This window comes from Salmo trutta, chromosome 20 (genome assembly GCF_901001165.1).
Source record: "Salmo trutta chromosome 20, fSalTru1.1, whole genome shotgun sequence".
Taxonomy (NCBI): Eukaryota; Metazoa; Chordata; class Actinopteri; order Salmoniformes; family Salmonidae; genus Salmo; species Salmo trutta.
In genome coordinates, this window is record NC_042976.1 from 55,048,532 (window position 1) to 55,161,844 (window position 113,313).

The window sequence follows — 113,313 nt, forward strand, 5'->3', positions numbered from 1 at the left end:
GGACGTCGGGCCCTCATGAAGTCTGTTTCTGACCGTTTGAGCAGACACATGCACATTTGTGGCCTGCTGGAGGTCATTTTGCAGGGCTCTGGCAGTGCTCCTCCTTGCACAAAGGCGGAGGTAGCGGTCCTGCTGCTGGGTTGTTGCCCTCCTACGGCCTACTCCACGTAGCGCCTTCTCTCTCTCTCTCTCTCTCAAAAGTTTGGACACACCTACTTATTCAAGGATTTTCTTTATTTTTAGTACTTTCTACATTGTAGAATAATAGTGAACACATCAAAACGATGAAATAACATATACGGAATCATGTAGTACCTAAATGACTACCGCCCTGTATGTGTATATATACACACACACATAAAGTTGAAGTCTGAAGTTTACATACACCTTAGCCAAATACAATTAAACTCAGTTTCACAATCCCTGACATTTAATCCAAGTACAAATTCCCTGTTTTAGGTAAGTCAGGATCACCACATTACTTTAAGAATCTGAAATGTTAGAATAATTGTAGAGATTTATTTCAACTTTGATTTCTTTCATCACATTCCCAGTAGGTCAGAAGTTTACATAAACCCTACTGAGCCTCATTTTGACTTGTTTTAAGGACATTACATCAAAGTTGGATCAGCCTGTAGTGTGGTTTTCCACTTTAATTTTGAGTGCGACTCCAAATCCAGACCTCCATGGGTTGATAAATTGGATTTCCATTGATTATTTGTGTGATTTTGTTGTCAGCACATTCAACTATGTAAAGAAAAAGTATTTAATTAATTCAGATCTAGGGTGTTATTTTAGTGTTCCCTTTATTTTTTTGAGCAGTATATATATATATATATATATATATATATATATATACAGTTCGATCCATATAAACATATCTAGCTAAACTGGCTAGTCAAAAATTAAGCAGCTACTGACGTCTTATTTGTTTATATCTTTCCGAATTTACAGACTAGCTACCTACATATATACATACACACATACACACATATATATACACATATACATCTACATAGACATATACATAGACATACATACATGCCCAAAAGCAACCCCATACGAAGAGTAACTCTGACCTTAGTTACCAACCTTGTAACGTTACAACGCGTAAAAAAAATTATAGAAAATAACAACCAACACAACGAAGCTAGGGAGGAAATGTAGCTAACTATGCTAACAAACGCACTAGCTAGAGGTTAGCTAGCGACTCATTAGCTGACGTTATCTAGCCAAGTTACCGATATAACTAGGTAGCACGGTAGCACGGTTATTGACGGTTTCTGCTAACTAACCTACCCATAACGTTACCCCACAGTAAAGGTATTATCACGACTGGACACTCACAGCGATCATGTGGCCAACTAGTTGCTGAACCGCTAAGCATCTTACTAGAAAACTAGCTAGGCAAGTTAGCTTGGCTAACTAGCTGTGTGAGCATGCAATCAAACAAACATTGGTGATGTGAAAACCATGCAGGTAGTTTGGCTAATTAACGTAGCAAGTTAGCTACGAAGGCTGCAAACTAGTTCAGACAAGCCTGCAATTTAGAATTTTCACAATTTCAACCTACCTTCCTTGGTTTATCCCTTGCTCCTTGTCATTGATAACTGTGGAATAAATCATCCTGTATCTTTCCGCTAAAGCTCGCCCAGAGAGTAGAAGATGGTATCGACTTTGGCAATCCGACTGTGTTCCCGGTGTTTGACACGAACCCATTACCGACCCAAAAGAGGAGAAATCGTCCCCAACTCCAGAAATGACGCTGATGCCTAGCCGCATCGAAGGTAATGGGGATGGCACAATCCCTCCACCACCGACTGCCGCAGCAGCACACGTAATCGTTTTGGAGAACAATGCATATATTGCATCAAAAAATATAACAGCTACCTAAATAGCTTGCCGTTATATCACAACTGTCATAAGAAAATCCTACACCTCGTCATTTGTCCATCCTGAAATGCAGCTACATCCAGTGCATCTCCTAAAACGGCACAAACGGAGTCAACGCGGTGCAACTGCCAAATAGGCTTCCAATTCCAGACCGTGGAATCGGCACTTGTTTCCCTGAAATCCGAATCTCAAGCAATTTTGTCTTTGGAATTAAAGCAATAATCTTTTTTAAAAGTGTGTCTTCATTGTGTAGTATTTCTTTACTCCGAATAGGCAGCACTTTCAAATGTGCTGCCATATTAGCTTCTTCTTCATCATCATCATCATCCTTCTTCTTCTGTAGGTTTTTATGGTGGACTAGACACAAAAAGGTGTATTGTCGCCACCAACTGGACGATTTGAAACCAAAATAAACAAATTCATACATAGTGAAACTAACTTAATCTACCCTAATAAAAATAGTACATTCTTTTAGTTCTCCATATCTCCCTTCTCAGGCTCTAGGACCTGAGAGGGTGGTACGGCTTGTGCCAATATTGCATGTAACACCTTTGCTGAGAAATCTTTCAGCCCCAGGAACCACTCCGCCGCAATTACTATAATTTATATCTTCCTGGACCTTCTCTCCACCTTGGCAGTGCCATTAATTACCATAGCTATAAATTCCACAAAGTCCACCTTCCTAATCTTTAAAATGTCAGGATCCTGCTGGTGAAAGGCAACCCCTGCAGTGTAGACCTATCCACTACCATGGACTCTTCTTGTGCACCATTCAAACCCTCAACCCATTTCACAGCTGCTGGATATGAAATGCTCTGTACAACCCTGGCTTTGGCCACCTCATTCTCTTTCACCCTTGTGGGGCATTCGGAAGACGCGGCTTCATGGTTCGCAACATGTCACATATTCATCACTTTTATAACACATAATATGATGCTTCATCATTACATTTACATTTAAGTCATTTAGCAGACGCTCTTATCCAGAGCGACTTACAAATTGGTGCATTCACCTTATGATATCCAGTGGAACAACCACTTTACAATAGTGCATCTAAATCTTTTAAGGGTGGGGGGGTTAGAAGGATTACTTTATCCTATCCCAGGTATTCCTTAAAGAGGTGGGGTTTCAGGTGTCTCCGGAAGGTGGTGATTGACTCCGCTGTCCTGGCGTCGTGAGGGAGCTTGTTCCACCATTGGGGTGCCAGAGCAGCGAACAGTTTGGACTGGGCTGAGCGGGAACCGTGCTTCCTCAGAGGTAGGGGGGCCAGCAGGCCAGAGGTGGATGAACGCAGTGCCCTTGTTTGGGTGTAGGGCCTGATCAGAGCCTGAAGGTATGGAGGTGCCGTTCCCCTCACAGCTCCGTAGCTCCTTCCCTGCTGCTCGTTACTAGTTTATTTATTTATTTATTTGAAAATGTCTGGGATCTTTTATTACAGCTCATGAAACACTTTACATGTTGCTTTTACTTTTTTTGTTCAGTATATCTCAATCTCAAAAATAATTCAATATATGGAAAATTGTAGGTACAAAATCAAGACTTCTCTCAAACCTGTATGGCAGATTGAGGGCAAGAGGATGGTCAGTTTGCTAAGGCCGATAATAAACTTAATTTTTTTAATTTTTTAATTATTATTCATAATACAAAAATCAACTTCCATTGCTACATCAAACACAAAACACAGGTATTAACAAGAAAATACTCAAACATACAAAAAAGATCAATAAAATACAAAAAAATAAACAATTTTAGTGCAATTGTATTCACTCTGAAAAAATCTTATTATAATGATTCAGGAAGATGTTATTCTTGTTGTTATTCACTAGGGTTAATGTTTTAATAAGATAGTTGAATTCAATCAGAAAAATGTGTAATTTTGGTATAGAATATTGGAAAAATGTTTGTGTTTGAAGTATTTGACAACAAGAATAAAAAAATGTACAATCGTTTCAGTGGTCTTGTTATCATTGCAATAGTAACATACTATATCTTTTATGTCAAAAACATAGGCAGTGTTCATAATGGTAAATAAGTATTTTGCAAGGTTTTCCCAAAATTCTGACACAAATTTACATCATTTATGCAGCAGCATACAATACATTTTTGGACTCACTTTGTTGTGCTGTGCTCACTTGAACAGGAAGGTGGCGCGGTGGTCCTTCGTGGGCAAATTTTGTCATCAAACTTTGTCATCAAAGTCTGGCATTCTCTGGATTTATGGTGCTTTCAAGACAACTGGAAACTCTGAAAAAAACTGGTAGAATCATGATGATGTCAGGGATCTTCAGGTCATAACTCTAGAAAGAGGCCCGAGGTCCCGACTTACAATTCAGAGTTGGATGACCGTTCAAAACATATTTTTATTCTGAGTTCCCAGTTGCCTTGAACTCAAGGAAGTCAGATTTCCCAGTTCTGAGTTAACAGTTGTTTTGAGCGCGGCAGAAATCATGCTGGATTGACAGCATGGCCAATGTTAAATGTTTATCATTTCAAACTTGGAAAGAGAACCTTAAACTGATAATTGGGACCACACACACTCCACTGAATAGCAGGCTAGTGATTGCTTCGCTATGCTTGCAGTTAGACACTGATTCCTTCCAATTCACTCATTGTTGAATTTGCGATTTCCAACTTGTGTAATGTTTATGTCCAATGGCCGATGACCACCGATACGTTTAATCTATTATTTCTTTTCATTTTTTCTCTTTATATGACAAGGATTAAAAAGGATTTGCCAGTAGATTGTCAACTTGATTCATGATGATGACTGCTAGCTAAGATTTTGTAAATATGATGTTGACATGATCAGTCCAATTAAAGCTACTGTATATATATAACATGATTTGATTTCATTTTATCTGTGGCCAATGACCTTGATCCTTCTTGGATGGGCACTTCTAATGTAACTCTATGACAGCACACAAGGGGCTTGAATTTTCGAGCTCTACCCTTAGAATTGGCAGTAACGTAGTGTCCCCATGAGTGACAGAACACTGAACCAATCACGGCGCAACTAGAGAACATTACCAACCCCTACGTGCTATATTTTCTGCTGGCTGCCCCACCACCACAGAAAGTGGAGCTGCCTTACTTATTTTAGAACGCAAAAAAAGAGACCATGTTTGTATGGAGGCTTTATTAACTCAATTATTATTATGTTTTAATTATATTGTTTGCAAACTGATATGTGACACGTATTTTGTTGCTAAAAATGTTGGGCTCAAAACAGAACACTGAGCCAATCATGGCACAACTAGAGAACATTACCAAGCCCTACGCTCTGTATTTTCCGCTGGCTGCCCCACAACCAGAAAAAGCACTGAGCTAGGCTGAAACACCTACAGAAAGCCCTGATTGACGGGTCGCCACTAGACACAGCCCTCCAAAATTAACCTTATTTGGTTTGTAGCGACCCAACTGAATATTTTCCACCTCACTTTAGCTGAGACAGGTAAAAAGGGTTTTTCTCTACAACCCAAAAAGTATCCTACATCTGTCTTCGGCTTCCATGGCTCATGACATGCGACCATCGTTGATTGCCATGCTCTTGCTGTGCTCTTTTGACTCCACTATCAAAAGGGGGAGGAGAGGCAGGAGATGGCTCCTCTGGCGAACGAACTCTGGGCAACACTGGCCAGTCTGATAACGACAAATGACAAGACGGCGTTGCATCCAACATGCGCGAACGAAGTCCAGCCACCGGCGTAGAAAAGGTAAACATTCCACTCTGCGTTTTCCCCGTTTCTTATATAGGCTGGCGACCTGCGTGACCAAGGAAGCCGCCTCAAGCCTATAATCCTCGGCAAGCAAACAATTGCCGCATTGGAACTCTGAGTGATCCAGTTTTCCCGAAACAAAGCATAGTAGATACAGCTCCTACAGCGCTGGAACCGTTAATTTACTTCTCCAGACAAAGAGGGAGGGCTCCATTGGAAAACTCATCTGGGACTAACTTCGTTAGCTTGATGACTAACGTTAGCAGCTTAGCTTGCACCATAGTGGGCCAGTCCATAGAGAGCAAGTCACAGCTCTCCACAATAAAATCCAAAACAAGTGTCCCGTGACCTCAGAACTTTAAGTTACGTGCTGGATCCTCAAAACACACCCAATTCCTCTGAAACCTGTGAGGCTGCCACACCACAGCTGAATGCAATTGTATAATTTTGGGTGACAGAGAATGTCACATCCTGACCAGCAGAGGGAGGTATGGTATCAGTTTTGGGTCAGGATGTGGCAGGTTTTTTGTATGTTAAGGGGTTTGTGTTGGTGATTAGACTCCCAATTGAAGGCAGGTGTGTTGAGTTGCCTTTGATTGGGAGTTCTATATAGTGGTGTGTGTTTTTCTTTGGGGTTGTGGGTAGTTGTTTTTGCACTGCGTTTTTGTAGCCTGTAAAACTGTTGCTGTTGTCATCTTTATTGTTTTGTGAGTGGATGCTTTACTCCTTTTTTGAATTAAAACATGAGCATCCATATTCCCTCTGCGCCTTGGTCTTCTCTCCATGACAACATCTGTGACAGAACTACCCACCACCAAAGGACCAAGCAGCGGAGAAGAGGACAGAGGCAAGTGAAGGAGGAAAGTTGGAAGCAGCGCGCTCGGGAGGTGATGGATTCCTGGTCGCTGGAAATACTGGAGGAGAGGATTGACTGGACATGGGAGCAATTGCGGGTGCACTGCGACAACCTGCCTGGGAGGCAGGTAGAGCCCGAGAGGCAGCCCCAATAATTTTTTTGGGGGGGGCACAAGGGCTGTTTGGCGGGGCGAGATGGGAGACCCAGGTCAGCTCCCCGTACCCTTTTTGGAAGAAAACACACTGGACAGGTCCCGTGCTTTGGGGTAGGTGCTGTGGTGAGGCCTGGCATTTTCAGGCCGGTAAGCGCAGTACCAGAGCCCCGCATGTGCCAGGGGAGTGTGAGCATCGAGCCTGAAGGGGTGATGCCAACCCTGCGCTCAAGACCGCCAGTGCGCCTCTACGGTCCGGTGTTTCCCGCTAAACGCACTAGCATTGAGGTGCGTGTCTCCAGGCTGGCACGTCCAGTACCAGCCCCACGCATCAGGAGTCTAGTGCATCAGCCCAGCCTCGCCAGTCAACAGTCACCAGAGCTGCCCGCCAGTCAAGAGTCGCCAGAGCTGCCCGCCAGTCAAGAGTCGCCAGAGCTGCCCGCCAGTCAAGAGTCGCCAGAGCTGCCCGCCAGTCGGGAGCCGCCAGAGCGGCCCGTCTGCCCGGAGATGCCAGAGTGGCCCGACTGCCCGGAACTGCCAGAGTGGCCCGACTGCCCGGAACTGCCAGAGTGGCCCGACTGCCCGGAACTGCCAGAGTGGCCTGACTGCCCGGAACTGCCAGAGTGGCCCGACTGCCCGGAACTGCCAGAGTGGCCCGACTGCCCGGAACTGCCAGAGTGTCCTGCCTGTTCAGGGCTGCCAGAGTGCCCTGCCTGTCTGGATCTGCCAGAGTGGCCCGACAGTTCAGATTTGCCAGAGTGGCCCGCCTGTTCGGGGCTGCCAGAGTGCCTTGCCTGTTCGGAGCTGCCAGAGTGGCCCGTCAGTCAGGATCAGCCCGAGTGGCCCTCCTGTCCTCCGGCCCAGCCCGAGTGGCCCTCCTGTCCTCCGGCCCAGCCCGAGTGGCCCTCCTGTCCTCCGGCCCAGCCCGAGTGGCCCTCCTGTCCTCCGGCCCAGCCCGAGTGGCCCTCCTGTCCTCCGGCCCAGCCCGAGTGGCCCTCCTGTCCTCCGGCCCAGCCCGAGTGGCCCGCCTGTCCTCCGGCCCAGCCCGAGTGGCCCGCCTGTCCTCCGGCCCAGCCCGAGTGGCCCGCCTGTCCTCCGGCTCAGCCCGAGTGGCCCGCCTGTCCTCCGGCCCAGCCCGAGTGGCCCGCCTGTCCTCCGGCCCAGCCCGAGTGGCCCGCCTGTCCTCCGGCCCAGCCCGAGTGGCCCGCCTGTCCTTCGGCACAGCCCGAGTGGCCCGCCTGTCCTCCGGCCCAGCCCGAGTGGCCCGCCTGTCCTCCGGCCCAGCCCGAGTGGCCCGCCTGTCCTCCGGCCCAACCCGAGTGGCCCGCCGGTCCTCCGGCCAACCTCGAGTGGTCCTTCTGCCAGGGTCAGCCCTGGTGGCCCGTCTGCCTGGCGCAGCTATCGGCGCCACCGAAGTGGGCTACGCCGAAGGTGGAGCGAGGTCCACGTCCTGCACCTGAGCCACCTCCAGGATGGGTGGGTTGGGGAGGGAGGGTGTAGCACAGCCACCCTCCCTTCCCTCCCTTATTGTTTAGGGGTTATTGTTTATTGGTTTTGTTGGGGTTACATTTTTTGTGTGTTTTCTGTTGTTAGGTGCATTCCGGGGTCTGCACCTTGAGGGGGGGGGTACTGTCACATCCTGACCAGCAGAGGGAGGTATGGTATCAGTTTTGGGTCAGGATGTGGCAGGTTTTTTGTATGTTAAGGGGTTTGTGTTGGTGATTAGACTCCCAATTGAAGGCAGGTGTGTTGAGTTGCCTTTGATTGGGAGTTCTATATAGTGGTGTGTGTTTTTCTTTGGGGTTGTGGGTAGTTGTTGTTGCACTGCGTTTTTGTAGCCTGTAAAACTGTTGCTGTTGTCATCTTTATTGTTTTGTGAGTGGATGCTTTACTCCTTTTTTTAATTAAAACATGAGCATCCATATTCCCGCTGCGCCGTGGTCTTCTCTCCATGACAACATCTGTGACAGAGAAATGGTTTGTTTGAAAATCAGCATAACCTACCATTGGTAATCAACCACTGATTATGTCACACCCTGATCTGTTTCACCTGTCTTTGTGATTGTCTCCACCCCCCTCCAGGTGTTGCCAATCTTCCCCGTTATCCCTTGTGTATTTATACCTGTGTTCTCTGTTTGTCTGTTGCCAGTTCGTTTTGTTTTGTCAAGCCTACCAGCGGGTTCCCCTCTGTTCCTGTCTCATGTGTGTTCCTGTTGTCTAGTTTTTCTGTTGTTGACCATTTTTTGCCTGCCCTGAGCCTGCCTGCCGTCCTGTACCTTTGCCCCACCTATCTGGATTACTGACCCGTGCCAGCCCTTGACCAGTCTTTTGTCGGCCCCTGTTGGATTATTAAACTGTTGTTACTTCGATGTTGTCTGCATCTGGGTCTTACCTTGAAACGTGATAGCACGAACTGGCCATGACTGACCCAGCAGACCCAGGCCAGCTGCGTTTCCGCCGCACCGACCCTATGACTGCGGGATTGACCTTCTCCCTAGCACCACGCCGCCCCAGGGATGCCTGTACTCTGTCGGGACCGGAGACCAAGGCTATGGAGACCTACAGTGGAGACTCCCTAGCTGCAGGATTTATCCGTCCCTCTTCCTCTCCCGCTGGCGCAGTGTTATCCTTCGTGGAGAAAAAGGACAAGAACCTGCGCCCGTGCATTGACTACCAGTGACTCAATGACATTACTGTTAAGAACTGTTACCCGCTACCACTCATTTCCTCGGTTTTCGAGCAGCTCCAGGGGTCACTGTTTTCCAAGCTGGATCTACAGAATGCCTACCTCCTGGTGCGGATACGAGAGAGGGACGAGTGGAAGACCGCCTTCCACTCGAGAGGGGGCTGTCCTGTCCCAACGTTCTAACCTGGACCTTAAGCTGCATCCCTGCACCTTCTTTTCCAACCGCCTCAATGCCACAGAGAATAACTACAATGTGGGGAATCCTGAGCTTCTTGCAGTGAAGATGATGTTGGAGGAATGGAGGCACTGGCTGGAAGGGGCGGATCATCCGTTCATTGTCTGGACCGACCACAAAAACCTGGAGTATCTCTGCACCGCCAAGCGCCTCAACTCCAGGCAAGCGAGATGGGCCCTGCTGTTTACCCGGTTCAACTTTTCCCTCTCTTACCGGCCGGGGTCCAAGAACATCAAGCCGGATGCCCTGTCTCAGTGCTATAGCCCCACGGTTACCACACCAGTGCCCGAGACCATCCTTCCCACCTCGTGCCTGGTGACTGCACTCAGCTGGGGTATAGGGAAACAGCTCCGGTAGGCGTAGCGGTCCCAGCCAAACCCTGGGGGGTGCCCAGATAACTGGATGTTTGTGCCTGACGCTGTCCACTCTGCGGTCCTGGAGTGGGCCCATTTCTCCAGGCTTGCCAGCCACCCAGACTCCCATCGGACCCTGGCCTTCGTGCGACAACGCTTTTGGTGGCCTGCTATGGTTCCGGATGTTGCCACATTTGTCGCCGAATGCAAGATCTGTGCTCAGAACAATACTCCTCTGCAAGCTCTGGCTGGTCTTCTTCAACCACTGCCTGTCCTTCACCGTCCCTGGTCCCACATATCACTGGATTTTGTCACGGGTCTCCCCCCGTCTGAGGGCAACACTGCCATCCTGACTGTGGTCGACCGGTTTTCCAAAGCCGCCCACTTCATTCTTCTCCTCAAACTACCCTCGGCCAAGGAGACGACCCAGCTCAAGGTGCAGCACGTCTTCCGGATCCATGGACTGCCTGCGGACATGGGACAGGGACAGGGTCCTCAGTTCTCATCCCGGTTCTGGAAGGCATTCTGCACCCTCATTGGGTCATCAGCCAGCCTGTCCTCTGGGTTCCACCCCGAGCAACGTCCAGTCAGAGCGAGCCAAACATAAACTCGAAACTACTCTGCGCTGCCTGGTCTCCGTCAACCCCACCACCTGGAGCCAGCATCTTGTGTGGGTGGAATATGCCCGCAAAACCCTTCCCTGCTCTGCCACGGGCCTATCGCCATTTGAGTGTTCCCTGGGGTATCAGCCCCCGCTCTTCCCCGAGCAGGAAGAAGAGGTCGGCATACCTTCTGCCCAGATGTTTTTCCGCCGCTGTTGTCATACCTGGAGGAGAGCCCGGTCGGGCTGTTTGCCTGTTTGTGGCTAGCCTGTTGGCTTGCATGATTCTTGCCATTCTCCTTCAACCTCTCATGTATGAGCTATTTTCGCCCACAGGACTGGATGTTTTTTGTTTGTCGCACAATTCTCTGTAAACCCTAGACACTGTCGTGTGAGAAAGCCCAGGATGCCGGCTGTTTCTGAGATATTGGAACCGGCACGCCTGGCATTGACGAGCATACCACACTCACTGGTGTACCGGACACCCCCGCAAGGCGTGGGGGCCCATGAGTTCTGGGGGCCCGTGCGCCTGTCACCGATTAATGCGCATGGACAGTCAGATGGCAGATGCAAACAGATTATCATCTTCAGCAAAAACGTTTCTTGTGAGCTTGAACAAAAAAATCTGTTTGCGATTGTGTTTGTGCTGGTGAACAGGCGTTTACATTCCCTTATCTCTGGTGTATCACGGCATACATCATTCAAGACTAAGTTTAAATTGTGTGCAGCGCAATGGACATATTATGCACAATGTCTCAGGAAAGACTGTTTGGGTTGGCAATACTCAGTATAGAAAACAGTTGGGCCCGCAACCTGGATGTACAGACAGTGGTGAAAACATTTGCACACAAAAAAGGACTTCAGGACACCAGGGGAGTCTCTTAAGTTGGATTTAATAAAACGTTTATATATAGCAGATAAATATGGTATATAGTTATATATAGTCCACTGCATAATGAAACAATCTTTTACAAGCTAGTTTTTTGAGGGTGGGCTGACAGTATTATTTGGTATTAAATCTAACTGCACTGTCCGATTTACAGTAGCTAATACAGTGAAAACATGCCATGCGATTGTTTGAGGACGGCGCCCACATCAAAATATTTTTCCACCGGCACAGGTTTTAATATTCACTTACTTTTTGAATATCTTCCTCTAATTTGTCATCCAAATGGTCCCACCTGTAACACGTAGTGTCGTTTTGTTAGATAAAATCCTTCTTTATATCCCAAAAAGTCTACATGAACATAGACCGCTGACACCCTGTGGAAGCCATAGGAATTGCATCCAGGGAGCTAATTTTCACGTATGACCTTATGCTTGCCATTCTAAGAGGATGGTCTCTCAACCCAAAAAATATTCTGGTTGGTTTTTCTCCTACATTATTTTAACATTTCTACAAACTTCAAAGTGCTTCTTTCCAATGGTACCAATTATATGCATATCCTGGCTTCAGGGTCTGAGCAACAGGCAGTTTACTTTGGGCACATCATTCAGGCGGAAATTGAGAAAAAAGGGGCCTAGTCCTAAATTCTTCGGCGTACACATCAAACTGACAAACTGAAATAATCCACCCACACAGACAGTGTGGTGAAGAAGGTGCAACAGTTTCTCTTCAACCTCAGCAGGCTGAAGAAATTTGGCTTGTCATCCAAAACCCTGACAAACTTTTAAAGATGCACAGAGGGTGGTGCGGTCTGTACAACGCATCACCGGGGTAAAACTACCTGCCCTCCATGACACCTACAGGAATGTCACAGGAAGCCCAAAAAGATCATCAAGGACAACTGTCACGGCCGTCGTAGTGATTGGACCAAAATGCAGCGGGTATGTGAATGCTCATCTTAACTTTATTTGAACACTACACAAAACAAGAAAAAAACAAACGACAGCTAGACAGTTTGCAGGCAAACCACAGCAGTGCAAAAACAACTTCCCACAAAAGACAGGTGGAAAAAGGGCTACCTAAGTATGGCTCCCAATCAGCAACAACGATGTACAGCTGTCCCTGATTGAGAGCCATACCAGGCCAACACAAAGAAATACACAACATAGAAAGAACATAGAAATACAAAACATAGAACAATACCCCAAAACCCGGACAACACAAAACAAACACACCCCTGCCACGCCCTGACCAAACTACAATAACAAATAACCCCTTATACTGGTCAGGACGTGACAACAACAATCACCCGAGCCACTGCCTGTTCACCCTGCTATCATCCAGAAGGCGAGGTCAGTACAGGTGCATCAAAACTTGGACCGAGAGACTGAAACACAGCATCTATCTCAAGGCCATCAGACTGCTAAACAGCAATCACTAACTCAGAGAGGCTGCTGCCTACATTGAGACCCAGTCTCTGACCACTTTAATAAATGGATCACTAGTCACTTTATACAATGACACTCTAAATAATGGCACTTTAATAATGTTTACATATCTTATATTACTCATATCACATGTATGTATATACTACATTTTATACCATCTATTGCACCTTGCCTATGCCGCTCGTCCATCGCTCATCCATATACTTACATGTACATATTCTCATTCACCCCTTTAGATTTGTGTGTATTAGGTAGTTGTTGGGGAATTGTTAGATTACTTGTTAGATATTACTGCACTGTTGGAACTAGAAGCACAAGCATTTTGTTACACTCGCATTAACATCTGCTAACCATGTCTATGTGACAAATAACGATTTGATTTGATAACTGAATGCCTCGATGCCTGTCTGTCTGATTTACAGTGCATTCGGAAAGTATTCAGACCCCTTGACTTTTTCCACATTTGGTTGCATTACAGCCTTAGTCTAAAATGTATTAAATCGTTTTTTCCCCTCATATCTACACACAATATCCCATAATGACAAAGCAAAAACAGGTTTTTAGAAATTTTTGCTAAATATATTAAAATAAAAAATATCACATTTACATAAGTATTCAGACCCTTTACTCAGTACATTGTTGAAGCACCTTTGACAGCGATTACAGCCTCGAGTCTTCTTGGGTATGACGCTACAAGCTTGGAACACCTGTAATTGGGGAGTTTCTCCCATTCCTCTCTGCAGATCCTCTCAAGCTCTGTCAGGTTGGATGGGGAGCGTCGCTGCACAGCAATTTTCAGGTCTCTCCAGAAATGTTCGACCAGGTTCTGGTTCTGGCTGGGCCACTCAAGGACATTCAGAGACTTGTCCCGAAGCCACTCCTGTGTTGTCTTGGCTGTGTGCTTGGGTCGTTGTCCTGTTTGAAGGTAAACCTTCGCCCAAGTCTGAGGTCCTGAGAGCTGTGGAGAAGGTTTTTCATCAAGGATCTCTCTACTTTTATCCGTTCATCCTTCCCTCGATCCTGACTAGTCTCCCAGTCCCTGCCGCTGAAAAACATCCCCACAGCATGATGCTGCCACCAATATGCTTCACCGTAGGGATGGTGCCAGGTTTCCTCCAGACGTGACGCTTGGCATTCAGGCCAAAGAGTTCAATCTTGGTTTCATCAGACCAGAGAATCTTGTTTCTCATGGTTTGAGTCCTTTAGATGCCTTTTGGAAAACTCTAAGCGGGCTGTCATGTGCCTTGTACTGAGGAGTGGCTTCCATCTGGCCACTCCTGATTGGTGGAGTGCTGCAGAGATGGTTGTCCTGGAAGGTTCTCCCATCTCCCTAGAGGAACTCTAGAGCTCTGTCAGAGGGACCATCGGGTTCTTGGTCACCTCCCTGACCATGGCCCTTCTCCCCTGATTGCTCAGTTTAGCCAGGCGGCCAGCTCTAGGAAGAGTCTTGGTGGTTCCAAACTTCTACCATTTAAGAATGATGTAGGCCACTGTGTTCTTGTGTTCCTTCAATGCTGCAGAAATGTTTTAGTGCCCTTCCCCAGATCTGTGCCTCGACACAATCCTGTCTCTGAGCTCTACGGACAATTCCTTTGACCTCATGGCTTGGTTTTTGCTTTGATATGCACTGTCAACTGTGGGACCTTATATAGACAGTTGTGTGCCTTTCCAAATCATGTGAAATCAATTAAATTGACCACAGGTGGACTCCAATCAAGTTGTAGAAGCAACTCAAGGATGATCAATGGAAACAGGATGCACGTGAGCTCAATTTTGAGTCTCATAGCAAAGGGTCTGAATACTTATGTAAATAAGCTAGCCCTGTTCTCGCTTTGTCATTATGGGGTATTGTGTGTAGATTGATGAGTAAAACATGTATTTAATCCATTTTAGAGTAAGGCTGTAATGTAACAAAATGTCAAAAAAGTCAAGGGGTCTTAATACTTTCCGAATGCACTGTATATAGCAAGCCACCGCCACGTTATCCACGGTCAGTGGGAGCTAACCATTAATTAATTACCATTATTACCATTATTTCCATAGATTTCCCAAATGTCTGAAAATGTCTTTGATAACTTTGATAAATTACTTGGAGTTTTGCAACCCTAATCAAAGTGTTAGTAATGATAGACAATATTTCTATTCATAACATGGATGGATTCAACTCAAAGGGTTGTTTACACTTAGGTACTAATTCCAGTACTAATTCAGTACCATAATATCAAAGTGTTCATATTGATATCTACTATCTTTATTCATAACATGGATGCATTACACTCAAATGGTGGTGTGATATGGTATGGTGTATCGATGATGATGTTGGAAAAAAGGTGTGAAATGAACATGTCACACTGCATTAAGATGTGGTAATGGAATATACTGTCAAAGGTGTTTACACGTGTAGCTGTTAGCTGATACAAGGTGTGCTGTTTCCAAAGGAGATTTCACACTTCCCACTCTTTATTGTAAAAGAAGGCTTTGGACTATGTCAACTCCTCAACACACTGTTTTTATTGGTCAATAAACGAGATCACCTGAGATCATCTAGTGCTGAGGAATTATGTGATACGCTACCGTAAAATTCCCATGATTAATGTTTTCATTTTTATGATGGCACCATCTAGTGTCATTTATGCACTATTGTGAAACATATTCTGAGAAACCTTGAGAATTTTTCATAACTTTTTTTCATGACTTATCTTTCGTAGATTATCAATTGGGAGCGTTTGAAGTGAGAAAGCTCCCTGTCATAGTTACTTTGAGTTACTCTGAGTAGAAGTTGCATAAGGACAAAGATCTAACTTACCCTACACAAAATCCTGACCTCAAATTTAGGGAGGAGACAAACTGACCTTAGATCAGTGTCTAGGAGCAACTGCTTAATACTCAGTCAAAGTTCGCCCTGTGCCTCTACAATGACACAGTTAGTGCATTCCTCTGGCATCGTCCATGGTTACGCTATGGGAGGGTGCACTACAAATCACATCTCGTCCTCTGTCACACCCTCCCGTGCTATGCACTTTCTTCATACCTTCCGTCTGCTACAAAGGGCACTTGAGGCACTCCCAACAACCAAGCTAACATTCAGTTCAATGTTCAAGTCTGACTCTGCTTTTCACCTGTCTTTCCTATGAGTGTATACAAAACCACACCTAACCTAACTACCTTCATTCCTGTCTGATTGTATATCTTATATCTTGTATATCTACTGTCCTAACACATCTTATGTGTCGTGGAATTAATTTGATATGAGGCATTGGTATTTATGGTGTGACATGGGAGCAGTTTTTAAAAATGTATATCCAAATTATACAGCAGGAGTAAAATAAGTACCCAGCTTGCACTTTCGGATTCTTGGAAGTTGTGGGAACGTATCTTTTGGGAATTTTATATTTATATTTTTTTATATTATTTTTCCTTAAAAGTTTTCCTGGGAGGTTTTATTAAAGCTCTAAGAACAGAAAATATAGGTTATCTGTTTTGATAATGGCGCCGGAGGTGATGGCTGCCGTTTTACGGGCTCTTAACCAGCTGTGCTATTTTGTTCGTTTTTTCGCATTGTTTGTACATAAAGTTGCTGCTACCGTCTCTTATGACCGAAAATAACTCTGGACATCAGAACAGCAATGACCCACTTCGAACTGGACAAAGATTTTTTCTTTCATGAGTCCGACGTGAAATATATACTGCTCTCCGGAGACCAGGCCCAAATCCCAGTCATTTGAAGAAAAGGTCAGACATACAGAGCGAGAAGGTCAGGGTGCCTTGTTAGGATTCGTAGGCGAGTGAGTAAATCACTATTACCGTTGGTTCTAGTGACCAACGTGCAATCACTGGAAAACAAACTCGATGATCTACGGTCGAGACTATCCTACGAATGGGACATTAATAACTGTAATGTCTTATATTTCTCAGAGTCGTGGCTGAACAACGACATGGATAATATAGAGCTGGTTGGGTTTTCCATGCATCGGCAGGACAGAGCAGCTACATCTGGTAAGACAAGGGGCGGGGGTGTATGTCTATTTGTCAATAACAGCTGGTGCGCAATGTCTAATATTAAAGAAGACTCGAGGTATTGCTCGCCTGAGGTAGAGTACCTCATGATAAGCTGTAGACCACACTATCTGCCAAGAGAGTTCTCATCCATATTATTCGTAGCCGTCTATTTACGACCTCAAACCGATGCTGGCACTAGGACCGCGCTCAACCAGCTGTATAAGGCCATAAGCAAACAAGAAAATGCTCATCCAGAAGCGGCGCCCCTAGTGGCCGGGGATTTTAATGCAGGCAAAAAACATCTGTTTTACCTAATTTCTACCAGCATGTCACATTTGCAACCAGAGGAAAAAGAACTGTAGACCACCTTTACTCCACACACAGAGATGCATACAAAGCTCTCCCTCGGCCTCCAAATCTGACCATAATTCTATCCTCCCGATTCCTGCTTACAAGCAAAAACTAAAGCGGTGACCAGTACCAGTGATTTGCTCAATACGGAAGTGGTCAGATGATGTGGATGCTACGCTACAGGCCTGTTTTGCTAGCACAGACTGGAATACGTTCCATGATTCCACTAATGGCATTGAGGAGTAAACCACCTCAGGTACCGGCTTTAACCTTTTTTTAATTTAACCTTTATTTAACTAGGCAAGTCAGTTAAGAACAAATTCTTATTTACAATGATGGCCTACCCCGGCCAAACCTGGATGATACTGGGCCTTTTGTGCGCCGCAATATGGGACTCCCAATCACGGCCGGATATGACACAGCCTGGCTTCATCATTTAGTGCATAAATTACAGGCAACATCCGCACCGAGCTAAAGGCTAGAGCTGCTGCTTTCAAGGACCGGGACACTAATCCGGACACTTATAAGAAATCCCGCTATGCAATCAAACGAACCATCAAATAGGTAAAGCGTCAATACAGGACTAAGATTGAATCCTACTACGGCTCTGACGCTCCTTGGATGTGAAAGGGCTTGCAAACTATTACGGACTACAAAGGGAAACCCAGCCGCGAGCTGCCCAGTGACTCGAGCCTACTAGACTTGCTAAATGCCTTTCATGCTCGCTTTGTGGCAAGCAACACTGAAGCATGCATGAGAGCACCAGCTGTTCTGGACGACTGTGTGATCACGCTCTCCGTAGCCGATGTGAGCAAGACCTTTAAACAGGTCAACATTCACAAGGTCGTGAGGCCAGACGGATTAACAGGGTGTGTACTCAAAGCATGCACAGACCAATTGGCAAGTGTCTTCACTGACATGCTCAACCTCTCCCTGACCGAGTCTGTAATACCCACATGTTTCAAGCAGACCACCGTAGTCCCGTGCCCAAGAACACCAAGGTAATCTGCCTAAATGACTGCCGCCTGGTGGCACTCATGTCAGCAGCTATGAAGTGCTTTGAAAGGCTGGTCATGGCTCACATCAACATCTTTATCCCTGACACACAAGACCTACTCCAATTTGCCTACAGCCCCAACAGATCCACAGATTATGCAATCTCAATCGCACTCCACACTGCCCTTTCCCACCGGGACAAAAGGAACACCTATGTGAGAATGTTGTTCATTGACTACAGCTCCGTGTTCAACAGCATGGTGGCCACAAAGTTCATCACTAAGCTAAGGACCCTGGGACTAAACCTCTCCCTCTGCAATTGGATCCTGGACTTCCTGACGGGCCGCCCCCAGGTGGTAAGGGTAGGCAGCAACACATCTGCCACGCTGATCCTCAATACCGGGGCCCTCAGGGGTGCGTGCTTAATCCCCTCCTGTACTCTCTGTTCACCCATGACTGTGTGGCCAAGCACGACTCCAACACCATCATTAACTTTGCTGACGACAACAGTGGTAGGCCTGATAACCGACAACGATGAGACAGCCTATAGGGAGTAGGTCAGAGACCTGGTAGTGTGGTGCCAGGACAACAACCTCTCCCTCAATGTGAGCAAGACAAAGGAGATGATCGTGGACTACAGGAAAAGGAGGCCAGAACAGAGCGTTTCGAGAGTTTCAAGTTCCTTGGTGTCCACATCACCAACAAACTATCCAAACACAACAAGACAGTCGTGAAGAGGGCACGACAACACCTTTCCCCCTCTGGAGACTGAAAAGATTTGGCATGGGTCCCCAGATCTTCAAAAAGTTATACAGCTGCACCATCGAGAGCATCCTGACCGGTTGCATCACCGCCTGGTATGGCAACTGCTCTGCATCCGACTGTAAGGTGCTACAGAGGGTAGTGCGTACGACCCAATACTTCACTGGGCCCAAGCTTCCTGCCATCCAGGACCTATATATTAGTCAGTGTCAGAGGAAGGCCCAAAAAATTGTCTCCAGTCACCCAAGTCATAGACTGTTCTCTCTGCTGCCGCATGGCAAGCGGTACCGGAGTGCCAAGTCTAGGTCCAAAAGGCACCTTAACAGATTCTACCCCCCAAGCTATAAGACTGCTGAACAATTAGTCAAATGGCCACCTGGACTATTTACGTATATGCTCAGATGTATAGCTTTATGGGAGTTGAAGATGGCTGCCTGTTTCTGCAGGGGTTAGTTTGACTGATCTTCAGTCTTTATATTCATTTGACTAGTTTAAAAAAAAAATCTGTTTATTATTTACTTTGAGCCTGGTCCATCATCTTGTTGGATGATTTGTATATTTTGTAAATACCTGCACCTGCTCCAAGAGCCTTAAAATAAAAACCATGCACTGGATCTTCTGCTTCCTGCCTCTCCTTGGTGACCAACACCAGCCAGAGTGCTCCATTCTTCCAGGGCAAATAAGGGGCCTACCCTCCACCCTTACACATTAACTACACATTTATATACAAAATAAAATACACGTCCAGTATTACGGTGTACTGTAGCTCATTCCACATGTAAGGTGCAAGGAAGTCTGATTTACCAAAGGAGTCTCCAACATTGTGAATGGGTTTGATAACTTGTCGTTTTAAATCTTAACAGTGATGTTAGGTAGGTAGGATGTTTGTGGAGCAGGGCTTTGTAAACAAAAAGAGCATAATGATGTGATCTATGTGACTTCAAAGAGGTGCAGACAACCTTTGGGTAAAGACTGATGAGTAATAAAACTGTCTCCTGTGATAAAACAAAAGGCTAGTGGCTCAGTTGGTAGAGCATGGTGTTTGCAATGCCAGGGTTGTGGGTTCGATTCCCACAGGGGACCAGTACGGGAAAAAATAAAATAATGTATCAAATGTATGCATGCACTGGATAAGAGTGTCTGCTAAATGACTAAAATGTAATGACATACGGTATCCAAGGGTTTAAGAGTAGAGGCAGCTGCACTTTGATAAATAGTATCACTAGGCAGGTAGCCTAGTGGTTAGAGTGTTGGACTAGTAACCGAAAGGTTACAGAATCTGTCATTCTGTGCCTGAACAAGGCAGTTAACCCATTGTTCCTAAGCCGTCATTGAAAATAAGAATTTGTTCTTAACTGACTTGCCGAGTTAAAAAGAATAATAATCAAGAACAGGTATAAAGGTTGACTGCACAATCTGCTTCCTGCTGACTAGAGAGAGATAAGATCTGTTTCTGTAAAAAAAAGCCCACTTTAAATCTTATTTTTTAAACAATAAATCATTGTCAATCCAAATACCAAGATATTTGTATGTAGGGACTCGTTTGATTATAGAACCATCCGATGTATTCCATCTGAGACAATCTTAGGAGAACTTGAAAACAACATGTATTTAGTTTTCCCGTAATAAGCATGCTTGGGTTGGTTACTTTCTAAATGTAATCCGTTACAGTTACTCGTTACCTGTCCAAAATTATAATCAGTAACGTAACTTTTGGATAACCCAAAATCAGTAACATAATCTGATTACATTCAGTTACTTTTAGATTACTTTCCCCTTAAGAGGCATTAGAAGAAGACAAAAATGGATGTTACCAATTGAACAACATCTATTGCAGGATAAATCAATGTTAAAGTTTACATAGCTGGCCATATATGGATGTTAAATTTTACTTTATGGGTTGGTTATGTAGGCTTCTTCTAACCCATCGCTTTCTACTACATATAGTAATACGATTAAGTTATATCTTTAACTTAAAAACCAACGTCTATCAGAACTCCAGTCATTCCAATAAATGTTATACCCCTTGATCTTCAAGAGCATGACTTGGAAATACGGAAGTGTGAATTAGGCAAATTGTTTTACCTAAGCATTAACCCGGAACTCAGGACTTATTACCAAGTCGTGCTCTGTTGTTTATGATTGTGTTGTCATGGAGGACTGATTGGCTCATTGATTCGAGTTGAAAAACAAATGCTGCGCTCATGGAATGGCATGCTTTGAGCACTACTGAAAAGTGCTGATTACATGTGAAAAATTAATGCGCTGCATTTGCTATAGGCCTATTGTTTGCCTTTTTGTTGGTGACACATTGATATCTTGATAATGTACAGCTGTTTAAAGGCTAAATCCGCAGATGAAACAATAACAAAACGGTTACCCCGCCTCTATTTTGGTAAAAAGCAGAGGGATGGTCCTGGAGAAATGTAACCACTCTCAGATTAATAGACAGAGCTATGGATGCAAGGACTGACCATTCATGATATCAAAAATATTGTTTTAACCATGTTATGAGGGTATACAGCGTTTGTTTTCATTTACAATGTTTACAAACATTTGAGAAAAACAAGCTTATATTTTGGGTTCTCATGGAGTTTTTTTTATCAGCATGAATTAGAGTCCCACTTTTATTGCATAGGCTGGGATCCACACTATGCAGCTGTTGCAAGAGCGCATTTTTCACTGGCTGTCCACTGGTTTCAAAAACAATGATTGATAGGCAGCTTAAACTTCTTGAATTTAACCATTATTTGGTTCAAATACACATTTAGATTTGTGAACAGACATCAATCAATCAATCAAATCAAATCAATCAAATGTATTTATAAAGCCCTTTTTACATCAGCCGATGTCACAAAGTGCTATAGAGAAACCCAGCCTAAAACCCCAAACAGCAAGCAATGCAGGTGTAGAAGCGAGGTGGCTAGGAAAAACTCCCTAGAAAGGCCAGAACCTAGTAAGAAACCTAGAAAAGAACCAGGCTCTGAGCGGTGGCCAGTCCTCTTCTGGCTGTGCCGGGTGGAGATTATAACAGAACATGGCCAAGATGTTCAAACATTCATAGATGCCCAGCAGGGTCAAATAATAATAATCACAGTGGTTGTAGAGAGTGCAAAAGGTCAGCACCTCAGGACTAAATGTCAGTTGGCTTTTCATAGCTGAGCATTCAGAGTTAGAGACAGCAGGTGCGGTAGATAGAGAGTCGGGGTTCCATAGCCGCAGGCAGAACAGTTGAAACTGGAGCAGCAGCACGACCATGTGGACTGGGGACAGCAAGGAGTCATCAGGCCAGGTAGTCCTGAGGCATGGTCCCAGGGCTCAGGTCCTCCGGGAGGGGAGGGAGAGGGAGAGAATTAGAGGGAGCATACTTAAATTCACACAGGACACTGGATAAGACAGGAGAAATACTCCAGATATAACAGACTGACCCTAGCCCCCAGACACATAAACTATTGCAGCATAAATACTGGAGGCTGAGACAGGAGCGGTCGGGAGACACTGTGGCCCGTCCGACGATGCCCCCAGACAGGGCCAACCAAGCAGAATATAACCTCACCCACTTTGCCAAAGCACAGCCCCCACACCACTAGAGGGATATCTTCAAACCACCAACGTACTACCCTGAGACATGGCTGAGAATAGCCCACGAAGATCTCCCCCACAGCACAAACCCAAGGGGGGCGCCAACCCGGACAAGAAGACCATGTCAGTGATCCCACTCAAATGACGCACCCCTCCTAGGGATGGCATGGAAGGGCACCAGTACGCCAGTGACTCGGCCCGCCTAATAGGGTTAGAGGCAGAGAATCCCAGTGTAGAGAGGGGAACCGGCCAGGCAGAGACAGCAAGGGCAGTTCGCTGCTCCAGTGCCTTTTCGTTCACCTTCACACCCCTGGGCCAGACTACACTCAATCATAGGACCTACTGAAGAGATGAGTCTTCAATAAAGACTTAAAATTTCGAGACCGAGTCTGCATGTCTCACGGATAGGCAGAACATTCCATAACATAATTTCTGAATTTAAAAGTAACCATCTAGATTTTCAAAAGTATCTGTAATCTGACTACAATATTTTTGTGTTCCTTTACAATCATGTCCAATCAATTGAATTTACCACAGGTGGACTCCAATCAAGATGTAGAAACATCTAAAGGATAATCAATGGACACAGGATGCACCTGAGCTCAATTTCGAGTCTCATAGGAAAGGGTCTGAATATTTATGTTAATAAGGTATTTCTGTTTTTATTTTTAAGAAATTTGAGAAAATTCTAAAAATATGTTTTTGCTTTGTCATTGTTGTGTGTAGATTACTAAGGATTTTTTTATTTATTTAATCATTTTCGAATAAGGCTGTAATGTAACAAAATGTGGAAAACGTCAACTAGTCTGACTACTTTCCGAAGGCACTGTACTTCAAGAAATTCAGACTTAACCCCATCAGTCACCATGAACAGGGGTCAGAGCTCAGAGCTCAATATAGATTGTAAACAGTAGTGGGCTTGTATCGAACCTTGGGGCACCCATTTGTATTTTGTATTTTTTGTATTTATTATGGATCCTCATTAGCTGCTGCAAAGGCAGAAGCTACTCTTCCTGGGGTTCAGCAACATAAGACAGTTACATATAGTTTCAAATACTACATTACATTACATTTCATAAGACCTTACCCAATACATTCAGTGTGTTCCGTCAGGCCACCACTCCACCACCACATATTTACAACATCCATGTGCACTTGTGTGTAGAGTGGGTGTCTTATCATGTGTATATGTGTATATGTGTATATGTGTATATGTGACCAGATCTACCTTGATGGCCTAAGTTCTGTCATTGAGATAATTATGAAAACAATCTGCAAACATCAGTTCCCAGGACAGCTTATTCAATAGAATAACATGACCTACTGAAGTATTTGAGAAGTCTACAAACATGGCAGCACAATTCTTTCTATCATCTAAGGCAGTGGTTCCCAAACTTTTATAGTCCCGTACCCCTTCAAACATTCAACCTCCAGCTGCGTACCCCCTCTAGCACCAGGGTCAGCGTACTCTCAAATGTTGTTTTTGCCATCATTGTAAGCCTGCCACACACACTTACTAAACACAAGAATGAGTGTGAGTTTTTGTCACAACACGGCTCGTGGGAAGTGACAAAGAGCTCTTATAGGACCAGGGCACAAATAATAATATAATAATAATCAATATTTTGCTTTTTATTTAGCCATCTTACATATAAAACCTTATTTGTTCATTGAAAATTGTGAATAACTCACCACAGGTTAATGAGAAGGGTATGCTTGAAAGGATGCACATAACTCTGTAATGTTGGGTTGTATTGGAGAGTGTCACAGGGATGACGCTGGAGAGGCGAAGCAGGTACAGTGAGTCAAACATTTAATATGGAACGGACATAGAATGAGACAGGAACAGCGTCAGCACGCGGGTAGCACAGACACATAATTAATGCAGCAGCGGGAAACAGAGCTGGGGAACTGACAAATATAGGGGAGGTAATAAACAGGTGATTGAGGGAGTCCAGGTGAGTCCAATATCGCTGATGCGCATGACGAGGGAAGGCAGGTGTATGTAAATGATGGTGGCAGGAATATGTAATGCAGGGAAGTCTGGCGCCCTTGAGCACCAGGGGGTAAGAGCGGGAGCAGGCTTGACAGAGACAGACTCAGTCTTAAATCCTTTTCCACACACAGTCTGTGCCTGTATTTAGTTTTCATGCTAATGAGGGCGGATAATCCACTCTCACATAGGTACGTGGTGGCAAAGGGCATCAGTGTTTTAACAGCCCGTTTTGCCAAGGCAGGATATTCTGAGCGCAGCCCAATCCAGAGATCTGGCAGTGACTTCTGATTAACTTTTTAGTGACAGGGGCAGTATTTGGAAATTCGGATGAATGACGTGCCCAAAGTAAACTGCCTGTTACTCAGGCTCAGAAGCTAGGATATGCATAACCTTGGTAGCATTGGATAGAAAACGCTCTGAAGTTTCTAAAACTGTTAAAATAATGTCTGTGGGTATAACAGAACTGATTTGGCAGGAAAATCCATCCAGGAAGTGGGATTTTTTTTATGTGAGTTGTTTTCCATTGAATGCTTATTGACTATGTAATGGGTTAGGGCCCAGATTGCAGTTCCTATGGCTTCCACTAGATGTCAACAGTCTTTAGACATTGTTTCAGGCTTGTTTTCTGAAAAATGAAGAAGAATGAGACCTTTCTGTCAGTGGACTGAGGAAGCATGCAGTGCTGGTTTGCGTGCATGACCATGTGCGTGCCCTTTCTATTTAATACGCTATTGTCCGGTTTAAATATTATCGATTATTTAGACAATTGACAACCTGAGGATTAATTATAAACATTGTTTGACATGTTTCGACGAACTTTAATGGTACTATTAGGATGTATTCGTCTGCGTGTTTTGACTGCCTTTGAGCCAGTGGATTACTGAACAAAACGCGCCAACAAAACTGAGTTTTTGGGATATAAAGAGGGACTTTATCGAACAAAACAACCATTTATTATGTAACTGGGACCCTTCTGATTGCAACCACAGGAAGATCTTCAAAGGTAAGTGATTCATTTTATCGCTATTTCTGACTTTTGTTGGAAAATGTTTGTATGCTTTTGTAAGCGGGGCGCTGTCCTCAGATAATCGCATGGTATGCTTTTGCTGTAAAGCCTTTTTGAAATCTGACAAAGTGGCTGAATTAACAAGAAGTTTATCTTTTAACCAATGTATAACACTTGTATTTTCATGAATGCTTATTATTACTATTTCTGTAATTTGAATTTGGCGCTCTGCAATTTCACCGGATGTTGTCGAGGTGGGTCGCTAGCGGCACACCTGCGCCAGAGAGGCTAAATAAAATTTTCCCAGAACCGCTTATTGCAATTTCGATGAGGCTCTCTTGTTCAGATATCAGTAAGTGAACTGGAGGCAGGGCATGAAAGGGATAACGGATCCAGTTGTTTTTGTCATCCGTTTCAGGAAAGTACCTGCGTAATTGCGCACCCAACTCACTCAGGTGCTTTGCTATATCACATTTGACATTGTCCATAAACTTAAGTTCATGTGCACACAAAAAAAATCATACAATGATGGAAAGACCTGTGTGTTGTCCTTGTTAACCTGTTGGGGATAGGGGGCAGTATTTGCACGGCCGGATAAAAATGTACCCGATTTAATCTGGTTACTACTCCTGCCCAGTAACTAGAATATGCATATAATTATTGGCTTTGGATAGAAAACACCCTAAAATTTCTAAAACTGTTTGAATGGTGTCTGTGAGTATAACAGAACTGATATGGCAGGCAAAAACCTGAGAAGATTCCTTACAGGAAGTGGCCTGTCTGACCATTTCTTGCCCTCCTTGATCATCTCTATCCAAAACAGAGGATCTCTGCTGTTACGTGACACTTCCTACGGCTCCCATAGGCTCTCAGAAGGCGGGAAAAAGCTGAATGATGTAATTCCAGCCCCAGGCTGAAACACATTAGCGCTTTTGGCAAGTGCTCTATCAGAGGACAATGGGCTGAGGCGCGTGCACGAGTCGACCCCATGCTTTTATTTTCTTTCGTCTTTTATCCTAAACACAGATTCCCGGTCGGAATATTATCGCTTTTTCACGAGAAAAATTGCATAAAAATTCATTTTAAACAGCGGTTGACATGCTTCGAAGTACGGTAATGGAATATTTAGAATTTTTTTGTCACGAAATGCGTCGTGCTCGTGACCCTTCTTTACCATTCGGATAGTGTCTTGAACGCACAAACAAAACAGAGGATATTTGGATATAACTATGGATTATTTGGGACCAAACCAACATTTGTTATTGAAGTAGAAGTCCTGGGAGTGCATTCTGACGAAGAACACCAAAGGTAATAACATTTTTCTTATAGTAAATCTGACTTTGGTGAGTGCTAAACTTGCTGGGTGTCTAAATAGCTAGCCCTGTGATGGCCGGGCTATCTACTCAGAATATTGCAAAATGTGCTTTCACCGAAAAGCTATTTTAAAATCGGACATATCGACTGCATAGAGGAGTTCTGTATCTATAATTCTTAAAATAATTGTTATGCTTTTTGTGAACGTTTATCGTGAGTAATTTTGTAAATTCACCGGAAGTTTGCGGGGGTATGCTAGTTCTGAACGTCACATGCTAATGTAAAAAGCTGGTTATTGATATAAATATGAACTTGATTGAACAAAACATGCATGCATTGTATAACATAATGTCCTAGGTGTGTCATCTGATGAAGATCATCAAAGGTTAGTGCTGCATTTAGCTGTGGTTTGGGTTTTTGTGACATTATATGCCAACTTGAAAAATGGGTGTCTGATTATTTCTGGCTGGGTACTCTGCTGACATAATCTCATGTTTTGCTTTCGTTGTAAAGCCTTTTTGAAATCGGACAGTGTGGTTAGATTAACGAGAGTCTTGTCTTTATAATGGTGTAAAATAGTCATATGTTTGAGAAATTGAAGTAATAGCATTTCTAAGGTATTTGAAAATCGCCCCACAGGATTCCACTGGCTGTTACGTAGGTGGGACGATTTCGTCCCGCCGACCCTAGAGAGGTTAATGCAGACAGAGAAGAGCTCCAACTTCTTAATAATAGCCTCAATTTTGTCCCGGACATTGAATATAGTTGCGGAGAGTCCCTGTAATCCTAGATTCAGATCATTCAGGCGAGAAAAAATATCACCCAGATAGGCCAGTTGTGTGAGAAACTCGTCATCATGCAAGCGGTGAGACAAGTGAAAATTATGGTCAGTAAAGAAAACTTTAAGCTCGTCTCTCAATTTAAAAAAAACGTGTCAATACTTTGCCCCTTGATAACCAGCGCACTTCTGTATGTTGTAAAAACGTTACATTGCATAGTGCAGAAAATACACGAGAAATCAGGGGCCTTGTATAACAAAGTTAACCATTTTCACTGTAGTGTCCAAAACGTATTTCAAGCTGTCAGGCATTCCTTTGGCAGCAAGAGCCTCACGGTGGATGCTGCAGTGTACCCAAGTGGCGTCGGGAACAACTGCTTTCACGCACGTTACCACTCCACTATGTCTCCCTGTCATGGCTTTTGCGCCATCAGTACAGATACCAACATGAGCAGCAGCTACGTTTGGCTACATACGGACCATTAGTGGAATTCCTGTGAGAGAGTAACGGTTAATGTGTTTGGATGTTAATTATTTGACTAGGCTACCTGTATTTCACATTGTTTGTCATTTCGCTGCACACTAGATGGTTTAATTTTTATTTTTGGCGAGGTGCCAAGATGGCGGCTTGAACAGACACTTTTGTTTTACCAAGCTCCCCACCAAACTTCAGAAAGATTGTGAAAAAAACAAGTTTACTGTTTTTATTTGTTCAAGATATAAGAACTTTCCTGTGACTGGAATAAGAATTGGATCATTTATTTTTGGCATGTCCATCCGAAGTCATGACAAAAAAGAAAGGAAGAAGCTAGCCGTTCTATTGCTAATCAACAAGAGAGAAATAGACAACTGCCATAACTAGACAACCGCCAGAACTACGTGAATGCTGTTGAAGATGACGAGTTCCCCTCTTTACCAGTTACTCCGTGCAAACCTCCACCCTCCAAAAAAACCTAACATGAACTCTGACATCGTGGCTACCCTCTCCTTACTCATCAACTCCAGGTCTGACGCCATTGAGAAAATGGTAAGTGCGAACACCATGGTTATCGAAGGCTTGATAAAGACTGGAGTTTGCATGTGGTGAAATCAAGGATGTGAAAATGAGAGTGGCAAAAGTTGAAAAAAAGTGTGGAAAAGGTGGAAAAATAAGAATGTCTACCATAGACGTCTGGAACAATACACAAGAAGATGGAACCTGAGACTATACGGCGTGCCAAAGGTGGAGAATGAAGATATGCGAGGAGAGGCTATCCGCATCTGCCAAGAAGTTATGCCTGCAGAGAAGAACAAAGTTGGTGATATCATCGACGTTGTGCATCGCCTCGGCAAGAAGCAACAGCAAAACGATTCAAGACCAAGAGTTATCATCATCCTCTCCACTGCCAGATTCTACAGGGATGCTGTCTGGAAAGCTGCTAGGAAGAACGTCTTCCTTCAGAGCCATGGTCTGCGTTTCGCCGAGCAACTCAGCCCGGAGGACATAGAAAGAAGGAACAAGTTGTGGCCAATGATCAAGAAAGCCAGAAATGAGGGAAAGGCTGCTTATTTTGTCGGAGGACGAGGTTTCATCAACAGTTCAGAAATCCATATTCCTCCCTAAAATCTCACCAGAAGGAACAGATTGATGGTTTTGGCCATGGTATTCTCATTTTCCTTGTATTGTTTAACTTTACCAAACAAGCATCAGGTGACTATTTTTCGGAATACTCAGGTACTTCAATTTATTTGTTTGTTCTTGTATGACCAGAAGGCCTATTTTGTTTACAAACATACGAAAAAGACTGAAAGCTGTATTTATTTTTTATGTATACAGTAACTAAGATACTATTTTAAAGGGCATACAGGTCTGCTCTGACTTTACACGGTTATTGTTCTATTTAGTTATTAATACTTATTATGCCAACTTCTGGAGGTCACAGTGGGGCAACGATATTTGGCTTTCCCATGGATCTAAACACTCCGCTGGTGTCACTACAATGAAAAATACCTTTGGTGGTAATATTCTACACTCGGAATGTGATCCCTTTGGTCACTTTATTTGTCCTGTGATCAGTTACAATGACATTACGCTCATTACTATAAACTTCTGCGGGTACAAAACTCCAAACATGAGAATGATGAGTTGCTTGAATCTATAGAAAAACATATACTTCATTGGTTATCTAAATTTCCGAATTCGTTATTATTGATAGGAGGGGACTTTAACATTACTATAGATAATTCAACTGATAGATGGCCCCCAGGTAGGCCAACCAATCAGTATTTGGGTTTAATACTTTTTATGGAAAAGTTTGATCTTACTGATATATGGAGAGAGAGGTTTCCGGCCGACACATCATTCACTTGGAGTAACAAAACAGGTTCCAGACAATCCAGAATAGATTTTTGGCTTATATCCAAATGTATTGATAGTGAGTGTGTTACTACAAATATTTGTACTACTCCCCTCACAGACCATAGGGCCATTTACATTCATATCAAAATATTTACCCCTGATACTAACCTTGGTAGAGCATCCTACTGGAAGCTGAATAGCTCATTATTAAATAATGATATAGTTAAGTTTGAGGTTAAAGAGCTGCTTTCACACTTTTGGGAAAGGGCTTGTGAAGAAAAATCTCATTGCAAGAACTGGGAGCTCTTTAAATTTGAGGTGTCCAAATACCTTAGAAAATATGGTAGTAATCTTGCTAAACCAGAAGAGCTGAGGAGGAAAAGGTGATCATTAAGATAACTTCCCTTTCTCAGAGGTCCCCAGGCGGCCCATCGGGGGAGGAGAAGATGAAACTGATTGAGTTACAAAATAAACTGGATAATATATATAGATTAAAAGCAGAAGAGCCTTTATTAGATCTAGGAAAAAATTGATTGAGGAGGGAGAACAGAATTCATCTTATTTCTTTAGACTTGAGAAATTTCACTCTAAAAATAATTAAAGAAGTCCTGGATGCAATCATTGATGAAACATAGTCTGGCTTTATGAGGAACAGACATATTTCTAACAATGTCAGACTAGTATTAGACATACTTGACTATTCAGACCTAATAACCGAGGATAGCGTCATATTATTTTTAGATTTTTATAAAGCATTTGGCACAGTAGAGCATCAGTTCCTCTTCCACTCCTGTCACGTTCTGACCAGTAAAATAGGTTATTTGTTATTGTAGTTTGGTCAGGATGTGGCAGGGGTGTGTTTGTTTTGTGTTGTTGGGGTTTTTGGGTTGTGTTCTATGTTTCGTATTTCTATGTTCATTTTCTAGTTTTTCTATTTCTATGTCTAGTTTATCGTTTTGACCTTCAATTGGAGGCAGCTGTTCGTCGTTGCCTCTAATTGAAGGTCCTATTTAGTAAGGGTGTTTTTTCTATGGGATTTGTGGGTAGTTGTTTCCTGTTTTGTGTTCGTGCACCTGACGGGACTGTTTAGTGTCGTTTGTTGTTTTTTGTATACGTGTTTCTTTTGTTTTCCTTCTTGAATAAAATAAGAAGATGAGTTTACATGTTCCCGCTGCGTTTTGGTCTAATCCCTACGATACCCGTGACAACTCCATTGAGAGACTTGGCTTGGGGATTTTTTCTGTAAGGCTATTAAGACTCTCTATACAAATGGTAACAGCTCTATCAAATTAAAATATGGCACCTTACCTAGATTTGATTTAAAGAGAGGAATTAGGCAAGGTTGTCCTATCTCTCCGTACCTGTTTTTATTAATCACCCAACTTCTTACAAATTCTTTAAATAATAGTCCTGTACAAGGTATTTCCATAGCTGGTAAAGAAATTATTATAAGCCAGCTGGCTGACGATACAACACTTTATCTGAAAGATGCTAACCAAATTCCCATATCGATCAATGTGATACAATCCTTTTCCAAAGCGTCTGGTCTATATCTTAACATTAATAAATGTGAACTCATGGCTGTCAAAGATTGTGTGACACCTTCATATTATGGTATTCCAGTAAAAGAAGAACTTAAATATTTAGGCATAACCATTACAAAGCATCAGAAGTCTAGAGGCTTACTAAATTTTAACCCTCATTAAAAAAACAGAAGCAGCTAAATCAATGGCTACAGAGGGACTTATCTTTAAAAAGGAAGAGTCCTAATAACCAAGGCTGAAGGTATCTCTAGACTAACATATGGTGCTCTATCTTTATATTTTGACAGTAAAATAAGCAAGGAGATAAACCAGATGCTTTTCAACTTTCTGTGGAGAAACCGTACCCATTACATTAGAAAAACTGTTGTAATGTGGTCTGAATTTTCTGGACTTTACTACCTTAAATAATACTTTTAAGATCAATTGGATAAAGCAATTCCTAAGAAGACCCACTTCTATGTGGAATTTTATTCCTCATCATGTCTTCTCTACTTTTGGTGGCCTTAACTTCATGTTGGTTTGCAATTATAATATTGACAAACAGTCAACTGACTGACCAAGACAAGTATGACCACCATTTCTTTAAATTTGGGAACCAGCTGAGGAAAAAAATTAGAATTAAAATTAGCACAAATCTTAACTACAGCCCTATTCATTTGAGCCAGAATACACTGAAGAGGCTCAAATGAGGAGCTGTCGCCGCCGCTGATCTAGATCCTGGGGAGCCACGGTCAGACTCCGACTGGTGCTGCAAATGCGGGTGCTTTCTAGCCATGCTGACAGAAAGAAGAATGTCTGTGCTGCAATTAATTAGATCGTGGACAGTTGTTACTGGAGAGGGTCACTGCAGACCCCATGGATTGTGTGTGTGACAGACAATCAAAGTTTCAAAGCACATATGTATAGAGGGATGCTGTAGACGTTCTTCAGAACCTCCACGATCACCTGGCGGCGGCAGCTTAGACCCACTGGACCAAGAGGGCAAATGACATACAAGTAAGTGGTTTTGCTGTTGGTAGCTAGCTAGCAATATAAGCTGAATATCACAAAGAATCAAAATTAATTGATCCAGGAGTTGAAGTAAACATTTTATTGGTTTCTGATGCAGCTGGACTCATTTCATCACATGACTCATTTAGTCAGTACACTAAAAAATATTATATAAAACTCCATTATATACATATGTACAAGAGTTAGCAATAGCTATACCACAATGCAGTTGGAGTATTATTCTATATTATACTACAACATCAGTCTAACTGAATATGGATGTTGTGTTGGCTGAATGTTCCAGTCAGGGTCCTGAATGTTCTTCAGCCGGTGAACCTCATCTTGTGTTGGGTAATGGCAGCTGGTTTAGCAGTCTTTGGCGCTGTGGTGATGTTGGGTGCTAATAGACCACCATCTTGTCCTTTCTGCCTGAAGTGGTGGGTTTTGGGCTCGTACACTTTCTTCCCCACCCACTGCCTTGACCTCTTTTGGAAGATTTGTTTGTTACTGCAAGTCTCCTGGAAAGACATGAAGACAGACCATAAGGATGTGTAAACATACAAGAAGCCATGTTAATCTGTAAATCAAAAAGGGTAGCATAGACTGCTTTGTGTTTTGTTACACTCAAGTCAGTGATTGAGATGGGCTGTTAGCAAAGGTGTGAAAAGTTTGAGGTGGGCTTAACTTGTAGAGTGTTAGGGTTAACTTGTAGACCATCTAGTCACGTAGGGGTGGCAGGTAGCCTAGTGGTTAGAGCGCTGGACTAGTAATTGAAAGGTTGCAAGATCAAATCCCTGAGCTGACAAGGTAAAGATCTGTCGTTCTGCCCCTGAACAAGGCAGTTCACCCACTGTTCCTAGGCCGTCATTGAAAATAAGAATTTGTTCTTAACTGACTTGCCTAGTTAAATAAAGGAAAAATAAATGTATTGTTGTGTATGAGCACCTACAGTTGTGATGCTAAGTAGACAAGCACTGCCAACAATAGAAAGAATAGGCTAGAAGAGTACACTAACAGCCCCTCTCCCCTATGCCAAAAAATTGACTGCAAGGGTGTGAAATGTTTGAGGAGCACTTGGCTTGTGTATTGGTGATTTTGTTTTCTCAAGCGGGGATTGTACTTTCATAAATACCTTTGGCTGTCCTGGCTTGTTTGCATCACACATTCTCATTATGTCACGTTGGTACGAAGGGATCGGGAGACAGGCGCAGGAATGTGTAATATTAGTTGTTTTTTTTAGACAATTACAGCGTGCCATGTAAAGGCACGGGGACAAAAACCAAAGAGACATGTATACAAAACACAGGGTTGAGACCCAAACAAAAGAGCGAGGGTTACCTCTAATAAATACACCGGCTCCGAGGACGATCACAGGAACGCAGTGCGTGTTGATCAGGACCTGATGCAGCTGCCGAAGTTGCATCTTTGTCGGAAGGGCCAGTTGCTGCTGCCGAAGTTGCGTCGTTGTCGGAAGGGCCAGTTGCTGCTGCCGAAGTTGCGTCAGCGTCTGACGGACCAGTTGCAGTGCATCACTGCAGTCGCCAGAACAGTGTAATGAAAACCTGAAGCAAGGTACTAGCCCTATGTACTGTATTACATACAGTAGATATAAGTAGTAAGTAGCCTTGCACAAGCCTTGGCTACCTCCTTTTTCTGGTCCGTGAGGCAGCTTGATGTATAAATTCACCACCTGGACAGAACACTAGTCTATCGCAGGGTCTATTACATAGATATAGTAAGAAATTATTATCCTACAAAGAATTGATGCTAGTGCCACTACTACCGCAGAACATATCTGGTATCTGTATTTCTTGCCTCACAAGATAGTTAATTTAGTTGATGGCAGGTGTTCAAATATCTTGTATGATATAAAACATGAAAAATGGTCCACTGTAGGGCTATGCTTCTCATACATTCCTGTTGAAGCAAAAGCTGGTGACCTTAGAGGTGTCCCTCCTACTCTGTTCCACCTAGCTGATTCCATTCTCTGTGAAACCCCAAACAATACATACAGCAATCAGTGGAGTGCGATGATGATGAAAGAAAGAAAGAAAGAACGAAAGAGAGAGAGATGTCTCTGAGGCCACACCCTCGTGTGCCATTGGCCAGTTTGGTGTCCCCTCCCTGGAGGTCAAAAACAGGGATAGAGAATAAAGAAAGGTGTAATAACAAGTGACTAAACTAGTGACTGATAGACTTGTAAGAGTACCTAGGCGCTAGTCAAACTTTTGAATATCTGTCGCGTGAGCGGACCAGCTTTCAGCTTCCAGGGGTATGTAGCCTGTCTCTCTGCCAAATCATATACGCAAAGTCAGTGCTTTTGATTCAGTAACATAAGGCTGGAGGTATGTAAAGACAAATGTACGTTTAGTTATTCGTTTTTCGTATATCAGAGAGGATTTGAATGTATGTTGTTCGTTGTAACATAGGCTATTGTGTTGAGATAATGTGCTATGAGAAAGTATGTTGTATTGAAAGAGTAACAATTGAAAGTATTGAATGAATATGTTCACACAATGATCTGCATGTGTGAATGTATTTGTCAGAGCATTTAAATGGGTTATGAGAGTCTTATACACGGACTATAAATAATAATATGTACAAATTTTTATATTGACATGAAATTTGAAAATATAGTCTAATTTCTTAAAATGATCTATAGATAATGCCTATTGCAAAGCTTTTTTAAAATCTCTATATTCATAATGTGAGCTGTTAATCAATCTCAAATCGTAGCAGCAGTCTGTTCTTACCTCATGTGAAATGTAGAATTGGAGGCAACAGGGATATGACAGAGTTAGAGCATGCTTTGTTATTGACACTTGCCCATGTCAATAAGCCAGTAGAATGTTGGTGAACATGAAACACTACTGACCGGTCTGTGCCAATCTATGCCAATCCCAGTCATAATCACATCATCAGGGCATCCTTATGGTTATAATGTTTGTGTTTTCAGAAGCGTGAAAGCATTCTCACCCACCTGGAGATCTGATCTGAGTGTATTATCAGTCGTCAAGCTTAGATGCTGGTTTTCCTATCCTTGTTGTTTAAAACTGGGAATGCTAAATTTACAGACCTGGTCCCTGATCTGTCTGTGATGCTGTCTTGCCAGGCATGACAATGACCGTATGAGTTGGCAACACAGCACAGGCAGGATACTTTTTCTTTCTAAAGTTATGAAGCACAGCTGGAGTCCTTTGCTAGGAATCAAACTGGTTATGCATTAGAAATGAGTACCACAACATAATCTACTCTGGATCTCAGTGCCACCTCTAGATTGACATTAGCTGTATGAGATACAAAAGCCAATCACTATTCAATAATTACTGGATAAAAAAATTAACAGTAGTTTTTATTTATTTATATTCCTGCTCTATAGGCAGATACAGAGCTGTATATATAGAATTATATGGCTCTGGGCAGATACTGTACTTCCCAGCTCAGATACAGGCTTGCTAATGAAATGCTTGCTAATGTTTTGTCAAGGTTGTGCTCGCACCGAATAATGTGGGTGTTAGTGGGAGAGAGTATAATCCTAATCATGAACGGCCCGAGGAATGTTGCTTATGTGCAGCTCTGTGTTCTACTTTCAAAGGTGTGTATAGGAAAGGTGTGTCGTTCAGGGTGTGTCTGTGTCTCACTCTTTAGGGGCAGAGCAAGATGGACAGGTTTGCGGGTTTAACTGGTGAGTCAGGGATTAGAGAGCACTGGCAGTTGGCACTGTTGGTACAACAACATAGTGTGGACAAGGGTTGTTATCTGAAGAGCAAACTCTGCCTATGTTGACATACTACAGTACAGACAGACAGTTTGGCCTGTCGTGTGTGTGTTGTGTAGTTGGGCTACGTCATGTTACAGCAAAATAAAAAATGTCCATTGTCTCTGGGTCATTCTGGAATTGGTAGCATTTGCATCCATTTGCAACAGATTTATGAAACTCCTCAGTTAGCAAAAATGTGAAAAAATGACCCTGATCTTGGTTTCCGTTTCGGGTGGCATGCATTGGAACATGTGGCTTGCTCGTGGCTTTCTGTTGCAAAATAACTATGAATTAACAGACTTATTTTAAAATAGTTATCAACATATAACTCTATATTAAGTTATTACAAGGAACAACTAGCAGGCCTATTTCGCTCCAGCAGCTAGCATAATCTGTCCATTCACAATTCACCTGTGGGAACATGGCAGCTCTCAACACCCGACAACAGAAAGGGTTGGCTACTACTATTTGAAAGATTGCTATTTCTCTTTCCAAAGTCAAGACAGAACTTACTTTATTGATAAGACAGAGAGCACAATTTGCCATCCATCGAGTTAGACTCATCCGTTCATTTCATGAATATCGTCCTAGTCGTTTACTGGCCAACAAGCTACACAGTAATGCTCAATTAGTTGATAAAGCAACTATTGAATCTGAAACAGGAGAATTACTATCAGTTTTTTTATTCTCTGAACAGCATATTGTTAGAAATAAATGAATTCCATCTGGTTATTGGGACAGACATGAAGGCCATTTTGGCATTCAGTTATAATCACATCATCAGGGCATCGTTATGGTTAGAATGTTTGTGTTTTCAGAAGCGTGAAAGCATTCTCACCCACCTGGAGATCTGATCTGAGTGTATTATCAGTCGTCAAGCTTAGATGCTGGTTTTCCTATCCTTGTTGTTTAAAACTGGGAATGCTAAATTTACTGACCTGGTCCCTGATCTGTATGTGATGCTGTCTTGCCAGGCATGACAATGACCGTATGAGTTGGCAACACAGCACAGGCAGGATACTTTTTCTTTCTAAAGTTATGAAGCACAGCTGGAGTCCTTTGCTAGGAATCAAACTGGTTATGCATTAGAAATGAGTACCACAACATAATCTACTCTGGATCTCAGTGCCACCTCTAGATTGACATTAGCTGTATGAGATACAATAACCAATCACTATTCAATAATTAGTGGTTAACCTCTCTCGGGTATGTGGGACGATTTCGTCCCACCTACGTAACAGCTACTGAAATTCCAGTGGCGCGATTTTTGAATCGTTAGAAATACTATTACTTCAATTTCTCAAACATATGACTATTTTACAGCTATTTAAAGACAAGAATCTCGTTAATCTAACCCCACTGTCCGATTTCAAAAAGGCTTTACAACGAAAGCAAAACATTAGATTATGTCAGCAGAGTGCCCAGCCAGAAAAAATCAGACAGCCATTTTTCAAGCTAGCATATAATGTCACAAAAACCCAAACCACAGCTAAATGCAGCACTAACCTTTGATGATCTTCATCAGATGACACACCTAGGACATTGTGTTATACAATACATGCATGTCTGTTCAATCAAGTTCATATTTATATCAAAAAACAGCTTTTTGCATTAGCATGTGACGTTCAGAAAACGCATAACCCCCGGCAAACTTCCGTTGAATTTACTAACAGTTTGCTAAATTACTCACGATAAACGTTCACAAAAAGCATAACAATTATTTTAAGAATTATAGATACATTACTCCTCTATGCACTCGATATGTCCGATTTTAAAATAGCTTTTCGGATGAAGCACATTTTGCAATAATCTAAGTACATAGCCCGGCATTACAGGGCTAGCTATTTAGATACCCACCCAGGTCAGCATCCACCAAAATCACATTTCCTATAAGAAAAATGTTCTTACCTTGCTTGTTCTTCATCAGAATACACTGCCAGGACTTCTACTTCAATAACAAATGTTGGTTTGGTCCCAAATAATCCATCGTTATATCCAAACAGCGACGTTTTGTTCGTGAGTTCTAGAATGCTTCTTCCCGGTCTCGCGCATGGCGCATTGGCGTGTCAAAAATGTCTAACTATTCCATTACCGTACTTCGAAGCATGTCAACCGCTGTTTAAAACCAATTTTTATGCCATTCAACTCGTAGATTAGTGATAATATTCCGACCGGGAGTATGCATTGAGCCTAAACAGCCGAATAAAATTTCTCCTCAGAAGCGACTCATGCACGCGCATCATTCAAAGGTCCTCGGAGCATCCACTTACAAAAGGCGATAATCTGTTTCAACCTGAGGCTCCCTCGTAAACCTTCAGTTATTTCGCGGGCTCTGAGAGCCTATTGGAGCCCTGGGAATTGTCACGTTACAGCTAAGATCCTTACTTTTCAATAAAAAGATGCAAGACGCACGACTCCTTGTCAGACAGGGTACTTCCTGCTTGAAACCTTGTCAGGTTTTTGCCTGCCATAGGAGTTCTGTTATACTCACAGACACCATTCAAACAGTTTTAGAAAATTCAGAGTGTTTTCTATCCAAACCTGAACAATAATATGCATATTCTAGCTTCTGAGTTGGTGTAGGAGGCAGTTAAAAATGGGAACATATTTTTTCCAAAATTCTCAATACTGCCCCCTACCCCAAACAGGTTAAAAAAGATTAACAGTAGTTTTTATTTATTTATATTCCTGCTCTATAGGCAGATACAGAGCTGTATATATAGAATTATATGGCTCTGGGCAGATACTGTACTTCCCAGCTCTGATACAGGCTTGCTAATGAAATGCTTGCTAATGTTTTGTCAAGGTTGTGCTCGCACTGAATAATGTGGGTGTTAGTGGGAGAGAGTATAATCCTAATCATGAACGGCCCGAGGAATGTTGCTTATGTGTTCTACTTTCAAAGGTGTGTATAGGAAAGGTGTGTCGTTCAGGGTGTGTCTGTGTCTCACTCTTTAGGGGCAGAGCAAGACGGACAGGTTTGCGGGTTTAACTGGTGAGTCAGGGATTAGAGAGCACTGGCAGTTGGCACTGTTGGTACAACAACATAGTGTGGACAAGGGTTGCTATCTGAAGAGCAAATTCTGCCTATGTCGACATACTACAGTACAGACAGACAGTTTGGCCTGTCGTGTGTGTGTTGTGTAGTTGGGCTGCGTCATGATACAGCAAAATGAAAAATGTTCATTGTCTCTGGGTCATTCTTCAACTGGAGTGGCATTTGCATCCCATTTGCAACCCATTTATGAAAATCCTCAATGATCTGAAATGTGAAAAAATGACCCTGATCTTGGTAGCTGATTTGCTTGATCCCTTTCTACTGCAGCTTTCTTCCCCCCTCATTGGAGAACCTTGGACCCACATTTTTTATTTAAACATTGCTTCCAGGTCCCTAAGATCTGGAAGGTGGCGCATGTCCTCTCCCTTTACAAAGGTGGGGTTCCTTCTGACCTAGATAACTTCTGCCCAATTTCTAAACTATCTTGTCTTGCAAAAATATTAGAATCACTGGCAAACTTTTTAAACATCAAATGGTATTCTTAATGTGTACCAGTTTGGTTTTAGACCTGGACATAGAACCATTTCAGCAGCTATGCTTGTCTTAAATTTTATATAAAATTTCTTAGATCATAGGTATCACTGTGCTGCCATATTTATACACCTATCCAAGGCCTTTGATACTGTTGACCATCACCAAGTCATTCAAAGATTGTCTGAAATGGGCCTTGACCAGGTGTCTTGCAAGTGGTTTGGGAACTATTTGTCAGATAGGACACAGTGTGTGCTTTCTGATGGTGTCAAGTCAAATTACCTTGATATTACTAAAGGTGTCCCATGGGGGTCGATTTTGGGACCTGTCCTCTTTACTATTTATATAAATAATATTGGTCTATCTGTGTCACGGTAGTCGAAGGGATTAGACCAAGGCGCAGTGGGTTGCGTGCTCATCATTATTTTATTTATATGTGAACACGAAAAAAAACAAGAAACGACAGTACGACAGTTTCGCAGGCTATCCAAAACAGCAATGCAAAAAACAATCTTCCACAAAGGGACAGGTGGGAAAACAGGCTCCCTAAGTATGACTCTCAATCAGAAACAACGATGTACAGCTGTTCCTGATTGAAAGCCACACCAGGCCAACAAAGAAATACACAACATAGAAACCCTAGAATACAAAACAAGAACATAAACCAAAAACCCCGGAACACATAAATCCAACACCCCGCTACATACACACACACCCCGAACCATATAAAACAAATACCCCTCTACCTAAATACATAGCCCAATCCACATGAAACAAACACCCCCTGCCACGTCCTGACCAAACTATAATAACAAATAACCCCTATTACTGGTCAGGACGTGACAATCTGCAAAAATGTGTTACATTAATCTATATGCAGATGACGCTGTTTTGTACGCTATTGCCCCTAAGGCTGACCAGGCTATGTTGATTTAAAATGGGTACTTAATGCGAGAAAAACTAAATGTATGCTGTTTTTTAATTCTCGTAGAAATATTTCAGATGGCTAACACATTTATGCATTGGATGGCTCTTTCATCGAGCAGCTTCCCACCTATAAATATCTGGGATTTTGGATTTATAGTAATTTGACATTTATAAAACATACGGATGAGCTATTTAAGAAGCTGAGATTTAAAGTAGGCTTATTTTATAGAAATAGATAATGCCTCTCCCTGAACAGCAGGGGGCAGATTGTACAGGCAACTTTACTGCCAGTTCTTAACTACGGGGACACCATTTATTGGAATGAAACAGCCACTACTCTTAAACCTTTGGATGCCATGTACTATAACATCCTTGGCTTTATCACAGGTGATAGTTTTAATACGCATCACTGTATCCTGTATCCAAAGGTTGTCTGGTCCTCACATCTCCACCGCACTAGGTAAATCCGCTTTTAGTTTTAACATTCCACGTTTTTGGAATCACTTACAAAATGAATTACATTTGAATTCCCTGTTGCCATTAGGGCAGTTTTAAAACCCTGATGATAAATGAGTTCACCGAGGTGTGCAATTGTTTTGATTGATGACTTTAATAGTTTGTTTATGATGCCTGTGATGTTTGTGATGTTCTAATGTAATGTACTTGTTATTGTATCTTGTTATTGTATCTTGTATCTTGCAGTTTATTTTTCATTTTATGTCCTCAGGGCACCATTGAAAATGAGACCCTGGTCTCAATTGGTTTCCCCTGATTAAATAAAAGTTAATAAATAAATAAACTACTGAACCATCCAATGATGGCTCCTGAAAGAACGGATCTCTATAATATATAAAGAACTTTTGGAATGTTAGCCATTAAAAAAGTATGGTCCACAGATCTAATTTAATCTAAACAATCCTTTAACTGGAACAGAATATGGAAAAATATGACCTTGGCATCCCGTAATCCGAATCACCAATTTATATATTTTAAGTTTGTTCATAGACTATTTAACACCAAGGAAATGTTTTACAATGAAATTGGCCCCAACTCCCAACTGTTCAGTGTCCCCTCAATCAGGTAGGCACGTTCCGTCATATGATGTGGGAGTGCCCTGCAGTTGAATGCTTCTGGGGCATAGTTATAAAATTCATTTTGAAGTGCATGAATTTAAATATTAAATGCTTTGCATCTATTATGTTACTTAACGATGATAGCCCCTTGAATCTCTCAATCTATCAACATGGGAAACATGGTTTCCGGGTGGGAAGGGAGGATGCGGGCGGATGGATGGGGAATGAGGGCTGGGGGTTTTGGTTAATCTTTGATCGTTTCTGTATCTGTAACACCACACCCCCCCACAAAAAGAGACCAAAAAAAGTACATAATTGGTTACCAAAAAAAAGCTCAAATTTGTCATTGGTGTTACCGTCATTGGTGTTACTACTACTGCTTGTGGGACAATGTTATCAAGATGGTAAACATTATTTAAAGCAAGTCAGCTGTCATAATAGTTGATTTAGAATGGGAAATACATTTAAAAAATATAACCCTAAAGACTTGGTTGGTTTTGTGTAGGAGTTGGATATATTTCTCTATAACAACACATTTGTTACATAAGATGACAGGTGACAGTGACATGTCCTGGTCATCTCATTGTTATAGTTTCTCTGAATGTATATATTACCCCAGTACAGTGGCTTACCTTGTTCTTGAACACAGCTCCTTATTGCCATACAGTAACAATATTGTGACCAATAGCACCACACTGTGGATGAATAATGGTTACTGAATTTAGAATATTTCCCTTTTTTTCCAGATTCAACAAACGTGACAATATCAACATGTCTTATTCCTACTCTAAGAGGTCTTATTCTACCAGTGCCGGTAAGTAACTATGTAAAGTGCCTAGTGAAAGTCTACACACCCCTTGCACAGTTTTCACATTTTGCTGCCTTCAATTTTAATATGAAAAGGATTAAATAAATAAAAAATCCCACTGCTGATGTACACGACCAACTACAATTTTTTTTGTTTAAGTTAACGTTTTTTTTAATGTTCTAAATAAAAAAAATAAAAACAATGTATGTATTGATTATGTAGGTCTTCACATTTTCAGCAATGGAAAAAATCAAGAGACCACTGTAAAATGATCAGTTTCTCTGGTTTTACTATTTATAGGTATGTGTTTGGGTAAAATTAAAATGTTTGTTTTATTCTATAAACTACTGACAACATTTCTCCCAAATTCCAAATAAAAATATTGTCATTTAGAGCATTTATTAGCAGAAAATGACAACTGGTCAAAATAACAAAAAAGACGCAGTGTTGTCAGACCTCGAATAATGCAAAGAAAATAAGTTCATATTCATTTTTAAACAACACAATACTAATGTTTTAACTGAGGAAGAGTTCAGAAATAAATATTTGGTGGAATAACCCTGATTTTCAATCAAAGATTTCATGAGTCTTGGCATGCTCTCCACCAGTCTCTCACATTGATGTTGGGTGACTTTATGCCACTCCTGGCGCAGAAATTCAAGCAGCTCGGCTTTGATGGCTTGTGACCATCCATCTTCCTCTTGATCACATTCCAGAGGTTTTCAATGGGGTTCAGGTCTAGAGATTGGACTGGCCATGACAGGGTCTTGATGTGGTGGTCCTCCATCCACACCTTGATTGGCCTGGGTGTGTGGCAAGGACTATTGTCCTGCTGGAAAAACCAATCCGCAGAGTTGGGGAACATTGTCAGAGCAGAAGGAAGCGTTTTCTTCCAGGACAACCTTGTACGTGGCTTGATTCATGCCTCCTTCATAAAGACAAATCTGCCCGATTCCAGCCTTGCTGAAGCACCCCCAGATCATCACCGATCCTCCACCAAATTTCACAGTGGGTGTGAGACACTGTGGCTTGTAGGCCTCTCCAGGTCTCACACCCACTGCCTAATCTCCAGACCTGAACCCCATTGAAAACCTCTGGAATGTGATCAAGAGAAAGATGGATGGTCACAAGCCATAATTTTCTACAATGTAGAAAATAGTACAAATAAAGAAAAACCCTTGAATGAGTAGGTGTGTCCAAAGTTGACTAAAGCTAGTTTTCCGTTTTCCCCTACCCACTGTGAACATTCCCGAGACAGTCCTAGCAAAATTCTTGGTTGTGAAATTGCTTATTACTCATTGCTAAGAAGCAATTTTTTAAAACAATCACAATAAGGTACTTAATTGTTACCCAGAAATGATTTGAAATTGAGATAAAAACATCTGCATTGGACCTATAAGCATCATAGTGATATCCCTGAGCAGTTTCCATTCTCCCCACAGTTCAGTTAGGGAGGATGGCCAGATCTTTGCAGTGTCTGGGTATATGATACACCATCCACAGATGAATTACCATACTTGACAATCTCAAAGGGATATTCGGTGAATTGGAATTATTTCGTAACCTCCCCTGATCTATGCCTGTCTAAAAAATGCATCCCAGACATGCTTCTAAAGATCATTGGTGGCTCTGAGCTTAAATCATTGTTTAAAATTCACTATCCAACTGAGGGACTGAGACAGGGGAAGTTAGTCTTAAATAATGAGAACCATTTATTTTGCAAACGGATGGACCTCATTCAACAAATTGTGGGATTTTTCATGAACATATTTAGGTGTGCCACAAGGGGTTTGGAGACTTTTGCAATCAAGACTTGTTTTTATTTTTGTATTAACTGCAGAACATTTCTACAACTGTGGAGTAGGCTGTGGAAAAAAATCCCAAAGTAATAACTTTCTAGATTGAAATTTAAAGAAGCAAAATGTGAAAACTGTGCAAGGGGCTGTAGACTTTTGCTAGGCACTGTATACAGAATAACACAGCATATGAGCATTATCCGTGCCACACAGCTGGAATTTCACATTCCTAACACACATTCTTAGCAGCAATGAGGTAGACATATGATTTTTACTTATACACCCAGTGTTCACTCCTCCATTTGTCCATTCATTCAGCCTTGTTTTGTGTCCCAATCCACCCCTAAGCTTTGTTAATGGAGCTATAGCAGAAGGCCCGTTGTGTGAGGACTGAACAGCAGTGACACTAGTTAAATATTAGGGGCTGCTCAGGGTACCTAACTCCTCGGTGGATTTTGACAGTGGGTGCGGTTTCACAGTGTCATAACCTCACAAAGGGGTCAGCATTGTAACCGGTGTTGAGTAACCAGAATGACTTGATCAGGTGAAAGACAAAGACAGTCCCTGAGTTAGATGTATTAATAGGACAACAGTAATAGTTATGCACTTTCAATTGTGATAATTATGTCATTATTATGCAGTACTGCTTTTGTTCAGTCTATTGCAATATTTTCTATAAGATCAATGTATAGGTCAGTTTGTCAATGTTTTGTGTCTGGGTGTGGTGTTATGGTGGTTGTAGCTAAGGGCAGCAGTCCCAGCCAGGCGATTGAGGACCCCAAGAAGAAGACTTCTCTGCTAAAGGACAGAAGTTGGATCAGGAGCAACGCAGATCAGGACGAAGCAGTCGAGTGAGACACTGGCATCACACGAACAAACATACAAACCTCACACACACACCTCCACCCATCATCGGAATGGAACATTACTGTAGGGTGTGGTAGACGTTTAGGATGTGACTAAACATGGCTGCTGTGTCATTACTGTTCAATAAAAAAATATTAGTAGTGGTTGCTCAAATAACAAGAAACTGCCTCTCAACATGTCCTCTTCTTTTCTCTCATTTAGCCAGGATCCAAACTTTGGCAGAGTGGTTCTGAACAAATACCGGTCCAATGAGGCTCTTGACAGGTAAAGATTCTAATTTCCTGATACTGTATCTCCTGTAGTCCCTTCACTCATATATCACCCCATCTTGGCTTCAACTTGTATATAGATCCAAGAAAACCTGAAACACTCTAATAATACACATTTTCATGGATCTTTCATGAATACCTACTGAAAAAACAGCGGCCTCCTTGGAGATAATGAAATTAAAATATCTGATCATTACTAAAAGATTGTGGTCTACTTACTACATTATCAGTGTTATTATCCAAGGTTTAATATAATCATCTCTTAGACCTATGATTTTAACAAATGTATTCATCCACAGTGCTGAGACTGCAGACTTAAAATCCCCTCACACGACAACCTCCGTAGAGGCCCTAAAAAAGAGGTATCAATATCACCGTACAACACACACTGTCATCCTCCTCAGGAACCAATATGTGTCCTATACCTAGTGCATATCATAAATATTCACTCCCCTTGGATTTCTTCATATTTTATTTTGTTACAAGTGAGATTAAAATGGATTTAATTGTACGTTTTTGTCAACGATCTACACAAAATACTCTGTAATGTCAAAGTGGAACAAAATTGCTAAAAAAATGTATAAAGAAAAATAAAACACATATATATTGATTAGTAAGTATTCACCCCCGAAACAATACATGTTAGAAACCCCAGCAGCGATTACGGCTGTGAGTCTTTTTGGGTAAGCTTGCATTGTGCAATATTTGGCCATTATTCTTTTTAAACTTATTTATGCTCTGTCAAGTTGGTTGTTGATCATTGTTAAACAGACATTTTCAAGTCTTGCCATAGATTTTTACACAGATTTAAGTCAAATTCGTGAGGCCACTCTGGAACATTCACTGTCTTCTTGGTAAGGATCTGCAAAATAAACTCAGCAAAAAAAGAAACGTCCTCTCACTATCAACTACGTTTATTTTCAGCAAACTTAACATGTGTAAATATTTGTATGAACAAAACAAGATTCAACAACTGAGACATAAACTGAACAAGTTCCACAGACATGTGACTAACAGTAATGGAATAATGTGTCCCTGAACAAAGGGGGGGGGGGGGTCAAAATCAAAAGTAACAGTCAGTATCTGGTGTGGACACCAGCTGCATTAAGTCCTGCAGTGCGTCACCTCCTCACGGACTGCACCAAATTTGCCAGTTCTTGCTGTGAGATGTTACCCCACTCTTCCACCAAGGCCCCTGCAACTTCCCGGACATTTCTGGAGGGAATGGCTCTAGCCCTCACCCTCCGATCCAACAGGTCCCAGACGTGCTCAGGTGATTGAGATCCGGGCTCTTCGCTGGTCATGGCAAAACACTGACATTCCTGTCTTGCAGGAAATCACACACAGAAAGAGCAGTATGGCTGGTGGCATTGTCATGCTGGAGGGCCATGCCAGGATGAGCCTGCAGGAAGGGTACCACATGAGGGAGGAGGATGTCTTCCCTGTAACGCACAGCATTGAGATTGCCTGCAATGACAACAAGCTCAGTCCGATGATGCTGTGACACACCGCCCCAGACCATGACGGACCCTCCACCTCCAAATCGATCCCGCTCCAGAGTACAGGCCTAGGTGTAATGCTCATTCCTTCGACGATAAACGCGAATCCAACCATCACCCCTGGTGAGACAAAACCGCGACTCGTCAGTGAAGAGCACTTTTTGCCAGTCCTGTCTGGGTTTGTGCCCATAGGCGACGTTGTTGCCTGTGATGTCTGGTGAGGACCTGCCTTACAACAGGCCTACAAGCCCTCAGTCCAGACTCTCTCAGCCTATTGCGGACAGTCTGAGCACTGATGGAGGGATTGTGCTTTCCTGGTGTAACTCGGGCAGTTGTTTTTGCCATCCTGTACCTGTCCCACAGGTGTGATGTTTGGATGTACCGATCCTGTGCAGGTGTTGTTACATGTGGTCTGCCACTGCGAGGACCATCAGCTGTCTGTCCTGTCTCCCTGTAGCGCTGTCTTAAGCATCTCACACTACGGACATTGCAATTTATTGCCCTGGCCACATCTGCAGTCCTCATGCCTCCTTGCAGCATGCCTAAGGCACGTTCACACAGATGAGCAGGGACCCTGGGAATTTTTCAGAGTCAGTAGAAAGGCCTCTTTAGTGTCCTACATTTTCATAACTGTGACCTTAATTGCCTACCATCTGTATGCTGTTAGTGTCTTCACGACCGTTCCACAGGTGCATGTTCATTAATTGTTTATGGTTCATTGAACAAGCAAGGGAAACAGTGTTTAAACACTTTACAATGAAGATCTGTGAAGTTATTTGGATTTTTACAAATTATCTTTCAAAGACAGGGTCCTGAAAAAGGGATGTTTCTTTTTTTGCTGAGTTTAGATTTGGCCTTGTGTTTTAGATTATTGTCCTGCTAAAAGGTGAATTTGTCTCCCAGTGTGGAAAGCAGACTGAACTAGGTTTCCTCTAGGAGTTTGCCTGTATTTAGCTCCATTCTGTTTATGTTTTATCTTGGAAAAACTCCCCAGTTCTTGCCAAGAAAAGCATTCCCATAACATGGTCTTGTACATGCAGTTGAAGTCAGAAGTTTACATACACCTTAGATAAATACATTTAAACTCAGTTTTTCACAATTCCTAACATTTCGTTCTAGTAAAAGTTCCCTGTCTTAGGTCAGTTAGGATCACCATTTTATTTTAAGAATGTGAAATGTCAGAATAATAGTAGAGAGAATGATTTCATTCAGCTTTTATTTATTTCGTCACATTCCCAGTGGGTCAGAAGTTTACATACACTCAATTACTATTTGGTAGCATTGCCTTTAAATAGTTTAACTTGGGTCAAACACTTCAGGTTGCCTTCCACAAGCTTCCCACAAAAAGTTGGGTGAATTTTGGCCGATTCCTCCTAACAGAGCTGGTGTAACTGAGTCAGGTTTGTAGGCCTCCTTGCTCGCACACTCTTTTTCAGTTCTGCCCACACATTTTTTATTGGATTGAGGTCAGTGCTTTGTGATTGCAACTCCAATACCTTGACTTTGTTCTCCTTAAGCCATTTTGTCACAACTTTGGAAGTATGCTTGGAGTCATTGTCCATTTGGAAGACCCATTTGCAACCAATCTTTAAGTTCCTGACTGATGTCTAGAGATGTTGCTTCAATATATCACATAATTTTCCTACCTCATGATGCCATCTATTTTGTGAAGTGCACCAGTCCCTCCTGCAGCAAAGCACAACATGATACTGCCACCCCCGTGCTTCACGGTTGGGATGGTGTTCTTCGGCTTGCAAGCCTCCCCTTTTTTCCTCCAAACATAACAATGGTCATGATGGCCAAACAGTTCTATTTTTGTTTCATCAGACCAGAGGACATTTCTCCAAAAAGTACGATCTTTGTCCCCATGTGCAGTTGCAAACTGTAGTCTGGCTTTTTTATGGCGGTTTTGGAGCAGTGGCTTCTTCCTTGCTGAGTGGCCTTTCAGATTTTGTCGATATAGGACTTGTTTTACAGTGAATATAGATACTTTTGTACCCGTTTCCTCCAGCATCTTCACAAGGTCCTTTGCTGTTGTTCTGGGATTGATTTGCACTTTTTGCACCGAAGTACGTTAATCTCTAGGAGACAGAACGCGTCTCCTTCCTGAGCGGTTGTAGTGGTTGTCGTCGGATATAGACCAAAATGCAGCGGGGAAATGTGCACTCATCTTCTTTATTATAAACAGACAAGAAGGAGAACCAAAACAAACACATACACAAAGAAAACACAACGACTAATCACAGGCTGGTAAGGCACAAGGCTATACACAGAACAATCTCCCACAAAGTACTCAACAAACACATACCTATATATAGGACTTTCAATCAGAGGCAACTAGAAAACACCTGCCTCCAATTGAGAGTCCAACCCCAATTAACAAAACATAGAAATACAAAAGACTAGACAGAACATAGAAATACACTAACAAGGAACAGTGCCCAAAAAATCCCGGAATACATAAATCAAATACCCTACTAAACAAACTACCACCCCAAACCACATAAAACAAATACCCTCTGCCAAGTCCTGACCAAACTACAATAACAAACAACCCGTATTACTGGTCAGGACATGACAGCGGTATGACGGCTGCGTGGTCCCATGGTGTTTATACTTCCATACTATTGCTTGTACAGATGAACGTGGTACCTTCAGGCATTTGGAAATTGCTCCTAAGGATGAACCAGACTTGTGGAGGTCTACAATTGTTTTTGGCTGATTTCTTTTGATTTTCCCATGATGTCATGCAAAGAGGCACTGAGTTTGAAGGTAGGCCTTGAAATACATCCACAGGTACACCTCCAATTGACTCAAATTATGTAAATTAGCCTATCAGAAGCTTCTAAAGCCATGACATCATTTTCTGGAATTTTCCACACTGTTTAAAGGCACAGTCAACTTAGTGTATGTAAACTTCTGACCCACTGGAATTGTGATACAGTGAATTATAAGTGAAATAATCTGTCTGTAAACAATTGTTGGAACAATTGCTTGTGTCATGCACAAAGTAGATGTCCTAACCAACTTGCCAAAACTATAGTTTGTTAACAAGAAATTTTTGGAGTGGTTGAAAAACGAGTTTTAATGACATCAACATAAGTGAATGTAAACTTCCGACTTCAACTGTAGATTTGTAGATGCTATCACAGGGATAGCGAAATGGTTGTGTTTCTAGCTCTAACAGTGCAGTAATACCTAACAATACATACATAATCCAAAAAGTAAAAAAAAAGAAATTAAATGATGCAGCCATAACCATGCTTGAAATTATGGGGAGTGGTACTCAGTGATGTCTTGGAGTATTACTTTAGTGCGTTGTTGCAAACACGATGCATGTTTTGCAATATTTTTTATTCTATATTGGCTTCCTTCTATTCACTTAGTCCTTAGTTAGTATTGTGGAGTAACTACGATGTTGTTGATCCACACTCAGTTTTCTCCCATCACAGCCATTAAACTCTGAACCTGTTTTAAAATCACCATTGGCCTCATGGTGGAATTCCTGAGCGGTTTCCTTCCTCTGCGTCAACTCAGTTAGGAGGGACGCCTGTATCTCTGTATTGACTGACTGTATTGGTACACCATCTAAAGCCCAACTAATAACTTTACCATGCTCAAAGGGATATTAAGTCTCTGCTTTTTATTTTTATTTTTTTTATTTTTATCGATGCCCTTCTTTGTGAGGCATTGGAAAAGCTCCCTGGTCTTTGAGGTTGAATCTGTGCTTTAAATACACAGGTCGACCGAGGGACCTTACAGATAATTGTATGTGTGGGGTACAAAGATGGGGTAGTCATTCAAAAATCATGCTAAACACTATTATTGAACACAGAGTGAGTCCATGCAACTTATTATATGATTTGTTAAGCACATTTTGACTCCTGAACTTATTTAGGCTTGCCATAACAAAGGGGGTGAATACTTACAGACCCAAGACATTTTAGTTATACATTTTTTATTAATTTGTAAACATTTATATAATTATTTATAGAAATAAATCACAAATAAATCAATTTCAATCCCACTTTGTAATGTGGGGGGGGGGGGGGGGGGGGGGGGGGGGGTGAATACTTGCACTGACTGATGATATGCACTCTGAAACTCATCTGACTGGTTGCAGATTTGGTGGGAGTCAGGATGAATTGAGCAAGGGCAGGTCAGTAGTATTTTCTCCTCCTTTACAGAACTCACACCTTTACTTGTTGCAGTAATATGTTCCCAGTAGGCAAAATTGCTTGAAAAGACGCAATGGTCCGGTTGTAAACTTGAAAAATATGTCTTTACCTGGTTATAATCTGGTTAGCTGACATCACTTTAACCAGAAAAACTGATTCCAACCAGAAAATTACACAATTATGACACCCATGCCCAAATTTTGTCCACTCAGTTAGCAGTTATATTAGTGTTAATAAAATGGAATTTCCCCTTTTGATGTAGCACCCTGCCTTCAACTTATGGACGTTCTAGCACATCCTACACAAGAAGGTAATGTTTGAATATGAACAGAATTGTTCTGTAAGTGGATATTTAGCTGTTGTGAAAGAGATTCTCTAAATGCTGTCTTTTGTTTGTTACAGTACCTCACCACCGAAGTCAGATGGTCTCAAGACGTAGGTGACCCTATATGATAATGAATCCCAGTTGTGCTTGTGCAATACTGAATAGTTTGTGTAATAAAATGTATTATCCATGAAATGTCTCATTCAGCCTCTACTAATGTAATGTCATTACAGAACGACTGTCTCTAAAACAACAGTCACAGAGGAACCTAAGAAAACAAGGTAGATCAATAGTTTTACATTTAAAAAAATATGAGTGCTTTTATTCTGTTTCTATTATTCCTTTTTTTTGGAATGGGGGGGCAAGCTAGTCATATCTTATGCAAGGGAGCCTTGGCCAAGTTTATTCACCACCTTTATAAACGTATTGCAATCAAAGGTGACACAGTAACATTTTAATGTTTTGATATTCTGTTGAATTCATTCCTTCAGCACCACAACTACCACCACCAAAGGTGGAACAACTACTGAGACTACCATCTCCACAAGCCAGAGTGTGAGCAGGTATGACATTTACATACGCACACCTGGTTTATCTTTACTATTCCCCATCAAAGGATGTACATAAACATTCTTGGTTCTGTTTACAGATCCCCAGTTGTGAAATCGCCCACCACCAACACTGAGCGCTTCACCGATCGGGTCTTCAGCTCCAGAAAAGGGTAAAACCGCACCTTTGAAAATAGGGGTGGCAGATAGTCTAGTGGTTAGAGAGGTGAGCCAGGAACGGGAGGGTTGCCAGTTTGAATCCGGGTCGGAAAAATCTTTCGGGAAGTGCTGGCAAAGGCTTGCTGTATCAAAATCCTAAATGCTATTTTATGCCCTTGAGCAAGCTTAACCCCCCACAACTACTGCTCCACGGGTACCCAGTGTGGCAGCCCTCTGCTCCAACCTGTATATGTGTGGGTATCTTTCGGAGGGGTTGGGACAAGTCAAAATTCGGTTAGACCTTGTGCACAATTGACGAATTAAGTCATCTTAATACAACACAGTATTAAAACATCTATGGCCTGTACTATAAATAACCATTATGCTATATATGAGAAGCCTGTGATAGGTCTGTGAGGGATTGCAGTGAGAATATGTTTACCTGTGTTGGCAGAGGACCCAGACATGCCCATTGATCATGCTCCTGCTGCAGCTTCCCACACAGAGACAGATATACGAGCACACATACTTTTTCTTTTTACCCCCAGTGGTATTTTCTTTTCCCTGCTGCATCTAAGATGATGTCTTATCATGTCAGTGGTAGGCAGACTGGTGACAGAGCTGGCAGCAGGACTGTAGACAGACATGCAACATCTACTGTAGAGTGAAGCTTTGAAGTACCGTTCTGTAGTGTTTGCGTAATTGCGTTAGATGCAGGATTTAGTTCTGGGGGGAGACGTGTCAGACAAGCAAAGTAGTGTCCTCTCTAACGCTCTAAACAAAAACTCTCAGCCCGTTTTTGGTGAGTCTATGGGCCAAATGTCCCCTTCCGAAATTCAAAAGATGTGAGCACCTGTGAAATCATGATTTGTCCAAATGAATTACATAAGACACCCTACTCACCACCTTCAAGGCCATACTGAGAATGTTGTTGCTGTTAATTAAAATACACATATTTTTGAAATACAATATACTTTTATTTAATTAAATAAATATATTTTGTAGTTTATTTTGGTACACTTGATCTTTATATTATTTTGTAATTGTATTTAGTCAAAGTGACCACCCCCAAAGTGTAAGATCAGGCTTGACAAGGCTCATAATGACATAATAATTATCCCCCTTAGAGTCTTTTGACGCACCGGTGCGTCAATCTAAGTAACATAATAAGAAATTCCCCATCAAAATCCGTCAATTTAATCTAGAGATACTTTATCTGTTTTTTGCATGGACTGTGTCTCAATCTACCAAATCCATCTATGGTGGCCTTCCGCATGTGCGGTGGAAGGTGGCCAAGCTACAGCAGTGTTCGTTAGACCAGGAAAATTGGTCTTCTCATGAAACGTCTGTAGCGTCGATGTGCCAACTTCTGTTTGTAGCATCCGAACCGTTTGGGTTACAAACTACTGGGACCACACTGTGGAAAGGGGAGATTCTCACGAACACGATGTGTGATGGGAAACGTCTGAAGGTAATCAGTACCGGTATAAAAATGTAATGGAATTATGGAGGTAGTTTTATGCTTAACCCAAAAAATAAGTAAAATATGTGTGAAACAAAATCATATACACTACCGTTCAACAGTTTGGGGTCACTTAGAAATGTTCTTGTTTTTGAAAGAAAAACACATTTTTTTCACATCAAATTGATCAGAAATACAGTGTAGACATTGTTAATGTTGTAAATGACTATTGTAGCTGGAAATGGCAGATTTTTTATGGAATATCTACATAGGCGTACAGAGGCCCATTATCAGCAACCATCACTCCTGTGTTCCAATGGCATGTTGTGTTAGCTAATCCAAGTTTATCATTTTAAAAGGCTAATTGATCATTAGAAAACCCTTTTGCAATTATGTTAGCACAGCTGAAAAATATTGGTCTGATTAACAAAGCAATAAAACTGGCCTTCTTTAGACCAGTTGAGTGTGTGGAGCATCAGCATTTGTGGGTTCGATTACAGGCTCAAGATGGCCAGAAACAAAGACCTTTCTTCTGAAACTCGTTAGTCTATTAACCGTTATTTAACTAGGCAAGTCAGTTAAGAACAAATTCTTATTTACAATGACGGCCTACCCTGGCCAAACCCGGACGATGCTGGACCAATTGTACACCGCCTAATGGGACTCCCAATCACGGCCGGATAGATATATATATATATATATATACACACACACTGCTCAAAAAAATAAAGGGAACACTTAAACAACACATCCTAGATCTGAATGAAAGAAATAATCTTATTAAATACTTTTTTCTTTACATAGTTGAATGTGCTGACAACAAAATCACACAAAAATAATCAATGGAAATCCAATTTATCAACCCATGGAGGTCTGGATTTGGAGTCACACTCAAAATGAAAGTGGAAAACCACACTACAGGCTGATCCAACTTTGATGTAATGTCCTTAAAACAAGTCAAAATTAGGCTCAGTAGTGTGTGTGGCCTCCACGTGCCTGTATGACCTCCCTACAATGCCTGGGCATGCTCCTGATGAGGTGGCGGATGGTCTCCTGAGGGATCTCCTCCCAGACCTGGACTAAAGCATCCGCCAACTCCTGGACAGTCTGTGGTGCAACGTGGCGTTGGTGGATGGAGCGAGACATGATGTCCCAGATGTGCTCAATTGGATTCAGGTCTGGGGAACGGGCGGGCCAGTCTACAGCATCAATGCCTTCCTCTTGCAGGAACTGCTGACACACTCCAGCCACATGAGGTCTAGCATTGTCTTGCATTAGGAGGAACCCAGGGCCAACCGCACCAGCATATGGTCTCATAAGGGGTCTGAGGATCTCATCTCGGTACCTAATGGCAGTCAGGCTACCTCTGGCGAGCACATGGAGGGCTGTGCGGCCCCCCCAAAGAAATGCCACCCCACACCATGACTGACCCACCGCCAAACCAGTCATGCTGGAGGATGTTGCAGGCAGCAGAACGTTCTCCACGGCGTCTCCAGACTGTCACGTCTGTCACGTGCTCAGTGTGAACCTGCTTTCATCTGTGAAGAGCACAGGGCGCCAGTGGCGAATTTGCCAATCTTGGTGATCTCTGGCAAATGCCAAACGTCCTGCACGGTGTTGGGCTGTAAGCACAACCCCCACCTGTGGACGTCGGGCCCTCATACCACCCTCATGGAGTCTGTTTCTGACCGTTTGAGCAGACACATGCACATTTGTGGCCTGCTGGAGGTCATTTTGCAGGGCTGTGGCAGTGCTCCTCCTGCTCCTCCTTGCACAAAGGCGGAGGTAGCGGTCCTGCTGCTGGGTTGTTGCCCTCCTACGGCCTCCTCCACGTCTCCTGATGTACTGGCCTGTCTCCTGGTAGCGCCTCCATGCTCTGGATACTACACTGACAGACACAGCAAACCTTCTTGCCACAGCTCGCATTGATGTGCCATCCTGGATGAGCTGCACTACCTGAGCCACTTGTGTGGGTTGTAGACTCCGTCTCATGCTACCACTAGAGTGAAAGCCCTGCCAGCATTCAAAAGTGACCAAAACATCAGCCAGGAAGCATAGGAACTGAGAAGTGGTCTGTGGTCCCCGCCTGCAGAACCACTCCTTTATTGGGGGTGTCTTGCGAATTGCCTATCATTTCCACCTGTTGTCTATTCCATTTGCACAACAGCATGTGAAATTTATTGTCAATCAGTGTTGCTTCCTAAGTGGACAGTTTGATTTCACAAAAGTGTGATTGACTTGGAGTTACATTGTGTTGTTTAAGTGTTCCGTTTATTTTTTTCAGCTATATATATATATATATATATATATACACATATATACACACACACACAGTGGGGGAAAAAAGTATTTGATCCCCTGCTGATATATATATATCTCTATATCCGGCCGTGATTGGGAGTCCCATATATATATATATATATATATACACACAGTGGGGGGAAAAAGTATTTGATCCTCTGCTGATTTTGTACGTTTGCCCACTGACAAAGAAATGATCAGTCTATAATTGTAATGGTACGTTTATTTGAACAGTGAGAGACAGAATAACAACAAAAATATCCAGAAAAAACGCATGTAAGAAATGTTAGAAATTGATTTGCATTGTAATGAGGGAAATAAGTATTTGACCCCCTCTCAATCAGAAAGATTTCTGGCTCCCAGGTGTCTTTTATACAGGTAATGAGCTGAGATTAGGAGCACACTCTTAAAGGGAGTGCTCCTAACCACAGCTTGTTACCTGTAAAAAAGACACCTGTACACAGAAGCAATCAAATCACATTCCAAACTCTCCACCATGGCCAAGACCAAAGAGCTCTCCAAGGATGTCAGGGACAAGGCTGGAATGGGCTACAAGACCATCGCCAAGCAGCTTGGTGAGAAGGTGACAACATTTGGTGTGATTATTTGCAAATGGAAGAAACACAAAAGAACTGTCAATATCCCTCGGTCTGGGGCTCCATACAAGATCTCACCTCGTGGAGTTGCAATGATCATGAGAACGGTGAGGAATCAGCCCAGAACGACACGGGAGGATCTTGTCAATGATCTCAAGGCAGCTGGGACCATAGTCACCAAGAAAACAATTGGTAACACTATGCCATGAAGGACTGAAATCCTGCAGCGCCCACAAGGTTCCCCTGCTCAAGAATACATATACATGCCCATCTGAAGTTTGCCAATGAACATCTGAATGACTCAGAGGACAACTGGTGAAAGTGTTGTGGTCAGATGAGACCAAAATGGAGCTCTTTGACATCAACTCAACTCTCCGTGTTTGGAGGAGGAGGAATGCTGCCTATGACCCCAAGAACACCATCTCCATCGTCAAACATAGAGGTGGAAACATTATGGTTTGGACGGGGCCATGTACCGTCAAATCTTGGGTGAGAACCTCCTTCCCTCAGCCAGGGCATTGAAAATGGGTCGCGGATGGGTATTCCAGCATGACAATGACCCAAAACACACGGCCAAGGCAACAAAGGAGTGGCTCAAGAAGAAGCACATTAAGGTCCTGGAGTGGCCTAGCCAGTCTCCAGACCGTAATCCCATAGAAAATCTGTGGAGGGAGATGAAGGTTCAAGTTGCCAAACGTCAGCCTCGAAACCTTAATGACTTGGAGAAGATCTGCAAAGAGGAGTGGGACAAAATCCCTCCTGAGATGTGTGCAAACCTGGTGGCCAACTAGTCTTCCCTGTGACTCAGTTGGTAGAGCATGGTGTTTGCAAAGCCAGCATGGTGTGTGCAACTCCAGGATTGTGGGTTCGATTCCCATGGGGGGCCAGTACCAAAAAAATTCATGAAATGAAATGTATGCATTCACTACTGTAAGTCGCTCTGGATAAGAGCGTCTGCTAAATGACTAAATTGTAAACTACAAGAAACATCTGACCTCTGTGATTGCCAACAAGGGTTTTGCCACCAAGTACTAAGTCATGTTTTGCAGAGGGGTCAAATACTTATTTCCCTCATTAAAATGCAAATTATTTTATAACATTTTTGACATGAGTTTTTCTGGATTTTTTTGTTGTTATTCTGTCTCTCACTGTTCATATAAATCTACCATTAAAATTATAGACTGATCATTTCTTTGTAAGTGGGCAAACGTACAAAATCATCAGGGGATCAAATACTTCCCCCCCCCCCACTGTGTGTATGTGTGTATGTATGTGTGTGTATGTATGTGTGTATGTGTGTATGTGTGTATGTGTGTATGTGTGTATGTATGTATGTATGTATGTATGTATGTATGTATGTATGTATGTATGTATGTATATATATATATATATATATATATCTTGAGCTTTCTTATATCTCCTAGATATAGGACAGACACTCCAAAAACCGTAGCCCTTAAGATTTTTTTGCCATTTTTTTATTTGTTATTCAATGCATTTCTATGCGCTATGGTAGTGATGGCCAAATTCAATATTTTATGAAATAATTTGTTAACTTTTTTTATACCTAAAGGGGTCCTAGAATTCTAAATCAAATAGCTGAATGATCCATTGTATGACCATCTTAAAACTATTCCACATGTCAGCTTAGAACCCCCCCTCCCCAGCTGTAGTAAATCTTGCAGAGATTTAACAGTAACAGAAAGAACTCAACAGTAACAGTAACAATGCAACAGTAACAGTAATGTAACTGCAATGGTAACGGGTAATGGTAGCCGTAACAGTAACATATTCTTTACATAGAACACCACCTTCAAAGCCATAAGTGAGTGAGAAGTCAATGTGACCACCCCCAAAGTGTAAAATCAGGCTTGACAAGGCTCATAGTGACACAATAACATAGGATGTGTAACATGTGTAATAAATTCAATCCATGCAGTATCTGGTTAATAATAAATTAGTTACTGTTATCTTGGCAGGACTGAGGATCAGTTAGTCAGTAGTCTGATACCAACATCCGTCAAAACTGAATACTTGATCCCAGACAGGTAAGATCTTTGTTTAACAATAGATAAAACATTCACATTATTTTAAAGATTTTAGAAGGCGATTAAAAAACTTTCACATACCTACTTGATTTGGTCGTGTCCACATACACCAATGAACTAGTGTAGGAATATTGATGAATATTGGTCAACATATTGATCCATTTCTTCCATGTTCCTCAAGCACGACAAGTGTCTCCAAAACAGATACTGTGACACTGAAAACCACTAAAAAGGAAAGCACTTATGGGTGAGTTTGAGCAGCGATATGCACTAAGCATAAACACACAATGTGAACAACTTTTGCAAAACCGTAATGAAATACTATATATCCCTAAAAACACATTCCTTTTCATTCAGAGATGGCAGCAAGAAACCCCCCACTACCCCAAGGGGGACTTCCTCAAAGTAAGCATACTGACCTTCAATTGAAGGCCTTGGATTGGTCCATTATTTTCATATTGTCCCTTCTGTCAAATATGTTTGGTGCAAAAATCCATTTAGCTAACGATAATGACTTCGGTTTCAAATTGTTATAACGGTGTTGACATTGAACATAATTTACTAATGTAATGCATATAATTACAGTATAAGTATAATCTTCACAGGACCGAGGATGACCTCTTTGATACTCTCCTGCCGACAACCATGAACGCTCGCTACTCCTCCCCTGACAGGTAAGGTCTCCCTTGGGGAGGTGTTCATGTTATTCCAGATACTGCAGGACACTGCACTCTGTATTGAACTTGAAAGGTTCACTAAAAAGTCTGTTGAATCCAATAAACTCCTACAGTACATGTGTAATATAATACATTTAATTCAGTACAAGCTAGAATAATCTATATTATTCAATATTGAGACGTGATGCTGCGAAGCAAGGTGGCTGTCTGAAAGGAGCCTCCAGATAAAACCCTCCCAATTTCCTCAAAGTTTGATAAAATTGTCAATTTACTATCATTGTTTTTGAGGGGAAAGTTATTTTTATTTGTTTTATCAAAGTATTTCAACAATGTCTGTGTTGAATTCAGCTTCAGCACGTACATGTAGCACAATCGCTAGCGCAGCGTTTAACAGGGCTAGCTCTGTTGCTAGCACTTCAGCAAGCATGACCTTGAACACGCAGAACATAGAACCCAGCTCGTTGTCGGCCTTGCAATCATCCCTACAGAAGGCCATGGAAGAAAAGGGTAGAGTCAGCACTATTCTTGAATCGAATGTTTCTCAGGTCATGCAATCTCAGATGGATATGCAAGAAAATGTATTGGGCGTATTACAGAGGCTAGATGAGGCAGAGGGTTGGATATCAACGCTGGAGGATGACTGATTAAGAAAGCAGAGCAGAACGGCAAACTGTATGAGGATCTCCACAGAAGTGTGCAAGACACAGCTAACCGAGACAGGCGCCTTAATTTAAGACTTTTAGGAGGGTCTGGAGGATGACAAGCCGCAGGATTGAGTGAGACGAGTTATCTCGGAGGCTCTGGGGGTGGATCTGGACCAATACGGGCTTCAACGAGTCCACCGTTCCCTAGCACCAATACGAGTCCACCGTTCCCTAGCAACGAGTCCACCGTTCCCTAGCACCATCGCAAGGTGATGGAATTCCTCAAGAAAAACTCAGAGGACCAGAAATAAGGGCATATTGGCTGGTGAGTTCTATATGGGACAGTGTTTGTGTGACACTATCTGTAAGGTTCTGTATGTATTTTCTTAGTCACCCTTGTGTTCTGTTTCGTGGTGTTCTTGAACGTAGCTGCGTTTCTTTGTGTTCTTGAACGTAGCCCTGTCTTTCATTTTTGTTCATTGATTTCACCTGTTACTCACCTGGTCTCATCAGCTCCGTATTTGGTTCAGTTCGTTCTGTTTGTGCCTTTGTGGTATTGTTCGTTTTGACTCTAATAAGCCTTTTCCTAGCTCGTTTGTGAGAACCAGTTATAGCCTTCAGTCCTAGTTTTGATTCACCTGCCTGTTTGCCTACCTGTGTATGACCTTTGCCTGCCTGTGACCACGATTCCTGCCTTCTGCGAAGGCGAAATAAACACCTGAATGAATCTCGAGCTGAGCATGAATCTACACCTTTTTCTCCTCAGGTATTCATTACACTATCACACAGACGCTGTGAAATGACAATTCGGCTTACTAATAGCTACGGTATTTAGCAATTTGTCTTTTTCAGACTATTTAGCTACAATGCTATTTTGGTCACTGGAGGTTTAGCCGGTTGGCTACTAAGTGACTGTATTCTAGTTGCCTGGTCAGAACTACCCTTCAGCAAAGATGTCGGTAAATTAAGTAGATGGAACTAACAACCTTGACATTATTTTATATGTTTTCATACAAAATGTTTTCTCTATTCTTTCAACTTGTTATGGATAGGGGGCAGTATTTTCACGGCCGGATAAAAAACACACCCGATTTAATCTGATTATTACTCCTGCCCAGAAACTAGAATATGCATATAATTATTAGCTTTGGATAGAAAACACTCCAACGTTTCTAAAACTGTTTGAATGGTGTCTGTGAGTATAACAGAACTCATTTGGCAGGCCAAAACATGAGAAGATTCCTTACAGGAAGTGCCCTCTTTGACCATTTCTTGGCCTTCTACACTCTTTATTGAAAACTGAGGATCTCTGCTGTAACGTGACACTTCCTACGGCTCCCATGGGCTCTCAGAAGGCGGCAGAATGGTGAATGATGACTTTGCAGGCCATGGCTGAAAAACAGTAGCGCATTTGGATAGTGGTCGATCAGAGAACAATGAAACTGGGGGCGCGTGCAGGAGCCGACACCATGTTTTTATTTTTTCGTCTTTGATCGAAAACAGGGTTTCCCGGTCGGAATATTATCGTTTTTTTACGAGAAATATCGCATAAAAATTGATTTTAAACAGCGGTTGACATGCTTCGAAGTACAGTAATGGAATATTTTGACATTTTTTGTCACGAAACGCACCGGGCGCGTCACCCTTCGGATAGTGTCTTGAACGCACAAACAAAACGGCGCTATTTGGATATAACTATGGATTATTTGGAATCAAACCAACATTTGTTATTGAAGTAGAAGTCCTGGGAGTGCATTCTGACGAAGACAGCAAAGGTAATCAAACTTTTCTAATAGTAAATCGGAGTTTGGTGAGTACCACACTTGGTGGGTGTCAAAATAGCTAGCCTGTGATGGCCGGGCTATCTACTCAGAATATTGCAAAATGTGCTTTCACCGAAAAGCTATTTTAAAATCGGACATAGCGAGTGCATAAAGGAGTTCTGTATCTATAATTCTTAAAATAATTGTTATGTTTTTTGTGAACGTTTATCATGAGTAATTTAGTAAATTCACCGGAAGTGTTCGGTGGGAATGCTAGTTCTGAACGTCACATGCTAATGTAAAAAGCTGGTTTTTGATATAAATATGAACTTGATTGAACAAAACATGCATGTATTGTATAATATAATGTCCTAGGAGTGTCATCTGATGAAGATCATCAAAGGTTAGTGCTGCATTTAGCTGTGGTTTTGGTTTTTGTGACATTATATGCTAGCTTGAAAAATGGGTGTCTGATTATTTCTGGCTGGGTACTCTGCTGACATAATCTAATGTTTTGCTTTCGCTGTAAAGCCTTTTTGAAATCGGACAGTGTGGTTAGATAAAGGAGAGTCTTGTCTTTAAAATGGTGTAAAATAATCATATGTTTGAAAAATGGAAGTTTTCGGATTTTCGAGAAATTTGTATTTCGCGCCACGCCCATCATTGGATATTGGAGCAGGTGTTCCGCTAGCTTAAAGGTTTCTTTACTGACCGCTTGCATGGTGAGTTATTCGCAAAATTCATTATTATTATATTGTTATTTGTGCCCTGGTCCTATAAGAGCCATTTGTCACTTCCCACGAGCCGGGTTGTGACAAAAACTCACTCATTCTTATGTTTAATAAATGTACCGTATAGTGTTTGTGTGGCAGGCTTACAATGATGGCAAAAAACTAAATTTGAGAGTGTGCTGACCCTGGTGCTAGAGGGGGTACGCAGCTGGAGGTTGAATGTTTGAAGGAGTACGGGACTATAAAAAGTTTGGGAACCACTGCACTAGGGGAATCTATATGAGAAAGGAGTGCTTATGTCCTATTAGGACCTGAAGGAGACATTTAATTTGCCAGGTAAAGGAGATTTCTGGAAATACTTACAACTAAGGAGCTGCATTTGGTCTCTTATGAGTATTAACCTCCAGAGAGATAAAAACTTGTTAGAACAATATTTCACACTTCAGTGTTTTATAAAAGAGTCTCATATGGAAATTGTGATAATTTAAGGTTGATTTGGCAGAGGGATCTTAATTTTGACATTGAGTAGGGTGTATGGAAATGTTTTGTTTCCAATGTAGGGTGGTGTAACAGGGATAAAATGGTTAAATGTACACGTTATAAGATTGTTCATAGAAACTACTGGACCCCAGTTAGTTTACATAAAATGGGTTTATTGCAAAATAATTTATGTTGGAAATGCAAGGGTGAAGCAAGTACCTTTTGCATGCTATATGGGAATGTCCTGTGGTGCTCTCTTTTTGGAAGGAGGTTCGTAAAAAGCTTGAAGAATGGGTGGTACAGCCTATCCCAGAGTCCCCACAGCTGTGATTATTAGGGGATATTTATATTTTACCAGCAGGTGTTAGCAAAGAAGAGTTTGGTCTTGCCTCAGTGGGTTTTCTAACAGCGGCTAGACTCATACTATTGTAACTGGAAGAGTGCAGATAGTCCGAAATCAAAAGATTGGCTCAAACTCATTTTATGAATCAATGATAGTGAAATTACAGTAGAGGAAAGGGAAATATAGTATGATATGGGAACACTTTTTGAATTAAATATGTGACTGGATGTGTGGGTGAGAAGCTAGGGCATAAGTTAGAACAAATGATTGTGTAATGTTTTATATATTTTTTTTTATTGAATTATTATTATTATTTATTTATAATTGCTGTTTAATATTCCAACCACTGATATACCACTGAAAGCTGCTGCCTTGTTTGGTGTTGTTTTTGTTATTATTAGTGTTATGTAATGGTGTACTGTCATGTTGATTAAAAAAAACTATTGATTGAATATGATTATTCTAGATTGACTGAATATGATTATTCTAGTATTCAGTATTTCAGCATCAAGGACAGTATCAAATCAAGTATATTGGTTGTGTACACAGTTTAGCAGATGTTGTAGTGGGTGCAGTTAAATTCTTATGTTACTAGCTCCTAACAATGCAGTAAATTGTCAAACAGTACACACAAAAAAAATCAAGAAATGTCATAATTAATCAAATTAACAACCCAAATAGCACTGTAAGAGTAATCCAAATGCAATCAATATGTATTGCCGTGACTTTCATTAATGTGATGACTGTTATTTATCGAACAATTACCTGCTGTTTGTTACCTGTAACGGCTGTCGTGAGAGAGAGTAGACCAAGGTGCATCGGAGTTAGTGTACATCATTGAATATTTAATAAAGAAAGAACACTATACAAACAAAACAAGAAAACCGACAGCCAAACAGTCCTGTCAGGTGCAAAACACTAACAGAAACAATTACCCACAAAACCCAAAGGAAAAACATGCTCCTTTTGTGTGACTCCCAATCAGCAACAACGAGCTTCAGCTGTGCCTGATTGGGAGCAACACACGGCCCAAAACAAAGAAATCCAAAATATAGAGAAAGGAACATAGAACGCCCACCCAATGTAACACCCTGGCCTTACCAAAATGAAGAACAAAAAACCCCTCTCTATTGCCAGGGCGTTACAGTACCAGATGAAATTAATCATGTAACAATGAACAAAATAGGAATTTGGAGCACCACGGAATAAGTTGTTTAATGAGTTACCATCTCCCAAATTAAACTCAAGAATATAAATATAAGTTAGATATCGATAACAGTCACTTATTAATCATTACGTCATATCAGTCTTATTCTGAACGTCGCAGACTTCTTGAATCTGCACAAACCCCAGCTTTACTGATCATTCCGTACCACACAAATTGATTTGATCATTTATCTACTAACAAACTAAATGATAACACAGGATACACACGGTTATTGATTAGAAACTAGCGGATGACAAGTCCCTAGCAGAATAACACGATATGACACTTGTTACACGGTGTCCCCCTACCAAAAGATGGAGAGTTAACCTGTTAGGGTATAGGGGGCAGTATTGAGAATTTTTTGAAAAAAGTGTGCCCATTTTAAACTGCCTCCTACACCTACCCAGTAACTACAATATGCATATACTTATTATATATGGATAGAAAACACCCTAAAGTTTCAAAAACTGTTTGAATGGTGTCTGTGAGTATAACAGAACTCATTTGGCAGGCAAAACCCTGAGACAGATTCTGACAGGAAGTGGATACCTGATGTGTTGAATTGACTTTGAGCCTATGCCATTGAAAAACAAAGGGGGTGAATTATATTCTGGCACTTCCTATTGCTTCCACAAGATGTCCCCAGCCTTTACAAAGTGTTTTGAGTGTTCTACAGTGAGATCTGACCGAATAAGAGCCATGGAACGTGATGGTCCATCATTCACCCTGGCGCGCGATTTGATGGTGGGTACTCTCATTCCGAAACGTTTTAAAAGAAAACCCAATGGTCCGCCTTGAATTTTATTCATGTTCTGGTTAAAAAAGGCCCTAATGATTTATGCGATACAACGTTTGACATGTTTGAACGAACGGAAATATATTTTTTCCGTTCTTGAAGTGAAGTGAAGTCCGGCTGGCTTAGATCATGCGCTACAACACGGAGGTTTTTCGACATAAATGATGAGCTTTTTTGAACAAAACTACATTCGTTATGGACCTGGGACTCTTTGGAAGTGACATCTGATGAAGAGAATCAAAGGTAATGGATTATTTATATAGTATTTTAGATTTTAGATTCCTCCAACATGGCGGTTAGTCTGTATCGCGATGCGTATTTGTCTGGCGCAGTGCTCAGATTATTGCAAAGTGTGATCTCCCAGTAAGGTTAATTTAAAATCTGACAAGTCCATTGCGTTCAAGAGATGTAAATCTATAATTCTTTGAATGACAATATAATATTTTAGCAATGTTTTCTAATATTAATTAATTATTTTGTCGTCATGACTTGACTGCCGGTATTGGAGGGAAACGATTTCCTGAACATCAACGCCATAGTAAAACACTGTTTTTAGATATAAATATGAACTTGATAGAACTAAAAATGCATGCATTGTCTAACAAAATGTCCTAGGAGTGTCATCTGATGGAGATTGTAAAAGGTTAGTGCATAATTTTAGCTGATTGTATGGTTTTGGTGAGGCATGTCTTTGAATCGACAATGCATTGCACACAGCTATTGTCAATGTACTCTCCTAACATAACCTAACTTTATGCTTTCCCCGTAAAACCTTTTTGAAATCGGTAAACGTGGTTAGATTAAGAAGATGTTTATCTTTCAAAGGCTGTAAGTTAGTTGTATGTTTGAGAAATTTGAATTTGTACATTTATTTGGTTTCAAATTTGCCGCTCTTGAAATGCACCTGCTGTTGATAGGGTGCGCCACAGGTGGCACGCTAACGTCCCAGGTAGCCTCAAGAAGTTAAAGAGAGAGAGAGAGAAAGCGAGAGAGTTAGAGAGACAACACTTGGATACATTTGGGAACTACGCTCACAGTAATCCTAATACCTTGCCCTGAACTGACGCTAGTTTGGGTAAGAAGTAATGCATGTATTTATATGTTGAAGGTATTCATTGTGTATCTCTGTTTGACCCAGGCCTGTGTGAAAAGGGTTCGATTGGGCCTTCTCCTTAGTTCGTAAGTGTAAGCTCTGATTGTCCACAAGAGGTCACAATGTCCTTCTCCTTAGTTGACAGTGTTTACTTTCACTCGTTCTGGAAGAGTGGTCTTCTGAGGACAGCTAATCAGCCGTGTCGATGATCCCCAGAGTTGTGATGAGAGCAGTGTAGTCGACAGTGATTTGAAGAGAATAACCAGATGGTCCTACTTAAATTCACTTTCTTAGATACAGTACTTAGAACAGCTACTAAACCGTAACATTGATTGTCAGAAGCTACTCTGTCTTCTTCAACTCGTGTTGATTTTCAGGGTCGTGACCAATGTAGACCTAGCTGCAGCTTGTGGTCCTTGTCTGGTATGTTAATTCTTAGCTCAGTCTTTTATACACTTGGGTAAAAAGGGGTGTTTCCGTCAAGCTCTCTGAGCTCCCTCGGGTGTGGCTAGTTACGGAGCAAAACATAATTGAAAACTATGATCTCTTTAGAAAACTAAAAGCACATTCCTATCTTAACAAAAATATTCTCTTCATCTTTGATATTTCCTACACAGCATAAAGGATGTAAACCTGACATACAGTGTGAAAGCTCTTCAAGTTACAAAATTGTTGTTATATCACTTTTATACAATTTTTAATGACATCACAAAATAGAGATTAATTTCCCGTATTCCATCTCTCATCATTCCCCACATTCGGATGTTGAAATATATTGTCCAAGTGTTCACTGTTGGACATTAGAGTTTCTCGGCGACAAAACCTTCTGTATCAAAGAGATTCCATTCACCAATACTAGACACCAAAAGGAGTCGTCTGCTGCCTACAATTTACGATTAACGTGAGGTGTCATAAAACCCCCACACCAGTCCCTCCTCCCCTCTGTAGGTGAGAGGGCTCTGTAGACACTGATCCCTTGTAACCTGATCTTTGGATCCTCACAGGAGAGTCATGACAGTATATACACCGGATTAATTTACACAAGATATGCAAAAAATTATATGTACAGCAGTAGATATATTAGAGTGAGCTATGTAAAGAATCCAGTATATAAATAAATATGCAATGTGTATAAACAATTTAATATTAATGAAATATTAATATTGAGAATACCGTATTTAAATACATAGTACAAATTCCCATGAAAAAATTGATAGAAGTGCAGGAAATTAGCTTGGAATATACTGTAAATATATATGTAGTGAATGGTGTGTATAGACAGTATGGACAGTATGTGAATAGAAAAGGTGTACATAAACCATTTCTAGAATGCAGTATAATACATATAAAGTTGGTAAAACTGTATGTAAACATTATTAAAGCTAAACATTATTATCATCCGAACACTCAAGTGGTCCACAGTATATAACATTTCTGATCATAAAAATTGGTTTCATCATGTGATATTTGTAGATCAACTCAAACTGAGCATATTATTTCCATTGTTTATACTTACAGCACTACAACCATCACCAATAAAGAAGTTGTCACTGTGGACAGCCCCAAAGGGTAAGTTTTACTGATTTAATCAAATCGATTTCAGCAAAATACTTCTCAATATTAGTAACAGTTCATTATCTGTGTGTGAGGTGAGTAGCCAAAATGTATTCAATCTTTGTTTCCATTTAGGGATGTCAAAACTGTGAAATCTCCGACCTCTACTACTAGGACCATCACCAGGTAAACATGATAACCTCTACACAAGAACCAGTAGTTAATGATGATATATTCTTCTTCAACAATATCGTATTTACAACTTATATGATCAACAGTTACTGTCCTTCATGCAAAATAACTATAGCTTTCCAGGGATTGCATATTGGACCGATAGTTGACATCAAATTATAAGATTTCTGTTGTCATTTCAGCCAGATTTCAAAATAACACAGCCGTCTTCCTTAATATTGCGTTCTGTCTCCCGTTCCAAACTGCTCCTACAGTAGGAGTGACGATGTCTCCACTACCAGGTCCTCTTCCTACACCATCAGCTCCAAGCCAAGGTAATGGTTGTAGAATGGTGTACTACAAAATGCTCTGTACAATGGCCCCTGACTAATATATGGGCACGTTCGAGAGCATCAAATTTGTGATGTGGGTTAATGACCACTGGGTAAAACTGGTTCAATCAACACTATTTCCATCGCATTTCAACCCCCAAAAATCTATATGACATTCAATCCACGAGGAACACTCAATGGATTTGCAAAAACTCATCGGCATAAGGGCATTTAGTTTTTCTCCACTTTTAACCTAAATCCAATGACATGGTGAAATGTTTTGTTGAATGCACAATAGTTGACAACTCAACCAAATTTCAATCAAAATTAGAAGTTGAACTGACGTCTACGTCCAGTAGGTGGTGTCAGACTGACTGATGTACAAATAATAATGAGTTTTTTTAGGATGAAAGGTAATTATGTACTGGAAATCAGTAAGTCTGCTGTCGCAGACTGCAATGCAATCATCTCGAACACAACCTATCAGAAACGGGTTTCACAGCCCATAAATCCTCACAAGACTTTGAAAATGACCTACAATTCCACCCTATTTCCTCACACACAGTGAGGACTACACCTCAACCAACACCCGTAAAAGCTACTCCAGCAAGCCAGACAACAGGTATGTAATGCCCTTTAAATTAATCTGATGAAATGATTAATGGCATCACGCCTGGGATTGTATCTATCTTTATCAATAAACATAGTTTCAAAGTCAATGTCACTCACAAGGCAGGAAATACGCTTGACCTCATTTTACTAGAGTCTGTTCGACCACTACTCTCACGACCCTCCAGTTCTCTGATCACTATTTTGTTTCCTTTTCTGTCTCCCTTTCCTCCAACCCTAACCACTCAGCCCCTACCCAGATGCTCATGCGCCGTTGCAATCTTCGCTCTCTCTCTACCACTACTATCTCCTTTTCTATTCTATCATCTCTCCCTTCTGCTAAATCCTTCTCCCTCCTGTCTCCCGATTCTGCCTCTTCGACCCTACGTTCCTCCTATTCCGCATCCTATGACTCACTCTGTCCTCCTCCCGGGCGGCTCGGCACTCCCCTCCTGCTCCGTGGCTGAGTGACTCATTGCGAGCTTACAGAAAAGGGCTGTGGGCAGCTGAGCGAAAATTTGGGAAAACTAAACTTCCCGGAGGACCTATCATCCTTTCGCTAGCTCTTCCTCTTTATCCACTGCTAAAGCCACTTTCTATCATTCTAAATTTCAAGCTTCTGCCTCTAACCCGATGAAACTATTTTCCAGCTTCTCCTCCCTCCTTAACCTTCCACCCCTCCCCCTCCCTCCTCCCTCTCTGCTGATGACTTTAACTACTTTGAAATGAAGGTTGACAAAATCCGCTCCACATTCATGCAGCCTATTGAGTCCAATGGTCCCACTCACACAGAACTACCCTACGCCTTGACCTCTTGACCCCTTGACCCGTCTCTCTCCAGATGAAATCCTGCAACTAGTGAGGCCCTGTCCCCCGACATCATGCCTGCTCGACCCCATCCCCTCCTCCCTTCTCCAGACCATGTCTGGAGAGATGGTCTGGAGAAGTCCCTTGCTGTACCTTTCAAGTCATCCTTATACCCCTCTTCAAAATGGTGCGAGTCACTCCGCTCCTCAAGAAACCAACCCTTGACTCATCCCTTCTTTCTTTAATTTCCAAAACACTTGAGAGTGTTGTCTCTGACCAACTCTCTCACTATCTCTCTCAGAACAGTCTTTTAACACTAACCAGTCAGGCTTCAAGACGGGTCACTCAACCGAGACTGCTCTTTACTTCACGGAGGCTCTCCACACTGCCAAAGCTGACTCTCTGTTCTCATCCTCCTAGATCTATCCCCTGCTTTCGATACCGGGCTGGGTGTTTCAGGCTCTGCACACTCTTGGATTGCATCCTATCTGCCTGGCATACAGTGGGGGAAAAAAGTATTTGATCCCCTGATGATTTTGTACGTTTGCCCACTGGCAAAGAAATGATCAGTCTATAATTTTAATGGTACATTTATTTGAACAGTGAGAGACAGGATAACAACAAAAATATTGAGAAAAACGCATGTCAAATGTTATAAATTGGTTTGCATTTTAATGAGGGAAATAAGGATTTGACCCCCTCTCAATCAGAAAGATTTCTGGCTCCCAGGTGTCTTTTATACAGGTAACGGGCTGAGATTAGGAGCACACTCTTAAAGGGAGTGCTCCTAACCACAGCTTGTTACCTGTATAAAAGACACCTGTCCACAGAAGCAATCAATCAATCAGATTCCAAACTCTCCACCCTGGCCAAGACCAAAAAGCTCTCCAAGGATGTCAGGGACAAGATTGTAGACCTACACAAGGTTGGAATGGGCTACAAGACCATCGCCAAGCAGCTTCGTGAGAAGGTGACAACATTTGGTGCGATTATTCGCAAATGGAAGAAACACAAAAGAACTGTCAATATCCCTCGGCCTGGGGCTCCATGCAAGATCTCACCTCGTGGAGTTGCAATGATCATGAGAATGGTGAGGAATCAGCCCAGAACGACACGGGAGGATCTTGTCAGTGATCTCAAGGCAGCTGGGACCATAGTCACCAAGAAAACAATTGGTAACACACTACGCCGTGAACGACTGAAATCCTGCAGCGCCCGCAAGGTCCCCCTGCTCAAGAATACATATACAAGCCCGTCCGAAGTTTGCCAATGAACATCTGAATGATTCAGAGGACAACTGGGTGAAAGTGTTGTGGTCAGATGAGACCAAAATGGAGCTCTTTGGCATCAACTCAACTCGCCGTGTTTGGAGGAGGAGGAATGCTGCCTATGACCCCAAGAACACCATCTCCACCGTCAAACATGGAGGTGGAAACATTATGCTTTGGGGGTGTTTTTCTGCTAAGGGGACAGGAGAACTTCACCGCGTCATTTGACGGGGCCATGTACTGTCAAATCTTGGGTGAGAACCTCCTTCCCTCAGCCAGGGCATTGAAAATGGGTCGTGGATGGGTATTCCAGCATGACAATGACCCAAAACACACGGCCAAGGCAACAAAGGAGTGGCTCAAGAAGAAGCACATTAAGGTTCTGGAGTGGCCTAGCCAGTCTCCAGACCGTAATCCCATAGAAAATCTGTAGAGGGAGCTGAAGGTTCGAGTTGCCAAACGTCTGCCTCGAAACCTTAATGACTTGGAGAAGATCTGCAAAGAGGAGTGGGACAAAATCCCTCCTGAGATGTGTGCAAACTTACATTTACATTTACATTTAAGTCATTTAGCAGACGCTCTTATCCAGAGCGACTTACAAATTGGTGCATTCACCTATAATATCCAGTGGAACAACCACTTTACAATAGTGCATCTAAATCTTTTAAAGGGGGGGGGTTAGAAGGATTACTTTATCCTATCCCAGGTATTCCTTAAAGAGGTGGGGTTTCAGGTGTCTCCGGAAGGTGGTGATTGACTCCGCTGTCCTGGCATCGTGAGGGAGCTTGTTCCACCATTGGGGTGCCAGAGCAGCGAACAGTTTTGACTGGGCTGAGCGGGAACTGTGCTTCCTCAGAGGTAGGGAGGCGAGCAGGCCAGAGGTGGATGAACGCAGTGCCCTTGTTTGGGTGTAGGGCCTGATCAGAGCCTGAAGGTACGGAGGTGCCGTTCCCCTCACAGCTCCGTAGGCAAGCACCATGGTCTTGTAGCGGATGCGAGCTTCAACTGGAAGCCAGTGGAGAGAGCGGAGGAGCGGGGTGACGTGAGAGAACTTGGGAAGGTTGAACACCAGACGGGCTGCGGCGTTCTGGATGAGTTGTAGGGGTTTGATGGCACAGGCAGGGAGCCCAGCCAACAGCGAGTTGCAGTAATCCAGACGGGAGATGACAAGTGCCTGGATTAGGACCTGCGCCGCTTCCTGTGTGAGGCAGGGTCGTACTCTGCGAATGTTGTAGAGCATGAACCTACAGGATCGGGTCACCGCCTTGATGTTAGTGGAGAACGACAGGGTGTTGTCCAGGATCACGCCAAGGTTCTTAGCACTCTGGGAGGAGGACACAAGGGAGTTGTCAACCGTGATGGCGAGATCATGGAACGGGCAGTCCTTCCCCGGGAGGAAGAGCAGCTCCGTCTTGCCGAGGTTCAGCTTGAGGTGGTGATCCGTCATCCACACTGATATGTCTGCCAGACATGCAGAGATGCGATTCGCCACCTGGTTGTCAGAAGGGGGAAAGGAGAAGATTAATTGTGTGTCGTCTGCATAGCAATGATAGGAGAGACCGTGTGAGGATATGACAGAGCCAAGTGACTTGGTGTATAGCGAGAATAGGAGAGGGCCTAGAACAGAGCCCTGGGGGACACCAGTGGTGAGAGCACGTGGTGCGGAGACAGATTCTCGCCACGCCACCTGGTAGGAGCGACCTGTCAGGTAGGACGCAATCCAAGCGTGGGCCGCGCCGGAGATGCCCAGCTCGGAAAGGGTGGAGAGGAGGATCTGATGGTTCACAGTATCAAAGGCAGCAGATAGGTCTAGAAGGATGAGAGCAGAGGAGAGAGAGTTAGCTTTAGCAGTGCGGAGAGCCTCCGTGACACAGAGAAGAGCAGTCTCAGTTGAATGCCCAGTCTTGAAACCTGACTGATTAGGATCAAGAAGGTCGTTCTGAGAGAGATAGCAGGAGAGCTGGCCAAGGACGGCACGTTCAAGAGTTTTGGAGAGAAAAGAAAGAAGGGATACTGGTCTGTAGTTGTTGACATCGGAGGGATCGAGTGTAGGTTTTTTCAGAAGGGGTGCAACTCTCGCTCTCTTGAAGACGGAAGGGACGTAGCCAGCGGTCAAGGATGAGTTGATGAGCGAGGTGAGGTAGGGGAGAAGGTCTCCGGAAATGGTCTGGAGAAGAGAGGAGGGGATAGGGTCAAGTGGGCAGGTTGTTGGGCGGCCGGCCGTCACAAGACGCGAGATTTCATCTGGAGAGAGAGGGGAGAAAGAGGTCAAAGCACAGGGTAGGGCAGTGTGAGCAGGACCAGCGGTGTCGCTTGACTTAGCAAACGAGGATCGGATGTCGTCAACCTTCTTTTCAAAATGGTTGACGAAGTCATCCGCAGTGAGGGAGGAGGGGGGGAAGGGGAGGAGGATTCAGGAGGGAGGAGAAGGTAGCAAAAAGCTTCCTAGGGTTAGAGGCAGATGCTTGGAATTTAGAGTGGTAGAAAGTGGCTTTAGCAGCAGAGACAGAAGAGGAAAATGTAGAGAGGAGGGAGTGAAAGGATGCGAGGTCCGCAGGGAGGCGAGTTTTCCTCCATTTCCGCTCGGCTGCCCGGAGCCCTGTTCTGTGAGCTCGCAGTGAGTCGTCGAGCCACGGAGCAGGAGGGGAGGACCGAGCCGGCCTGGAGAATAGGGGACAGAGAAAATCAAAGGATGCAGAGAGGGAGGAGAGGAGGGTTGAGGAGGCAAAATCAGGAGATAGGTTGGAGAAGGTTTGAGCAGAGGGAAGAGATGATAGGATGGAAGAGGAGAGAGTAGCAGGAGAGAGAGAGCGAAGGTTGGGACGGCGCAATACCATCCGAGTAGGGGCAGAGTGAGAAGTTTTTGATGAGAGCGAGAGGGAAAAGGATACAAGGTAGTGGTCGGAGACTTGGAGGGGAGTTGCAATGAGATTAGTGGAAGAACAGCATCTAGTAAAGATGAGGTCAAGCGTATTGCCTGCCTTGTGAGTAGGGGGGGAAGGTGAGAGGGTGAGGTCAAAAGAGGAGAGGAGTGGAAAGAAGGAGGCAGAGAGGAATGAGTCGAAGGTAGACGTGGGGAGGTTAAAGTCACCCAGAACTGTGAGAGGTGAGCCATCCTCAGGAAAGGAACTTATCAAGGCGTCAAGCTCATTGATGAACTCTCCAAGGGAACCTGGAGGGCGATAAATGATGAGGATGTTAAGCTTGAAAGGGCTGGTAACTGTGACAGCATGGAATTCAAATGAGGAGATAGACAGATGGGTCAGGGGAGAAAGAGAGAATGTCCACTTGGGAGAGATGAGGATTCCAGTGCCACCACCCCGCTGGCTCGATGCTCTAGGGGTATGCGAGAACACGTGGGCAGACGAGGAGAGAGCAGTAGGAGTAGCAGTGTTATCTGTGGTGATCCATGTTTCCGTCAGCGCCAGGAAGTCTAGGGACTGGAGGGTAGCATAGGCTGAGATGAACTCAGCCTTGTTGGCCGCAGACCGGCAGTTCCAGAGGCTGCCGGAGACCTGGAACTCCACGTGGGTCGTGCGCGCTGGGACCACCAGGTTAGAGTGGCAGCGGCCACGCGGTGTGGAGCGTTTGTATGGCCTGTGCAGAGGGGAGAGAACAGGGATAGACAGACACATAGTTGACAAGCTACAGAAGAGGCTACGCTAATGCAAAGGAGATTGGAATGACAAGTGGACTACACGTCTCGAATGTTCAGAAAGTTAAGCTTACGTTGCAAAAAATCTTATTGACTAAAATGACGAAAATCATACAGTACTGCTGGCTGGTGGAGTAGGCTAGCTAGCAGTGGCTGCGTTGTTGACTTTGTTTGAACGTGTAGCTGGCTAGGTGTAGCTGGCTAGGTGACCTCGATAGTTTCAGTACTACACCTTGTCATGATACAAAAGCAACTTTGTAGCTAGCTAACATAACACTAATCAAGACGTTCCTTTGTAATGTATTTAGTTTCTACAGTGTTACTCATCGGTAATAGTTGGCTGGGTTTGGAAAAATGGCGTCGCGGGGGACGGCAATAGCTGGCTAGCTAACCTCGGTAATTACTAAACTACACAATTATCAAGCTATGACAAAGACAACTATGTAGCTAGCTAGCCAACACTGCACTAGTCAAATCGTTCCGTTGTAAAGTATTAGTATCAACAGCGCTGCTAGTCGGTAACGGTTGGCTAGCTGTTGGCTAGCTAGCTAGCAGTGGGTTAATGATGACTAGGTGTGTTGACTACGTCTGGCGTCGCGGCTGGCTAGTTACTAATAATTACTCTAGACTACACAATTATCTTAGATGCAATGACAGCAAAGACAACTATGTAGCTGGCTCACTAACACTACACTAATCAAGTCGTTCCGTTGTAAAGTATTAGTGTCTACAGCGCTGCTAGTCGGTAACGGTTGGCTAGCTAGCTAGCAGTGGGTTAATGAAGACTAGGTGTGTTGACTAAGTCTGGCGTCGCGGCTGGCTAGTTACTAATAATTACTCTAAACTACACAATTATCTTAGATGCAAAGACAGCAAAGACAACTATGTAGCTGGCTCACTAACACTACACTAGTCAAGTCGTTCCGTTGTAATGTAATAGATTCTACAGTGCTGCTAGTCGGTGGAAGTTGGCTGGTTGGCTAGCTAGCAGTGTTGACTAGCTAGCTAGCAGTGATGACTACGTTAGGAGGACGAAGATAGCTAACTTCGATAATTACTCTAAGCTACACGATTATCTTTGATACAAAGACGGCTATGTCAAAGACGGCTATGTTAGAAAAAATTGCTCAGATCAAACAAATCAAACCGTTGTAATGTAATGAAGTGTAATATTACCTGTGGAGTGAAGCGTAGTGCGACTGCTCGCTCCAAACCGGAAGTAGAAATCACTACAAGAAACATCTCACCTCTGTGATTGCCAACAAGGGTTTTGCCACCAAGTACTAAGTCATGTTTTCCAGAGGGGTCAAATATTTATTTCCCTCATTAAAATGCAAATGATTTAGACAAATACTTATTTCCCTCATTAAAATGCAAATATTTTAGACATGTGTTTTTCTGGATTTTTTTGTTGTTATTCTGTTTCTCACTGTTCATATAAACCTACCATCAAAATTATAGTCTGATCATTTCTTTGTAAGTGGGCAAACGTACAAAATCAGCAGGGGATCAAATACTTTTCCCCCCCACGGTATATATCTCAGCTTGGATGTTGACCCACCACCTCAAGCTCAACATCAACCTGCCCGCTCAAGACCTCTCCATTACAGTGAACAACTCCACGGTGTCCCCCTCCCAAAGTGCAAAGAACCTTGGCGTGACCCTGGACAACACCCTGTCTTTCTCTTCAAAAAATCAAAGCATTGACCTGCTCCTGCAGGTTCATGTGCTACAACATCCATTGAGTGTGACCCGACGTCACACAGGAAACGGCACCGGTCCTAATCCAGGCAATTGTCCAGGCACTTATCATCTCTCGTCTGGACTACTACAACTCGATGTTGGCTGGACTCCGCTGGACTCCACATCAAACCCATGAAATTTATACAGAACACTGCAGCCCGCCTGGTGTTCAACCTTCCCAAGTTCTCCCATGTCACTTTGCTCCTCTTCACACTCCACTGGCTTCCAGTCGAAGCTCGCATCCACCTCAAGATCGTAGTACTTGTCTACGGAGCAGCAAGAGGAACTGCCCCTCCCTACCTTCAGGCTATGCTCAAACCCTACACCCCAACCCGAGCACTCCATCTGGTCTCTGGTCTCTTGGCCCTCCCACCCCGATGGGATGGCAGCTCCCACTTAGCCCAGTCCAAGCTCTTCTCTGTCCTGGCAGCCCAATGGTGGAACCAGCTTCCCCTTGAAGCTAGGACAGCAGAGTCCCTGCCCATCTTTCGAAAGCATCTTCAAAGAGTATTTTAAATAATCCCAATTCACCCCCATCTCACCCCAACCCCCTCACCCAAAAAAAGGCTTTTGTGAACTCTTGCACTTGACTTTTTCCCCGCCTTACTATCTCTGACTTTGCTGATAGCCGCTTTATTGAGAAAACATTTACTATGACTGTGATATGTGGTTGTCCCACTTAGCTATCTTAAGATGAATGCACTAGCTGTATGTCGCTCTGGATAAGAGCGTCTGCTGAATGACTGAAATGTAAATGGTTGGGATTTTTCTTATGTGCACCTATATGACAATATATATTATGTTACTACACCAGTGTCACCAGCACCAGTGTCTATACCACGTCTACTACCTACAAGGACAGCAGGTACGGTAGTATTAATCGGCTCCTACCTGGCAGTGATTTACATGTAAATGAACTAGGCCACCATCGACATCCATTTTGAAGAATACATGTAACAAACTGTATTTGAACGATTCCATTCTCATCTTCAGCCGGGCTGAGGACGATCTGTTCGATTCTCTCATGTCAAAACCCACCAAGACGGTGTATTCTACTCCTGAAAGGTGAGATTGCAGGAATGCATATCATCTCATATGGGATTCCTGAAAGACGGGACAAGCTCTACTTTTTTTAAAATAAACTAAAGTATTAGCGATTACACCATATAAAGGAACAACCTCCTAATTCTTATTTTTTTTCTTCAGAAAATGATTTACGTTAACTCTGTCAGACACCATAAGAGGCGTTACATTTTTATATTTACTGTCCAACAAGTGTTTATTAAAGGCCTTGATTATTTAATTCTAACATTAGATTATTTAAATATGTAATACACATTTTCAAACATATATACTATATATTTTTTTATAGCACAATATAATGCTCCAGGGCTAATTTCGTTAGCACAAGGATTGTCCCAATTTTCAAGAATCCCGTCATCTCCTATGTCATGATCATCATGCTTTCAAACTGTACTATTTATATCCATGTTTTCCTCTATGACTGTGCACATGATTAAGACATCACATGTACAAACAAAAACATTTCTTTTATGGTTATTATTCCATTTAACAGTTGTAACAGATCTAAGACATAGTTAGAACATATGACATAGTTATCTAGCCACAAATAAAAAGACGCGGATGGTGTTGATAAAATAACTCCCCTCGCTGATGCTGTCTGGCCTTACATGAGGTCAATGCATGCGCTCTCATACAGCCATGTGATGATGATCAGTCCCTCTAGGACTGTTTTGGAGAGAGACCTGTGCTCTTACTGCCGTAAGCCCATGAGTTCCGACCCCAAGATGGTGCTGGAGGATATGAAGATCAACTGCCACACTACCTGCTTTAAGGTAAACACTATTGAAATATGAACACTATAATCTAATATTTGAGTATCCATGCCTGAGTGTGTGTACAGAGGCCTCTGTCTTCTTATCAGATCTGCAATATTGTGATATAAATATGTTACATTTGCACCACTACATCCAATAATTGATTGATTGGATTACATCCAACCATCTTCTCATTGAGATTATCGGACTCTGTGTCTGCCTTGAGATGTAACAGTCAATACACATGCATCATGATCTTCTTCTTCGCCTAATGAGAGTATGTGACATTGTGTGTCTCTGTGTCCTCAGTGTGAGGTGTGTAGCAGTGACCTGGGCCATCTCAAGGCCGGGGACAGTATGTGGGTCTACAGACGCACCGTCCACTGTGAGCGCTGCTTCGAAGTCACCAGAGGTAAGCACATTTAGAAACACACACAAATAGAGCTCATACTGATTTACTGTATACACTATATCAATATTTCATAAATGATGGGTCAGAATTTACTGGCTTTCAATTGATTTGCTTAATTGTGGGGGCATAACATCTCCAAACCTATGTTGGGTCACTGTGAGATAACACATATTTTATTTTACAGAAAAATGGCATCGTTGAACCTCCAAAGTTCACGCGGATGAAGATGGGGTCTTTATTCTATGGCCGTTTAAATAGATTGAAGTTTTGAATTACATTTTGGTGACATGTATAGAGGTTGAAAAATAGCATATTTTTCAGAATTAGGTATGAATTCTTGTGTTTATAAAATGGAGAGGATATTAATCTTTTACATAAAAACTACACTGACAGTTAATGTTTTCATGCATGAATATACTATATGGGATATGTAAGCATGTTTTTTTTATCTCTGTTCTTTTAACTTTTAGGCACCTATAATTAATTGACTCTGTCTCTGAATCATGATAGGTTAAACATCCACAGTAAAATGCATGTAAGCCAAAACATTTTTTTAACTTGTCTCAGCCAGCTGTTTGTCTCCATAATCAACATATTTCACAGGCATTCAGGCTACCAAAATAGGCTTACGGTAAGATATCCATATGGTGCAATAATTAGGGCCGGGGGTTGGTTGTGTGTGCAATACAAAACTATTAAGCATTCTTTATTAAAATTGATAGAAGTTACACAAAACTGTTTGTTTTCTTTCAAGTACAGTATTTGTATGCATTTTGAGTAAACGTACCGCTCAGTACAAAGCGTTACGCAATCTAGCAAACGCTCAAACGAACTGAATGCACCCCAATGTAAGGCTCGACTCTGGAGACAGGAAGCAGGTACAGGGAGTAGTAGACATTTAACTTAACCAACAGACATGGAACAGGACAGGACAGCGTCAGGACAGGAACACACAATGACATGAATACAGACACGGGGAAAACACAGAGGCAACAGACAGATAAAGGGGAGGCAATCAAATAATGATGGGGGTCAGGTGAGTCCAATGATTCCCTGCTGCGCGTGATGGTGACAGGTGTGCATAGTGAAGGCAGTCTGGCGCAGGAGAGCGGGAGCAGGCGTGACAGTACCCCCCCAACACATGGCAATTATTTCTAGTTCTGTTATTGTTACAGACAAATTATCAAAATTATTTCAGAAAGTGTTGCATTCATAATAGCTCAAATGTAGCTCTGCACCTATTTCTCTTCATTATCATTACAGTTTATAACGTGGTTCTTTTACTGTTCATACTGAGTAACATTTGCACATATAGGGGAGTTGAGTCTTTTTCTATAACACACTGTGTTGAAAAGGAATGACTGCATTTTACAATGTAAATGAAAGCTTTACAAAATAATGCCCATTGTCCTACACGTTTAAAGGAATTGAATGTGTTCCGTCATGTCTCTCTTTCCATCATTTTTGGAAACCCCTATTCCTGAAACAAAATACTTTTTTTGTTCTATGCTGGAAATCAACAGCAGGGGGCATTGTTTTATATGAAATAAAAGATAGAGAAGAACGGTAATATATTTGAAACAACAGTGGGCTGACATGAAACACGTATGTTTCATTTTAAATTCAATATTACGCAACTCTAGTTCATATTGTGATACTTTTGCTCTATATCTTGGCTGTTGGTACTGTTGGTACTGATCTAATCTGAGTGAACCTCTGCTTACAGTTTACATGGTAGGAGGCCCAATTCTCTGAAATTAATAAGGTGGAACAGAGTCACTGAGGCTAAAAAGCTTAATTTTTAACAGGATTGTAAGTTGTTGATGAATCTCTAAGGCAACATTCCCATTGAACAGCTATGAGCAAAGGTGAGAGAGCCTTTTCAGTTTAATTTTAGATTGTTATTTTCCAGAAATGTCTCAAAAATAGGCTAGTAGCTATTGATGACTTGGTTGAAAGTACGAAAAAACAGCAAAACAGATAAGCTGGTGAAGACTGAGTAGATATTAATGTTGTACCTTTCCTTTGGGAAAATAGCCCAACAATTTAAGAGCATTCTTTTTGAATTTGTATTGGCAAATCAACGCAAGTGTGACTGCCGTGCCTTGTGTGGAGCCGAGACGTCACAATGCCAAGTAAAGCACAAGAGGTAAGTCAATGAGCAAGTTGGAAGGTTTGTCGAGAAAAGCAAAATAGCAGGAAATGCACTGTACCTGTGTAATGTGGTTTAGAAATGATGCATGTATAAGGCTTTTGTAAAAAGCCATGAGCTATTACAAGTCCTTTATAGTCTCATAATGCACAACATGTAATACAAATATTTATTAAGTAATATTCTACTTGGAAATGCATTTTTTTTCTCCAGGTCATCTTCATTAAAGTTGTTTGATGCGGTTTACCAGCACACTTCGTTTTACTATGGGCGACAGGTTCAGGTTCATCATTGCATTCTTTACCAGAAAGTAGGCCGACCCTCTTTGAAGTAACTTACTGTAGATCAATTCATTGCTCTCTTTTTATACTGAACAAAAATATAAACGCAACATGCAACAATTTCAAAGATTTTACTCAGTTACAGTTCATATTAGCAAATCAGAAATACATTCACTAGGCCCTAATCTATGGATTTCACATGACTGCGAATATATACTTGCATCTGTTGGTCACAGATACCTTAAAAAAAATAGGTAGGGGCGTGGATCAAAAAAAACAGTCAGTATCTGGTGTGACTGCAACACGTCTCCTTCGCATAGAGTTGATCAGGTTGTTGATTGTGGCCTGTGGAATGTTGTCCCACTCCTCTTCAATGGCTGTGCGAAGATGCTGGATATTGATGGTAATTGGAACAAGTTGATCCAGAGCATCCCAAACATGCTCAATGGGTGATATGTCTGGAGAGTATGCAGGCAATGGAAGAACTGGGACATTTTTAGCTTCCAGGAATTGTGTACAGATCCTTGCAACATGGGGCCGTGCATTATCATGCTGAAACATGAGGTGATGGCGATGGCATGGTGACGGCATGACAATGGGCCTCAGGATCTAATCACTGTATCTCTGTGCATTGAAATTGCCATCAATAAAATGCAATTGTGTTTATTGTTCATAGCTTATGCTACTGCCACCATGGGGCACTCTTTTCACAATGTTGACATCAGTGACATCAATGTTGACATCACAAATGTAGCCTTCACTTAGTTTTTGTCTTCTGGCACACCGTAGCAAAACTTTTTGCAACGAAAAACAACCGTTTGGACAATTTTAGATTTCGGTCACTCAATTTCAGTCCGCCTCTGCCACGTTTTGAGTCTATTGAACAACACAACTCTGGTGTGTTTTTTAGGATGCTGTGATCAACCTGAAGTCTGTCCAGGAGATCTCCAGGGAGCTGGGGTTTGAGTGGACTGTTCTGGCCTACGAGCTGGGCTTCTCCAGGACTGAGGTCCATCAGTTCCATACCACATCCACAGAGAAGACGGTCCAGGCCAGAAGCATGCTTGAGTGCTGGTGTGTGAATGGCCCCGTTTGAATAGCTTTCCAATGCATCCTTCTTTCCTCCTGTCCTTGATATAATCACAGATATAAGATGACTGGATTGGTTGCTTTGACCTTTCCATATCACATACAGATCCGTGACTAGGAAAGGAAAGGTCAAGGGGATGCATTTTTGGAGGGTTCGAACAGGGCCTCTGTCATGGAATGATTACCTAATGTAATATGGAAGAAATGTCTTGTAAAGATCTGACATGAATCTTTATTCTACGTCAGAGGGGCATTGTCTTTGTTCTACACACAGGCAATACCATAATAAGTTTATCTCGTAATGTACCCTGTTGAACTCAGCCTATGTCTCAGTGTGTGTGTGTAAGAGAGACAGATGATTACTGATCATTCTTGTGCTATTAATGCATGACTGGATTTATTCTGTAAAACAGATGTATTTATGATCAACAGCATAGATACTAACATCACAAGAACAACACTTGAAATGTACATCGTCATTACATTAACCTCTATGGGCTAGGTGGGACGCTTGCGTCCCACCTACTCAACAGCCAGTGGAATCCCGTGGCGCGATTTTCAAATACCTTAGAAATGCTATTACTTCAATTTCTCAAACATTTGACTATTTTACACCATTTTAAAGACAAGACTCTCGTTAATCTAACCACACTGTCCGATTTCAAAAAGGCTTTACAACGAAAGCAAAACATTAGATTATGTCAGCAGAATACCCAGCCAGAAATAATCAGACACCCATTTTTCAAGCTAGCATATAATGTCACAAAAACCAAAACCACAGCTAAATGCAGCACTAACCTTTGATGATCTTCATCAGATGACACACCTAGGACATTATGTTACACAATACATGCATGTTTTGTTCAATCAAGTTCATATATATATCAAAAACCAGCTTTTTACATTAGCATGTGACTTGCATGTGACTAGCATTCCCACCGAACACTTCCGGTGAATTGACTAAATTACTCACGATAAACGTTCACAAAAAACATAAATTATTTTAAGAATTATAGATACAGAACTCCTTTATGCAATCGCTATGTCCGATTTTAAAATAGCTTTTCGGTGAAAGCACATTTTGCAATATTCTGAGTAGATAGCCCGGCCATCACAGGCTAGCTATTTTGACACTCACCAAGTGTCACTCACCAAAATAAGATTTACTATAAGAAAAATTGGATTACCTTTGTTGTTCTTCGTCAGAATGCACTCCCAGGACTTCTACTTCAATAACAAATGGTGGTTTGGTTCAAAATAATCTATAGTTATATCCAAATAGCAGCATTTTGTTTGTGCGTTCAAGACACTATCCAAAGGGTAAAGACGCGTTTCGTGACAAAAAAATTCAAAATATTCCATTACCGTACTTCGAAGCATGTCAAACGCTGTTTAAAATACATTTTTATGCGATTTTTCTCATAAAAAAGCGCTAATATTCCGACCGGGAGTCGTTGTTTTCGTTCAAAAGAGAGAGAAAGTAAACATGGTGTCGGCTCGTGCATGCGCCTCCAGTCTCATTGTCCTCAGATCGACCACTATCCAAATGCGCTAATGTTTTTCAGCCATGGCCTGCAAAGCCACCATTCATCGTTCTGGCGCCTTCTGAGAGCCTATGGGAGCGTTAGAAAATGTAACGTTATGCCAGAGATCCCCTGTTTTGGTTAGAGATGATCAAGAAGGCCAAGAAATGGTCAGAGAGAGCGCTTCCTGTTTGGAATCTTCTCAGGTTTTGGCCTGCCAAATGAGTTCTGTTATACTCACAGACACCATTCAAACAGTTTTAGAAACTTTAGGGTGTTTTCTATCCAAATCAAACAATTATATGGGCAGGAGTAGTAACCAGATTTAAATCGGGTACGTTTTTTATCCGGCCGTGCAAATACTGCCCCCTAGCCCCAACAGGTTAATTGATTATAGAAAATATTAATTTCCAATGCAGAGACATAATGTTAAACCCTCTTCCCCTCGCTCTATTCCTAATTTCTCTATCAATCTATCCCTGTATCTCCCTCCCATCCCAGGTATGAGAGATCTTGGGACAAGTCCAACAAGACCAAGTTGCTGCAGGACGGTCTGGAGCATGCCGGGCGCCGCGACCTGGCTGAGAGGCTGCGCTGCCTCCACTGGGGCCACCAGAAATTGAGCCGCAGGGTGGAGCTGCCATCCGCCTTCCCCTTCCTCATCACTGTCCACAGGACCATCGAGAACCGTGACGGTCTCCGCCGGATCAATGACCTCAGCCGCAGATTCACCTGAGGCATGAGAAAAAATATGCCTTGATACACCTGAAAACACATGGACACATATTCTCTAAGCACATGCAAACACACACAGGCAGACATCTATTGATCTATCACTGATAAGATGGATGTCTGTACAGCCACTTCAAATAACTGATTGAATTCACATTCAAAACAGTCTTTGAAAAATATAGACAAATAAACAGATTTTAAGATAATGGATTTCAGTCTTTTTTGAAAACACTGCACTGTCACTACATACCATAAAAAGGTGAAATAAAATTCAGAAAACCAGCAACCTGCAGTATTACTGTAAATAGTCAGTAATAAATAGCCAGCCCTCCATATCGAGGTCAGAGGTAGCTTCTCTTGGTTCAAGTAGTAAACTTCAAAGTATCCATTCCTCCTGAGGATGTGAAATTGCTCAACTGAATTCTTTTGAGTTAGCGATCTAGCCAACGACTTCCTCAGGTGTTGAATGAGCACCAAATGAATTAAGCCCATTTGATATTACTGCCCAAAAAGATGTAGACAAATACTAAAGTTCAGGAACCCTATTTTGACAGTAAATAAAAGGAACAATTGCCTGACTGTCTAACCCAAAATTCATGACAGTAACTGGTTTAGGTTGCACATCAAAATATCTGGAATCATGCATTCCTGCTTGGACAATTTATTTCTAGAATCATACCATCCACTACAGTTAATGGAGCACTTTGAATTACTTTATAAGATGATTAGGCCACTCATATTTTCCATTGTCTGACCGCAACAAAATGTTGGTGCAACCAAATCATTGGCTCATGCCCCAAATTAAATGTTAGTATGGAGCTCTTTGACTATGCTTTCAGACATAGGCTATAATTCACATAATCTATATTATATTTAGGACCTTTATGCTCTCACACAATTCGCAATTTGGAAATAGTTGTCATGACACAAGGCGAGACCCAGATGCAGACACAGGAGGCAGATGGTTGGAGTCTTAAAATGTTTAATAATCCAAAAGGAGTAGTCAAGAGAATGGTCGTGGACAGGCAAAAGGTCAAATCCAGATCAGAGTCCAGGAGGTACAGTGGCAGACAGGCTCGTGGTCAAGGCAGGCAGAATGGTCAAGGAAGGCAGGTACAAAGTCCAGAAACAGGCAGGGGTCAAAACCGGGAGGACTAGAAAAAGGAGAATAGCAAAAAGCAGGCGAACGGGAAAACCACTGGTGACTTGGAAAACATACAAGACGAACTGGCACAGGGAGACAGGAAACACAGGGATAAATACACTGGAGAAAATAAGCGACACCTGGAGGGGGTGGAGACAATCACAGGGACAGGTGAAACAGATCAGGCCATGACAAATAGTAATGTTACTAAATTAAAAAAATCTATCTAAGAGCACGTTTTAAAAACTTTTGACAATATGGCTGCGTGTTAGAAGTGAAAGTAAACAAAAAGTAATCAGATTAAGTTATTCCACAGGATTAGGTTACTGATTAGCCTACTTTCTTCATCAAGTAGGCTAACTGTAATCAGTAACATCAACAAACTACTCGCCCACATGATGCCATACACGCTGTCTGCCATCTGCCCGGTACAGTTGAAAATGGGAATCATCTGTGAAGAGCACACTTCTCCAGCGTGCCATTGTCCATCAAAGGTGAGTTACGATTCCAAACTACAGTCAGGTCAAGACCCTGGTGAGGACGACGAGCAAGCAGATGAGACGGTTTCTGACAGTTTGTGCAGAAGTTCTTCAGTTGTGCAAACACAGACTTTCAACAGCTGTCCGAGTGGCTGATCACAGACGATCCTGCAGGTGAAGAAGCCAGATGTGGAGGTCCAGGCTGGCATGGTTACATGTGGCCTGCGGTTGTGAGGCCGGTTGGACGTACTGCCAAATTCTCTAAAACGATTTGAAGGTGGCTTATGGTACAGAAATGAACATACATTTTCTCTGGCAACAGCTCTGGTGGACATTCCTGTGGTCAGCATGCCAATTACATGCTCTCTCAAAATGTGAAATATCTGTGGCATTGTGTTGTGTTGCACATTTTAGAGAACTTTTTCTTGTCCCCAGCACAAGGTGCACCTGTGTAATGATCATGCTGTTTAATCGATGGATTATTTTGGCAAAGGAGAAATGCTCTCTAACAGGGATGTAAACAAATTTCTGCACAACATTTGAGAGAAATAAGCTTTTTGATCTTTTCTGGGATCTTTTATGTTTTTGTTTAGTATACATTTTTCAAGTAGGGTTGGTTCAGGTTCTTTCAATCACATTCAACTCATACTACACCTGTTTGCCTATTTGTCTGTCTTGAGCTATCGCTTGCGAACTTGTATCAACTGGGTCCAGCTCGCTAGCGAGCTTGCAACACTGATTCAAATGGGATCTGGAATCAGGAGACACACAGTTCCAAGAGGAAACTACGAACAAGCTACTTGTTACATCTTCGGTCGTCGTGAGAAAACATTTGTAACTACTGCTTGCAGTTCTGAGCCAACCTAGATACTAAGGAGATCCTGAGGGATATCGACGAGTATTAACAGCTTTATGCTATGCAGGAAAAACGTACTCCATCGTGGAAAGATCCGGCTACCTCACAAAATAACTCTAACCCGTCAAAAAAAGAAAGACAAATTCATCTACACACACGGATGATTTACTTACCATTGAGGTAGAGGCTAGTGCTCTAGTTGGAATCCATGCAACACTTGAAAAGTTGTGTGAGGAGGTAGCAGGGCAGAGGGGGAGTTTGGAGTTTAGTCAGAGTGAAATTCTCATGCTTCAAGGAGAGAACAAGGCACTCACAGCCAAATTAAAAACCCTCGATTCCAACATGGATTGTCTACTCAGGTAAAACAGGGTGATGAGGGAGTTGATACTAGATATACAAACCCGAAGCTTCCAATTATCCAGAGGGGAGACTGTAAACAAGGTGGCTTTCCAACGAGTGCACAGAGTTGGAGCTCGGAGTGACAAATCAAATCAAACGTTATTTGTGACATGCGCCGAATACAACAGGTGTAGACCTTACAGTGAAATGCTTAGTTACAAGCCCTTAACCAACAATGCTTTAAAAAAATAAGTGTTAAGTAAACAATTGAAAATAAAAGCAACAAATAATTAAACAGCAGCAATAAAATAACAAGCGAGGCTATATACAGGGGGTACCAGTACAGAGTCAATGTGCGGGGGCACCGGTTAGTTGAAGTAATATGTACATGTAGGTAGAGTTAAAGTGACTATGTATAGATCATAGTAGCCATTTGATTAGCTGTTCAGGAGTCTTATGGCTTGGGGGTAGAGGCTGAAGCCTTTTGGATCTTGACTTGGCGCTCCGGTACCGCTTGTCGTGCGGTAGCAGAGAGAACAGTCTATGACTAGGGTGGCTGGAGTCTTTGACATACATGAAGGGAACTCTCGTGCGCCAGCTGTGTGGTTAGTGAGAAAGTGCATATTGCAAATGTCCGCTCCCTTACTAGACGTCCGACTACGTCCGATAAATCCGCGGACGGCGTCGGGCCGCTCACAGGGGCCGGATCTTCCAGGAAGTCATCGAACGGAGTCTCTCGAACCTTCCGTTTCCGTTTAATAACATTTTCAAATTTTGGTCATTTCTTTGCAGTCCCGGATTATTCCACGGGAGGGCGAACGGAATCATATTGCAAACGTAACGTATATCACCGATCACGACGCGGCTTTTTCTCCTAAACGGAAAAGAATTCGGAGACGAAACTCGGTCAGCGTGGGTTTGGCATAATGGGCAGTTGGCCCCAAACAGGATACAGTTGAGGCCTCAACGCTTTTCGAGTTAAGGCTATTTTTCTGGGATTGAAAGTCAAACAGGAAAATAGAGTGCTGATTTGACCGCTTCACATCAAACTACATGAGCCTACGGTGTCAGGAGAAAAGGAACCATGCATTTACCAATGTTCATTTCAGAGAAATTGTACAATGGCACATTGGTGATATTCAACAATAGGAGTTTTTTTCCCAAAAAGTTACAGATCCAGTTGCAGGGTGTTCAGATGAGTCCGTTAAGGCGGGTTTCGGAGCTCTGCGAGATTTCTGTGATTTTCTGTGATTTTCTGAAACAACACACACTTGTTCAACCCTCTGTAAATAAGTCAGTTCTTAACAGAAAGACCTAAAACTCAATATTCTATAAGAGCCTAACGTTCAGCTTCCTGTGTCAACCAGAAGTGCCTTAAAATGGTGTTATAGGGGCTGTTTTGAAGGGCTAAAAAGGTCAGATCTTTCCACAACTTCATATGTGTGACTAGGCAACCCTCATGAACTGTAAATCAGTCATTTATCCCATCAGATGTCAAAGAAAAGCTCTCTCACACACACACACAGCAAGGACGGAGTGACACAGTGCGGTGCTTAAAGACACAAAGAGCCTGCAATGGCATTACCATTATCTCTAGGCTGTGCCGAGTTCAATGAGACGCCCCGCTTGACCGTAGCTCGCTCGGTCTGAGCGCAGCGACCGTGAGAAAACTAGGCCCAAAATGATGCCTGCACCAATATGTCAAGTGCTTTTGGGTGACAGTGAGAGAACCGTTAGGGTTAGAAGCACAATTCAACCTCAGGAGCGTTCCTGAGGTCCTCCTGATCTGTGCAAGCCTAACCTTGACCCTGTGGCATTAACCCTTCACAGTGAAAAGAAGGTGTTTAGATCAAAAAGTGTGCAATGACTTCTCTCCCCATAGGAATACATTGACTATTTTCCTAAATTCAACCTGAAGCCTATGTGGGTTATGAATGCCTTATGAACCTGTCTTCTATAACAATCCATCAGGCTACTGTGAGATCTACCTGTGTCGATTCTAAGGTTCCTGGAGCAACCGGAAGTTGTTAAAAACAGCCTAGAGCTATTGTCATATGGCCAACCTGCACATAGTGAAAATCACGCAACTCAACCATGTGTCATTCAGTCATTTCTTAAGGTAGAGACTTCATATTCAGGATTCTGTTTATGTCTACCCCAAAGACAACGTGTGTTGAGCAAGAGCGTCCTGTGACAACCGGAAGTGGTTAAAAACAGCCTAGAGCTATTGTCATATAACCTGCACATAGTGAAAATCACGCAACTCAACCCTGTGTCATTCAGTCAATTCTTAAGGTAGAGACTTAATATTCAGGATTCTGTTTATGCCTACCCCAAAGACAACGTGTGTCTATTCTTTTTGCAAAAAAAACTAAAACACACACACAAAGCTTGGCCATAGGGACATAGTGTGGGGCTTAGAGGCTTATACCGCCTTCTATAGTTACTTTCGTTCAAACGATTCAAGAACCGTCAGACCGAGAGATCCGAAACTTTATAAACCTGTTCTAGAGCTCAAGTCGATAGTGCACGGTGAATTATGTGGCTCTAGAAGGTTCTCAGACTGAGAAACAGCCTCGTGCATTTGCAATATGTTCAATTCATTTTGAATATCAAGGACATGGCGACATGTAGAAATGTCCCAGAGTCGCAAGACTAGGTGCATTGAAACCGCCTCGGCCCATAGAGACGAACCCCAATGTCTCTGTCCGATATCTCATTCAGGGACCCCGTAGTAACGCCCTGAAAAAGTGGATTTTCAGCACCAATTAAGGCCATTGCTCGAATGACCTATCGAGCCGAAACTTGGGATTCGGGGTCGCCTCACATAGGCCTACACATATTGTCAGAGCTGGACCCGTAGCTATAACGTAACTATGTGTTTTATGTTTTTTATGGTTAAAATTGAAAGCGCTGTGAATTATGGGCCTTCTCTGACATATGTGATAGTTGGCTTCTATACGAGTTGGAAAAAGTGGATTTGGTGTCAGATGGTATCAGTTTGGTGTCAGAATGACATCTAATTGACTGATGGACGCTGACTGCTGGGTGACGAGCGATGGAGAGGAACCACAGTCACTGCACGGCCATCCCGAGTTCATCAAGCCAGTCAATTATGCATTTCTGCAGTATTTTTGAGTATGCCTAAATTTGTGATGCTAAATGCCCATTGAATCATATTGCAAACGTAACGCGCTATATTGCAAACGTAACGCGCATTTGCAATATGATTCAACAGCAAAAAATATCACCAAAGTTGACATGATGAATCATATTGCAAACGTAACGCGCAATATTGCAAACGTAAAGCGCATTTGCAATATGATTCAACAGCAACAACTATCACCAAAGTTGACATGATGAATCATATTGCAAACGTAATGCGCAATATTGCAAACATAATGCGCATTTGCAATATGATTCAACAGCAATAAATATCACCAAAGTTGAAATGATGAAATCAACACAATGAGCGATGGAGAGGAACCACAGTCACTGCACGGCCATCCCCAGTTCATCGGGACAGTCAATTATGCATTTCTGCAGTATTTTTGAGCCCGCCTAAAATCGTGATGATAAATGCCCATTGAATCATATTGCAAACGTAACGCGCAATATTGCAAACTTAACGCGCATTTGCAATATGATTCAACAGCAATAAATATCACCAAAGTTGACATGATGAAATCAACACAATGAGCGATAGAGAGGAACCACAGTCCCTGCGCGGACATCCCTAGTTCATCGGGACAGTCGATTATGCATTTCTGCAGTGTTTTTGAGCATGCCAAATTCGTGATGTTAAGGCCCATATAAACATATTGCAAATGCGCATCCGTGCACATGGTGACCCGAAATGGGTTACCAGGATTAATTTTTTAGAATGTTTTAAATGCCTTTGGGGGGGTGCAAGGGTCCACGGTTGGGTAGGGAGCACCTTCCATCAGTGCCCATCCAGTATGGGGCGCCCCTAGTCATTTTGGACATTTTTTTAAAAATCGCTAAAAAACGACAGTCCCACTTCTCTCATGTCACCATCAATCCATGGAAAGGAACCACAGTCACTGCATGGCCATCCCCAGTTCATCGGGACAGTCAATTCTGCATTTCTACAGTGTTTTTGAGCATGCCAAATTCGTGATGTAAAGGCCCATTGAAACATGTTGCAAATGCGCATCCGTGCACATGGTTACCAGGATACATTTTTTAGCAGGGTTTTAAATGCCTTTAGGGGGGTGCAATGGGTCCACTGTTGGGTAGGGAGCACCTTCCATCAGTGCCCATTCAGTATGGGGCGCCCCTAGTCATTTTGGACATTTTTCAAAAAATCGCAAAAAAACGACAGTCCCACTTCTCTCATGTCACCATCAAGCCATGGAGAGGAATCACAGTCACTGCACGTCCATCCCCAGTTCATCGGGACAGTCGATTATGCATTTCTGCAGTGTTTTTGAGCATGCCAAATTCGTGATGTTAAGGCCCATTGAAACATGTTGCAAATGCGCATTCGTGCACATGGTGACCCGAAATGGGTTACCAGGATTCTTTTTTTTGAATGGTTTTAAATGCCTTTAGGGGGGTGCAAGGGGTCCACGGTTGGGTAGGGAGCACCTTCCATCAGTGCCTATTCAGTATGGGGCGCCCCTAGTCATTTTGGACATTTTTTAAAAAATCGCAAAAAAACGACAGTCCCACTTCTCTCATGTCACCATCAAGCCATGGAGAGGAATCACAGTCACTGCACGTCCATCCCCAGTTCATCGGGACAGTCGATTATGCATTTCTGCAGTGTTTTTGAGCATGCCAAATTCGTGATGTTAAGGCCCATTGAAACATTTTGCAAATGCGCATCCGTGCACATGGTGACCCGAAATGGGTTACCAGGATTAATTTTTTAGAATGGTTTTAAATGCCTTTATGGGGGTGCAAGGGGTCCACGGTTGGGTAGGGAGCACCTTCCATCAGTGCCCATCCAGTATGGGGCGCCCCCAGTCATTTTGGACATTTTTCTAAAAATCGCTAAAAAATGACAGTCCCACTTCTCTCATGTCACCATCAAGCCATGGAGAGGAACCATAGTCACTGCACGGCCATCCCCATTTCATCGGGACAGTCAATTATGCAATTCTGCAGTATTTTTGAGCATGCCAAATGTGTGATGCTAAATGCCCATTGAATCATATTGCAAATGCGCATCCGCGTATTTGCAATATGATTCAACAGCAAAAAATATCACCAAATTTGACATGATGAAATCAACACAACGAGCGATGGAGAGGAACCAGGAGCGTTCCTGAGGTCCTCCCGATCTGTGCAAGCCTAACCTTGACCCTGTGGCATTAACCCTTCACAGTGAAAAGAAGGTGTTTAGATCAAACTGTGTGCAATGACTTCTCTCCCCATAGGAACACATAGACTATTCTCCAAAATTCAACCTGAAGCCTATGTGGGTTATGAATGCCTTATGAACCTGTCTTCTATAACAATCCATCAGGCTACTGTGAGGTCTACCTGTGTCGATTCTAAGGTTCCTGGAGAAACCGGAAGTTGTTAAAAACACCCTAGAGCTATTGTCATATAACCTGCACATAGTGAAAATCACGCAATTCAACCATGTGTCATTCCGTCAATTCTTAAGGTAGAGGCTTCATATTCAGGATTCTGTTTATGTCTACCCCAACGACAACGTGTGTTGAGCAAGACCTTCCTGTGACAACCGGAAGTTGTTAAAAACAGCCTAGAGCTATTGTCATATAACCTGCACATAGTGAAAATCACGCAACTCAACCATGCGTCATTGAGTCAATTCTTAAGGTAGAGACTTCATGTTCAGGATTCTGTTTATGTCTACCCCAACAACAACGTGTGTTGAGCAAGACATTCCTGTGACAACCGGAAGTTGTTAAAAACAGCCTAGAGCTATTGTCATATGGCCAACCTGCAGATAGTGAAAATCACGCAACTCAACCATGTGTCATTCAGTCAATTCTTAAGGTAGAGGCTTCATATTCAGGATTCTGTTTATGCCTAAACCAAAGACAACCTGTGTTGAGTAAGAGATTCCTGTGACAACCGGAAGTGGTTAAAAACAGCCTAGAGCTATTGTCATATAACCTGCACATAGTGAAAATCACGCAACTCAACCATGTGTCATTCAGTCAATTCTTAAGTTAGAGACTTCATATTCAGGATTCTGTTTATGTCTACCCCAAAGACAACGTGTGTTGAGCAAGAGCTTCCTGTGAAAACTGGAATTTGTTAAAAACAGCCTAGAGCTATTGTCATATGGCCAACCTGCAGATAGTGAAAGTCACGCATCTCAACCATGTGTCATTCAGTCAATTCTTAAGGTAGAGGCTTCATATTCAGGATTCTGTTTATGCCTAAACCAAAGACAACGTGTGTTGAGTAAGATCTTCCTGTGACAACCGGAAGTGGTTAAAAACAGCCTAGAGCTGTTGTCATATAACCTGCACATAGTGAAAATCACGCAACTCAACCATGTGTCATTCAGTCAATTCTTAACCTCTACGGGCTAGGGGGCAGCATTGAGAATTTTGGAAAAAATATGTGCCCATTTTTAACTGCCTCCTACACCTACCCAGTAACTAGAATATGCATATACTTATTATATATGGATAGAAAACACCCTAAAGTTTCAAAAACTGTTTGAATGGTGTCTGTGAGTATAACAGAACTCATTTGGCAGGCAAAACCCTGAGACAGATTCTGACAGGAAGTGGATACCTGATGTGTTGAATTGACTTTGAGCCTATGCCATTGAAAAACAAAGGGGGTGAGGAATATTCTGGCACTTCCTATTGCTTCCACAAGATGTCCCCAGCCTTTACAAAGTGTTTTGAGTGTTCTACAGTGAGATCTGACCGAATAAGAGCCATGGAACGTGATGGTCCATTAGACACCTGGCGCGCGATTTGATGGTGGGTACTCTCATTCCGAAACGTTTTAAAAGAAAACCCAATGGTCCGCCTTGAATTTTATTCATGTTCTGGTTAAAAAAGGCCCTAATGATTTATGCGATACAACGTTTGACATGTTTGAACGAACGGAAATATATTTTTTCCGTTCTTGAAGTGAAGTGAAGTCCGGCTGGCTTAGATCATGTGCCACAACACGGAGGTTTTTGGAAATAAATGATGAGCTTTTTTGAACAAAACTACATTCGTTATGGACCTGGGACTCTTTGGAAGTGACATCTGATGAAGAGAATCAAAGGTAATGGATTATTTATATAGTATTTTCGATTTTAGATTCCTCCAACATGGCGGTTAGTCTGTATCGCAATGCGTATTTTTCTGGCGCAGTGCTCAGATTATTGCAAAGTGTGATTTCCCAGTAAGGTTAATTTTAAATCTGACAAGTCCATTGCGTTCAAGAGATGTAAATCTATAATTCTTTGAATGACAATATAATATTTTAGCAATGTTTTCTAATATTAATTAATTATTTTGTTGTCATGACTTGACTGCCGGTATTGGAGGGAAACGATTTCCTGAACATCAACGCCATAGTAAAACGCTGTTTTTAGATATAAATATGAACTTGATAGAACTAAAAATGCATGCATTGTCTAACATAATGTCCTAGGAGTGTCATCTGATGGAGATTGTAAAAGGTTAGTGCATAATTTTAGCTGATTGTATGGTTTTGGTGACGCCTGTCTTTGAATCGACAATGCATTGCACACAGCTATTGTCAATGTACTCTCCTAACATAACCTAACTTTATGCTTTCCCCGTAAAACCTTTTTGAAATCGGTAAACGTGGTTAGATTAAGAAGATGTTTATCTTTCAAAGGCTGCAAGTTAGTTGTATGTTTGAGAAATTTGAATTTGAACATTTATTTGGTTTCAAATTTGCCGCTCTTGAAATGCACCTGCTGTTGATAGGGTGCGCCACAGGTGGCACGCTAACGTCCCACATAGCCCAAAGAAGTTAAGGTAGAGACTTCATATTCAGGATTCTGTTTATGTCTACCCCAAAGACAACGTGTTTTGAGCAAGAGCTTCCTGTGACAACCGGAAGTGGTTAAAAACAGCCTAGAGCTATTGTCATATGGCCAACCTGCAGATAGTGAAAATCACGCAACTCAACCATGTGTCATTCAGTCAATTCTTAAGGTAGAGGCTTCATATTCAGGATTCTGTTTATGTCTATCCCAAAGACAACGTGTGTTGAGCAAGAGCTTCCTGTGACAACTGGAAGTGGTTAAAAACAGCCTAGAGCTATTGTCATATAACCTGCACATAGTTGAATTCACGCAACTCAACCATGTGTCATTCAGTCAATTCTTAAGGTAGAGACTTCATATTCAGGATTCTGTTTATGCCTACCCCAAAGACAACGTGTGTCTATTATTTTTGCAAAAAAAACTAATACACACACACACCGCTTGGCCATAGGGACATAGTGTGGGGCTCAGAGGCTTATACCGCCTTCAATAGTTACTTTTGTTCAAACGATTCAAGAACCGTCAGACCTAGAGCTCCGAAACTTTATAAACCTGTTCTAGAGCTCAAGTCGATAGTGCACGGTGAATTATGTGGCTCTAGAAGGTTCTCAGACTGAGAAACAGCCTCGTGCATTTGCAATATGTTCAATTCATTTTGAATATCACAGACATGGCGACATGTAGAAATTTCCCAGAGTCGCAAGACTAGGTGCATTGAAACTGCCTCGGCCCATAGAGACGAACCCCAATGTCTCTGTCCGATATCTCATTCAGGGACCCCGTAGTAACGCCCTGAAAAAGTGGATTTTCAGCACCAATTAAGGCCATTGCTCGGGCACCGAATGACCTATCGAGCCGAAACTTGGGATTCAGGGTCGCCTCACATAGGTCTACACATAATGTCAGATCTGGACCCACAGCTAGACCGTAACTATGTGTTTTAGGTTTTTATGGTTAAAACTGAAAGCTCTGTGAATTATGGGCCTGCTCTGACATATGTGATAGTTGGCTTCTATACGAGTTGGAAAAAGTGGATTTGGTGTCAGATGGAATCAGTTTGGTGTCAGAATGACATCTAATTGACTGATGGACGCTGACTGCTGGGTGACGAGCGATGGAGAGGAACCACAGTCACTGCACGGCCATCCCCAGTTCATCGGGACTGTCAATTATGTATTTCTGCAGTATTTCATGCCTAAATTTGTGATGCTAAATGCCCATTGAATCATATTGCAAACGTAACGCGCAATATTGCAAACGTAACGCGCATTTGCAATATGATTCAACATCAAAAAATATCACCAAAGTTGACATGATGAATCATCTTGCAAACGTAACGCGCAATATTGCAAACGTAACGCGCATTTGCAATATGATTCAACAGCAATAAAAATCACCAAAGTTGACATGATGAAATCAACACAATGAGCGATAGAGAGGAACGACAGTCACTACGCAGCCATCCCCAGTTCATCGGGACAGTCGATTATGCATTTCTACAGTGTTTTTGAGCATGCCAAATTCGTGATGTTAAGGCCCATTGATACATATTGCAAATGCGCATCCGTGCACATGGTGACCCGAAATGGGTTACCAGGATTAATTTTTTAGAAGGGTTTTAAATGCCTTTAGGGGGGTGCAAGGGGTCCACGGTTGGGTAGGGAGCACCTTCCATCAGTGCCCATCCAGTATGGGGCGCCCCTAGTCATTTTAGACATTTTTCCACAAATCGCTAAAAAACGACAGTCCCACTTCTCTCATGTCACCATCAAGCCATGGAGTGGAACCACAGTAAGAGCACGGCCATCCCCAGTTCATCGGGACAGTCAATTATGCACATTTTCGTGACACAAAAACAGTGACTCCGGTCATGCCGAACTAGCGACATTCTGGACAGGCCTAAAAAAACATTTTAACCTTTTAGAGTATAGGGGCAGTATTTTCACGGCTGGATAAAAAAATGTACCCGATTTAATCTGGTTACTAATCCTACCCAGTAACTACAATATGCATATACTTATTATATATGGATAGAAAACACCCTAAAGTTTCAAAAACTGTTTGAATGGTGTCTGTGAGTATAACAGAACTCATTTGGCAGGCAAAACCCTGAGACAGATTCTGAAAGGAAGTGGATACCTGATGTGTTGAATTGACTTTAAGCCTATACCATTGAAAAACAAAGGGGGTGAGGAATGTTTTGGCACTTCCTATTGCTTCCACAAGATGTCCCCAGCCTTTACAAAGTGTTTTGAGTCTTCTACAGTGAGATCTGACTGAAGAAGAGCGTTGGAACGGCGATGGCCCATTAGACACCTGGCGTGCGATTTGATGGTGGGTACTCTCATTCCGAAACGTTTTAAAAGAGAACCCAATGGTCCGCCTTGAATTTTATTCATGTTCTGGTTAAAAAAGGCCCTAATGATTTATGCGATACAACGTTTGACATGTTTGAACGAACAAAAATATATTTTTTCCGTTCTTGAAGTGAAGTGAAGTCCGGCTGGCTTAGATCATGTGCTACAACACGGAGGTTGTAGCGTATTTTTCTGGCGCAGTGCTCAGATTATTGCAAAGTGTGATTTCCCAGTAAGGTTAATTTTAAATCTGGCAAGTCCATTGCGTTCAAGAGATGTAAATCTATAATTCTTTGAATGACAATATAATATTTTACCAATGTTTTCTAATATTAATTAATTATTTTGTTGTCATGACTTGACTGCCGGTATTGGAGGGAAACGATTTCCTGAACATCAAAGCCATAGTAAAACGCTGTTTTTAGATATAAATATGAACTTGATAGAACTAAAAATGCATGCATTGTCTAACATAATGTCCTAGGAGTGTCATCTGATGGAGATTGTAAAAGGTTAGTGCATAATTTTAGCTGATTTTATGGTTTTGGTGACGCCTGTCTTTGAATCGACAATACACTACACACAGCTATTGTCAATGTACTCTCCTAACATAACCTAACTTTATGCTTTCCCCGTAAAACCTTTTTGAAATCGGAAAACGTGGTTAGATTAAGGAGATGTTTATCTTTCAAAGGCTGTAAGTTAGTTGTATGTTTGAGAAATTTGAATTTTGACATTTATTTGGTTTCAAATTTGCCGCTCTTGAAATGCACCTGCTGTTGATAGGGTGCGCCACGGGTGGCACGCTAACGTCCCACATAGCCCCAAGAAGTTAAAAATGTTTTTTTTAGGCCTGTCCAGAATGTCGCTAGTTCGGCATGACCGGTGTCACTGTTTTTGTGTCACGAAAATGAAAAATAAAAATCTGCAATTTTTTGTGAAAATGGTTTTAAAACATTTTTTTAGGCCTGTCCAGCAAGTCGCTTTTTCGGCATGATCGGAGTCATCGTTTTTAGGGACAAAATAGAAATCTGCAATTTTTTGTGAAAATGGTTTTAAAATGTTTTTTTTTAGGCCTGTCCAGAATGTCGCTAGTTCTGCATGACCGGTGTCGCTGTTTTTGTGTCACGAAAATGAAAAAAAAAATCTGAGCTTTTTTGTGAAAATGGTTTTAAAATGTTTTTTTTAGGCCTGTCCAGAATGTCGTTAGTTCGGCATGATCGGATTCATTGTTTTTGGTGTCAAAAATAGAAATCTGCAATTTTTTGTGAAAATTGTTTTAAAATTTTGTTTTTTTAGGCCTGTCCAGAATGTCGCTAGTTCGGCATGATCGGAGTCATCGTTTTTGGTGAAAAAAATAGAAATCTGCAATTATTTGTGAAAATGGTTTTAAAATGTTTTTTTTTAGGCCTGTCCAGAATGTCGCTAGTTCGGCATGATCGGAGTCACTGTTTTTGTGTCACGAAAATGAAAAAAAAAAATCAGTAATTTTTCGTGAAAATTGTTTTTAAATGTTTTTTTAGGCCTGTCCAGAATGTCGCTTGTTCGGCATGACCGGAGTCACTGTTTTTGTGTCACGAAGATGAAAAAAAAAACCTGTGCTTTTTTTGAAAATGGTTCTAAAATGTTTTTTATGCCTGTCCAGAATGTCGCGAGTTCGGCATGACCGGAGTCACTGTTTTTGTGTCACGAAAATGAAAATAAAAATCTGCGCTTTTTTTGAAAATGGTTCTAAAATGTTTTTTTAGGCCTGTCCAGAAGGTCGCTATGTCGGCATGATCGGAGTCATCGTCTTTGGTGACAAAAATAGAAATCTGAAATTTTTTGTGAAAATGGTTTTAAAATGTTTTTTTTTAGGCCTGTCCAGAATGTCGCTAGTTCGGCATGACCGGTGTCACTGTTTTTGTGTCACGAAACTGAAAAAAAAAATCTGAAATTTTTGGTGAAAATGGTTTTAAAATTTTTTTTTAGGGCTGTCCAGAATGTCGCTAGTTCGGCATGACTGGGGTCACTGTTTTTGTGTCACGAAAATGAAAAATAAAAATCTGCAATTTTTTGTGAAAATGGTTTTAAAACATTTTTTTAGGCCTGTCCAGCACGTCGCTTTTTCGGCATGATCGGAGTCATCGTTTTTAGGGACAAAATAGAAATCTGCAATTTTTTGTGAAAATGGTTTTAAAATGTTTTTTTTTAGGCCTGTCCAGAATGTCGCTAGTTCTGCATGACCGGTGTCGCTGTTTTTGTGTCACGAAAATGAAAAAAAAAATCTGAGCTTTTTTGTGAAAATGGTTTTAAATTCTTTTTTTTGTCCTGTCCAGAATGTCGCTAGTACGGCATGACCGGAGTCACTGTTTTTGTGTCAAAAAATGAAAAAAAAAATCTGCGCTTTTTTGTGAAAATGGTTTTAAAATGTTTTTTTTAGGCCTGTCCAGAATGTCGTTAGTTCGGCATGATCGGATTCATTGTTTTTGGTGTCAAAAATAGAAATCTGCAATTTTTTGTGAAAATTGTTTTAAAATTTTGTTTTTTTAGGCCTGTCCAGAATGTCGCAAGTTCGGCATGATCGGAGTCATCGTTTTTGGTGAAAAAAATAGAAATCTGCAATTATTTGTGAAAATGGTTTTAAAATGGTTTTTTTTAGGCCTGTCCAGAATGTCGCTAGTTCGGCATGATCGGAGTCACTGTTTTTGTGTCACGAAAATGAAAAAAAAAAATCAGTAATTTTTCGTGAAAATGGTTTTTAAATGTTTTTTTAGGCCTGTCCAGAATGTCGCTTGTTCGGCATGACCGGAGTCACTGTTTTTGTGTCACGAAGATGAAAAAAAAACCTGTGCTTTTTTTGAAAATGGTTCTAAAATGTTTTTTATGCCTGTCCAGAATGTCGCGAGTTCGGCATGACCGGAGTCACTGTTTTTGTGTCACGAAAATGAAAATAAAAATCTGCGCTTTTTTTGAAAATGGTTCTAAAATGTTTTTTTAGGCCTGTCCAGAAGGTCGCTATGTCGGCATGATCGGAGTCATCGTCTTTGGTGACAAAAATAGAAATCTGAAATTTTTTGTGAAAATGGTTTTAAAATGTTTTTTTTTAGGCCTGTCCAGAATGTCGCTAGTTCGGCATGACCGGTGTCACTGTTTTTGTGTCACGAAACTGAAAAAAAAAATCAGCAATTTTTGGTGAAAATGGTTTTAAAAATTTTTTTTAGGGCTGTCCAGAATGTCGCTAGTTCGGCATGACTGGGGTCACTGTTTTTGTGTCACGAAAATGAAAAATAAAAATCTGCAATTTTTTGTGAAAATGGTTTTAAAACATTTTTTTAGGCCTGTCCAGCACGTCGCTTTTTCGGCATGATCGGAGTCATCGTTTTTAGGGACAAAATAGAAATCTGCAATTATTTGTGAAAATGGTTTTAAAATGTTTTTTTTTAGGCCTGTCCAGAATGTCGCTAGTTCTGCATGACCGGTGTCGCTGTTTTTGTGTCACGAAAATGAAAAAAAAAAAATCTGAGCTTTTTTGTGAAAATGGTTTTAAATTCTTTTTTTTGTCCTGTCCAGAATGTCGCTAGTACGGCATGACCGGAGTCACTGTTTTTGTGTCAAAAAATGAAAAAAAAAATCAGCGCTTTTTTGTGAAAATGGTTTTAAAATGTTTTTTTTAGGCCTGTCCAGAATGTCGTTAGTTCGGCATGATCGGATTCATTGTTTTTGGTGTCAAAAATAGAAATCTGCAATTTTTTGTGAAAATTGTTTTAAAATTTTGTTTTTTTAGGCCTGTCCAGAATGTCGCAAGTTCGGCATGATCGGAGTCATTGTTTTTGGTGAAAAAAATAGAAATCTGCAATTATTTGTGAAAATGGTTTTAAAATGGTTTTTTTTAGGCCTGTCCAGAATGTCGCTAGTTCGGCATGATCGGAGTCACTGTTTTTGTGTCACGAAAATGAAAAAAAAAAATCTGTAATTTTTCGTGAAAATGGTTTTTAAATGTTTTTTTAGGCCTGTCCAGAATGTCGCTTGTTCGGCATGACCGGAGTCACTGTTTTTGTGTCACGAAGATGAAAAAAAAACCTGTGCTTTTTTTGAAAATGGTTCTAAAATGTTTTTTATGCCTGTCCAGAATGTCGCGAGTTCGGCATGACCGGAGTCACTGTTTTTGTGTCACGAAAATGAAAATAAAAATCTGCGCTTTTTTTGAAAATGGTTCTAAAATGTTTTTTTAGGCCTGTCCAGAAGGTCGCTATGTCGGCATGATCGGAGTCATCGTCTTTGGTGACAAAAATAGAAATCTGAAATTTTTTGTGAAAATGGTTTTAAAATGTTTTTTTTTAGGCCTGTCCAGAATGTCGCTAGTTCGGCATGACCGGTGTCACTGTTTTTGTGTCACGAAACTGAAAAAAAAAATCAGCAATTTTTGGTGAAAATGGTTTTAAAATTTTTTTTTAGGGCTGTCCAGAATGTCGCTAGTTCGGCATGACTGGGGTCACTGTTTTTGTGTCACGAAAATGAAAAATAAAAATCTGCAATTTTTTGTGAAAATGGTTTTAAAACATTTTTTTAGGCCTGTCCAGCACGTCGCTTTTTCGGCATGATCGGAGTCATCGTTTTTAGGGACAAAATAGAAATCTGCAATTATTTGTGAAAATGGTTTTAAAATGTTTTTTTTTAGGCCTGTCCAGAATGTCGCTAGTTCTGCATGACCGGTGTCGCTGTTTTTGTGTCACGAAAATGAAAAAAAAAAAATCTGAGCTTTTTTGTGAAAATGGTTTTAAATTCTTTTTTTTGTCCTGTCCAGAATGTCGCTAGTACGGCATGACCGGAGTCACTGTTTTTGTGTCAAAAAATGAAAAAAAAAATCAGCGCTTTTTTGTGAAAATTGTTTTTAAATGTTTTTTTTAGGCCTGTCCAGAATGTCGTTAGTTCGGCATGATCGGATTCATTGTTTTTGGTGTCAAAAATAGAAATCTGCAATTTTTTGTGAAAATTGTTTTAAAATTTTGTTTTTTTAGGCCTGTCCAGAATGTCGCAAGTTCGGCATGATCGGATTCATCGTTTTTGGTGAAAAAAATAGAAATCTGCAATTATTTGTGAAAATGGTTTTAAAATGGGGTTTTTTAGGCCTGTCCAGAATGTCGCTAGTTCGGCATGATCGGAGTCACTGTTTTTGTGTCACGAAAATGAAAAAAAAAAAATCAGCAATTTTTCGTGAAAATGGTTTTTAAATGTTTTTTTAGGCCCTGTCCAGAATGTCGCTTGTTCGGCATGACCGGAGTCACTGTTTTTGTGTCACGAAGATGAAAAAAAAACCTGTGCTTTTTTTGAAAATGGTTCTAAAATGTTTTTTATGCCTGTCCAGAATGTCGCGAGTTCGGCATGACCGGAGTCACTGTTTTTGTGTCACGAAAATGAAAATAAAAATCTGCGCTTTTTTTGAAAATGGTTCTAAAATGTTTTTTTAGGCCTGTCCAGAAGGTCGCTATGTCGGCATGATCGGAGTCATCGTCTTTGGTGACAAAAATAGAAATCTGAAATTTTTTGTGAAAATGGTTTTAAAATGGGTTTTTTTGGCCTGTCCAGAATGTCGCTAGTTCGGCTTGACCGGTGTCACTGTTTTTGTGTCACGAAACTGAAAAAAAAAAATCTGCAATTTTTGGTGAAAATGGTTTTAAATTTTTTTTTTAGGGCTGTCCAGAATGTCGCTAGTTCGGCATGACTGGGGTCACTGTTTTTGTGTCACGAAAATGAAAAATAAAAATCTGCAATTTTTTGTGAAAATGGTTTTAAAACATTTTTTTAGGCCTGTCCAGCACGTCGCTTTTTCGGCATGATCGGAGTCATCGTTTTTAGGGACAAAATAGAAATCTGCAATTTTTTGTGAAAATGGTTTTAAAATGTTTTTTTTTAGGCCTGTCCAGAATGTCGCTAGTTCTGCATGACCAGTGTCGCTGTTTTTGTGTCACGAAAATGAAAAAAAAAATCTGAGCTTTTTTGTGAAAATGGTTTTAAATTCTTTTTTTCGTCCTTTCCAGAATGTCGCTAGTACGGCATGACCGGAGTCACTGTTTTTGTGTCAAAAAATGAAAAAAAAAAATCAGCAATTTTTTGTGAAAATGGTTTTAAAATGTTTTTTTTAGGCCTGTCCAGAATGTCGTTAGTTCGGCATGATCGGATTCATTGTTTTTGGTGTCAAAAATAGAAATCTGCAATTATTTGTGAAAATGGTTTTAAAATGGTTTTTTTTAGGCCTGTCCAGAATGTCACTAGTTCGGTATGATCGGAGTCAGTGTTTTTGTGTCACGAAAATGAAAAAAAAAAATCAGCAATTTTTCGTGAAAATGGTTTTAAAATGTTTTTTTTTAGGCCTGTCCAGAATGTCGTTAGTTCGGCATGATCGGATTCATTGTTTTTGGTGTCAAAAATAGAAATCTGCAATTTTTTGTGAAAATGGTTTTAAAATGTTTTTTTTAGACCTGTCCAGAATGTCGTTAGTTCGGCATGATCGGATTCATTGTTTTTGGTGTCAAAAATAGAAATCTGCAATTTTTTGTGAAAATTGTTTTAAAATTTTGTTTTTTTAAGTCTGTCCAGAATGTCGCAAGTTCGGCATGATCGGAGTCATCGTTTTTGGTGAAAAAAATAGAAATCTGCAATTATTTGTGAAAATGTTTTTAAAATGTTTTTTTTAGGCCTGTCCAGAATGTCGCTAGTTCGGCATGATCGGAGTCACTGTTTTTGTGTCACGAAAATGAAAAAAAAAAAAACAGCAATTTTTCGTGAAAATGGTTTTTAAATGTTTTTTTAGGCCTGTCCAGAATGTCGCTTGTTCGGCATGACCGGAGTCACTGTTTTTGTGTCACGAAGATGAAAATAAAAATCTGCGCTTTTTTTGAAAATGGTTCTAAAATGTTTTTTTAGGCCTGTCCAGAAGGTCGCTATGTCGGCATGATCGGAGTCATCGTCTTTGGTGACAAAAATAGAAATCTGAAATTTTTTGTGAAAATGGTTTTAAAATGTTTTATTTTTGGCCTGTCCAGAATGTCGCTAGTTCGGCATGATCGGAGTCACTGTTTTTGTGTCACGAAAATGAAAAAAAGTAATCTGTGCTTTTTTGTGAAAATGGTTTTAAAATGTTTTTTTTAGGCCTGTCCAGAATGTCGTTAGTTCGGCATGATCGGATTCATTGTTTTTGGTGTCAAAAATAGAAATCTGCAATTATTTGTGAAAATGGTTTTAAAATGGGTTTTTTTAGGCCTGTCCAGAATGTCGCTAGTTCGGCATGATCGGAGTCACTGTTTTTGTGTCACGAAAATGAAAAAAAAATCAGCAATTTTTCGTGAAAATGTTTTTTAAATGTTTTTTTAGGCCTGTCCAGAATGTCGCTTGTTCGGCATGACCGGAGTCACTGTTTTTGTGTCACGAAGATGAAAAAAAAAAAAGTGCTTTTTTTGAAAATGGTTCAAAAAAATTTTTTATGCCTGTCCAGAATGTCGCGAGTTCGGCATGACCGGAGTCACTGTTTTTGTGTCACGAAAATGAAAATAAAAATCTTCGCTTTTTTTGAAAATGGTTCTAAAATGTTTTTTTAGGCCTGTCCAGAAGGTCGCTATGTCGGCATGATCGGAGTCATCGTCTTTGGTGACAAAAATAGAAATCAGAAATTTTTTGTGAAAATGGTTTTAAAATGTTTTATTTTTGGCCTGTCCAGAATGTCGCTAGTTCGGCATGACCGGTGTCACTGTTTTTGTGTCACGAAAATGAAAAAAAAAAATCTGCAATTTTTGGTGAAAATGGTTTTAAATTTTTTTTTTAGGGCTGTCCAGAATGTCGCTAGTTCGGCATGACTGGGGTCACTGTTTTTGTGTCACGAAAATGAAAAATAAAAATCTGCAATTTTTTGTGAAAATGGTTTTAAAACATTTTTTTAGGCCTGTCCAGCACGTCGCTTTTTCGGCATGATCGGAGTCATCGTTTTTAGGGACAAAATAGAAATCTGCAATTTTTTGTGAAAATGGTTTTAAAATGTTTTTTTTTAGGCCTGTCCAGAATGTCGCTAGTTCTGCATGACCGGTGTCGCTGTTTTTGTGTCACGAAAATGAAAAAAAAAAATCTGAGCTTTTTTGTGAAAATGGTTTTAAATTCTTTTTTTTGTCCTGTCCAGAATGTCGCTAGTACGGCATGACCGGAGTCACTGTTTTTGTGTCAAAAAATGAAGAAAAAAAATTCTGCGCTTTTTTGTGAAAATGGTTTTAAAATGTTTTTTTTAGGCCTGTCCAGAATGTCGTTAGTTCGGCATGATCGGATTCATTGTTTTTGGTGTCAAAAATAGAAATCTGCAATTATTTGTGAAAATGGTTTTAAAATGGGTTTTTTTAGGCCTGTCCAGAATGTCGCTAGTTCGGCATGATCGGAGTCACTGTTTTTGTGTCACGAAAATGAAAAAAAAAATCAGCAATTTTAGGTGAAAATGGTTTTAAAATGTTTTTTTTTAGGCCTGTCCAGAATGTCGTTAGTTCGGCATGATCGGATTCATTGTTTTTGGTGTCAAAAATAGAATTCTGCAATTTTTTGTGAAAATGGTTTTAAAATGTTTTTTTTAGACCTGTCCAGAATGTCGTTAGTTCGACATGATCGGATTCATTGTTTTTGGTGTCAAAAATAGAAATCTGCAATTTTCTGTGAAAATGGTTTTAAAATGGGTTTTTTTAGGCCTGTCCAGAATGTCGCTAGTTCGGCATGATCGGAGTCACTGTTTTTGTGTCACGAAAATGAAAAAATAAAAATCTGCAATTTTTAGTGAAAATGTTTTTTAAATGTTTTTTTAGGCCTGTCCAGAATGTCGCTTGTTCGGCATGACCGGAGTCACTGTTTTTGTGTCACGAAGATGAAAAAAAAACCTGTGCTTTTTTTGAAAATGGTTCTAAAAAATTTTTTATGCCTGTCCAGAATGTCGCGAGTTCGGCATGACCGGAGTCACTGTTTTTGTGTCACGAAAATGAAAATAAAAATCTGCGCTTTTTTTGAAAATGGTTCTAAAATGTTTTTTTAGGCCTGTCCAGAAGGTCGCTATGTCGGCATGATCGGAGTCATCGTCTTTGGTGACAAAAATAGAAATCTGAAATTTTTTGTGAAAATGGTTTTAAAATGTTTTTTTTAGGCCTGTCCAGAATGTCGCTAGTTCGGCATGACCGGAGTCACTGTTTTTGTGTCACGAAAATGAAAAAAAAAAATCAGTAATTTTTCGTGAAAATGGTTTTTAAATGTTTTTTTAGGCCTGTCCAGAATGTCGCGAGTTCGGCATGACCGGAGTCATCGTCTTTGGTGACAAAAATAGAAATCTGAAATTTTTTGTGAAAATGGTTTTAAAATGTTTTTTTTTAGGCCTGTCCAGAATGTCGCTAGTTCGGCATGACCGGTGTCACTGTTTTTGTGTCACGAAACTGAAAAAAAAAATCTGCAATTTTTGGTGAAAATGGTTTTAAATTTTTTTTTAAGGCTGTCCAGAATGTCGCTAGTTCGGCATGACTGGGGTCACTGTTTTTATGTCACGAAAATGAAAAATAAAAATCTGCAATTTTTTGTGAAAATGGTTTTAAAACATTTTTTTAGGCCTGTCCAGCACGTCGCTTTTTCGGCATGATCGGAGTCATCGTTTTTAGGGACAAAATAGAAATCTGCAATTTTTTGTGAAAATGGTTTTAAAATGTTTTTTTTTAGGCCTGTCCAGAATGTCGCTAGTTCTGCATGACCGGTGTCGCTGTTTTTGTGTCACGAAAATGAAAAAAAAAAAATCTGAGCTTTTTTGTGAAAATGGTTTTAAATTATTTTTTTTGTCCTGTCCAGAATGTCGCTAGTACGGCATGACCGGAGTCACTGTTTTTGTGTCAAAAAATGAAAAAAAAAATCAGCGCTTTTTTGTGAAAATTGTTTTAAAATGTTTTTTTTAGGCCTGTCCAGAATGTCGTTAGTTCGGCATGATCGGATTCATTGTTTTTGGTGTCAAAAATAGAAATCTGCAATTTTTTGTGAAAATTGTTTTAAAATTTTGTTTTTTTAGGCCTGTCCAGAATGTCGCAAGTTCGGCATGATCGGAGTCATCGTTTTTGGTGAAAAAAATAGAAATCTGCAATTATTTGTGAAAATGGTTTTAAAATGGTTTTTTTTAGGCCTGTCCAGAATGTCGCTAGTTCGGCATGATCGGAGTCACTGTTTTTGTGTCACGAAAATGAAAAAAAAAAATCAGTAATTTTTCGTGAAAATGGTTTTTAAATGTTTTTTTAGGCCTGTCCAGAATGTCGCTTGTTCGGCATGACCGGAGTCACTGTTTTTGTGTCACGAAGATGAAAAAAAAACCTGTGCTTTTTTTGAAAATGGTTCTAAAATGTTTTTTATGCCTGTCCAGAATGTCGCGAGTTCGGCATGACCGGAGTCATCGTCTTTGGTGACAAAAATAGAAATCTGAAATTTTTTGTGAAAATGGTTTTAAAATGTTTTTTTTTAGGCCTGTCCAGAATGTCGCTAGTTCGGCATGACCGGTGTCACTGTTTTTGTGTCACGAAACTGAAAAAAAAAAATCTGCAATTTTTGGTGAAAATGGTTTTAAATTTTTTTTTTAAGGCTGTCCAGAATGTCGCTAGTTCGGCATGACTGGGGTCACTGTTTTTGTGTCACGAAAATGAAAAATAAAAATCTGCAATTTTTTGTGAAAATGGTTTTAAAACATTTTTTTAGGCCTGTCCAGCACGTCGCTTTTTCGGCATGATCGGAGTCATCGTTTTTAGGGACAAAATAGAAATCTGCAATTTTTTGTGAAAATGGTTTTAAAATGTTTTTTTTTAGGCCTGTCCAGAATGTCGCTAGTTCTGCATGACCGGTGTCGCTGTTTTTGTGTCACGAAAATGAAAAAAAAAAATCTGAGCTTTTTTGTGAAAATGGTTTTAAATTATTTTTTTTGTCCTGTCCAGAATGTCGCTAGTACGGCATGACCGGAGTCACTGTTTTTGTGTCAAAAAATGAAAAAAAAAATCAGCGCTTTTTTGTGAAAATTGTTTTAAAATGTTTTTTTTAGGCCTGTCCAGAATGTCGTTAGTTCGACATGATCGGATTCATTGTTTTTGGTGTCAAAAATAGAAATCTGCAATTTTTTGTGAAAATTGTTTTAAAATTTTGTTTTTTTAGGCCTGTCCAGAATGTCGCAAGTTCGGCATGATCGGAGTCATCGTTTTTGGTGAAAAAAATAGAAATCTGCAATTATTTGTGAAAATGGTTTTAAAATGGGGTTTTTTAGGCCTGTCCAGAATGTCGCTAGTTCGGCATGATCGGAGTCACTGTTTTTGTGTCACGAAAATGAAAAAAAAAAAATCAGCAATTTTTCGTGAAAATGGTTTTTAAATGTTTTTTTAGGCCCTGTCCAGAATGTCGCTTGTTCGGCATGACCGGAGTCACTGTTTTTGTTTCACGAAGATGAAAAAAAAACCTGTGCTTTTTTTGAAAATGGTTCTAAAATGTTTTTTATGCCTGTCCAGAATGTCGCGAGTTCGGCATGACCGGAGTCACTGTTTTTGTGTCACGAAAATGAAAATAAAAATCTGCGCTTTTTTTGAAAATGGTTCTAAAATGTTTTTTTAGGCCTGTCCAGAAGGTCGCTATGTCGGCATGATCGGAGTCATCGTCTTTGGTGACAAAAATAGAAATCTGAATTTTTTGTGAAAATGGTTTTAAAATGGTTTTTTTTGGCCTGTCCAGAATGTCGCTAGTTCGGCTTGACCGGTGTCACTGTTTTTGTGTCACGAAACTGAAAAAAAAAAACCTGCAATTTTTGGTGAAAATGGTTTTAAATTTTTTTTTTAGGGCTGTCCAGAATGTCGCTAGTTCGGCATGACTGGGGTCACTGTTTTTGTGTCACGAAAATGAAAAATAAAAATCAGCAATTTTTTGTGAAAATGGTTTTAAAACATTTTTTTAGGCCTGTCCAGCACGTCGCTTTTTCGGCATGATCGGAGTCATCGTTTTTAGGGACAAAATAGAAATCTGCAATTTTTTGTGAAAATGGTTTTAAAATGTTTTTTTTTAGGCCTGTCCAGAATGTCGCTAGTTCTGCATGACCAGTGTCGCTGTTTTTGTGTCACGAAAATGAAAAAAAAAAATCTGAGCTTTTTTGTGAAAATGGTTTTAAATTCTTTTTTTTGTCCTTTCCAGAATGTCGCTAGTACGGCATGACCGGAGTCACTGTTTTTGTGTCAAAAAATTAAAAAAAAAAATCAGCGCTTTTTTGTGAAAATGGTTTTAAAATGTTTTTTTTAGGCCTGTCCAGAATGTCGTTAGTTCGGCATGATCGGATTCATTGTTTTTGGTGTCAAAAATAGAAATCTGCAATTATTTGTGAAAATGGTTTTAAAATGGTTTTTTTTAGGCCTGTCCAGAATGTCACTAGTTCGGCATGATCGGAGTCAGTGTTTTTGTGTCACGAAAATGAAAAAAAAAAATCAGCAATTTTTCGTGAAAATGGTTTTAAAATGTTTTTTTTTAGGCCTGTCCAGAATGTCGTTAGTTCGGCATGATCGGATTCATTGTTTTTGGTGTCAAAAATAGAAATCTGCAATTTTTTGTGAAAATGGTTTTAAAATGTTTTTTTTAGACCTGTCCAGAATGTCGTTAGTTCGACATGATCGGATTCATTGTTTTTGGTGTCAAAAATAGAAATCTGCAATTTTTTGTGAAAATTGTTTTAAAATTTTGTTTTTTTAAGTCTGTCCAGAATGTCGCAAGTTCGGCATGATCGGAGTCATCGTTTTTGGTGAAAAAAATAGAAATCTGCAATTATTTGTGAAAATGTTTTTAAAATGTTTTTTTTAGGCCTGTCCAGAATGTCGCTAGTTCGGCATGATCGGAGTCACTGTTTTTGTGTCACGAAAATGAAAAAAAAAAAAATCAGCAATTTTTCGTGAAAATGGTTTTTAAATGTTTTTTTAGGCCTGTCCAGAATGTCGCTTGTTCGGCATGACCGGAGTCACTGTTTTTGTGTCACGAAGATGAAAATAAAAATCTGCGCTTTTTTTGAAAATGGTTCTAAAATGTTTTTTTAGGCCTGTCCAGAAGGTCGCTATGTCGGCATGATCGGAGTCATCGTCTTTGGTGACAAAAATAGAAATCTGAAATTTTTTGTGAAAATGGTTTTAAAATGTTTTATTTTTGGCCTGTCCAGAATGTCGCTAGTTCGGCATGACCGGTGTCACTGTTTTTGTGTCACGAAAATGAAAAATAAAAATCTGCAATTTTTTGTGAAAATGGTTTTAAAACATTTTTTTAGGCCTGTCCAGCACGTCGCTTTTTCGGCATGATCGGAGTCATCGTTTTTAGGGACAAAATAGAAATCTGCAATTTTTTGTGAAAATGGTTTTAAAATGTTTTTTTTTAGGCCTGTCCAGAATGTCGCTAGTTCTGCATGACCGGTGTCGCTGTTTTTGTGTCACGAAAATGAAAAAAAAAATCTGAGCTTTTTTGTGAAAATGGTTTTAAATTCTTTTTTTTGTCCTGTCCAGAATGTCGCTAGTACGGCATGACCGGAGTCACTGTTTTTGTGTCAAAAAATGAAAAACAAAATCTGTGCTTTTTTGTGAAAATGGTTTTAAAATGTTTTTTTTAGGCCTGTCCAGAATGTCGTTAGTTCGGCATGATCGGATTCATTGTTTTTGGTGTCAAAAATAGAAATCTGCAATTATTTGTGAAAATGGTTTTAAAATGGTTTTTTTAGGCCTGTCCAGAATGTCGCTAGTTCGGCATGATCGGAGTCACTGTTTTTGTGTCACGAAAATGAAAAAAAAATCAGCAATTTTAGGTGAAAATGGTTTTAAAATGTTTTTTTTTAGGCCTGTCCAGAATGTCGTTAGTTCGGCATGATCGGATTCATTGTTTTTGGTGTCAAAAATAGAATTCTGCAATTTTTTGTGAAAATGGTTTTAAAATGTTTTTTTTAGACCTGTCCAGAATGTCGTTAGTTCGACATGATCGGATTCATTGTTTTTGGTGTCAAAAATAGAAATCTGCAATTTTTTGTGAAAATTGTTTTAAATTTTTTGTTTTTTTAAGTCTGTCCAGAATGTCGCAAGTTCGGCATGATCGGAGTCATCGTTTTTGGTGAAAAAAATAGAAATCTGCAATTATTTGTGAAAATGTTTTTAAAATGTTTTTTTTAGGCCTGTCCAGAATGTCGCTAGTTCGGCATGATCGGAGTCACTGTTTTTGTGTCACGAAAATGAAAAAAAAAAAATCAGCAATTTTTCGTGAAAATGGTTTTTAAATGTTTTTTTAGGCCTGTCCAGAATGTCGCTTGTTCGGCATGACCGGAGTCACTGTTTTTGTGTCACGAAGATGAAAATAAAAATCTGCGCTTTTTTTGAAAATGGTTCTAAAATGTTTTTTTAGGCCTGTCCAGAAGGTCGCTATGTCGGCATGATCGGAGTCATCGTCTTTGGTGACAAAAATAGAAATCTGAAATTTTTTGTGAAAATGGTTTTAAAATGTTTTATTTTTGGCCTGTCCAGAATGTCGCTAGTTCGGCATGACCGGTGTCACTGTTTTTGTGTCACGAAAATGAAAAATAAAAATCTGCAATTTTTTGTGAAAATGGTTTTAAAACATTTTTTTAGGCCTGTCCAGCACGTCGCTTTTTCGGCATGATCGGAGTCATCGTTTTTAGGGACAAAATAGAAATCTGCAATTTTTTGTGAAAATGGTTTTAAAATGTTTTTTTTTAGGCCTGTCCAGAATGTCGCTAGTTCTGCATGACCGGTGTCGCTGTTTTTGTGTCACGAAAATGAAAAAAAAAAATCTGAGCTTTTTTGTGAAAATGGTTTTAAATTCTTTTTTTTGTCCTGTCCAGAATGTCGCTAGTACGGCATGAAAAAGTCACTGTTTTTGTGTCAAAAAATGAAAAAAAAAAATCTGTGCTTTTTTGTGAAAATGGTTTTAAAATGTTTTTTTTAGGCCTGTCCAGAATGTCGTTAGTTCGGCATGATCGGATTCATTGTTTTTGGTGTCAAAAATAGAAATCTGCAATTATTTGTGAAAATGGTTTTAAAATGGGTTTTTTTAGGCCTGTCCAGAATGTCGCTAGTTCGGCATGATCGGAGTCACTGTTTTTGTGTCACGAAAATGAAAAAAAATCAGCAATTTTTCGTGAAAATGTTTTTTAAATGTTTTTTTAGGCCTGTCCAGAATGTCGCTTGTTCGGCATGACCGGAGTCACTGTTTTTGTGTCACGAAGATGAAAAAAAAAACTGTGCTTTTTTTGAAAATGGTTCCAAAAATTTTTTTATGCCTGTCCAGAATGTCGCGAGTTCGGCATGACCGGAGTCACTGTTTTTGTGTCACGAAAATGAAAATAAAAATCTTCGCTTTTTTTGAAAATGGTTCTAAAATGTTTTTTTAGGCCTGTCCAGAAGGTCGCTATGTCGGCATGATCGGAGTCATCGTCTTTGGTGACAAAAATAGAAATCAGAAATTTTTTGTGAAAATGGTTTTAAAATGTTTTATTTTTGGCCTGTCCAGAATGTCGCTAGTTCGGCATGACCGGTGTCACTGTTTTTGTGTCACGAAAATGAAAAAAAAAAATCTGCAATTTTTGGTGAAAATGGTTTTAAATTTTTTTTTA

General features: G+C 41.3%; 2 protein-coding genes and 1 long non-coding RNA gene across 16 annotated transcripts in view; 1 reads left to right on the forward strand and 2 right to left on the reverse strand.

Annotated features, from left to right (window-relative positions):
- mycbp2 (MYC binding protein 2) overlaps nucleotides 1–2,259 on the reverse strand; it is a 347,166-nt gene extending 344,907 nt beyond the window's left edge. For 7 of the 8 annotated variants that reach the window (XM_029703702.1, XM_029703697.1, XM_029703701.1 and 4 more), the window contains exon 1: nucleotides 1,574–2,259. In XM_029703702.1, coding sequence (XP_029559562.1) covers nucleotides 1,574–1,782 — 209 coding nt within the window. In that variant the 5' untranslated portion in view covers nucleotides 1,783–2,259. The remainder of the gene's footprint in view (nucleotides 1–1,573) is intronic. The other variant, XM_029703704.1, reaches the window with a different exon arrangement.
- Nucleotides 2,260–32,566: 30,307 nt separating this feature from the next.
- On the reverse strand, nucleotides 32,567–34,547 carry LOC115156254 (uncharacterized). Its single transcript, XR_003868217.1, has 2 exons — nucleotides 33,820–34,547; nucleotides 32,567–32,999 (listed from the first exon to the last, which is right to left on the reverse strand). It is a non-coding gene; the product is annotated as an uncharacterized LOC115156254 (long non-coding RNA).
- Nucleotides 34,548–34,641: 94 nt separating this feature from the next.
- On the forward strand, nucleotides 34,642–79,477 carry scel (sciellin). Of its 7 annotated transcripts, none has more exons than XM_029703713.1 (24): nucleotides 34,642–34,753; nucleotides 42,517–42,584; nucleotides 45,117–45,225; nucleotides 45,443–45,505; nucleotides 45,810–45,872; nucleotides 51,133–51,168; nucleotides 51,450–51,497; nucleotides 51,590–51,622; nucleotides 51,746–51,793; nucleotides 52,004–52,075; nucleotides 52,162–52,233; nucleotides 58,558–58,626; nucleotides 58,808–58,873; nucleotides 58,984–59,031; nucleotides 59,232–59,300; nucleotides 67,879–67,929; nucleotides 68,050–68,100; nucleotides 68,361–68,420; nucleotides 68,983–69,039; nucleotides 77,314–77,364; nucleotides 77,493–77,564; nucleotides 78,220–78,355; nucleotides 78,647–78,749; nucleotides 78,934–79,477. In XM_029703713.1, exons 2-24 carry the CDS (start codon nucleotides 42,542–42,544, stop codon nucleotides 78,948–78,950), a joined length of 1,437 nt encoding a protein of 478 aa, XP_029559573.1. In that variant the 5' UTR covers nucleotides 34,642–34,753; nucleotides 42,517–42,541; the 3' UTR covers nucleotides 78,951–79,477. The 7 variants fall into 7 exon arrangements, with proteins under 7 accessions (XP_029559573.1, XP_029559566.1, XP_029559567.1 ...); XM_029703706.1 differs by lacking the exon at nucleotides 34,642–34,753 and adding an exon at nucleotides 41,039–41,157; XM_029703707.1 differs by lacking the exon at nucleotides 34,642–34,753 and adding an exon at nucleotides 41,039–41,157 and having other exon boundaries at nucleotides 78,238–78,355.
- Nucleotides 79,478–113,313: the final 33,836 nt, after the last annotated feature.

Excerpts from the sequence above, each read along its gene's own strand:
- scel (XM_029703706.1), top strand. The coding sequence starts at position 41,054 with ATGTACTATAACATCCTTGGCTTTATCACAGGTGATAGTTTTAATACG. Across the intron at positions 45,506-45,809 it reads TCCAATGAGGCTCTTGACAG|TGCTGAGACTGCAGACTTAA; the intron begins GTAAAGATTCTA and ends ATTCATCCACAG. Across the intron at positions 58,874-58,983 it reads AAAAAGGAAAGCACTTATGG|AGATGGCAGCAAGAAACCCC; the intron begins GTGAGTTTGAGC and ends CTTTTCATTCAG.